At 41.4% G+C, this 139,041-nt stretch overlaps 35 protein-coding genes across 35 annotated transcripts in view; 20 read left to right on the top strand and 15 right to left on the bottom strand.

Moving 5' to 3' along the window:
• The window catches only part of EAF02_005905 (uncharacterized protein), a gene marked incomplete at both ends in the record, with an annotated part of 1,410 nt that extends 921 nt beyond the window's left edge, over positions 1-489 (top strand). The window contains one exon of the mRNA XM_038901953.1: positions 1-489. This exon is cut by the window's left edge and continues 144 nt beyond it. Coding sequence (XP_038758170.1) covers positions 1-489 — 489 coding nt within the window.
• Positions 490-7,924: 7,435 nt separating this feature from the next.
• EAF02_005904 (uncharacterized protein) lies at positions 7,925-11,375 on the top strand (the record flags this gene model as incomplete). The annotated part of the gene is made up of 5 exons (XM_038901952.1): positions 7,925-8,466; positions 8,517-8,671; positions 8,722-8,777; positions 8,825-8,926; positions 8,976-11,375. The coding sequence occupies 5 exons, from the start codon at positions 7,925-7,927 to the stop codon at positions 11,373-11,375; spliced, it is 3,255 nt and encodes a 1,084-aa protein (XP_038758169.1).
• A 1,059-nt stretch (positions 11,376-12,434) lies between these two features.
• Positions 12,435-15,208, bottom strand: EAF02_005903 (uncharacterized protein; the record flags this gene model as incomplete). The annotated part of the gene is made up of 4 exons (XM_038901951.1): positions 12,435-14,108; positions 14,161-14,346; positions 14,394-14,955; positions 15,006-15,208. 4 exons carry the CDS (start codon positions 15,206-15,208, stop codon positions 12,435-12,437), a joined length of 2,625 nt encoding a protein of 874 aa, XP_038758168.1.
• Positions 15,209-17,058: 1,850 nt separating this feature from the next.
• On the bottom strand, positions 17,059-18,186 carry EAF02_005902 (uncharacterized protein; the record flags this gene model as incomplete). Its single annotated transcript, XM_038901950.1, has 1 exon — positions 17,059-18,186. One exon carries the CDS (start codon positions 18,184-18,186, stop codon positions 17,059-17,061), a length of 1,128 nt encoding a protein of 375 aa, XP_038758167.1.
• A 1,199-nt stretch (positions 18,187-19,385) lies between these two features.
• Positions 19,386-19,722, bottom strand: EAF02_005901 (uncharacterized protein; the record flags this gene model as incomplete). The annotated part of the gene is made up of 3 exons (XM_038901949.1): positions 19,386-19,453; positions 19,511-19,608; positions 19,664-19,722. The coding sequence occupies 3 exons, from the start codon at positions 19,720-19,722 to the stop codon at positions 19,386-19,388; spliced, it is 225 nt and encodes a 74-aa protein (XP_038758166.1).
• Positions 19,723-20,785: 1,063 nt separating this feature from the next.
• Positions 20,786-22,970, bottom strand: EAF02_005900 (uncharacterized protein; the record flags this gene model as incomplete). Its single annotated transcript, XM_038901948.1, has 4 exons — positions 20,786-21,705; positions 21,759-22,354; positions 22,411-22,712; positions 22,836-22,970. The coding sequence occupies 4 exons, from the start codon at positions 22,968-22,970 to the stop codon at positions 20,786-20,788; spliced, it is 1,953 nt and encodes a 650-aa protein (XP_038758165.1).
• Positions 22,971-29,108: 6,138 nt separating this feature from the next.
• Positions 29,109-29,744, top strand: EAF02_005899 (uncharacterized protein; the record flags this gene model as incomplete). Its single annotated transcript, XM_038901947.1, has 3 exons — positions 29,109-29,184; positions 29,244-29,607; positions 29,669-29,744. 3 exons carry the CDS (start codon positions 29,109-29,111, stop codon positions 29,742-29,744), a joined length of 516 nt encoding a protein of 171 aa, XP_038758164.1.
• A 1,336-nt stretch (positions 29,745-31,080) lies between these two features.
• Positions 31,081-33,975, bottom strand: EAF02_005898 (uncharacterized protein; the record flags this gene model as incomplete). Its single annotated transcript, XM_038901946.1, has 1 exon — positions 31,081-33,975. The coding sequence occupies one exon, from the start codon at positions 33,973-33,975 to the stop codon at positions 31,081-31,083; it is 2,895 nt and encodes a 964-aa protein (XP_038758163.1).
• Positions 33,976-36,112: 2,137 nt separating this feature from the next.
• EAF02_005897 (uncharacterized protein) lies at positions 36,113-36,805 on the top strand (the record flags this gene model as incomplete). The annotated part of the gene is made up of 3 exons (XM_038901945.1): positions 36,113-36,165; positions 36,216-36,302; positions 36,385-36,805. 3 exons carry the CDS (start codon positions 36,113-36,115, stop codon positions 36,803-36,805), a joined length of 561 nt encoding a protein of 186 aa, XP_038758162.1.
• Positions 36,806-40,543: 3,738 nt separating this feature from the next.
• EAF02_005896 (uncharacterized protein) lies at positions 40,544-42,452 on the top strand. The gene is made up of 6 exons (XM_038901944.1): positions 40,544-40,783; positions 40,964-41,014; positions 41,104-41,207; positions 41,270-41,487; positions 41,541-41,796; positions 41,846-42,452. The coding sequence occupies exons 2-6, from the start codon at positions 40,980-40,982 to the stop codon at positions 42,259-42,261; spliced, it is 1,029 nt and encodes a 342-aa protein (XP_038758161.1). The 5' UTR covers positions 40,544-40,783; positions 40,964-40,979; the 3' UTR covers positions 42,262-42,452.
• Positions 42,453-44,923: 2,471 nt separating this feature from the next.
• EAF02_005895 (uncharacterized protein) lies at positions 44,924-46,536 on the bottom strand (the record flags this gene model as incomplete). Its single annotated transcript, XM_038901943.1, has 2 exons — positions 44,924-46,219; positions 46,282-46,536. 2 exons carry the CDS (start codon positions 46,534-46,536, stop codon positions 44,924-44,926), a joined length of 1,551 nt encoding a protein of 516 aa, XP_038758160.1.
• Positions 46,537-48,794: 2,258 nt separating this feature from the next.
• Positions 48,795-49,046, top strand: EAF02_005894 (uncharacterized protein; the record flags this gene model as incomplete). Its single annotated transcript, XM_038901942.1, has 1 exon — positions 48,795-49,046. One exon carries the CDS (start codon positions 48,795-48,797, stop codon positions 49,044-49,046), a length of 252 nt encoding a protein of 83 aa, XP_038758159.1.
• An 843-nt stretch (positions 49,047-49,889) lies between these two features.
• Positions 49,890-50,525, top strand: EAF02_005893 (uncharacterized protein; the record flags this gene model as incomplete). The annotated part of the gene is made up of 1 exon (XM_038901941.1): positions 49,890-50,525. The coding sequence occupies one exon, from the start codon at positions 49,890-49,892 to the stop codon at positions 50,523-50,525; it is 636 nt and encodes a 211-aa protein (XP_038758158.1).
• A 1,363-nt stretch (positions 50,526-51,888) lies between these two features.
• Positions 51,889-53,308, bottom strand: EAF02_005892 (uncharacterized protein; the record flags this gene model as incomplete). The annotated part of the gene is made up of 2 exons (XM_038901940.1): positions 51,889-52,565; positions 52,627-53,308. The coding sequence occupies 2 exons, from the start codon at positions 53,306-53,308 to the stop codon at positions 51,889-51,891; spliced, it is 1,359 nt and encodes a 452-aa protein (XP_038758157.1).
• Positions 53,309-54,500: 1,192 nt separating this feature from the next.
• Positions 54,501-54,968, bottom strand: EAF02_005891 (uncharacterized protein; the record flags this gene model as incomplete). The annotated part of the gene is made up of 1 exon (XM_038901939.1): positions 54,501-54,968. One exon carries the CDS (start codon positions 54,966-54,968, stop codon positions 54,501-54,503), a length of 468 nt encoding a protein of 155 aa, XP_038758156.1.
• Positions 54,969-55,973: 1,005 nt separating this feature from the next.
• Positions 55,974-56,660, bottom strand: EAF02_005890 (uncharacterized protein; the record flags this gene model as incomplete). The annotated part of the gene is made up of 1 exon (XM_038901938.1): positions 55,974-56,660. One exon carries the CDS (start codon positions 56,658-56,660, stop codon positions 55,974-55,976), a length of 687 nt encoding a protein of 228 aa, XP_038758155.1.
• A 4,683-nt stretch (positions 56,661-61,343) lies between these two features.
• On the top strand, positions 61,344-68,350 carry EAF02_005889 (uncharacterized protein; the record flags this gene model as incomplete). Its single annotated transcript, XM_038901937.1, has 2 exons — positions 61,344-66,837; positions 66,889-68,350. The coding sequence occupies 2 exons, from the start codon at positions 61,344-61,346 to the stop codon at positions 67,629-67,631; spliced, it is 6,237 nt and encodes a 2,078-aa protein (XP_038758154.1). The 3' UTR covers positions 67,632-68,350.
• Positions 68,351-69,838: 1,488 nt separating this feature from the next.
• EAF02_005888 (uncharacterized protein) lies at positions 69,839-72,086 on the top strand. The gene is made up of 2 exons (XM_038901936.1): positions 69,839-69,989; positions 70,047-72,086. The coding sequence occupies exons 1-2, from the start codon at positions 69,896-69,898 to the stop codon at positions 71,330-71,332; spliced, it is 1,380 nt and encodes a 459-aa protein (XP_038758153.1). The 5' UTR covers positions 69,839-69,895; the 3' UTR covers positions 71,333-72,086.
• A 1,058-nt stretch (positions 72,087-73,144) lies between these two features.
• EAF02_005887 (uncharacterized protein) lies at positions 73,145-77,937 on the bottom strand. Its single transcript, XM_038901935.1, has 12 exons — positions 77,660-77,937; positions 77,102-77,567; positions 76,914-77,053; positions 76,459-76,858; positions 76,177-76,412; positions 76,035-76,124; positions 75,037-75,983; positions 74,782-74,985; positions 74,382-74,730; positions 74,154-74,335; positions 73,994-74,103; positions 73,145-73,943 (listed from the first exon to the last, which is right to left on the bottom strand). The coding sequence occupies exons 2-12, from the start codon at positions 77,540-77,542 to the stop codon at positions 73,581-73,583; spliced, it is 3,462 nt and encodes a 1,153-aa protein (XP_038758152.1). The 5' UTR covers positions 77,543-77,567; positions 77,660-77,937; the 3' UTR covers positions 73,145-73,580.
• Positions 77,938-79,471: 1,534 nt separating this feature from the next.
• Positions 79,472-80,546, top strand: EAF02_005886 (uncharacterized protein; the record flags this gene model as incomplete). Its single annotated transcript, XM_038901934.1, has 3 exons — positions 79,472-79,502; positions 79,555-79,779; positions 79,843-80,546. 3 exons carry the CDS (start codon positions 79,472-79,474, stop codon positions 80,544-80,546), a joined length of 960 nt encoding a protein of 319 aa, XP_038758151.1.
• Positions 80,547-80,932: 386 nt separating this feature from the next.
• Positions 80,933-83,360, top strand: EAF02_005885 (uncharacterized protein). Its single transcript, XM_038901933.1, has 4 exons — positions 80,933-81,958; positions 82,006-82,355; positions 82,422-82,691; positions 82,747-83,360. Exons 1-4 carry the CDS (start codon positions 81,787-81,789, stop codon positions 83,149-83,151), a joined length of 1,197 nt encoding a protein of 398 aa, XP_038758150.1. The 5' UTR covers positions 80,933-81,786; the 3' UTR covers positions 83,152-83,360.
• Positions 83,361-83,638: 278 nt separating this feature from the next.
• On the top strand, positions 83,639-87,762 carry EAF02_005884 (uncharacterized protein; the record flags this gene model as incomplete). The annotated part of the gene is made up of 2 exons (XM_038901932.1): positions 83,639-84,130; positions 84,182-87,762. The coding sequence occupies exons 1-2, from the start codon at positions 83,725-83,727 to the stop codon at positions 87,760-87,762; spliced, it is 3,987 nt and encodes a 1,328-aa protein (XP_038758149.1). The 5' UTR covers positions 83,639-83,724.
• A 2,994-nt stretch (positions 87,763-90,756) lies between these two features.
• EAF02_005883 (uncharacterized protein) lies at positions 90,757-93,830 on the bottom strand (the record flags this gene model as incomplete). Its single annotated transcript, XM_038901931.1, has 5 exons — positions 90,757-90,822; positions 90,877-91,818; positions 91,867-93,143; positions 93,207-93,534; positions 93,657-93,830. 5 exons carry the CDS (start codon positions 93,828-93,830, stop codon positions 90,757-90,759), a joined length of 2,787 nt encoding a protein of 928 aa, XP_038758148.1.
• Positions 93,831-97,441: 3,611 nt separating this feature from the next.
• Positions 97,442-110,437, top strand: EAF02_005882 (uncharacterized protein; the record flags this gene model as incomplete). The annotated part of the gene is made up of 7 exons (XM_038901930.1): positions 97,442-97,489; positions 97,548-101,610; positions 101,670-104,981; positions 105,032-105,652; positions 105,720-105,779; positions 105,828-110,288; positions 110,343-110,437. 7 exons carry the CDS (start codon positions 97,442-97,444, stop codon positions 110,435-110,437), a joined length of 12,660 nt encoding a protein of 4,219 aa, XP_038758147.1.
• A 1,175-nt stretch (positions 110,438-111,612) lies between these two features.
• On the top strand, positions 111,613-112,978 carry EAF02_005881 (uncharacterized protein; the record flags this gene model as incomplete). Its single annotated transcript, XM_038901929.1, has 4 exons — positions 111,613-111,683; positions 111,897-111,988; positions 112,055-112,427; positions 112,549-112,978. 4 exons carry the CDS (start codon positions 111,613-111,615, stop codon positions 112,976-112,978), a joined length of 966 nt encoding a protein of 321 aa, XP_038758146.1.
• A 1,074-nt stretch (positions 112,979-114,052) lies between these two features.
• EAF02_005880 (uncharacterized protein) lies at positions 114,053-115,123 on the bottom strand (the record flags this gene model as incomplete). The annotated part of the gene is made up of 6 exons (XM_038901928.1): positions 114,053-114,148; positions 114,200-114,367; positions 114,480-114,843; positions 114,899-114,969; positions 115,032-115,043; positions 115,115-115,123. 6 exons carry the CDS (start codon positions 115,121-115,123, stop codon positions 114,053-114,055), a joined length of 720 nt encoding a protein of 239 aa, XP_038758145.1.
• A 324-nt stretch (positions 115,124-115,447) lies between these two features.
• On the top strand, positions 115,448-115,948 carry EAF02_005879 (uncharacterized protein; the record flags this gene model as incomplete). The annotated part of the gene is made up of 1 exon (XM_038901927.1): positions 115,448-115,948. The coding sequence occupies one exon, from the start codon at positions 115,448-115,450 to the stop codon at positions 115,946-115,948; it is 501 nt and encodes a 166-aa protein (XP_038758144.1).
• Positions 115,949-116,730: 782 nt separating this feature from the next.
• Positions 116,731-117,781, top strand: EAF02_005878 (uncharacterized protein; the record flags this gene model as incomplete). The annotated part of the gene is made up of 2 exons (XM_038901926.1): positions 116,731-117,304; positions 117,361-117,781. The coding sequence occupies 2 exons, from the start codon at positions 116,731-116,733 to the stop codon at positions 117,576-117,578; spliced, it is 792 nt and encodes a 263-aa protein (XP_038758143.1). The 3' UTR covers positions 117,579-117,781.
• A 900-nt stretch (positions 117,782-118,681) lies between these two features.
• Positions 118,682-119,515, top strand: EAF02_005877 (uncharacterized protein; the record flags this gene model as incomplete). The annotated part of the gene is made up of 1 exon (XM_038901925.1): positions 118,682-119,515. One exon carries the CDS (start codon positions 118,682-118,684, stop codon positions 119,513-119,515), a length of 834 nt encoding a protein of 277 aa, XP_038758142.1.
• Positions 119,516-121,218: 1,703 nt separating this feature from the next.
• On the top strand, positions 121,219-122,190 carry EAF02_005876 (uncharacterized protein; the record flags this gene model as incomplete). The annotated part of the gene is made up of 1 exon (XM_038901924.1): positions 121,219-122,190. One exon carries the CDS (start codon positions 121,219-121,221, stop codon positions 122,188-122,190), a length of 972 nt encoding a protein of 323 aa, XP_038758141.1.
• A 985-nt stretch (positions 122,191-123,175) lies between these two features.
• EAF02_005875 (uncharacterized protein) lies at positions 123,176-124,301 on the top strand (the record flags this gene model as incomplete). The annotated part of the gene is made up of 4 exons (XM_038901923.1): positions 123,176-123,487; positions 123,544-123,642; positions 123,699-123,874; positions 123,929-124,301. The coding sequence occupies 4 exons, from the start codon at positions 123,176-123,178 to the stop codon at positions 124,299-124,301; spliced, it is 960 nt and encodes a 319-aa protein (XP_038758140.1).
• A 348-nt stretch (positions 124,302-124,649) lies between these two features.
• EAF02_005874 (uncharacterized protein) lies at positions 124,650-129,465 on the bottom strand. Its single transcript, XM_038901922.1, has 5 exons — positions 129,401-129,465; positions 128,320-129,355; positions 127,416-128,270; positions 125,222-127,362; positions 124,650-124,970 (listed from the first exon to the last, which is right to left on the bottom strand). Exons 2-4 carry the CDS (start codon positions 128,796-128,798, stop codon positions 125,664-125,666), a joined length of 3,033 nt encoding a protein of 1,010 aa, XP_038758139.1. The 5' UTR covers positions 128,799-129,355; positions 129,401-129,465; the 3' UTR covers positions 124,650-124,970; positions 125,222-125,663.
• A 183-nt stretch (positions 129,466-129,648) lies between these two features.
• Positions 129,649-132,215, top strand: EAF02_005873 (uncharacterized protein). Its single transcript, XM_038901921.1, has 5 exons — positions 129,649-130,335; positions 130,402-130,888; positions 130,938-130,975; positions 131,024-131,388; positions 131,436-132,215. The coding sequence occupies exons 1-5, from the start codon at positions 129,820-129,822 to the stop codon at positions 132,169-132,171; spliced, it is 2,142 nt and encodes a 713-aa protein (XP_038758138.1). The 5' UTR covers positions 129,649-129,819; the 3' UTR covers positions 132,172-132,215.
• A 540-nt stretch (positions 132,216-132,755) lies between these two features.
• EAF02_005872 (uncharacterized protein) lies at positions 132,756-134,026 on the bottom strand (the record flags this gene model as incomplete). The annotated part of the gene is made up of 2 exons (XM_038901920.1): positions 132,756-133,816; positions 133,921-134,026. The coding sequence occupies 2 exons, from the start codon at positions 134,024-134,026 to the stop codon at positions 132,756-132,758; spliced, it is 1,167 nt and encodes a 388-aa protein (XP_038758137.1).
• A 2,747-nt stretch (positions 134,027-136,773) lies between these two features.
• On the bottom strand, positions 136,774-138,397 carry EAF02_005871 (uncharacterized protein; the record flags this gene model as incomplete). Its single annotated transcript, XM_038901919.1, has 6 exons — positions 136,774-136,790; positions 136,841-137,055; positions 137,103-137,419; positions 137,473-137,586; positions 137,637-138,223; positions 138,280-138,397. The coding sequence occupies 6 exons, from the start codon at positions 138,395-138,397 to the stop codon at positions 136,774-136,776; spliced, it is 1,368 nt and encodes a 455-aa protein (XP_038758136.1).
• Between the last annotated feature and the right edge of the window lie 644 nt (positions 138,398-139,041).

Below are 139,041 nucleotides of genomic sequence, written 5' to 3'. Positions count from 1 at the left end.
TCACTCAACGATTTCTGGAGCACCCCAAAACAAATCGGAGCCAACTTTTCCAACCCCGATTTACTAGGAAACTGCGGTGCCAACTGCACCGGCTATGACACAGCTTATATTACCAACCGTGATCCATCCACTCGCGCTGCATGGCACACATCCCCCGTCGCACGTCTCCGTTCTGCTTGGTCTGGTATCCAAGTCGACGTCTACAGCGACCAAGACGCTTTCCAGGTATATTCCTGCGGAGGACAAAACGGATCCATGGCTCTCAAGGAAACTCAAGGGCTCTTCAACGTCTCAGATCGACCACGTACAATCCAACAATACGGATGTGTAGTCATGGAAGTCGAGGACTGGATTGATGGAATCAATCAGCCCGAATGGGGTAGAAAACAAATCTGGGGTCCGGAAGATGGCCCATATGTTTTGGAGGCGAAGTACAAGTTTAGTTTGAACAGCACAGATGTGGGATTGTTGGGTGAGGGATCAGGTTAATAAATCAGGTGATAATTTGTTTACGCGGGGTTGGTATGCGCTGGTAAATCTGATGATTGGATTTCGGTGGGGGGTTATAGTAATTTAAAGTCTACCTAGTAGTTAATAAACAAACCCAGCTTCAGAAGATTGAAGATTATTACAATAGTGAGTGTAGCAAATGTTACTTCAGAGGCAGAAATGATATGTCGCGAGGTAGAACTACGCTCGATAAAACCAATCAGGTTACTCGTCGAGCACTAACCTCATTGAGAATAGCTTTGTAAACCTCACGAGGACCTCAACTCAACTAGGTATAACTTTTCAAATCTCCTTTAAGGCTCGTTCGGATCGATTTTTTATTTATCTAATAGGATCTCTATTGATAATAAAATAGTAAGAATATTTGAAATATATCTTAAACTTGAATTAATATTATATTATATCTTTGTCAAGGTATGAGTAAAGACTTATATTATACCATAAAGGTAGAAGAGCTATAAAAGAGTAAAGCCCTACTTATAGAAAGTAGAGTGTACTAGTATACTATGCCTGAGACACAAAGACAATTATAGATCATATAATTGATATTGTAATAATATCCTTTGTTCAAGGTAATCGATCTATAATTACAATATCAATTGACCTTTTAGAAAACAAAATAACATTAAAATACTTTAATTTCTATTATTAAATTAAAATAAACTTTCTTGAAAGTAGTAATTAATTGCCGGAGCTTTTTAGATTTACCTCAACCTCGATTCGGGGGTATGCTTGGTGTAAGTATTAGTAAGGAATTAGAAGTAATAGATCTTTTGAAGTCTATTCAAATAAGTGGTTTTGGCTTATTTAGATTTGCTAAATGGAAAGCGATAATTGTATCTTTCTAGCTGTAAAGATCTTCAGTGGGTTATCAAAATGCTGGGTGATATTTTTATTTGATTTGGTAATGAAATCCGTCCTTGTTATAGTAGTCAAGTAGTTTATTGAATTCCTATCGCTCAGTTTTCTTGTTCATTTCGTTATCTCTTTTTAGGATACGGTCTTGGTTTCAATGGGATTCAGTTTTATTGATTATTTCTTGACTAACTAATCCAAATGAGTGGTGGAGTGGTTGAAATAATGAATTATGGAATATTAGAAAGATTTTAAAACTAATGGGAAGCTAAAGTAGACAGGCTTGTTTATAAACTTTTAGAATCTTATAGAGATTATCCCATTTATTATTATCTTTTTTTATTAGATAATTGGTTTTCATATTCTTAGTATTAATTTATACTTTGTTATCTTCTTTATATAAAAAAGTATCAATACAAGTCTTGTTAACATAATCTTTATATCTCTGAATAAATTAAGCAACTAGAGCTTTCAATTTTGTTAGGATGATATTAAATCGATTCACAATCTCATTAGTCTTTAGAAACTCGTGTTTACATTGATATGATAGGTTTGGGGGAATAAATGAAGAGGGTTTAATGTTGAGATGTAAATGAAAATCATAATTAACGAAAAATGGGGATATGCTGGTAGTTTCTGAGGTGATATTATTAAACGCAAATTCTGCAAGTGAAAGCCAATCGTATTAATCATCTTAATAGAAGTTTATAAAAGTCTGAAGATATTATTCTACTATGATATTAATTCTCTTTATTTGTTTATCGGACTTGGAGTGAAACGAGGAGGATTGTTTCAAAGTGATTAATAGATGTTTGGATAAATGCTTCCAGAATTCTGATATAAATTGTGAACCTTTATTGGATATTATATTGTTAGATGTATTGTGTAGACAATAGACTTTTTCGATAAACCAATCAGCAAGCTTCTTTACGAACAATTCTATAATCAGAATGAAATAATGCATTTTCATTAAGCAATAGATAACTATAATAATATATTAATGCTTTTTGTTATAACATTCGCTAATTAGTAACAATATAATATAATTAATGGAAATATCGGACTAGGGGCGAAATGATACTAATAGAGATTCTAGGAATCCAGATATAACAAGACAGAAGGCTTTGGTTTGGAAATAGAGTTGATAGGCTTGTATGTAAGTTTCGATTTCCCTTGATATATTAGGTTACTAGTATATGTGGGAAACAAAATCAATAATTTTAACTTAATCGGAATATCCTGTCGGATTAATGGAGTGTGTTTGGTATATGATTTGGGTGTGAAGTTTAGTGGAGGGGGGAATAAAGAGGTGGTTGCGATAGAAAATTTTATTATTGATTAATTTATAATCTTGAAGAGTGATTCAAAAATCTTTTTGGATTGATAGTAATTAATAACAAACAATTAGATTCTAAAGTGTTTTATATATAGTAATGATTAATTCAGATAATTTGTATACTTTATTAATAAAATTATTGATTGGCTTCTCAGTATCAGGAATAATTATACCCATAGATGCTGTGGTAAGGTCGATATTGTTATTTGTTTATTGAATAAGGTCCTTAAATATAATAATGTCAAATACTCTTTTCGAAAGAATTATTTGTAAGTGATTCTTGATTCGATTGTTATTAGAATTGGTATATATAGAGCAATCTTTTGCTTTCCTATTTAATATATTGAAGTAAATTGTTTTAAGATCTGGTCTATATATAATACAAAAATTAAAACCAACTAGAAATTCAGTTTATCTAGTTTTTCTTTGATTCAATATTTTTGTTAATATAAAATACTCTAAATTCTTATAATCAATAATAATCTCGAACAACTTTTGAGTTCTATATAGTTCAAGTCTCTATTCTTCTAAGAACTTGATAATAACTAATAGTTCCTTATCATAAATCTTATAATTGTATTTAGTAATATTGTGTTTTGAGGAGAAGTATATAATCGGGTGTAGTTAGCTCTTATCATCATACTAAAAGAATATTCCGCCTGTAGCCCAATCAGAAGTATCTGTTTTGACAATTGTACAGTAATGGTAATCAAACATTACAAAGATTAGAATAAAGGCAAAGGCATTTTTCAAGTTTTTAAAGGCATTCTTTTAATCAATAATCCAATTTCATATATTCTTTTTTTTTAACAAACAATTCAAAGGTTTTGTGATTTTAGAAAAGTTGCGAATAAAGTATCAATAGAAATTAGCGAACTCTAGAAAACATTAAAGATCTTTTAGCTTAATTAATGATTTCCATTCGAGAATAATCTTAACCTTATCAGAATCCATTTCGATATCATTAAAAGTAATAATCAGGTCGAGGTATTTTGTTTTTCTTGTTTCGAATTCGCATTTGTCAATATCGATTTGTAATCTAGTATCAATAAGTCTTCAAACAACTTTGCAAATCTGTTTTCGATAATCTATAGTATTCTTAGAGTAAATTAAGATATCATTTAGATATACTATACAATTCTTATTTAAAAGATCGAAAAGAATATGATTGATATAATTCTGAAACGAGGCAAGAGCATTACAAAAGCCGAAGGGTATTATCAGGAACTCGAATAGGCCAAAGCGGGTTGTAAAAACAGTTTTTTATTCGTGATCTTCTACAATCTATAGTTTATTGAATATAGCGATAATATCCAATTTGATATAAACTTTAGTATGGTATAGAGTGTCAAGAGTTTCTTTGATCAATGGCAACGGATAACGGTTTTTAATAATAACGTTATTCAATTCTTGATAGTTCTAGCAGATCCAGATGCCCCCCCCAAACTTTGTAGTTAAAAAGAGTAGGGCAACCAATCGGGAATGGGATTCACGGATGAATCCTTTATTTAGATTATTATCGAGTTACTTACAAACAACTTAAAGCTCAGCTAAGGATATTGGGCGGCTTTTGTTATATAAAGACTCTTTACCTAATATAATCTCGATTTTGTAATCCTAGGAGTGTTGTAATGGGAGCTTGTTAGTGAGGGAGGGTAAAAAATTAGTAAACAAATTACGAAATCAAAACAGGAGTTTGCTTTGGATTTTGGTTGTGGATAGTATAAATTGGTTAATCTTTTCTATAAACTTCTTAATATTGTTCTTTATAATATTGCGATATAATTGAATAAAATTATCTATTATAATCTAATATAACTTGTAAGCTTTATTTAATTCATCTTATATTATCTTTATAATATAAGCTTCTTGACCTTTACAAAATTAAATAAAGCTATTAGCTGTAAGGAACTTTATATTATTTATACTCTATCAGATATTTCATAAAACGTTAAACAATTCCTCTAAGAGATTTGATAACAATGAAGGGTTTAATAAAGATAAAATATTTGGATTCTATAGCAATCTTTTATATATCCTAAAGCCTATAATAATTTGTATTGGGATTGGTTTCAAGATTAATTAGTTCAATATCATCTTGACATAGGTTTCTGCTTTCCTATTGATTCAATAAATATAACGATGATTTGAATCGATTAGTCTTAGATCAATAGAATCTATATTATCAAGATTTCTATTAATAACCTTTTCTATAACTAGAATTGAAAAAGTGTATTCCAAGAATATCGATTATTCTAGGGATAAGAAGAAAGAGATCTGGAGACTTTTGTTGATGATTTTCTTAGTAAAGATTTGATATAAGATTAAAATAGATTTCTTCAAATTGGACTTCAAAATAAACTTTCTAATAAATGTATATAGTATTGGATTGAGTATTATATCTATTGAGATCGATATATTGTTACAATCGGGGATAACAATTATAACAAAATTAATTAGGTAGTAATATCTAAAGCAATATATAGATATAAATTTAAGAGTCATCGCTATCCAATCAATAATAGGATTATAATACTGGAGCCACAGAAGGCCAAGGATTATAGAATCTACTTTAGAAAGATTAGTAATATAAAATAAACCGATTTCTTTATGATTGTTAATCTATAGATCTAATAGTATATACTGAAATAGGATATCAAAAATCCTTCCATTTGTTAGTAACAGATTATAGATAGTAGGGAAGGAGCGTATAGGGATGCCAAATTTGAATATAAGGACTCTATCTATAAACCTATATCCCGTAGTTCCACTATCTATTAAATCAATAAGCAGAATGATTATATTAAGCACAAGGGAAATTTCCGTTGAGATTTTAAAAGATTTATTATTTATTGTTTTAAAATACAAAGAATCCCTAAATATAACTGATCTTTTAATCTATAAAGGCAAGCTTTCCATAAAGAATCTCGATTTACAACTATAAATCGAGATTAATTTTTTAATGTATTTGACTAGGGAATTGAATTTCCATTATCATCAGAATGTATAGAGCCTTTTACGAACCCGCCCAGATCCGAGCTAACAATAGGAACTAAGGTGGTATATCGAATTGATACCACAACAATCGGGAATGTATTCTGGTAAATAGGATAATAAGTGTTGTGGTAGGGTTTAGGGTTATAATCATAATCAGTGGTAGAAAAACAATAAACATTCGGAGCATATTGATTCGTAGTAAAAAAGCAATCAAGGTATAATATAATTCCTAAACTAATATTATATTTTACATCATTACATTGCTTTTTTTTACAATTGAGTTTGATATAACCTGGCTTCTTGCAGTAAAGATAGAGGTCAAGCTTGAAATATTGTTCTCTAATATAATATACTAAGGATCACTAGCCTTGGCGGGCGATATCTAGTTGTATGGAATCTTCAAAGTAATCAGATATAGGTATTGCAATAACAATAGTAGGCTTTTTTGTATTAAGTTTAATCTGATTATTGAAGTTAATACCTTGGTTCTTACATTAATTATCGAGATGAGTCTTTTCCTCTAAATCATCATAGATACCTTACCACTATACTACCCACATATCAATATCGACAGCGGATAGTTTATTAGAGCAATAAATAAAAGTATCGATAAATTCTTATGATACCTTGAGTTTAAGGTTAGCAACTTGTTGTTCAGCAATCTTCTTATATTTAATTGCAAATTATTTGAATTCAATAATAAAGTTATTAAATGGAGTCTTTTTTATTTTACATCTATTGTAATCTATAAAAGCTTTTCATAAAAGATCTAGAGTCTAGTATTGCTTGTTTAGTTTACACCAGATGCCTATAACAATACACTATCCAGGAGACTAAAGATTGGAATCGTGCAGGTTGTTGATGATTGTATCAAAATATATCTGATTGTTTGTATAAGCAGGGCTGGAAAGTAAACTAACAAGAAATATAATTTTCTGAAATTCTGATTTGTTTTTGTAATCTGTAATCAAATAGTAATTGATTATACTACAAAAAGTTGTATACTGATCTTAGCGCTTTATAATATCTTGCTTATTATTACTAAACTTTTCAAAAACAACAAAATACTTATAACAAAATAAAGCTTGTAAATTATTATGAATAGCAATCTTCAATATCTCAATTATGTCTTTCAATTTGACAATCTTTAATTAAGTATCAATAGCTTAAACCTAAACAATGGCAGTTTGGGCTTGTAATAAGCCTGTAATCGATTTGATCGATTCAAATACAACTTGAACAACAGCGAAATGTACAGCGTTTGGATTATTGAATAAATCTATAAAAGGAAAGATATTGGTTTCGACAGAATTAAGAATGTGGTTCAAAAAAAGGAACTGTAAAGGTAAGCTAGATACAGGCACTTCTAATACAGATACTTATTTATCCATCTTCGGTATTTTTTAAAGCTCAAAACATTGGCGGTAGGGTATACAATAGATCAACAATAAATATGATCGGCGTGATTAGGACAAGGCATCAATAAAACTTTGGAAATAAAATAAGAAATAAAATTGTAATAGCTTATTTAAAGATAATATAAACTATCAAGATACAAGTAAAGATTTATATTATACTATAAGAATAGAAAAGCTATAAAAAAGTGAAGCCCTACTTATAGAAAGTAGAGCGCACTAGTATACTATACCTGAGGCACAAAGACAACTACAGATCATGTAGTTGGCGTCGTGACAATCTTTATTCGCCATTTAATTTGTTATATTATCGTTTTATAGAATTGTATATATTAAGATGAAATCAAATTCAGAATAAATAATTTCCTTCGTTTAGTTGAAATTCTTATACGACGAGTATTTATACTCATTCAAATTACGATATAATGCGCGAGTAATGTATAATAGCCCATAGAGTGCTTTTCGATTAGTCTGAAAGTTTGAGTCTACTAATCAGATAACGCCACTTATGCTGATCGAACGAATATTCACCAAGAAAAATGAATACTGCTTGAATTTCATCCGGTTCCGGTGGAATTTATTGTTCGGCAAACTTCTGTCTCCTTGTTGCAATTTCCCAATGCGGGTTCGGATCACAATGTAAAGGAAAGAAAATTCTTTCTCTCACTTTAAGTTCAAGGCCTTTGTTCACTGAATTTCCGTTGCTTTACCATAATGCATTAGAAATATCAATTCAATTATCGATGGCTCTCTAAGAATATCCAAGAGAGAAAATTGCAGTTTAACTTTTCTTCTAGATTTACGCAAAGATATGGCTGCTGGTGCTCCCAATAGATTTAACCCAGGAGGCTTAAGGGGTGTAAGGAAACCTCCAACCACTGAAGAGTGGGAGAAATTCTCCGATTTTGAAAAAGATCAGAAAAGAGGAGAGGAATGGATGAGCCGTGTTTATGGATGGAATATCAATGCGGATGCCGATACTTTGCCCAAGTCTAGATGGATCCCGGACAAGATTTTAGGGAAGGGCATTGCGGTCTTCAAGAAGGGGGTTGTCGAACCGGGTGGTCGTATATGTTATGAGAGAGTTGTTGTAAAACACGCATCCAGTCCTGAAGCAAAAGCAAGGCTACAAAATGGTGCGGCCATTCTCGATCACTTACGACAAACTGCTGAATTCGACGCCAATCATATAATTCTACCAACTAGACCATATGAAGAAGACTTGGGTACTGGCGCGGATGATACCTTCGATCCTGCGTATGTTCACGAGTTTGCCCAGGAAACAGTAGGAAGGACATACACAACCTACTATGAACAAGGAAATCTCAATCAGTGGCTAGAAAACAATTTTGGGTAAGTCTTTTGAATTGGTAGTCCTTCTACTCTCTAATGAGTCTTCCTAGCGAACAATATCTTTCAGAGAATGATCTTTGGAGCGTTATGGGCTGTATGGCGAAGATCTGTATGAGACTAGAGCACGGTCATTCGACAGACGCAAATCATCGATTGCGAGATCAATATAAATCAGTTGTTCATCTTGATATAAGACCAGAAAGCAGTAAGCATTTTATTCTGTTTTGAGACAGTCACGGGCATTAAGTCATCTAGTATTTTGTACAATGAACAATGGCCGAGAGGAGCACAGTAACGGCACAAAATTTTTAGTAGGTAAAATTATTCATGTGAAGGAATGGTGCTAATGTGATTATAGCTTGGGAAATTTGAAAAGGCAGCAGTAGTCCCCAGCGATCCTATGGATAAAACATGGATGTTTCGTATTCGAGGACGTGCTGATCCAAAGTGGGCAACTCCGGTTTGTAATTATTACCTTATGACAAGATCCTGCGCTTAAATATTTTTAGGAGCAAAAATATCCCGGCATGGAGGGACGTAGCATTGGTACACCTTGTAATATTTTTGGAATAGGTGCGCTGCTATATTACATGATAACAGGAAGAGAACTCGGGGAAAGTGCCTGGAACATTGGTATATCAGACTCACCTACTGATCAAGGGCTGAAGCTTTATTTTGGTGCAGACCTAATAACAGAGCCTATCGCAACACAACAGGAGTATTCGAAAACGCTGATTCGAACAATTCTACGATGCCTCTCATATCACCCCAAGGATCGAATTGATGCAAAAGAACTCCGAGCATTGAGTGAAAAGGCATTGAACCTCGTTGACAGACAACGTATGCCAGGAGAAGTGCAATATAATCCAGGCGATCCCGCCGTCCTTCTTGAACCACAGGAAGAATTGCAGCCTAATGACTACACTCCCTCAGATCTGAGCCTCAAGCTATACAAGCCGCCCCCAGATCAGCCTGAGACGTTGCGAGCCAGAGCCGATAAGTGGCTTAAACGTTTCTTCCTATTCCCCGACAGCGCGAAGAGTCAACAAGCGAGAGAGAAACAACGATTAGAATATGAGAGACAAGCAGAGGCCGCAGAAGCGGCCAGAAAGCAGGCACTGGCTGATATTGAGGTTGCTGCAGCAGAGGAACTTCGTCTTCAAATTGAAGAGGAAGAAGAAGAGGACCGTAGAATAGCCAGACAACGTGCAGAGAAAAGAGCTAAAATGGTTGCGGAAATAGCACGAAGGAGGGCAGCCGCTAGTGGTGAAGCGGAGAAACAGATACTACTACCTCAACCTGTTCGTAAACGTGATCGATCTCCTGAGTCTGTTGAAGAGAGAAGCCGTAAAAGAGCCCGTTCTGCATCACCTGTTAGAGCCAATACCCCAGACACAGCTGCGGCACAAGGTGGTGTTCAACCAATGGATATTGATAGCAACAAAGACAAGAACATTCCACCACCGGGAGATACGGACAAACCTTCTGGACCTCCACAGTCTCCAGTAGGAGCTCAGCTATACACATTTGCTTTGGACCCAAACATAGATATTGAAGAGGACCCGCGAATACGCGGTGATCCTTCTTTCCAAGTTAATTATGCTGGTATAAATACCGCCGTAGAGAAATTTGACAACAACCCCACTTTTTGGAAGGATCGGGCTTGGTGGAAGGGTAATCTCTTTGAGAAAGCGAATCTTCCGCCAGAGGGCAAAGCCTTTTATGATTTTATCCATAGTACGCATGGGAAGGTACCCCAAGCATTTTCATGGTCAGCTCAAGCATTGGCATTGCGCAAGGGGGCAAAGGAGAATCAGGAACAAGTTGAGAAAGAAAAAGAAAAGAAGAGAAAGGAGGAGGAGGAGAAACAAGAGAAGGAGAAACAAGAAAAGGAGAAACAAGAAAAGGAGAAACAAGAGAAGGAAAGACAAGAGAGGGAAAAGGCCAAAGCCAAAGAGGAAGAGAAATCGAGAGAGCAACGAGCCTACTTGGACGAGTTAACGCGAAGCAATGAGAGAGACAATCAAAGAAAACAACGAATTACGCTGAATAAATGGAATCCACGACGCGATTGGAAAATTGATATTGATCCTGAATACAGAATTAGATTCGGTGATGTGACATATCCTGTTCGAGCTCTGCCGGATCGTGGAGAGGCACCATTTCCGTGGAAAGATTATGCTTGGTGGGAGGGCGCTCTTATGAAGAAGACTGAACTTCCCATTGAGGGCTCGCAATATTATCAAGAATTGGCAGAACAGGGAATACACCTTGTGGCGCATGCAGGAGGCGATACAGAAACAATGCAGGAGTTGGAAAACGTAGCGGAGATGATACGTAAATTCGACGAAAAACATGGCGAAAAAGATGAACATTTGGGGTTAATCAATCCTCCTCTTGGTGGCGCAGCGAGAGGCATAAACGATAATCACAAATCGTCTCGCACTCGTAAACCTCGGGATGCCTTGAGTGGGTTGACCACGAGTTCGCCGGTATATTGGGAAATTTACGATAAACTGGGTCGTGGAGAAGATGCTTCAGATTCCGATGACTCTGTGCAGGAGGTAGCCCCTCCACCAGCAAACGCTCGCCCTCGCACTCCCCCTCGAGATCCTCGTCACATAATCGCATCAGCATTACCAAAAGCACCAAAAGCACCAAAATCATCACAATCATCAAAATCATCAAAATCATTAAAAGCACCCACATACAAACCTGCTGCATGGTTCTGCCCATACTGTAATGAGAAGGCTGGTGGTTATGTGCAAAAACAGTCATGTGAAAGCCATATAAAAAGCAAACACAAGGCGAAAAAAGGACGACCCAAAACCACTCCATTTGTTCGTAAGACCGCCGCTCCAAAAAAGGCATCATACCGACCACCGCCTTACGAACCTTACGAGGTTTAAATTTTGTGTTCAGAGTTCAGGATTTTCGTTTGATTTATATAGTTACTATACTTGCTCAATCCGAAAAAGTTTCTCCGTGTATGGTTTTATACATTTCCATCAATAGTGTTTTGCAATTGATGTAAAGATGCAAATATTGACTTGTCAATGATACAACTCCTTCAATGCAACTTGATTAGCACTTTCTAACTCTCAATTTCATCATGATGCTCGCGCTATTTACCATCAGTGATTCTATACCCATTGTTCATTCTCAACCTAGTAGACACTAGATGATACTCTCCTTTCCAGCCCATACAACCCAATTACACACCTCTCACAACAAATATCCACATAGCCATTAAGACTACTACACAGTCCTCCCACTCACTTCTTAGTATCTACTTAGCCATACGTCAATACCTACTAATGCCCCAATCATCCTGTCCTCTCTACTTCCTCACTTGTATATATCAACTAACTCACCTCTCTATTCCTTTCCAAAACTCTACCTGGATGCTTATTCAAATCGCATTATAAACTCCACCCCATCTAAGTCTACCATGTAGAGTCCACCCACCCTAAATATCTTTCTCGCTACCTAATTCGTGTCGTACATCCATACCACCTGTATTTATTAATTCCATTCTCAGTACTCGATGATATTGAAATGCCGTTGCCCTAACACTAAAGAAAATACCTCTCTTTCGCCATGCTGATAAAAAGAGATACACTCGCCTTGAATATCTGGTAATATATTCTCCCCAATGGTGTTTCCAGTACTAATACTTAACTTCGCGAGAGCATGACCATTATATCTCGTTTTACTGTAGCACGCCAATACATAAATCCAGATGTTGAGAAGAAAAATAGACTGATGCCTGAATCTATACACACTCAGAGTTCCAAAAATCATAGGTTTCTATTCATAAAACTACCAAGGTACAATACCAATTTCGATCCAATCCCACGCCTAAAAGCGAAATCTAGTCTGGTCTAGCAGTACCACAATAGAAAAGATATGGATACGTCCATAAATCCATACATTCCATCGCCACCTTTCTCGTTATCTTCAAATGATCAATGAGGCATCCCCGTGTTCTTAACACAAATTTGAAATAATTCATCCACAAACGTCAGCGGCTCAACATCTTCAGTAACTACCGCTGTAACCCCCCTATTCCCCTGTTTAGCATCAAACCCTCTCCCTTTCCCATTGTCCTTCTTATCTGAGCTAAGCTTCACATCTCTCTCAACTTCCGTACTGACCAAGATTCCCATGGATTGATACGAAGCCGCTCGTATTGGTTTTGGTCTATCACCAGAACCATTTTCGTCTTTAGAGCGGCCGAGACTTACATCCCAGAGGGTTCTCAATCGTTCCATAGTAGGCCGTGATTGCAACTCCCTGCTAGGCCTCATTCTGGTGATGAGGTTTCCGAACGGATCATGTTCCTCCACTACTTCGACTTTGAATTCTTCGCCAGATCTGGCAGGTCTCCATTGTGATAGAAGTCTCTTGTCTTGTGACCTATCACGGAATGTTGCTGCAAATATCGGTGAGAACTCTCGATATATTGCACGCACGAAGAAAGAATGATCTAAAGAGTTTTTGTAAACACGTTGTTGCAATTTAAAAAGGGTGAGTGGCGCGAAGGTGCATTTCTTTCCTGGCGCACGACGAGTATTGATAGGTACCATGAGCCGAAAAGCGATGAGAATTCCTACTCCAGGCCTATGGTTTGCGGAAGCTCCACGGCATGGAGCCTCAATTGGTTTAGATATAAGGCATGCTTCACTGAAAATAGGATCTCCAATTTCGTATTTCAATGATTGGAGCGTGGTAAGCAGTTGATTGGAAAATGTTTTCTCCCTTGTAGGTAATTCTTTTGCCTTGACTGCTTTGGCCAAGAACCTTTGACATTCCGTTACATTGAGGGTATTCATTGCGGTCAAAAAGTCTATCTGCCATTGCTCCAGTGATTCGAAAGGCAAGGTCATAGTTGGGAGCTGACTCTTAGCATCTTTCCTGACAACAATATCAAATCCTCCTCGGACAGAAGCTCGAATTGCGAAGCATGCAAGATGACAACCTGGATCCAAAATCTCATCCTGATTTGCAAACTTCCATAATTCCGACAGATGCTTGGTAAGATTTTCATCCTTAATCTTCATGGTATTTGATAGCAGAGTTAGAACTTGTCCAATCTTCCCAAACCGATATCCCGCTGCCTGTAAAGCCTCTGCCTCACGTCGCTGAACTTTCTTGACAAGAAAGAGTAGTTGACCAGTTCCTGCTCCTGCATCTTTTTCGACGTCTTTTCTCGGCCTTCTAATGGCGCGGCGACCACCTTTAATTTTGTGCTGGATATCCCCAATTGTTTTTTCTATCAAATCACTTACTATAGCGACACGAGATTTAATGATTGCTGACAATCGAATTTTCTGCCCGGTACCAATGACATCGTCGTACAAAGGGCCTAGTTTTTCCATGGGTATACGGAGATCATTCGCAAGATCAGCGGCTGCAATGCAGAAAAGCTCTCGGAACACAATAGAATAATCCTTGATTAAGTCGCCATCGTCATCCACAAGACTAACTTCCTCTCTACCTTTAAGGTTATGCTTTTCAATGTGAGCACTGATATTGAGGCGCATTGCTGGAATGATATCTTTAACGCAATGCCAATTCTTCGCTGCTCTGAATATCCACAGAAATATTGGATGCGAGGTGTTGAAAACCTCAGTTAATGACTAAAATTCATTAGCATTTAGGAACACGAGAGTATAGCATGAGTTCCCTTACGCCCTCGATGAAGGAACTTGTTATTTTTCGATTTGGCAAACAGCCTTGTGGACCAATCAACACATTTCCATGTTTATCGAATATGGCTGCGAACAAAGTGAGCTTCTGAGAACTGTTGATGCTTTCTTGTCTTCGGGTAAAGAGCATTAATTTTAATGTTATGTTGACAAGGGCAGCGACTATGGTCTAAATTAATCAGTATGGGCCGCAGAATCTGCGAAATTCTAACGTACCAAGACTGTAGCGACGATTATCGCAAAATGCTCGGTCGGATTTGAACCTGGTGTTGGGCGACTGTGAAGATGGTAGTGTGTTCCAACAGATGATAACCAATGTAACCCGGATATGGAAAAAGCAAGTAAACAAGCGCAGATACCCTTCTTCGACCAGCATGATGCCCAGGATGAACGCCACAGGAAAAATAGGTAGATAGATCCTACACTGCCTGCAATGCCTATGAATGCGGAAATGAAGACCCATACAATATTATAAAAGCACGCATAGTTCGAGATGCTAGCTTGTCCAAGGTAATGCATACCGCATATTCCAAGTCCAGCTAGAGTCCCACCTAGACCAACACGAGGCAGATCTATCGTTTCGTTGGAGCCAACAGTCCAGAATGCGATGAAAAAAACTATAACGGGTAAGAAGAACGATTCGGAGATGGAAGACTTATTGTATGAAATTTGTAATGTAGGATCGCCTCCACCGAGAATAATTCCCTCTTCGCCAATGAAATGCATACACCAAACAGCAACACCTCCCATTGCTATCGAAGCGAACACGAGAACCGTCCTAACGTCAACTCAATATAATAGACTCCTAAGAGATTGGTAGATTCATACCAATTATAGCGACCCTTTCTTGTTGTCCTCAGATTGAGCAGCTCAAATGCAGTCCAGGCGCCCACCAGGCTGACCAAGAATGATAATAAGATATAGCCAGCGTCATATTTCTTGTCGATAACATGCCCTTGCAAGTCATGCCAGGCCTGAAGGGTACTATTAATGGGTGCCGTGGCGTTGGTCGAGTTGCTAGTGTTGACCATAAATGATATAGTGCACGGTACGTTGTTGAGTAAGAATCAGTGCTACGAAAGCACTTGTTCTGCGCAAAGTGTTTAAGTGGTCGAATATCGAGGTATGGCGATATTGCCGTCATTTGAATTGTGACTTGCTCTGTATCGATCAATATCCTCTCATCACAGAGCTTGAGATGTCGTCCGAGACGGCGAGCTATCCCCGAGAGTGTCAATGTGCTTTGGTTTCTTAATTAGAACCAAGTCCAGGGCTGAATATGTGAAAGGGGTGGGCTAGTAGGTGAAGACTTGTAGGTGGTCGTCAAGGGGAAATTTGGTTCGGAATATAAACCAGCAGTTAATTTCGGTTCCACGTTCTGTTCAAGAGTGAGTATCGAGTCTGGTTCGAACCCTAAGATAACTCCAGCATATAGAAGGCACTCAGTGAGATAGTTCATAAGAATTTGATTGAGTAATTTGGTGAAGTAAGCCACAGATTTCAGATGAAGGTAGTTGAGGCAGGCTTGATTTGAGCAATGTATAAGCAATTTGTGATATTCAACGCTGGGATAGGTATGAATAGCAGTAAGGAACAAGAAGTAATTATGCTATATGTGAAGAGGGGCAAGAAGAATAGTTGTAGGTAATGCGAGATACATTTCCAAGGTGTTTGTATGGATTCGGCGATGTGATATGAAGAGATGATAAATGAACTTTCGCAATAGAGAAAGCCATTTGACCTAATTCCATTACTACAATAGGAAAGAGGTCAAATACTAAAACGACTAACAAACTCACGTTTGCTATGCCGGTAACATGGAAAGAACGACGTAGATGCCAAAAAAGCCCGAGTGGTCTCTGGTGAAGATCCGAAAGAGCGGTCATGATTATTACGCTCGATACTTGAGATTGTTTTGAGTTCATCATTTCTTATTCCATTTAAGGATCAATGGTGCACTTGAACGATATTATACTTTCGTTGTAGAGTGATTGTAGGAGTAGCATATAGGGATTTGTTTGGTATTTTCGTGGCTTGGTGTGCAGGTGTGATAGCCCATCTGGCTGCTTTAAAGCCACTCCAGTCGCAATGTTAAAGCAGCAGCAACATACTAATGCTCCACTACGACTGCACGCATTCTACAGCTAGACTACCTACCGAGCCTACATCATGATGGTAATGACAATTTCTACTCTCAACGACTCTTATTAGAAGCATGAGAATAGTTAATAAGTGAGAAAGTTTCACTTGCCAATTTACATATGAGATGGCATTCCAAGATCCCGCTTTCCCTACCGTTAACGTTTCTAGATCCAGATGATGGACAGTCAGGCAGTAAGCATCCTACACGACTGATATTCTCAGATATGTTATTTCACTCGGTCATGAGATCACGCGCACGCTGCAAATGGACTGAGGGGGTCCTAGGACTTGATTGAGTTGGGTTGTTGAGACATTGGAGGAGCTATTCGGACACAAAGACAGATGAAGCTCCAACGAAGTTGCCAAACTACCCCGATCTGGATCAAACAACCCTCCAATTTTATTTACGCTGGCAAGCCAGAAGATATCTCGTTCTCGGAGCCCTACGCATTCATTAAATCCTCCCACTTCCTGAAACATTAACTCTCATTAGGCCCAGCTTTATAATTCCTGCAAGGTTCAAACTTTGCAAGTGATATATAATCAAATGCAATTTTGAAGCCGGCAGGAACCATAAATTTGGTGATACAATTATCCAAACTCTTGTTTTATATCAACTGAGAATGGTGCTTTTGCACTATATTTACCCCCCTGATATAGGTATTCCTCCAAATCAACACAAGTCTTCTCTCCATCGTTCGATACAGCCTTCTCTCCAATTTTTAAATCTGCTCTCTCTTCACTCTCTTGACATCTCTGCCGAACTCAGGTTGAATAGGCTCGTCGCATATCCTTTTTGGCCGTCGCCGTTTGCCAATCGGAATGGGTTTGCAAGAGGGGTGAGAGAACCATCACCGTTCCCCAATCCGTTATTTCGGAAAGGGTTTGTAAGTGGTGTAGAAGAACCATCGCGGTTTTCCAATCCATTGTTTCGGAAAGGGTTTGTAAAAGGGGTAGAAGAACCATTGCCATTTACCAATCCGTTGTTTCGGAAAGGGTTTGTGGTAGTGGTAGGAGAACCAAAAGTAAACGCTTGTGGAGCTTGATAGTTGACACTCTGTGCGGCTGGATTAAGGCGTTTTCTTCTCTTGGTATTGCTTCTTGAAGGACCATGAGAGTTTTGAATGCCAGGCAAGACATTACGGAACGACTCATTTGGATATCTCTGACCAGATCCTGCCAAGCCGCTCAACTTTTCCTCAGCTTCGTGTAGTTTTGACTCCGTCTCGCTTACAACTGCTCCTATTCTTAAAAGCTCGTCATTATGTTCATCTTGCAACCTCTTGAATTTCATCTCGTATTCTTCGCGAGCATCACTCAACTTCTGGTCCATCTTAGCATCGATCTGGTCTCCCACTGCTGGAAACATCTCCATCAATTGTGGCAGACTCATTATCTTTGGTAGAATGATTTCATCTTTTGATAGTACAGATTTTGCTTTCTGCTTATCTAGTTCTTTCTTGGCATCCTCAAGCTCATCTTGAAGTTGTGTAATGGCTACGAAATTGAAAATTCCTTGTGTCATTACCGGCAATCGAACTCGTGGTTCAACACTTTCAACAACCACGCCAATTTGTTCACCATTTTCATGGCCTGTAACTCCCATCTCCATTTCGATGTCTGAGTCTTCCAAAAGTTTGGAGCCTCGTCCCTCAATTGATTTCCAGCTAATAGATCCAGGGGGACAAACATCACCAGAAGCTTGCGACTTCGTCAAATGATCAAATGCACATTTGGTGGAAGGATCGACGGGAAGAGGATTGCCTTTGCTTGATGATTCTCCACCGACTTGTTGATCGATCATTTCTCTCGACTTCATTGTCTGGATTGACGGACTCGGACCTCTGTCAAGATTGTTTGGCTCCATTGGTCTTGCAAGTAGTGACTTGTGCGACACTTTCTGCCAAAAAGTATCCTTCTAGCTATGATGAGAAGGATATCTGAATGTGCAATAAACGAACAGTTAAATGCTTGCTTGACCTTGTTATCCGACAAAATATGCCGCACCGTGATATATTTTGTTTGTATATGGTTTTGGAGGTTGGTGGTATTGAAAAAATTGTTTGGCTACAAGCGCAAAAGTCAACACAACAACCTTTACCGAAATGAGGAAAATTTTCAACATATTGAATGAGAACCATTCACCCATGAGCTGAAAAGTTTTTTTTTCTATTTCTTTTCTTTCAGACCGCGAGATACTATTGTTTTCTAAAATAATGTTGATATCAAGAAGGTGAATGTGTGAGGACAAAATACTCCAAATCGAATTTATACTAATTTCAATGATACAAGCTGCTTACCTAGGTATTCGGATGTTTTAAATAATAGACATGATCTGGCCAGGTTTATTAGAGTGCGTAGCACTTATGATTAGGAAATTAGTATATTGCTATGCACGGCATACACATACGCTTTCCGTTCTTTTATCTAGATCTTAGTATTGTCTAAAGCGTGAAGTATTACCCAGAACAGTATCAGGCAGTTTTGCGATACCGGAGAGCGGTGTCTTGTTGATACCGGAAAAGAGATGAACACGAATGCTTTCTCGGAGGAATGAAGCATGCTGTGTTTTATCACCTCTAGCGTAGCTTCCCTTTGATCTTAGGACTACCTGGACTGAATAGACTATCTTTAAAGTCTAATCATGACGGAATTTCTCATAAATGACGCGAAATATCCTAAGGGACCAGCGAAGGAGGTGAATAAGCACCTTCGCGTAGTGAATGTAAGAGGATGAAGTAGTGTTTTTTGACTTCAATATACATGGCAGACAAGGGAAGGTTGGTTTGAGGATATAATGCATTGGGAAATTCCTCAACATGAGAGAATTCATAGAAAAGAATTTCAAATCTAGGAGGGGTTTGAACCATACATTTCATCCAATACAAACTCCAATATCTTGCGAAAGCGAAGTCATCATGCCGCGCTCGTTTGACGCAATCCCTCAAATCTCATTTTAGTTTTAGCCATCTCTAGACTACCTATTGCACCAAGTCAAATTTTCGTGTCCAAATCCAAATCCAACTCCAAATCCAGATCCCAAACCCAAGCCCAAGAAAGTAAACCCTAACAAAACAAACTACAGAAAATAATCACTCTCTCCAACTTCTCCAGGTTACTCTTCTTCTTGCAACCTATTTTCACTTGCGTTAGAACCATGATGCTTGCTGAATAGAATTTGTAGAACTTACTATGTCCTGTACGTTCTTTTCTTAGTGCCTGGGCTTCATCGTCGAGAGTGCTTTCATTGTCTTCGGAAGAGGAAAATGAGAACGTGGAGGAAGAGGAGCTGGTTGGGTTTTAGTAATTTGACGTAAGTGAGAGGTGAAAAATGGAGCATCTACCTCGTACTTCTGAATCGTGTTAAGAGGGTTAATTTAGGTGTTTTCCATGTGACGGCCATTTTGTGATTATAAGTATGGTTGTATTTAGAAATGGGGATTCTCTGAGATTGCGGTAAAGAAAGGAATTTTGACGATAGCGAATGTGTGATGATAAGTCGGTAATGAGATTGACAACAAATTCAGTACTTGAAAGTAGGAAACTCAAAGATGACAGCCCAAGCAGATACTATTGGAGCTTCCCCCCCTTCTTGATGATGAACTCCTATATACCCTCCCAATTCTCTCCCATCCCAATTCCCCATCGGAGATTCCCATCGCCACACCCCACCACACCTTTCCGCCAGCTCGTAAAACCCATTCATTCGGTACTACCAACCCTCATCTAGACCTCCATCCCCTCCAAACTACCGAATCAATACGACTTAAACCTACCCCAGACCCATTACTCAATAACCCTTTCTAAACTCGGATAATAAGCGGTCATCTCAAGTCCTAATTGAGCATGTTGGTTCCCCACACCTTTCCATTCTCGCAGTCATTTTCTGTAACTGGACAGGGAATCGATGCAGAATCTAGACTCTTGCTCGGATGCTTTCGTAAAGGGCCCGGATATGTTATTGCGGTAGACCGGCATTAATCCTGCAGACCATGTGGTGAACCTGGGGTTCAAAAATGGGTTGATAATAGGCGAGGAGGTTTGTTTGTGCGTTGAATAAGCGCCTATATCCCTGAGAAGTGAAATTGAGTCATAGAATATAAAGTTTTTCGTTTCCGCTTCCGCGAATAGGGCTTGGAGGAAGTCATTGATGGGCGGAATGTAACCTTGTTGTGAGAAGGCTGAAGTGGTTTGCCAGCAGCCAATGGAAGGAACATCTGCGTATTTCAGATATCTACATAATTCCATTGGATTAGCGCGATCGCCACTTCACACACATCGAAGAATATTGGCCCAAGGAAATAGACATAGTTTTGAAGAAATTTAATTGCTCTACTGTTATGTTCAATAATTTTGAAAATACAAGCTGTACATAAGGTCATAATTCATAAAGTCATCGCTATAATTTTATCTTCCACGCCCCATTAATATGCTTTTTTATCCCAAAACTTCCTTACGTGCTGCTATTAATCTCTCGCATCCCAGACCAACTCCACATCGCCCTTCTTTTCCCCTCTCAAAACCGCACATCCATCATTGCATTTAGCGACCGCACTCCTCAAATCCTTTCCCATACCATTGGGTCCACTCGCAATGACCCTCGTTCTATATGCATTCCCCGCTCTCTCTTGCATGAAGCTATTAACCACCTGTTTCAAATCAGGATGACAACATTTGCAGCCACCCAGATATGAAACCTTGAACCCCACGGAACCTCCTTCCGAACTCAAACTTGATATCGAGTTTACCATGGCTTTATCATCCATTTCCATGACTGTCTTTTCATCGTTGATAACAGCCTCTTCTGTTTTACCTTCCAGTTCGGGGTCTTCCTCTTGTGTGATGTAGATGTGAATATTAAGATTCATTCCCGTATCCCTTGCTCTCCTTTTTACCTCCTCTAATTCCTCTCGGATCCAGTCTAGACACGAACTCCGTCGCACGATCCAAACAAAATCAATGGCTCGTCCTTCGTGTATTTTTGCATCGCTGGCAGTAGCCGCCAAAACGAGAGGTAGGGTTAATGAAATACCAGTTCCGCCGGCTATAGCTAGAATGTTGGTTGGCTCTTCTGTGGGTTTTAATAACTGTTCTCCGTAAGGACCGCTGAGGATTACAGGAGTAGTGAGTTGACCATCTAAGGCTATCTTTTTGAGGTTTCCGGTTTCACCTGAGCGGCAGCGAATGATGTATGTGTGATGATCTGAGGGTACTGATGCCACAGTTATGGGATGTGATTGCCAGATACTGAGAGCAGGAAAGCAGAGGAAGAAATGTTGTCCAAGAGCCCATGGGGCGTGTTTGTGGTCGAATTCCAAACGAACGACACCACCGTCCTTGTCATCAAAGTACTGAAGGGCTGATTGAGCAGGGTGAAATCCGAGACCTAAATTAATTAACAAGTGAAACCAATCATCAAGGATCAATTTAAATGCTTACCTGCGTTACCACTGGCGTCAAAATATCCAACATGAATTAGCAAAGTTCTTAAGATCCTCACTCCTCGATCAATAAAGAACAATCCAAGAGAGGCAATCATCCAACATTTCAATTGTTGCCAATGGCCCCAACATGCACCAATATATAAACAAGCCACCACATAATGAGTCTTCCTGAAGAACTCGTATCCTGTCCATTGAATAACTCTTCGAATACTGAAAACATATAGGAAGCAAACAAATGATAATGCAAAGCAACCCCAGATGATATAAGGCTCTTTAATGAAAGTGTGCCAGGTAGTCGGTTGAGGTTGGTATAAACGTGCCTCGATAAGTGTCCAGCCAAACGTATGTACAGCGGATTGAATAAAAATGACGCGTCCGATCCAGCGATGTAAAAAGTTGAATGATTGATAAGGAATTCCAGTCGCGAGACTTAGCGCTGATTCCCGAGTGCTAAGGAGCACCGTAAATGGTGTTAATGCATACGCGAATGCTCCTAAACGGTCGGAGAAACCACCGAGGCCGGTTCGGGTATTGAACAGAGTCGATTTTTTGACAGGAGTTATCCATTTTTTGTAAGTCTCTCCAACAAATCTGTCGAACATTATTACTACTGTACAAGACTTTCCTCAAAGGGGCGCAATACTTACGTAAAGATGAGTAAGTAACCTAGCATGATTGCTAGTATCAAAACCTGCAACCTGGTTACATGTCCAAAGAATTTGATAAAGCTTTCTGGAAGGAGATATCGTCGGAAAGCAGCCGTTATTCCACGCCATGCACGATAGTAACAGGATGAATTGCCCGCGCTACTTTGTATCTCTGAGTCTCTAGCTTTGGTAGAAGCTTGTCCTGAAGGTTTTATGAAATGTAGAGTAGTGAGTATAACCAGAATGCCTCCTATTACTGCCCATAAGATAAAAGTGTAGAGCATAGATATATCGTGTGTGTGCTAAAGAATGTCAGTATCAAAATTAAGGATATGGTTCGTACAACCAGAAGGGATGAAAGGTGGTCTGTCGGAAGCGGCATATAATAGAGTTCTGAAAGCAGGGCAACTGGCAAAATGACTTACATAAACAGCATCCAGATATTCACATGAACCAGCATCATTTGTACATGGCAATACACGAGCAGCATATCCCCAATGTGGTTCCATGATTGACGTATTATCCGCCATTTGGATATGGCGAGCTTCAATGACCTCCATGATGTCTTTTAGATACCGGTATTACAAACAAGAAGATAGATTGCCAGCAATGAAGTCGAATATCAAAAGTAAACGATCGAGCTCGAGAAATAGGAAACCTTCAATTATCAACCCATTGCCAAGACATCAGCCAATTGTAATGAGCAAGTTTGAGCTCACCACTACCAAACTGACTCAAATCACCAAATGCACATTATCAGTCCAGATGAAACTTTCACTCGGAAACAATCCCCACAATATTCATCATAGGCTGCAACTGCCAATGAAAAGAAATCTGAGAAGAGGACGGAGAGCTTGCCAAGAGATTAAACTCCACTATCATCTCTAGTAAATGTGACAAACTCGCGCAAATGTGCGCAACTACCACGGATGAAGATAAAAAGCCATTGCTCAACATCTTCCAAAAGTATAATCCGTGCTGTCATATGTTTGACAAGCTGCACAGATCTTGAGAACAATTTGGATTCTAGATCTTTCCAGACCTAGAGCGCGACAGTAATAGTTCTGCAGACAATAACATGCGCGTCCAGTCCAGTTTCTTCATCGCGCTTGGTCGTCGCGCGGGTTCTATATTCAAGGACCTCGGGATGCATTGATGTGGCTGACAAACTTGAAGCGGCAAATCTAGATTCCTTAAAGGAAATTCAATTTCCTTGCTCATCATATCGCTCTTATGCGTTCCTCCTTGACCTCATTGTTGAACGGGAAAACTCTGGAAAGCTGGAACAGGATGTTAGTCAAACGGTAAAAATGAATGTTTTGCGTTGTAGGCTTTTGATCGGCAAGTTTTACACCCGATTTAATAACTCGTTTCCAAAAAAAGAAGCGAATTTTTATGCCTCATCAATTTTATCAAAATGAAAAAATTCAATTTCAATTATTTCTGTATTTATTAATATATCTTCAAATTAAATAAACTTTTTAGAATAATTAATATCTCAATTAAAAAAATTGATATATAGTTTTATAGATATATTAAAGGAATATTTGTAAAATTGAAAGTAATTAGAATATAAAATTCGTTTTTGAGGTTGAAAATTAATATATTTTCAAGCTATTTTTGAAATTTCGTTTCGAAATTTTTAATTCGATTAATAACGAATTAAAACAATTAAAAATTATATCAATAATATAATTCATTATTCTCTATTATTTAATCAAGTTTTCAATTGAATTGGATTACAATTGATAAAGATATTGTAAATTGAAATTGGAAAATCTAACATTTAACATGGTTTATCATCGGGTCGCCAATATCACCGGGTCGCCACTTTTTTATTATTCAATTATTTCAATTTCGTATTATTCAACAACTATTTAATCAATTGATTGAAATTATTAAGGATCTAATAATTTAGGATTTATTATATTATTTTAACAAGTTCTTGAATTATAACCAGTTCTTTTATATATATTATAATATCGATTAGAAAATGCTTTTCCATTAAAATTCCCTCTTTTTTTATGCTCGTTATATTGAATCTGAATATCAACCTTTTGTTGAGATAATATATTAAGAGTCTTTTGTTCAGTAAGCATTTTTTTTTGATATAATTGAATCTTTTTTGTATGTCGATGTTTGCTTAATGCTTCATTTGCTTTTCGAAGTATATGGTTTTCTGTATTCAGAAGTGTATTCTTATGAGCTAATCTCTTTATACTTTTAGCTAAAGCTAGTATAGTTTTGAATATAGATATAGAAGAGTTTGATTGATACTAATCTATTTGAGATTTTATTAAAATTGATTAAGAAAGAGTTTTAATTAGATTATAAAAAATTTGAGAGATTTAAGGATCTGGATTGAAAGGGGGGGAAGTAAATATATAAATTCGAATATTTAACTTTGAGAATACAGCTTCAGGATTAAATGATATCAATTCAGTTCCCCGAAATCTAGTTTTTATATTCTGAGATATAATTGATTGTTGATATATAGCTTTGAAAACTATAAAGAATTCAATCTTAAAGATATAATTGATATATATCTTGATAAATCTATCAATTTGATTATCATATAAATATTTCAGGATACTAAAACATCTAATATCGAATAATTAAGTTAAATAATTTGAATACACTGATAGCTTTATACATACTATATTATTTGCTTTACAATATAATTGAAAAGGTATTGATTTATAACTTTTGTATCCATTCAATACTAATATTTGATATTTGCTCTTTCTTTGATGAATAGTATATTTGTTGAAATGCTTTAATTATTCTAATCCTATTTTATTATTCGTTTATTTATTGGAAATAGGTTTAATAGTCCAATCTACAGAAAGATCGGTTTCAATATATCAATTCGAAAAGTGGATTTGTCCTTGAACTATTAGAAATGAAGGTATAGTTTTATCCTCTTTATTACTATATATAATTGCTGTAGCCTATTCTCGATTGCCTGGCTGTATTACCTTGCTTCTGTCATTTCGTTCAGTACTAGTTATAAACTATACAGGCAACTATAATTTCTATTATAAAGCCTGTTTCATCGAAATTATAAAAATCACAATCTTGAATATTATATTTCGTTTGTATATTCATTACTATTTGAAACTATTTTTTAATAAATTTAGAATCTTTGTAGAGAGCTTTTTGAAAGTTATAAACACAATTAAAATATATCTTTAATTCTGTATAATGCTTTACAAATCAATAAGCCTAAAGCTTTTCAATTTTCTTTACCCTTTGCAATTCAAGAATATGATTTGCTATATCTTTTATATTACTTAATTTAAATATAAACCCTTTATTATCTATATCAATTATATTTTAGACAGAACAGCCGCAGGATCGCCATGAGCGGTACTGAGCGGGGGAACACCAGAGGCAACAAGCCCCTGATTAGCTAACATTACACTACTATGAGCGGCTGGAACGCTAGCGGCCCGTAGGCCCGCTCCTTAGTACGTCTAGAATACCCCTTGGGAGGTCAGATATTAGACGTTAATCACTATAAATAAATAAATAAATAAATAAATATATCAATTATATATTGAAGAAGCATTTTCTCTTCTAATTCAATTATTTTATACTTATTTGCTCGAATTTCTATTTGATTATTTCGACTATTGATTTTATTGTATAGTATAGATCGAGATACTGAATAGATTTTCATAGCTTTTGTAATTATTAAATTTTTTAGATTTTTGAATAGTTTCAATAATTAAAATGATTTGGGCTTCTTTTAATTATATTTCTATAATAATTTATTGAGATATTGTAAATTGGAATTGAAATAGTTGAATAATGAAAAAAGTAGCGACCCGGTGATATTGGCGATCTGATGATAACCGATATCCCTACATCGTGCACGTCCCTGTATCGTGCACGTTTTTAAACTCACCCTACAACAACTTCAATATTTAATAATAAATATATTCAATAAGATATAAAGCTATAAGTTGTCTAAAAGTATAATAAGATATAATAGATTAGAAAAGAAGATTTAAAACTTCCTTATTTAAATCTTGTAGGAATCTTGATCTGTCGGCTTTGTTTCGATTGTATAATCCCTTTCCCTTTTTTTATTATTGATTTATCCATTATTATTATATTAGAGGGCTTTATAGCTTTTTTAGATATTAGATTTATAATATATGAATCTTTTTGAAGCTTTAAATTTCTTTTAATAAAAGATCCTATTGATTTACAAGCTTTTTTAATTTCCTTTTTAATATCTTTTGTAAATTGATAATCCACCTTTTTTATATTACCCTTTCTTTAGCTTCAATCATTTCCTTTTCCTTTTTAGCTTTTTTATTAATCTTTTCCTGTATCTTAGCTTCCTTTTCCTGCTTTATAGCAAGTGTTTTTTCTGATTGGAAAATCTTAGCTTTTTCAATTTGAGAGAGGGAGTATAAAAAAGTATTATTAGTTTTTTTCTCTACAAGATTTAAATACTTAAAACGAGTTCTTTTTTTCTTTTCTATCTTTAGAACCTTTTTTAAACCTTTTACTCTATACAATTGAATATTAGCTTTAATTATATTAGTAAAGGTAACCTTAAAAAGCTTCGAAATAATCTCGAGGTTCTGATTTCATCAAAATTCTAATTTAAATCGATATAGAGCTTTTAATATATATAATGTTTTAAATTTATCCCTTATAAACTGTATTGATATAAATAATATAATAGCTCTTTCTAGCTTTATACTAGATATAATAGTCTTCTTGTTGAATAAATAAATACTCGCTTTTTTGAAGAATTATAGTATATTATAAGAAATCGCAGATTGAGCCTAAGCTACTTTAAAGATAGCCCAAAAGTTGTGTTTCGACATATTAATTAAACCTCTGCTTTTATATATCCAATTATTGAATTCTATACTATAATTTATCGAAAGAAAAAGAAAATAGCCTATATCGAGTAATTATAATCAATATATAAAGTAAAGAAACAAAATCAATAATATAATCTTCAATTTATTACATTTTGATATAAATTCCATATTGATATAACTAGAATAACTATTTACAATCAATAGCCAATATCCTTTACCTACTTTTAAACATATATAGCATTGAAAGACTTTTATAAGTCAATTAAGCCTAAAAGTATTAGATAACTATTCATTATTTAAAGTTCCAAAATAAGCTTGATTTTTTATATTTACTTCATCAACCTATATATCTTATAAATCACCTGATTCTTTTTTATAGATTAAAATAGGTGGTAAAGCTATATTGTTGACAGTTATACATACTAAGAGGATAATAAACTTTCTTGATTCATTTTGTTTAATTTTTATAACTTTATCTCTTTTATATATACTAACACTCATTATCCTCTTCATAGCTCTTTCAAGATTGATTAGGAATCTCTTTTCGTTTTAATTATATATATTTTTTGATGTAATATTATATTTTATAATCACTTTTGCTAATTAAATAGATAAAAAAGAGAGATTAGTAAAAGCTTTTTTAAATAATATAAATCAACAATAATATAAAATAATATCAACAAGATTATAAAAATATTCAAATATATTCATATTATCGGTCTTGACACATAAATTATCAATATAATGGAAATACCAACTTTGAATATAACTTTTATACTGCTTGACAAAATTGGCTATCCAATTCTTTCCTATAAAATATCCTCTTATCTTTTCTACTAAGTTTCTAACTATAGTATTTATAAAAAACATAGATCTTTATATTAACTTATTAATCTGATTTAATAAAGCCTTTTTTTATTTTAATGAAAAACATTAATATATATCGGCATAGTCTATCTTGCGGAAGGTGGTTTTGCCTTTATATTGTTTTGAGAGTGTAATACAATCGACTCCATATAAATGAACTATCTGGATATATTTAGGATATTCTTGGCCTTTAATATAATCTAGCACAAGCTCCATATGGCTTTCTGAAGATATATTGTCGTGATATTTAGATGGTGATATTGATGTTTTTGAAAGCTAAAAAAGCGTGCACGATACAGGGACGTGCACGATGTAGGGATATCGGTTAAACCACGTTAAATGTTTTTGATAAAGTACTGAAATTTAAGGTTTTGGAAACATGTTATTAAATTGAGTGTAGCGCGTTTCAGGGGCCGTTTATTCTCGAGGCACCTGTAAAACGACTTACCTAAGTGCTAAAATTCAAACCTAGACCCCGACAATATCCTTATCATTATCCTTATCCTCGATCTTTAAGGCTCATACATCTTAACCAACATCTTGGGACGATTTCTCAAATTATTCCGAAAGCTTGTTATGACATATAATCAGATGATATAACTCTAATGACTTCATCCATTAATATTCTCTTCTTTTATCACGTATACCTAGGTCTAATGAATAACAATGAACACATCTTGGTGAATTGGGTCGTGACAATGGCCAGCGTTTGTTCACATCGCCACACTGCGATTAACCCAACATCCAACATCATGAACAACCATGATTAAGGTCTGGACCCAAATTGAACCGCGTCAGCCTTTTCTCAATGATGTTGGTGATATGTACATCTCTCATGCCACTTCTCGTAAAGATGTTTGACTCTTTAGTTGAAGCCCGGTGCTTGATTCTCTCATTCACATAGCTGACACGACGCTGTATATTTTTGACACCCAAAATTTAAAGACTCTTACATACATAGGTACTTATAGGATACCTAAAAATATGGGTTGCTGGTCAAGCAAGGTTGAGGAGGAATATGAGAGGAAAGAAATTGGTTCCATGATTTCCGGCGAATCTGGTAAGTGACAGGTTCCTTCACCATTCCCCTGGAAAAGTGTACGCTAATACATTCTTCAGGTAGTGACTATAGTAATCAACGTGGACGATCCGACTCGCGCGACACAATTCACAGAGAGAAAGAAATTTCTCATAGCCGGAGCCGGAATTCTGAATCTGAAGAACGAAAACACCTCACAGCAGATTCGATACCACAGATGAAAGTAATGACTGAGGCAGACTATTTACGATGTCATGATACCGAGGAACTACGCGATCTGGAGAAGGATATAAGCGAGCTGGAAGGTGACAATGAGTATATGAAAAGGGAAATGAGAGATATTGAGAACGAACATGGATATGAAGGAAGGTATAGGGAAAGAGATGCAAATGGAGATTATGCGACTAGTCCAGATAGTAGGATGTTCCGGAGAGATGACGATAGGTGGGTTTTACTTAGGTTTTGGTGGTATACTTGCGTGTGAGAGATCGCTAATTGTTACTAGGTCTTACTATAGTAGTGACGTCAGTTCCATGAGCTCTATGCTTTCTGTACTTCATGAATCGCCCGAGGAAAGCTAAGTTTCTGTGCTCTTTTTTTTTTCGTTTTTAAGAGTGCGGAGAGGGGGCAATACCAACTATCTAGTGTATAGATTTACAGGATTGCTCCCCAGATGCTTCGCAGTACATATGGTTAAATTGAAAAGATCTTGGTCGTTTAGTTCAGGTTTTAGAGGCGTTGGTTCATGGAATTGAGGGTCAACAGGCGCGAAACAAATTTCGCGAGGCGAATTGTTATTTAGTACCTAGGTACTCAATTTTTCTTCTTAAATATTACAATACTCCTGCTAATTTCACTTTCGGTGGTGTTCATGTAGCAGCAGCCTACCTACAAACTTTTGAGACTTCCAGCATAACAGCTGCTTCGAAATCTTTCAAGTTAAGAGTACTTTGCAATTCTCGTTGATAACTGCCCATTTCAAAATATCGATGCAGTCCACTAGTTCTGCGTCTTTAATTCTGTCAACCATACATAGTATGATGGCAAATATAATGACAGGTTACCCTTTGAGTCTCGAATTTTAAATGTGCGAGGGCTTCCAATGCTGAGCCGAGAAGGTATCCTTTTTCGTTGTTGACGAAAAACCCTGCGTGTCATTTGAGTGAACTCAGCCCAGACGAGCAGGAACTCTGCAATATGTGAATAATTCCCATTCTCAACGGAAAGATCGTTAATCAAATCCTACAAAGCCATTATCTGATCAAAATTCAGCGAAATACATGTCTTGTATGTCAAATGGCTAGGTGGTGCATAGATACAGTAACCGACCCTAAAGAGAAAGACCTCGTCTTTCCTCTTCTAATACTTCTTTCCCTGATTTGTCAAGTAATTGACATGCACGCTTCTCTGATATTCCTTATTCCCTGCTTCTCAATTCCGCAATAGATATTACTGATTCCTGAAATATAAATTGATCAAATTTCATCATTGAAGCTTGTCATATCCATCAATCGCATTTATATAAAGCGAAAACTTAAGCAAGTTTTCTAAATTTGACTCTCTATGAGTTCCTTTATTGGGGGCCCTAGAGTTTAGTGAGGTTTCCGTAAATTGTTTCATGCTATCAGGAAAAGTCTATAAATTCCCATCAATAGTTGACCCATGCAACCCATATCCTCTCTACGCATGGTTCCATAGCTTAATGTAAGATGACACTAGCTTGATCTTTCGAATTCTCCCGATCATGAAAGCATCGTCATTAATGACCAGTATGACCGTATTAGTGGCAAATAAACTCAGAGACCAGTATATTCGATGAGAATATTCTCATTTTCATTATTAACGTATGTCTCATAGCACAATAATATTTACATCTCCCTTGAGGGACGACTAACACTACAAAGCGAAGTCGCTGCCTCAAGCTTTTCTTCTTCTTTTTATCGTGCCACTTCCGTTGCCTACAACGCCATCTCCATCCCCTGCTAGCTCGTCAACTTCATCATCGTCATCATCATCATCAGGTGCAGCATGACTATTCGTATGTCTAATACCCCAAGGTCCACCAAGAGCTTCTCTTTCTGCAGCTTCTTCGCTTCTCCTCTCTGCACTTCTCAATGCTCCAATATCTTTTTCGACATCCATAAACATAGCTCTTGTATCCTTCACCAATGAATTCTCATCAATTTCATACACCGCTCCCCTCTCAGACTCTTTCCTTTTATTATCAAATGCTTTACCAAATCCACGATCAGGATCGGGATTAAACATAATAGCATTAGCAAACATACGCATCAATTCTTTTTCAAACTGAGCATAATTTATTATGCCTTTTGGAGGAATGAGATCTTCAGCGATAGGCAGCCATGCACTTGATTGGCCTTGATCATCTGGTGTAGCCAGAGCAGCAGCTGCAGCCGCCGCAGCTTTATGTCCAGCTGTGATAGCCGTTCGAATGGATTTAAGATCTTGTGGACGAAGAATGAGATCTTTATAACCGGGAGCATCTCTCTCCTTGACGGGATTCGCAAATGTGCTCGCGTTTCGATGACCACTAATTGATTCCAAGGCAGATACACTAATCTTTGGGAATGCACGAGTCCATAAAACGAACAGGGGTGGACCACGGGGTTCCCTAAGTTCGGGACTATCAAGACGTTTTCGTTTCATTGCTTGACGAGGTGATTGTGGGATTTTGGATTGTCGACTTGTACTTTCATCGGTCGCTATATCGGCTACATCACCAACGCCACGGGGTGTTGCGATTTCTTGTTTGAAGTGAAGACCAGAACCTTCGTTATCCAGAGAGAGTTCGTCAGCATGTGATTGTACCGACTGACTTCTTCTAAATGGGCCAATAGTGGGAGTTGAGGTTATACTGCCAGCTCGCCTGCGTAACGTGTTCGGTGTGCTAGTGTTGCCCGGTTTTACAGGATCTTGCTTTGGCCGATATGTCTTTTGTGGAGACTTTTCTACTGATTGAGGTAATACTTTAGGTTTTAAGATAGGACTGAGAGCTTCGGCTTGTGGTCGAGAAGGCTCCCTAGGTAATCGTGGAGTAGCGCCGGATGGTCTTGGTGTCCATTTAGTGCCGCTTCCAGTCATGAATGTCTGAGGTGCTTGAGACAACGGAGTATGAGGCTGCGATAGTTGCGGTCTTGGCTGCACTGGATTATTAATGGGTAGAGAAGGCCGTGGACTTTGATTTGCATTATAAGGTGAATTATATTGCCTGTTCTCCGGAGCAACAAGTTCTGGTCGGGGAAATGGCGGTCGTGCATTTGGAGGTCCATTAAGTTGATATGGTAGTGGGTATGGTGGTGATTGGAAGGGAGGGATCCATTGTGGAGGAGGATGGCCAGTCGAGGAGAGAGGTCTTTGTGGAGGTGGAGGTGGAAATGAATGTGTGTATGGCATGTGAGGTGGAATTTGTGGCATAGACCCTGGAGGCAAAGAGACCGGAGGTAAAGGTCCTTGCTGAGGCATAGGAGACCCAGAATTCGCACGATATTGCTGCCCAGCAACGTCCGCTAACGCATCTAGTTGGGTGCCGGTAGTACTCGGAGGCCTACCCATTGTATGAGGGGGTGGTAACAGAACGCCTTGTTGATATTGTGGGTTCAGTGGAGATGATGGTACAGAATGATGGGGCGGAGGTAAATGTGGACTTGGTAGGGAATTTCGATGGTTAGGGGGCGGGTACGAATGGGGAGGATATGAAGGGAACGGTGGGGGGTAGAACTGGGAGTGTGGAGATGGATGCGGCGATCCAGGTTGAGAGTTGTGGAACTGTGGAGGATTGGGACCCCCGGGGTGAAATGGTGGTTCCCATTGCAAAGGAGGAGGACCAAGTTGTGGCGAATGAGCCTGAGTTTGTAATGGAGATGGACCATGTGGACCATGACTGCCAGATCTTTGATGAGCCATTGGTGGTACCCCATGTTGCATACCATTTCGAGGCTGTTGTTCCGTGACATTTTTTGGGGGAGGAACAGGGGTGGAATTTTGAGTGTTTAAAACATCACTGATAGCCAAACCTTCTGGTCGACCTTCGGTTCTTGGAGATGGACCGGGAGATGGAGATGCTTTTGTTCTTGATTGCTCTCTTACATTTTGAGGTAATGATTGCGGAATAGCTATCTCAAATGACTTGATTTGTGGCAGCTGGGGCTCCAGACGCCTAGGTTCTGTCGGCCGTGGATCCTGTAGTCTGCTATCCAAAGGTTTGGATTCCTTCGATATACCTTCCTCTGTGATAGGAACATTGCTAGAGGTACCATTCGGCTTCATGCCAGCATCCGCAATTTGTTTGTGCCCATTTTGTTCCGTGACTGCCCGTTCTTCTCTCAATATTCTCTCATCCCAATCTCCTCTCTCAATTGCCGCAATATCTCGTTGAACAGCTCGGTAATTTTCCTCATCTTCCCTAATGGCCCGTACCATATAATCTTTGTACCGCTCATATAACCTCTCCACTAAAATTGGCAATTTTTCTCGATAAGGTTGGGCATCCTTGATAGTTGGCAAATGTGGACTTGAGAGTTTTCGTTTTTTTGACGGCGACGGTCCAGTTTCTTCTTGCACATCTTGCTCTGCATCATTCTTCAATTCCTCTCGCAGAAGTCGTAGATACAAATCCCCCAATAGATCCGCACTCAGTCTTCCAGCATCGTATGTTTCCCCATCCTTAACCAGGGAATTATTGGTCAAAAGTTGAGAAATTTGAGTAAATGAGTTTGGATCGGTGCCATATGCGACTAAAGATTGAAATAGCAATAAACATTCAAGAGGCGTATAGGCTGTGGTAGTATTCATGCCACGGTATCCTCCTCGCCAGCTTTCGAGGGGATTTCCACGACTTTTGGGAGGGTGAAGAGGAGCCACGACGAAGAAGAGGATGGGTGGATCAAATTCGCGATTAAATTGATAAAAGGTTCAGAGGATCAAGACAACCTTTTTCAAATAATTAATGATGCATTTAAAGCGATATAATCGATGCGAAAACCTACAGAGGGATTAAATGTTTATCAAGAGTTATAATTGATCGCGACTGATAGAAATTTGGGTCGTGGTTGATGGGGACAATAATTGATTGATTTATGATCAAATTTATGAGTATGAGGTTATTCATACCATTTCACATTCGCATGTTCTGTTCTGACCACAACAATACCTACTAGGTAGCTTCCTAGCCCAGATTTTTTTGAGAGGTCACGTGACTCTATCAAGATAAAACAAAACAAAATCAGATTCAATGAAAGTGGAAATGGAAATCGACTCTGAATTTAAAGCCAGCTGTCGGTCGGCTACCTAGGTACATTTGAAGATCCCCAGTTCTTTGGGATTGTCTTGTTGGGAATCGTCGGTGAAGCATCCCAACAATTCGAAAGATGCGATGTACAGTGTAGACATATGAAGTTGTGTATATAAAGATTACATACCTACCCACGGAGTACGTATATATTACACACCTAGACATAGTCATTCGATCATGTTTTTCTCTCCAGCTCGCGAGTCTTTTCACAATCAAGCCAGCTACACTCCCACACTATATTTGCTTCGCATGTTCGTACAGCACACTGAGTTCAGCATTGTCATCAGTGTCAAGGATTTTACCCTTCCCATAAACCTAAAACAGCGCTGTAGATCGTTCAGCTATTCACCCAGACACTCATTAGATTATGACGGGTAGAGTTATCTACCGCTATGAGCTGACAGTAAGAGTTACTATCGATCTAGCATCTACCGGTATCTATGACGATGAACGCAGTTGGAGTAAACTATAAAGTTTTCGAGTACCGATACCTCTCTCTCTATCTACCTACCTACCCAAGTCTGCTAGTTCTCAAGAAGACTACCTACCACCTCTTATAGTTTTTGTATTTTCAACAGAATACTGACCCGAGTTGAAATTGTCGCTTCTTATTAGCATTAAAGGGGTCGTCTAAACTCTTTGAGAAATCCTTCGAGAAATGGAGAAGAAGCTGTTCGAATGTGTGCATGGCATTGAAGAGGTATCCTGTCATCTTATTCAAACATACTTTCAATCTATGCCCTATTTATGTCCAGTATCCTACGCATCCATTTATCCTTTTCCCGAAGACACACCTTTATGCGTTGTTGATAGCCACATCAATGCTTTACGAACTTGCTTTTCATCTGCTTCATGAACCGATAAAACCTTCTAGGAATATTGCCCCTCATGGGAAACCTTACCTTTGCCAATTTGGGTATTGCTTAATGATGATCTTCATGCCAAATATCTGAATGTTATCTAGCTATTGTTAATTTTTCAATACATCAATTTACCAGCATAAAGCTGGTCTGATTATTCTATTTCCATAGATCTATATTTACTTGAGTGGCTTGAGTTGACAGCATTTATACGCATTCATTCCTCACATTCCACCTGATTATTCCCCTTAGCACTCTGGTTCGAGACAACTTCACCTCGTTAGACGTTTTCATATTTTGATTAAAATGTCATGAACCAAAAGCCCTTAAGATTGTTCCTGAATTTTGATCATATATATATCCACTCCTCGTCATTTGTCACCCCCAGCTGATGGAAAGAACGAACCAAAAGCTTCTCCATTAATTTCACATAACACTAGTCTAGCAGCCCCTATTATTTCTCTTTAAGGTGCCAACCTCCAATCTATGAAAGCAGAGGATCCGCATCAAGAGATCCGCATCAAACTTATTACGATTCATTAACACATACAAGAAGAAGTCGGAATCTGTTAATCTTAAGGTTTTCTACTTTTCCAGAAATCATCCAACTCTTATCACAACAAGTCGATTTTTCCATCTACCATTCTAAGAACATTCCATACCCAACCTCCAAATTTCAATCTCGTGCTGCGTACCCGAAGATCTCAATTACGGGGTACATTTTAAGCTACAGCCCTATATCCAGATAGCTCGAGATACTTTAACTTCACAATCAATCATGTCCGACGCCGAACTCGATAGTCAATATGTGCCAACTGGCAGGCCACAATCGTAGGTTTGATGGGTTGGGAAGCTGTGTTATGAGACTAATGGGTATTTAGTCAAATGGCACGATCGTTCGCTCTCGCATTGGATGATTTGTTCAAGCTTGACAGCAGCGAGGACCTCGACGCTATAGTTTCTGAGAAGTATGGCCTCATAATTCTTGCATTCTTTCCAACAACACTGTTTTCAACAACACAATACTAAGATCATGTTTTTATCTATCAGGAAGAATGAAATATCTACAAAAACGTCCGAACTCGAAGAACTCGAAGCCAGACTTAAAGCGACCGAGGAAAGACTAAAGGCCAAACAAGCAGCAGCAAGCCCCGGAAGCTTATCACCAGGGAAATCAGTTTCTCAACAACAGTCTACAGACGGTCCTATAAGCCCTTTAGAACCAAAATTTGAAAACAATATCGCATCGAGGGGTGCTGGAATAAGCGGGGGGAGTCTCGCATCCAGGCCAGCTGCCCCAAAGCCAGAACAATCATACACAACAGCTCTGGCATCACATATCCCAGGTGCTCTACCACCTACCCCAGGTGCTAGCGAAGGTGAATACGAACTCGTTGATGGGGACAGGACCAGTGCTGACTATGTAATTGTTACAAAAGATGGAGATGTTCCACCGGCAGGCTCCGAATGAATACTATCAGTATTATTACACAACATCACATATTTAACCCCCTTTGGGTCGTCGTACCATTACCGTTATTGCTACAGCCGCATTCGTTATTCTCCGACTGGTGGATCATTCAATTGTTTGACCACATCGTTACATTCCTGGCGTTACTTCCGGTTTTTGAACTCGGCTTCGACTACATTCCCATCTCTGATTTTGGAATACGAACGATGGATATCAAGAGAGGGATTTGCGGGTTTTGCTTTGTATATACCATGGACAATTCCTATAGATAGGAGGATTTCTAAGCTTGGGATTAATCGATTTATAATTCACACGAAGGATTGTTAAGTCAAAAAATTGCTTGTTCACATGGTTCTGTTCGAGTTTTATTTCGTTCCACAAAAGGCACCAGTGTGCCGTATTTTTGTGCATTTTACGACAATATTCATTTCGTACATCACTCATCAGTCAGGGCAACGAATTTTTAGCTTGTGTCACAAAATATTCTGAACATAGGCCGGAGGGCACACGTCGAGACTGGCTCTCTTGCACAAGGAGAATCCATTGCAAGCCAAGTCATCCCTAAGTGAAATCCGAAAGGAAAGTCGAAGCATATCCACAAACCAGGAAACGCGAATTTTTACTTCAAGATTGATATTTTCGATTTCCTGTGGTCATTCTGTTGGTGGCACTTACTCGAGAAAGTGTATATCCTACAACGGTCGACAGTGTTGTATCTTGAAATACGAATGAACCATTTAGGTTAACTGGATTCGATTTCGGCGCTTCTGATTTAAGGACGACGCCAAGTATATGTAACAGTTGGATGAATACGCGTTACGTTGGTCAATACGCGATTCCAGTTTTTGATACTAACTTTTTTTTATGAAGTAGAATAAACTGGAAAGTGTTTATCTTTATGTGCTGATACTCAACACAGAATTCTGGGCCGTGCTGGGATTCCTAAATATGGAACTAAATCTAGGTACTGTAAGACAAGACCAAAGGTTTCCTTGGAGTTATCACCTCATTGCACATTATGAAGCGAGAGTAAGCTTTTCCTAGTCATTACACTACCTAGGCATTTGTAACATTATGAGGTCCGGTCTGATAATAATCAGTCTAATGTCTATAGCACTATTCTGTTTGCTACATCAAAGTCTTATTCATGGATCAGTTCTAGGCCTCGGTCATTTACTGAAGAAAATTTGCGAGATTATCCTTTGCAAATGACGTGCTGGCTCAAACTTTGTATTGGAAGATGAGATGCAAGTATAGCAAGATATCAATACATGGAGATTTTGCTAGAGATAGCCAGAAACCCGATCTCCCCCTCCTAAAAATGAATTCAATAACAAGGTGCATTATTCTAGGAAATTTACCATAGGAGAAGAAGCAAGCCACTAGATTTGTCTATTCCAGAGATTTAAATTGCTCAGCAGAAGAATGCATTCAACATATCAGGACTTCGTTATCCAAGAACCGTTATTGTCAGACCGCGGTATGAATTATCAGCAACTCCACACCAACTACATCTATTTGACATGGACCGTAAGATCAGGTTGCGTACAACAGTGTTCCCTGCTGCATCATGACCCAAAGCTGCACTAGAGTCAGAATCTCCGTGTTTTTCTCCGTGACGGCAATTGGAGCAGCGAAGACACCATTGAGTCTTGGAAAGCTACTGTTGCAGCTTCCAAGACTGAATAAGGCATTGCGTGTAAAGGTGTAAGGATGCCCCATGAGGGGAGTAGAGAATTTGTGATTCAAATCGAATGTCCAAATGGGGGTTGTGGGGGTAGACTGTTGAATAAGGTTCAATCATTAGACGTATTTGAGTCTGAATGAGTGAAATAGATCAAGGCGAAGATGACAAGTAGATTGGGTTCAGTGGACTGACACAATGAGAGGCTAGGAATGTACTCATTATATTGCATTTATACACAGTTCTTTGACACCCGAAATAGCAATATCTAGAACAAAATCAAGAGCTCACGTCGACGTTTGCACTCCTCGAATCCTCTACAACGTGACGGTCGAAGATTTGACTGCGACTCCATTCTTGTATGCCACAAGATTGCTATTGCTTGACGTTTTGTCTACAGATATCATGTCAAGGTTTTCCTTCGCATTCAAATTAGTTGTAGCTGGTGAGAATTCAGACACTGTTAGTCTCTCCATCCCATATTTGTAGCTCGTGGGGCCGCTTTTGTATTTTGGCATGATTTCCAAGTTGTTCGTCGATTTTAAAATGCCCGGGTTTTTTCGTTGCGATCCGTCGATCATTAATGATAGGCATGAGATTTGTTCTGAATTGAGTCCAGTTGAAGGTACTGATTTTATTTTTTAATGTCATGAACAGTTGCGATTATTTGACATTAGTTTGGTCCTTTGGTGTGGGGGAAAGTATGCCGTCAGCGGCCTGCCTGCTGCATGAGCTAGAAATGCCAACATGCTGAAATTCTTTCAAGAGCACTTGCCTGACTTTGAAAAGATTCCACCTCGTTATCTACATGACGATGATCGGTGGCGAGGAAAGACAGAGCCTGGCTCTATCAAGGGAACTGTATTACCAGGAGACATGAACATGATCCGTTCTGTTATATATCCGCTTGCATAATCCACCTTTATTGATTTGAATTTCTGCGGCCAGCCTCATGGCCATGTCAATAGAGGATCAGATACAGGCGCTGACCTATGTATGTCTTTCGACTTCGAAATCTGGGTTATGCTTCAATGCATAGATGTTTTCTTCGAAGATTCGCTTATTCCATCTGAATCTGGGGATTTATTAAGACGCTACCTATGCAGAGTTGGGTAACGTGGAAGTTGTACGGAAATTCCTCGACGCCGGAGCCGATATCAATGGAGGAGACAGATGGAATTGTAACCTTTAGTGGCCCCGCTCGATTCTGTCATGAAGATGTGGTCGATTTACTTTAAAGCGCGGTGCTGATCCTAACAATCAGCTCCTTATAGACAGCAAGAGGAGTCTTATATCAATGCTATGCTACAGTATATGTAGGCGAATTGAGATGATGAGTATGCAGCTCTTGAGAAACAGAGGAGTGCTACTTTATCATTGATAGGCATCATGCCTAGTTGCAATAGAGCCAAAATGCTACATCTTCAAAGCGATTTTTGCTTTACGAGTTGGTATGACTATGTCAGCTGCAAATTTTGTGTGGGTTTTCCGATTACTTCACCTAACGCTGAAATGAATGATAGGATTGATGTAATGTCAGCACCATGATAAACGCAGTCACAAACTCAGGCGAGTCGTATTTCTACCACTATGGAGACTTGACTCTAGCATACTCATTCGCTGTCGCCCTTGGTATGGTTTCCCAAGTGCGTGTACTCGGAGGAAGCATTGAAATCGCTGCTGCAGATGCGATGTTTAAACAAGTAGCACAAAACGGACTCCGAGGACTAATCCGACGCAGCTCCGTACGACCTCGAGTGGCGGACCTAGACTTAGAGCAGGAACACTGCGAGAATCACATGCAGGCATCAAAACCAAATGCCTGCAGCACGTGTAAACGAGACCAAATTTAGGGTTTCGATGTGTACTCGGGTCGCCATTTGCAATTCATATCTGGAGTTACCTTCCTTATTTATGGTGACGACAATCCATTTAGCCGGCAAAATGTTCTCGATTTGCACTTTTAATTGAATTTAGTCATACCTTGAGCTTCTCATTGGTAGGGCCTGATTTTGTTGGGATCAATAGATCATGCATCATGGTGGGTGCACGTTGATTTTACCCCGCACTAGGGCCGAAGCTGACCACAAGCTGTACCTTATAATGGAGTTACCCCTCTATCTTTTCTTTCTTCCTTTCCTTTACTTTCTCTCTAACACTTACAATTCGAACGGTCCAACATCAACTCTAATCACTTCAACTCTCAACTATCTTACTCGCATCAAATCGATTTAGTATGTTCGATAAGAACCGAAGCGTGGCTCTCTCACGCTATGAATCATCCTCAGATCAAGGTAACGTGTAACAAAGGCATGGCGGGTGTTCCAAATTCTGTCCATCTATGGCCTCAAGCCAGCGACGGATAGACTTTGGATCTGAGATTATACCGTACATATGAACTTGATCTAGATAATTCTAGCGAAAGGACATGCTTCCCCTTCCCTCCCCATGCGAATCTTCTAACCATTTATTAGCTACCTGATCACCAGAATGTCGACTGATAAAATCACATTCTTGATGAACTGGTAGGCTACATAAATCTAACTGTAGCTTCAAGTGACTGGAAGAGCTCATTTGAAGCAAAGGAGAAATCTAACAAATTGTTTTTCAATAGGCACGCAACGCCATATCATGCACCCGTCTATCTCGCTCAAAAGCTTGGATACTTCGCCGATGAAGGAATCAAGGTAGCTCTTCTTGAGCCTAATGATCCCAGTGGTTAGCAATCAAAGAAAGACTCGAATAATTTCGTTTGGATGGTAGCTGATTGAGTGAACCAGATGTTACCGAAATCATCGGTTCCGGAAAAGTCGATATGGGTTTCAAAGCCATGATCCATACCCTTGCCGCCAAAGCTCGGGATTTTCCCGTTACCTCGATCGGCTCCTTGCTTGATGAGCCATTCACCGGAGTGGTTTACCTCAAGGATAGTGGAATTACCACCGACTTTCGCAGTCTCAAAGGAAAGAAGATTGGATACGTTGGAGAATTTGGAAAAGTAGGCATTGAATACTCCAGCCGCGATAACCATCTAACAATGCTCGATCATAGATCCAGATTGATGAGTTGACCAAGCACTATGGGATGAAGCCAACTGATTATGAAGCTGTTCGTTGTGGCATGAATGTCTCAAAGGCTATCATTGAGGGAACTATTCATGCCGGCATCGGATTGGAAAACGTACAAATGGTCGAACTTGAAGAGTGGCTCGCAAATCAAGGTCGCCCTCGCTCCGATGTTCAGATGCTCCGTATTGATGAGCTCGCTGAGCTTGGGTGTTGTTGCTTCTGTTCTATTTTGTATATCGGTGCGTTCTCCAGTTCAAACACTTGGAGTACCTAGCTAATTGACAACAGCAAATGACGCATTCATTGCACAGAATCCAGAGAAGATCCGAAGATTCATGAAGGCCGTCAAACGAGCAACTGACCACGTTCTTGGTTCTCCATCCGACGCTTATAAGACATACATTGACATCAAACCTGAAATGGCTTCTGCTGTCAACCGTAAGATTTTTGAGCGTTCTTACGCATACTTCTCGAAGGATCTCAAGAATGTTCGACGTGATTGGGAAAAGGTTACCAAGTATGGTAAACGCCTTGGTGTCTTGAATGAAGACTTCAGTCCTAACTACACCAACGAATTCCTCGAATGGAAGCTTGAAGGCGATTCGGCTGATCCAACTGGCGACCAGAAGAGAATGGTTGTTTTGCAACAGGAAGTCGCTGACAAGGGCGGTTTCAAGAGACTTGATGTTAAGCTTGCTGCATGAGATCCTTATCAGAGCTATTATTGAGAAAGACCTTCCGTTCTATCCTGCTTTCGTTGATTGACAGGAAACACATTCATTTATACTTTATGTCAATACATTATTGCCAATAAAAACAATTAAGGCTATGTTAAGGAAATTTAAAGCTTTGCATGTGTCTCGTCAGATATGATGTGTATTTATGGATCTTTGATATGTGATAGCATGCATGCGATTTGCGATTTATCTTTCGGAGCCACTCATGGACTCCTATACTATCTGCTTGCAATAATCGTGATGATTATGATAATTAAATCTTTGAGTCAATTCTTGTAGCTGTTGGCAACCAATACTCTCCTCAAAAAAGACCCCTCTATTTACATTTAACACAGAAACACCCAAGCCATGTGATTAACATCGAGGAACGCAACAATGAATTGTTCTAAACTACGACTACCTAGGGTATTGATTTATCTCAATATTCAGAATCTCTTCGTCGATAATAAATCATTCTATAATAGCTAACGTTAGTATTTTGAGGTTATTGATTATACTGATCTTTTTAGTGTTGTTGTGCTTATTAATAATTATTCGAATCAATCAGGGATCGAGAGGCTGTTTATCTCTTCGAGAGTTTGAGAGTATTTGGTTCTGTTTTTGATGAGGAACTGAATCTATTAGGTGAAAGCACTTCAATAATATACTTCACCCTTTCAACCACCATTTATTGAAAAACTAATTATAGTATTCGAAAGAGCTCAATTGATACTATTAGATGAATCAGCTTCAAATTGATTGGAGTTGTGGTGATGATGTAGAATGGTTTGGAAGAATCTTTTTGAAACCAGATAAGTTATTTTTAATAACTTTATTTCATCAATACTAATATTAAAAATAGTATCATTCGAATCGTCTTATTGAGCTGAGTATACTGCTAGTTCTCTCAATAGCTCTAGTGGCATTGGAATTACGTCGTCAATGGAGGTTCAATTGCTCTTCAAATTTTAAAGCCATATGCCTTAAGTTTAAGGCACATAGCTTCAAATTTTTAGGCTTAGGAGCACCCAACCTCTTCGGATTCAACAACCCCAATCCTTTAAAAAGGATTGAGGTATATGATTGGAATCAGATTGATTAAAGGACTTTCAGAATATATATATTATTATTAGGAATGGTGGTGGTGGTGGATTTCGAAGAGGGTGGGTGCTTAATTTGATGAAATGTTGGGATTCAAAAATGCCATTTTTAAATTTCAATGTTGTACTTGTATATAATAGAATAGAGCTATAATCATAGAAAATATATCAAAATAATGAGGAAAATCACCTCTATAAGTTGAATCTGTATCAAAGTGATATAATGATTGAATAATTTACAATATTTAATGGAAAAATCAAAAAATACTGAATTATTGGGATTCACATTAAGGCCGAAACCAAATAGTTTCAGACCCTACGGTGATAAAGCTTCGAAATTCACTGCCTCGAAATCAAGGCCAAAAAGCCCGATTTTATTATGTAATCACCGTGTGGTCTGAGGATGAGATAAGTATTGATACACAAACCATTACTATGAGACATGTCACATGACAAGCACCAGAAACCGATTTTCCAGATCACAGTTCGATCTTGTGAGAATAATTCGCAGTTACTTGAGGGACTTCATACAACCAATCATGAAATGTCGGATTTCAAAAATGAAGGTAAAACTCGGATAAAAACGGATCTTTGAAAATTCTAATTCAAAACCTAACGCACCTCACCTATCAGATCGCTTGATGTAAGGAAATTGCCCCACTATTTTCGCGCACACATTAAAAAATTTCTTTATATAACCAAACACTGGTGCCCTCTCTAACAAAAACAGTTATTACATACTGGCCTGCTGGCCCAATGGCAAGGCGCTTGACTACGAATCAAGAGATTGCAGGTTCGATCCCTGCGTAGGTCAAATTCGTTTTTGCTGTTTTTTTGTCGTTTTTTTGTCGTTTCCCACCTGATATCAAGGTGGGTATTGGAGGTTCTTGAGCCTTTGAGTTGGAGACAATGGGGTTGGGGGTGATAATTTTCATTTTCTTTATTTTCTTCGTTTGAGAAGAAGAGGGAGGGCAAGGGAATTTTTTGGCTTGAGAAATTGCTATTCTTTTGTATCTTTTTGGAGGTTGTTTGATTGGAAATGGGTTTTTTGGGAGCGGTTTTGTTTACTGATTTTGGGGGGAATAAGATATACGAAGGTAGGAAGTAGATAGATGGATAGGCAGTATCCAGTTAATTATATCGATTATGGTTGGTGAGCTTTAATTTGGAGTTTATTAGTCGATAGTGTTTTGTTCTTCGGATGGATAACAAAATGTCTTGCAGTGTGCATCAGAGCCCGGAATTTTGTTGATAGGTTGATAAAGGTTTGTTATGTGGGCTCATCTATAGCGCAATCATTTTTGAACCTTCTTCACTTTGTACTCCATATCGGTCAGTGCACTTATTATTCAATTTATAGAATCAATCGATTTTCGAGCAGATCTAAATATTCAAGAGAACGATTAATCTCGAATGTTATACAAGAACTAAAGATATATACAAATGTTGTGTTTTTACAGCCAATCAATAGCTGATTTCTCACCAGAATCCCTTTTACTTAAGCTTGAGCCTTCCATGCCTCAAGTTCATCGCTCCTCCCAATCAATCATTTATGCTGGGCATCCAGTAGATGGGTAGTTGCAAGTGGAAGTCTTTCCACCTCCAGAAATGGCAACATCGGTGAATGTGATGTCGGAGCAAGAACCACTTCCGCAAAGGATGTAGTAGTTGTATGCATCGTCAGTGGCGGTACCTGTTATGCCGGAGAATTTAATGCCGGAGATGGTAACACCGTTGGTTGGTTTACCGGTAGGTCCACCGTTCAAGTAATCTTGCTGGACATCGATACCGTAATCGCTGATGTTGGACATCTTGATGTTGGAGTAGGTGACGTTCTCAATGGTACCGGTGGTTTCAGCGTTGGACTTGATGCGGCATCCGTTCTGACTGTTGGTGATGGTGGAATCGGAGAATGTAACGCCGGAAACGGTGTTGTTGGACTTTCCTCCAACGGATCCGATGGAGAGACCGTGGCCTCCTGAACAGGTCATTCCGGTGACGAGAATGTTGGATCCAGATGTGACGGCAACGCAATCATCTTGGTTCTTGACGACACAGTTCTCGAGGGTTACAGAGTCAGAGCCAGAGATATCGAATCCATCACTGTTGTGAGCGGCTGGTTTATCACCAGACTTGGAGTTAGGAGCATTTCCAGCAGAGTTGTCGAGGGTAAGTCCAGAGACAGTAAGACCTTGGGCACCGGTAATGTCGAAGCAGTGAGTAGGCCAGTTTTGAATGTTGAGGTTGGAGATGACACCGTTGACGACATCCTTGACGACGAAGAAATGATCAGGCTTGCCGCTTCCTCCGTTAGAACCCTCTCCATCCCAGTATGCAGCTCCGTTTCCATCAATAACGTGTCCAGCAGCTCCAGTAATGGTAATATCAGTACCCTTGACAACAATTGGGTTGAAGTCAGAATCGGCAGTGGTTCCGAATGAAGTAGTTCCGGAGAAGGTAACGGTGGATCCGTCTTGGAGTTTTTGAAGATCGATGGTGGAGCTTGCTGGAGCAGAGATGTTGTCCAAAACAATGTTTGTGCAAGAAGCAATGATGTCAGCGATGTCAGCGTAAGCTGTAGCTGTGCATCCAGCTGGGGCAGCTGGTGCCGATGTAATGACTGCAGTGCTTGCACCTGCAGTGGATGAAACGGCTGGGACCGACGTGCTGGCAACAACACCAGTTGTTGCTTTGTGAGCTAGAGCAGAGACTGAGGCAGTGACAGACTTGACGTATGAGCTTCGAGCGTATGAGCTGGCAGCTGCTGAACCTGAGCTAGCAGCAACTGGGGCGACAGCGGCGCTTGAGGCAGCTACGCCCGAGGCGGCAGCTGCACTTGTGCTCTTCTAATGTCGAATTAGCACCAATATCAAGACACGAGTATTTCCTTCTGGAAGGGAGTACTTACGGCAACAGTAGCCAAGGTGGTTGCTCCATGAAGACAACTGCATGCGCTAGACAATTTCTTTGGCTTGTTTGCGCAAGCGGTAGCGAAAGCGGGAAGACCAGTGGAAGCTGAGTTTGCAGCTTGGGTATAAGTAGCACAGAAAGGACCAGCTGCGGCTGAGGAAACGGTGAAAGCATTGGCACAAGCATCGTTATCTGGGTTGTCGCAAGCGAGAACAATTGAGGCCAAGCCTCCGAGGATGATCGCAGAACGCATTTTGACCGGCAAGTTTATGTTCAACGAATGTAATTGTCTTAATAGTAAAACGAAAAGGAAGGTATGAAATTGAAAAGAATGTAAATGTAAAGAGTGATGATACTTCGATGGTATGATTGAGCGCGGAGAATTGAGAAGTTATATACAGAAGCACGATGGAAGAAATTGTCTAATACAAGGGTCTATGTCATCGTCATCGGATAGATACTCTCGTGTGCTACCGCCGGAGCTCACATGGAGGAAATTACAGGAGGTTGTTCGGAGAATTGAATTGATTGTAAAGTTGCTCCCAAAAAGCGTTTTTAATATAAGTTGTGGAGAAATGGGCAAAGAATCTAATGCCCTTGCATACACACACATTTGAGGACTTTTGGGGCGGGGTTCATGGGTCTAATTGTTTGTTTGTATGGGGGTTTGGTTTTCTGTTTATTCTCAAAAGAAATTGTACTGTACTATTGGGTAAATTGACAATGTACCCCTGATTCCCAACAACCGCTGATGGGAACCACCATGTTTACAACGTACGCGTAAATTTTTAAAATGCTACTCTACTTGAAATACCGGTGATGGCTGTGCTGGCTGTGCTGGACGTTCATCAGACGTTAAACATCGCCAATCTCAAACGCTTGAGATCTACGCATACGCTGCGCACAAGAGATCTTGATGTTGAACACCCGACTTGGCTTCATGTATATGATCTCTCGTATGAAGCTTGTGCAATGCTTAAGCAAAGCTTGGAAAAGGCTTGAGAGGCTTGATAGGTCTTGGTAAGTTCGTGTTGTCACAGATATGTGATATCTTCCCCTTAATTAACGCTGCTCCTTGGATCCGCCATGTATGCCAAGTCGCTAACAAGCTCGATGTTGGTGATTAGAACGCTTAATAGAGTAAGATTCTAAATGATCATCCGGATATTTCGTTCAGTATTCGGGACCGATCATCGTCTTGCTGCGTAAATAACGGTCAAATGTCAAAGCATTGAATATGGGATATTCTAGAATTTGTTTCAGAGCTCAATCCGGATATTTCAACAGCCAATCGCTCAATTCAGACTCAGACTTGCATAGACAACCCAATTTCAACGATTTCTCTTGTTTCCAATTGATGAATCGGACGGTTTAGTACAGGGGATACTTGAGTGGACGCACATTGTTAATCCAACTTCTGTTCCACTGTATTCCACCTTTAATATATTTCATACCAAAGGAGAATATTCCCCGATAACTTTCTTTGCGGACAATTGATTTCATTTTCCATTCATACCCAAGTCACTTACTTATCTTATCAATCCCTTCCGACGATGTATGAAATCATCGCATCTAGTACGAAGTGCAATTATACTCACGTGACAACTAATATATTTCATTCCATGATCCTTTTCGCTTCAATATCGGAAACTTCCCTAGGTATACGTATGCCCTCTATATAATCTCTCATTGATAGGGGTTCACAAACCCTGAGTCCTCACCGCACTCGTTCCTATCTTCTCATCAAAATCATTGTTTCTTACAGTATATATGCCTACCTGTTATTGTCGGAAGGTATTTGATGAAGTACTGATCGATTCATCTTCAAAGTTCACCAATTCCCATAATACTCGACACAACACAAACCAACGCCCGACTGAGTTTTTCACCGGTTCTTTCAGTTAACAATCTGTCCTTCTATCAAAGGAGATCTGCAGTACCAGCTATCGAACATGGTAGTTGTCAATACCATGCCTAGATCGTTCCAAGAAAGTGCTTCGCTCTCCTGCAAGCTGTAACAAATAACGTTCATGGCAAAGGGCATTTGAGGATTGATGCACTTCGCCGTCCTGTATAACTTCAAAAGCTTTGATTTGGACTTCTTCTGCTTCCTATTTGGATCGCGTTTTCATATCTCTCTCTACTGCTACGGATAATAACGCTTATGGAAAACATTGGTATTCAATTCTCACTTGATACCAGACCTTTAGCCTTTTTTTATGATTATTTAAACAACCAACTAATATCTTCTCCAATTTTCCTTTCATACCGAATTTTACTCGCGAAGGTGGTCTACAGGCGGGCATTTTAGGCTCGAAGTAAACCCCTTTCGATCAAGTCATTGTTATATCTGACAATGTGTTACACGAACTCTTTGTCGAGGACCGACATTCATTGTCCTTGACATTCTATTATGAATCAACTTTGTGCGTCCAGTGTTTTTGCTTTCAAACTTCGTCGGCAAAATTTCGCATCTTATTTTAAGCATGACTATCGTATTGTCTGATTGATATGCCATTCCGGCAGGCTCCAGTAGGACTCTTTAGTCCATTGATCGCTGCGGAGATAGTGGAACTTAGTACAGTCGTCAACCCACCCGCTCCTCTTCCACCATGTGCACCACTCCACGCCCAGGTCGCTCCGGATAATCTTGGTCAGGGAGGGAAAGTCACTACACGACATGAAGTCATGATCATGACTGGTTGGCGTGGGCCTGGATATACCGGAGTACCTGGGATCCCTGTTCCCCCTGGTACATGGTGAATACCCACAGCATACGCAGTAAACAAACATCTTCGATTGCTTTGCGAGAGAGTGAAATCCCTCTGTCCTCGCCCGGCAAATGGTGTAAATGATATCCCCTAATGTGCATTCATCGGGGCAGAGTTTTGGATGCCACCCCCAGGGGCATATCCCGCACAAACCATTCGTGACCCGGCCGCATGGGATGTACTAACTCAGACAGTCTATAATGTTCGTAATCCTTTTCAATATTTTACTAAGATTCATACCTGAGTCTGTTCTCTGATCCCAAGTCCTACTTTCTCTTTCCTCAAATGCTTTCCTTATTCTCCTGGTTTTGTTACGACTACTCATTTCTCGTCTAGTCAAGAATTTTCCCCGCTAAATAGCCACTGACAATCTGACTATGACATACATCAGGGTTATTTATGGCGGTCCAAGGGGGGATGTTACAAGGTCTCTTTCGAGTTACTCCTAGGATGCTACATTCTCACGAAACTGCAAGATCTAGAACGCTAGCTGCTCAGTCATCTCATATATTTATGCAAGTGGTTCGTAATTAATTCAAAAATGCTAGTACCGGATGAAAATCCCACATTCCTTATTTCGTTTTCCTCAGAATCTCTTCTAAGTTGATAATTGTAATTGCTCACCTCCTGACCACGAACGGGTAGATGATCGATTCGGGCCAGGCTTCAGGCATCACACACTGATAGTAATTTCACCTAAACGGAAAACAATCGATTATCTGGATGACTACAACGGACTTCAATCTACCGGGCCAGATCTCGTTCCCCCACTCCCAAGGCACTATATTGTTGAGCAAAAGCTCATCGGTCATATCTTGAACTTCTTTCATCGTACATGGGAGGTAATTCTGTAAGTGGAAATGAATTCAACCCAAAACATTGGATGATGCGAACCAATGCTTCCGCTCAAAATCAGATTCCAGGACCTACAGCTGCTATAGACGCACAAAACAGTGCTGCAATGGTCTGCCACAATGCTCTCATGATCGCAATGGGGTATCGTCTCGACTTTTTCAGGCATATTCCTGCTGGCATGACTCAAGCTCAGATGATCGCTAATCGCCGGGGTCAAATTGCTCTCGAGCTCCATCGTGGCCAGTTGGCTGCCGCCCCAAGTCGGCAATACATAGCACCCATGTGGCCGGAGCAAAGCTACAATTTTCGATACACAAGCGGATCTACACAGTACAAGAATCTCATTGCCAAGCACTGCAATTACGGAGCTGTGGAAGAGTTGTCCCGTCGAGATCGCGCGAGATGGTATCGAGGTATGCCACCTAAAATCGATTTTGATATCGGTCGCAGGATAACGAAGGCTAATCTCATTCGTTACGGCCTGACGCGAGGAATTCCCATACATAATATGCGGTATGCTTCATGCGGTCCGTTGCGGAATATCATTGAAAAGTTCGATTACATGGCAAGAACACAGGCTAATGGTAAGCCGGCTATTAATCCTCCTTCATATTGATGCATTTATCGAGACTTTTTTGCTATGCCATTATCTCTGTGTGGATTTCTTATTACTTCAAGTCTTTTGAAGTGGCTTACAGGTCAACCGTTTCCATTTCTATACTTACAAAATGTTGATATATATTCATCAGTCAGGTACTATGTAGTTTAATTCACATTACATCCTTTCGTAGTGCTTTCAAATTGAGCCTGCGTAGATGGCTATGTGTTAATATATGAAGAATGTTTTAGTTTAGAAATAAACAGTTCTTAAATTTATTCCACTTGATTCCTGGTTCGATACACACGTCCGCAGTATTAAATAAGTTATTAGCGATATGAGATCAAGTCGATTATAATCTTGAGTCCCATATTTCAATCTGAAGTTAAAAATTTGATAAAGAATGATTGAACATTTATTAACATTTGAATTCCGAGCTGTTCATCATGTTTGATTGAACGATAGATCCTTTTGCTCAGAAGAATTGTCTCCTCTAAATTTTATGCGGGAAGTTTGTCATGTTCTCCTATCGCACAAGCGAGCAGTGTAGGCAATAGTATTCCCCGTATTTCGTATACGGGTTAGTTTAGTGGTGCGTATCGAATTTTTTCGAAATATGTACGTATGTGGTATAGAATTCAATACCACTGAAAGTATTCAATATCATTTAGTTATTCAATATTATTAGCAATATACTGAAATACTGGAATCCAATATAAAATATACATTCCTATCCTAATTAGGCTAGAAATAAGGGATTCCTATTCAATTTGAAATAAGGAATGGAATTTTATTACCTAATATGAATAGGAATCCCTTATTTCTAGCCTAATTAGGATAGGAATGTATATTTTATATTGGATTCCAGTATTTCAGTATATTGCTAGTATTCTTTAGGCATATGAATATGTACGAGAGTGGTATAACCTCCTTTCTATATGTACTAGCTGCAATATCAATATGCTAATACGCGCCACGGTTTCACTGTAGTATACTATTGCCTACACTGCAAGCGAGGATGTCTTCGGTAATAGTGCTGTGTGTACCTACGCCTCATCCGTTCGTGTTACTCGGGCACGATGTATTGTATACATTCTGAAGCAGTTCAAAAGCTGGTCGGAATTTTCCGCCCACCCGCTCTGGAAATCTGTGTGATAAGAGGCACAAAGGCCCATTGTAAGATGGGAATAAGTCCAATTTTAATGAAAAATGAATCAAATATATCAACTACACTAACAGATCCCTAATTGCTCAAAACACACAGTAATTACCAATCAAACAAGCGTACAATAACAAACCCAACAACGAAAAGTGTCGAAATTCCCCTGACAGTATCTCGAAATCAGAAAAGAGTACAGAACACCGGTAATACAAGACCTGCTCAAACCTCCCTTTTACGTTCGCCAGACGGTTTACTACTTTTTCCGCTTCTGAAAAAACTTTTGAATATCTTTGATGGACTCTTCTTTCTCTTCTTCTCTTTCTCTGGTGGGGCATCGTATTGAGCGAATATGTCTGGATTTGGAGTGTATTGCTCTGGTTTCTTATGATGTTCTCTACCTTTATCACTGGCTAGCCTTGGATTTATGTTATCGTCTGCAGGGTAACGAGATCTCGATTTCTGTTCAACTACCGGCCTTCTCGGCGTCCCAGCTGGAGGGTTTGAGTCTCTCATAAAATCCTTATAGTAGCGACGATAGTTCAGCGGCGCTTCATTTACTGTCCTTTCTTGTGTATTGGCTTCAGGGCTTGGGTTTCTCGTTCTGTTTTGACCCGGGGTTTCCCACGCACTAACTACATCTGGTTGTCGGATAGGCTCGAAACTGTATTCTCTTCTTGGTTCCTTTGAATTTTCATTTCCATGGCGTGGTTGCCGATTCGCATGTTCCCTCGAATTTGCCCTTCCTGATGGCACTTTAGTATCCCGGAGTTGTTCTCGGTGATTCGGATTCGCAATCGGCTTGGATCTACTTTGATGAGACCCAGAATCTACTAGTTCCACCTCCGAATCATTACAAAGTTGTGCTGCCTCTCCTTCACTGTAAGAAGAAGCTGGCTCTGTATGAATGTTAGATACTTGGATATCTGTTTTTGTGATCAGAGATTGGAAACAACTTACGCTCGATCTTCGCTGACTCTGGTCTCGCATCAGCTACGCGATGTTCTAAGTCTTCCTTGAAGTACTCGCGCCTAGATATTTTTGCTATCGTGCCATTGATTTTATCAGTATCTGCAACCCTATTACTATCATGTTTTTCCTGACGACTTCTTGATCTAGTTCTTCGTCTGTGATCAAGAGGTATAGCCTCCTTTGCTAATTTTACATGACTCAATTCTTGGACAGGGTTGCTGTAAGCGTCATTTGGGCCGTATTTACCCGGTATCATGGTTATCGATTGAACCTTCTTAGAACTAGTTGACTTCCTTGAAGCTGCTCGTGGTCCCCGATCTGTATTATATCCCGAGTCCGAGTCACTATACGGATCGATCTTTTTTTTACTTCTAGTGGTACCATCAGTAACATGATCATGATTACTTCTCCGTCCTCTACTCCTAGATTTCGTACTACTATCGGTACTACTTCCGCTCTGACATCCCTCACTATCACTATGATATTCCCTTTTCTGAGTTCCTCGTGGCAAAGTTTGGGGGTTGCCTTTATTTCTGCGGTGTGCACCATTTCGTTCAAGTCCACTTCTTTTCGGGACTGTAAGATCATTCACTGGTCGCAAACCGTAAGAGGAACCATCCTGTGGTAAAGGCTTTGCTTTGGATGAATTGCTGGACGATCGTGAGGCCATTTTAGCGAACAATATAAGGAAATCCTAGGATATTTCACTGGAACCCACAAGGAAATATAAACTTTTTCAATAAGGTTTCATGTACCCTAGAAGTAGCCCAGATATCTAATACTACCAACAAGGAAAACAAGCACTGCACCGCCATTTCTCGAGGTCCGAGGATTTTCCCCTGAGGACGATGTTATGAGGGCCGACCATACTGAACGTAAAAAGTCACTTCATTTCATCCTAAAATTCTCAGTGCGCCTACAGAAATTCACGAGAAGAATCGGTTGTCCATCATCAGCCACATCTGGCCTGCATCTCTTGGTCGAGTCCGGCCACATGATGATTGACCCTATATTGCCGCGCGCTTGATCTGCGTTCACATTTTGTTGTCCGCATGTAGACCCAATAGTCATGTCATTATGACGTATCTTGATTTGAGTGGTTCGAGGAATTGATAGCATGATTGGTGTAGTAAGGAAGAGGTCCAAAGAGATTGTAACCTGGAGATCAACGCCCCACGCTCCCCGATCACGATCGCGATTCTTTTCTAGAATAACCCTTCCCGTAGAAGTGTGGGCACTGCCTAGGTAGTTAGGGTTCGCGATTTGTAATGTTCGTAAGCAACAGTACATTCTCGTGTATGTTGCGATCAAAGAATTGCGCACGAGGTGAACGCATCGCTTCTCACCAACTTTTGTGTGAGATGATCACACCTGCAGCATAGTTCTTATCAATTTGTACTTCATCATGAAAGGGAATTGTGGGTAGCCTTTTCATTTTCCGCCACCAGCAATTCCGAGTGAACAGAACTCAGAAGTATGACAAGCAAGACAAAACAAGCAAAAGAAAGAACGAAGGTTAGAAAGATTCACTGTCCTACATGCACGATAGCTAGCATTAGACATCAAGAGAATTATCTCTTGATTCCATAGTCTTTACATGATAGCCATTACAATGCAAGCCTCCACATACCTCTTGTAAAGAAAACAAATTGGTGTAAGCAAGACGAGATGATAATATACACTCAAGAAGTCAGATGAAAACAACTAAAACTTGCATGCAATATAATACCGAATAATCCCAGAGTGAAAAATTAGCCTACCTCCTAAACGCTGAAGCTAAATGGGATAATCAATGCCATATATATACCAAAGCCATTGTGTATCCTCAACCCCAACTCCTGAATCACAAAGCCTAATCCAGTTTAAGATCTCAATCCCCCAACCCTCTCATCTCTCTGTTCTCTCCACTTCCTATAATCATCACTAACGACCACCGGAACACCCATTCCCCTTGGCCACATCCATCTTCCCTCTCCCTCTGAACTCCACACCTTAATCATACCTTCGAACGGCGGCTCATCTCCTTCTTCCGGAGAAGGAGGGAGTGTCTTGTTCAAGAGAAAATCATCCTGTGATGGTTCATTACTCCCCATCTTCTCATGTTCTTGCATCTGCAATCTTCCCCTGTTCAATCTATATTTCCTAGGCGGAACATCCATGAATCCCACATCTTCTTCATCCGAATAATACTCTTCTTCGTTTACCAGTAACGATCTCTTGACCTCGTCCTGTTTTTCAATTTGTACGTATGCTGAGCGCCCGAAGGCTGTGGATGTGAAGGTGGTATTCTTTGGAGAGGGGCCTGAGGACAGGGAGAGGCATGAACCCATTTTTGAAGGGGTAGATATGGATGTCGAAGAGGGGTTGGGATGGTAGTTGGAGTGGGATCTACGGAAGAGGGTCGTAAGGAGCGAAGACATGTATAAAAGCGATAATTGGTACGATTGGTATGATAGGTATGGAGAGAATATAGGAAACAAAAATGAATGAACTACGTGAATGGAATTTAACAATCACAATGAAGCAGGTGCAGTCTGAATAACAAGAGATCCACGAGTAGAAAAAAACGCAAATATCAACAGCGACTGAAAAGAAAGTACCAGACTTCAGATACCTGAAAACACAAAGTAGGAAAATAATCGCAAACCAGCGAATCTACACCAAACGCGTTGATTCTAATATCATTTAAGAAGGTCAATTCTCGGTATTTCCAACAGCCTCAGGAAGCCAAAATATCTTTCATTTGTTGGAAGCGCGAAACGGAGGCTGAGCTTAACGCCAACCATGAAAGAGCCGCATTGAATCCTAATTCAACCATAACTTAGGCAATTATAGCTATCACCGACCGTGATGACGGGAGATGGAGATATATGCAGCCTACATGGATCTGTTAGTTGGTAGGATGATTAAATGTTTTTGGGATTTGCTCGCACGGTTATAGAAGTTTTTGCGGGGGTGGGTATCAGACATTGATATAACATTAGCTCTCATAGCTTTGACGCATGGATCAAGGTCAACATCGATATGATCCTCCCCGAAACCAAGAAAGCAAAGCAGTAGAAATGAACTCTCTGTGGAAGCCATAATTGATGTTGGCTCTTTTGGAACAAAGACAAAATGGAAACTGGTAAGTAAAAGGGCAAGTAATACATTGTCGATTGTGGAACTTTGAAGGGTATCTAGCTTACTTCCATTTCAAATAATCAATCTGTTCTCATCATAATCTGGCCATGGTTCCATATTGTGTTGGTCATCGCTCTTCTCGCAATTTCTCCACGCAGCTCATAGAATTTGCCTTTCGGTGAAATTGTTCTGCATGTCGTCTGGCAAAGATCTCAATGTCCACCATTTCCCTTCGACTCTTTCTCTTTCTTTTGTTGCTTGATCATAGCATCGATCCTGGCAAAACTTCCAAGCCCCTCAATCAAACAGCTCGTCATCCATTTCCACCACATAGAACTTCCCCTCTCGATATTGTACTTCATAAGTCTGCTCCTATCCATCCAAATGACTTCCATCACATGTATCGCAAAGGTTGGCATAGCAATCTTGTTAGAAATCCACAAGAAAGTTTCTGGGCCGCCTGGAAACCATGGCAACACATTGTCGTAGAACAATGTACCAGGTACAATGTGCGATTTCGTAACAAATACAACCATCGTTATCAAACACAAGCCGAAAATTAATCGATGCAAGAAAGTCTTCGGGGGCTCGTAACGAGTAATGGTATATGGAGAGATGTTGAGAGCATCACGGCACTCGGAATCCATAGCAACAAATCGAGGTCGAGCATCGGCGTAGGAAGTCATGGGAGGATCAAGGGGAATCGTGTGAGTTTTACCGGACTTAGAAGAGATTTGGAGTGAGGACAGGGTGATATCGAGAAGGTTCGGCTTGGAGGCTTCGCTTTTGGAGAGCTGACAGTAGTGCTGTAAGTAGTGGGACAGAGAACCAGCGTGATCTGCGTTCATGTGTTTGAGGATGCGAGCTTTGGTAGCAGCATCTTTCTCGGATGAAGCCATGATACTCAGATAAATCAGGTGTGCTGGCAGTGATTATTGAGATCTATGGAAGATTCAAGGTATGATAAACAATGCTGCGTTTTGGAGTCGTGCAAGTTGTTCTGAACGGAGAGCTGGGGAGTAAATAATTGACGTTCACGGTGAAACCTCGGCTATCGTCGGGTGCCGACGATACGCCCTCACTTGTGATTCTCAACTGCGACGGTAATCATGAACTTGTCTCCTTGTCAATGATAATCTTCTAGAATTTAATTCCTAGTACATACCGAGAGATCTTTGAAGTGGTCAAGAACATCTTTACAATGAAATTCGTTTTCCGGGGTTTCCGTTTACTTGCGGACAATCCATACATAGAATCTTGCAGGAAATATTACATTGGTACAACATGATTATCTTTCAAGTCCACTGGTGGTCAAAGAATTAGCCTCCCTGAAGTCCCTCCTTAATGTTGAACTTTTTTACTAGCGTGGCATTCCCAACATAATAGGACGTGGGAATCCTCCTTCTCTAGATCCTCCTGATGTTCTGTTTCTATCCTCATTGCCTCGTTTCATCTTGAGAGACTAGTTTGAGGAAGAGATGAATGTGTTTGTCTGTTTGTTTAGCTAACGTGATTTATCATCGAGTGGACCATATCATCAAGTGAACCACTTTCACCTCAATTCACACTTTCAAACTTATATTATTCAATAACAACTAAATCAATTAATTGAAATTATAAAAATTTTAATAATCTAAAATCTATTAAATCATTTTGATAAGTTCTTATATTATACTCAATCTTTCCACACTTACTACAATATCGATTAGAAAATACTTCCCTATTAGAATTCCTCTCTTTTTAATACTCATCGCATTAAATCTGAATATCAACCTTTTGTTAAAATAATATATCAAGAGTCTCTTATCCAGTAAATACTTCTTTTTAATATAATTAAGTTTTTTTTGCACATTGATATTTACTTAATACCTCATTCGCTACCCGAAATATATAAATCTCTACATTTAAAAGTATATTTTTATAAGCTAATCTCTCTATACCCTTAACTAAAACTAATACAGTTTTGAATATAAATATAAAAAAGCTTAATTGATAACAAGTTATTCAAGATTTTATTAAAGTTGATTATAAAAAAGCTTCAAATAGATTATAAAAAGTTTGAAAGATCCATAAATCTTGATTAAAAAAAGAAAAAGTAAATATACGAATTCGAATATCTAGTTTCGAAAACACAGCTTCAAGATTGAAAGATATTAAACCTATTCCTCGAAATCCTGATTTCATATTTTGAAAAATGATTGATTCTTTATATACAGTTTTAAAAGCTATAAAAAATTCAACCTTCGAAATATAATTGATATATGCCTTAATAAATCCATCAATTTGACCACCATATAAACATTTCAGATTACTAAAACAACCAATATCAAATAGCTGAATTAAATAACTTAAATACAATAGTAAACTTAAACATATAATATCATTCTCTTTACAATATACTTGAAAAGCTATTGATTTATAGCTTTCATACCCATCTAACACCAACATTCGATATTTGCCCTTTCTTCGATTTTTAATATACTTATCGAAATATTTCAACCATTCTAAACCCGTTTTATTGTTTATCCATCTATTAGATATAGATTTAATAGCTTATTCCATAGGAAAATCGGTTTCGGTATATTAACTGAAAAGGTAAACTTATCCCTGAACCACTAGAAATGGGAGAATAGTTTCACCCTCCTCATTTCCGTATATTATTGCTGTAGCCTATTCTCGATTACTGGTTATATTGATTTACTTCTACTATATCTTTCAATACTAGTTATAATCATTCCAGAACATATTATACTCATCATAAAACCTGTTTCATCGAAGTTATAGAAATCGCTATCCAAATACCGAATTTCACTTACATATTTGCAACCAATCGAAATCAATCTTCAATAAACTTGGGATCTTTACAAAGAGCTCTTTGAAAGTTATAAATACAACTAAAACACATTTTTAATTCGATTCAATACTTTACAAATCAATACACCCAAAGCTTCCCAACACACTTTGCACCCTTCGATTCAAGAATATGATTCGCTATATCTTCCACTCCCTTAAAATTAAATAGAAAACCTTTTAAATCCATATCAAGAATATATTGAATAATAACCTCCTCTTTTAATTCTATAAGTTTATATCGATTTGCTTAAATTTCGAGATATAAAATTAAATCATCTATTTTATAAATAAAAATTATACAAGGGATATTATATAATTGAAAGGCCTTTCGAAGATTCAGTTTTTTATCGTTTTCAATAGCTTTAATAACTAAAAGCAAGCATGCTTCTTTATTATTAAATTATATAATAAATAATTGATAAATTGTATAACGTGGTTTAACAGTGGCTCGGCCATATCAGTGGGTCGGCCACTTTAAAATACATATAAAATCAGCCTTTTTCAATATTCATATTTTAATTATCAATCATTATTTTTGAAAAAGAAAAGAATATTAAATAATAATAAAAAATCAGTTATTCAAAGTAATAATTTTTTTTTCAAATAATTCTTTTCGATTTCAAAAAAAATCAAAATTGTCATGATTTTCGTTACAAAAAAGCTTTTTTTTATAATAACTATTTTAAAAATTCTAATTTATTGAAACTAATTAGATTTTTATAATCTATATATAATCAAATATTTAATATTAGATTTTTAGAAAATTATATCAATAAATAAAGAAAGTGCACGGTTGTGCACAGACGTATTTTGTATGTAAAAATGGTGGCCGACTTACTGATATGGCCGAGCCACTGTTAAACCACGTTATTGAAATTGATTATATTTATTAAGGTGAAAGTGGTCTATTCGATGATATGGTCCACTCGATGATAAATCACGTTATCCAATGGATGAATCTCGCAGATGATATATTCTCAACAATATATTTTCATGATCGACATCAAATCCCAACTCGAGCTGGAGAACAGCTTCGAGAACGGTCTGCAAATTTTCGTACCAGGTCAACCTGGCGTTGATCAATATGATTAGCCTCCACACAATTTTATCCTGGTGGATGTGATAATATCCTCCAACCAAAAGCTGACGACTAATTACCCACCCAACTCAAATGTTCCTCGAAACAGGTGTAAACGTCCCTTGATCTCTTGTACAGTTCCAAAATATGCTGTACCTCAAAGCTATGGTCTTACACACACGTGGAGGAAAGAGGACCAGGTACTAAGAAAGTAGGGCTCCGTCCCTGACAACTTGTTACTTCTGCAGTCTGTGTGTGGTTCCCCTGCAGCTAGAGGACGGCATGAAATTAGTGAGAGTGGCTTTTCGACTAAGCTGCTAGGTTGTTGGATTCGTTACCCGAACAGGAGGGAAAGTGTGCCGATGTGACGAAAGTGAGTATCTAAAAGCCACAGCCAAAAATATTCTCTCATTGTTCTTTCTGTAAATTTCCATATACGAGTCCCAAGAAGCGAATAATAGAAAGGAATGGCATCGAAGAGTATGTATGTATCACTCTGTGATGCTTGGCTATCGATGTATAGCTTTGTGAGAAGATAGTACAGTTCGCAATCTACCAAGTACCTACCTAGGTAGGTAGGTAGTAGGTACAAGACTGGACCAGAGTAGCAATGGGTGGGCAGCAAACAGAATGCAATCCAACGAATCGGAATATCCAAACACCAACGCAACGAGCGACCAGACGAACGAGTGTATACTACAGAAAGTATACCTAACTGCAATGGTACTATCAAACTTGTTACCAGAAGATACTATCGAATAAGACAGCCTTGAGCAACGGTATATATGATACAATGACCAAGTAGATATTCAGGGGAAGCACTTTTAGTATCCCAAGATCTCAGACCAGCCCAGAGTAATAACAGAAAGCTTCCTCCTTCCATAAATACCTCTCTCCCTCTATAGATGTATCATATAATAGCTTGATTTATATGGAACAATTATGAATCACAGACGATAATATCAATAGCGAGACAACAAATCAAAAGAAAATTCGTCGAAATTCGTAATACAAATCGTTCAGCCTTGTGCTATGTGTAGAAATAGATCTCAAGTAATTCTGAACTCCCTGAACACAAAAGAGTGTGATGAGTGAAGGATGACCTCGAGTATCTCGAGATATAAGATATACGATATGAGATATCAAGATATAATTTCCAAATAATCACCGACTTGCATTATCTGCAGTTTGATAAATATAATAATAAATCTTCGTCTGAGCGCACGTTGAATATAAAATATACCTGGTACCATAACGATTACCCCCTTCGAAACCTTACCTAGAACACTGGACTTACCCCGACCTTCAGAAAAAAGTTAATGATATTGACAACGAGATCAATTACTGAATTCAGATACTGTTTGACCTGAATCCTAAAGTCTATTACTCTATCATATTCAAGTCCCTCAATACCACTAGACCAAATTATCGACTCCTCGCTCCCGATCCTTGACTTCTGCCGCTACGATAAGGTACACACTTCAATATTCAACTAAGAAATATCAACAACGCGAAACAAAAAAAAATAAGAAGAAGAAAATTATCCTGATGAAGCAGATTTCCTCCCATCTATCGCCGACATACCTTTGCTAATTAGCTTCGTCGCGCCGTCCACCGCATTCCACATTCTTCCCAATGCGCAGTTGATAATATGCCCTGGCAACCTCTTCCACGCATCGCATTCGCCGTCGCAACATACCCATTTGTTGCTTCCTCGCCCGCAGATCTTCCACTTGAGCTTGGGGATGAATTATACATAATTGAACAAGGTGGTAAAGATGCACAATGGTTTCGAGGATATTTAGTTGCTCCGCCAAATCTACTGGCGGGCTTGACAAGTATAAAAGGGCAGACTCTTGAAGCTAGGGTCTTCTCTGGAATATTTCCAACCAGTTGCGTAGAAGTTCGAGAGGTTCTAGGAGATGATGAAGGTGAAAGTCAGGTTTCTACGGAGGATGGGGACATTGTCAACGGGCACGGATCTACGAATGGCATTTTGGCAAATAAGAGCTCTAATTCTATCAATGGCGCCCAGATTCATCAGCCCAATCGATCCGCAGATCTCGACGGCGCAAACGGACAACCTGCGAAGAAGAGCCCGAAGAGCAAGGTTTTTATGAACGGAAATACAAACAAATTCTCAATTGTTGCGAAACGAGAACCTGGCGCACCAAAGCCACCAGCTCCAGTCCCTATGCTGAAGATTGGAGACGAGACACCAACATCTGCCTCCGAACCATTGGTGGACGAAATTGCATCCTGTTTAAGAGAATGGCACTCTACAAATTTGCACGAGCTCTTGCTCTCGAGACAATATCAAAAGTTGGATAAGATGTCAGCGTTGGTCAAAACTCTGGATCTTTCAAGAAGGCAAATTCTGCATAATGTCTGCACAAAGCACGAGCTTCAGTCTTTGAGGGAGAAAACAGTATGGGATCTTGTAAAGGGGAACAAATTGTTGAATGGAGAGGTTATTGTTCGAGATCCTGCTGCCCACGGTAGGGTTCTCACAGGTGATGATTCGGCAGTGGATGTCACTAGACTACAATCTATGATGAGTTTGTTAGATGAAAAACCACAACTTTCGGTTCAGAACGAAAATCTGGTACTCTACCATCTTTTGTTGGACGTGAAGGCCTTTGTTGGAGTGTCTACGGAATCCACAACTCTATCCTTTTTCTTAGCCACCAAAAAGCCGGGTTCGGCAGGTGTAGCACTTTCGGAGACTTATATTGTGGACGTACCTCCCAGTGCTTCTCTTGCAAGTGTTGGAAAATCGGGTCAAATGAGAACCCTCTTTACAGACCTCGCATCCACTGACATCGGAGATCTCCCTTCTACGGAAGGCGAGTTGTATCTTGTAGTGAAGGTGCAATCGTCGTCACAAGTCTCAGTAGGCAAACCTCCTTCTCGCGGTGGATCAAGGGGCAACTCATTCTCTAGGGACAGTTCTAGCAAGGATCGGGAGAAACCTACATCTGCTGGCGCTGCATCTAAGGCAGGTAGGAGGAGCTTGATGTGGGGGAAGACCAGGACTCCATCCAACGCGGCTAAGCTTACGTCTCTCTCTGAAGCCGAGACCGGCGCCGAACCACATTCCAGTCGAGATGGTGCCAATAAAAGTTCTTCGTCACGAAGCGGTGGAGACACTAAGCCCGGAATTTTAACTCAAACTATCTCGAAGACCGTTGGTATGGGAGCTTTGAAATTGAGCTCACTCATGAAAAACCAAGATGAAGCTGAGCATGTCATGAGTATATGGGCACCGTCAGCTGGTTCTGGGCATGAGAAACCAAGTCTAAGCGACGGATGGGAAGAGATAATTCGTGATTTAATGACAAGCCAATCCGGTCAGTATGAAAAGTCCCGAAGGACGGAACGTCTACAGGTATATCTGAAGGCATTCAACAGCCCGGACGCAGATGGACTGATCAAGTCTACCCCAACATTACTATCAGGAATCTTGAAGACAAACAAAATGGGCTTTTCAGGAGCGCCAACAAAGCCAAGATCAGATATCTATGTCACTATCGATGACGCTAATCTTCCCAAACAAGCTCTTCTTTCACGATCGGTTGGCAGTGCGATGCCTGTATCCTCGTCGTTTGAAGGATCAAATCTTCAAGTAACTATGGAAGTGAGAAAGTCAAGCGGAGAGCGGCTCGAGGGCGCCATTTACCCATCATCGAATGCAGAGGGACAAAGTTCTTGGGAGTCAGTAGCAGCCGAACGAGGCGATGCATGGAGTCAAACACTGCGCTTATCTATCCCGCAGCAAGAGGTTCCGAATTGCCATCTGGTGATGGTACTTGCGGATGCACCAAATCATCCCCTTGCTATATGCCACATTCCACTTTGGGATCAACAGGCCTTCATGCGAGACGGGCACCATTGTTTACTTCTGTACAAATACGATGAGACAACAATGTTACCTCGAGGTAGTTCGGCTGGTAAAAGCGGTTATCTCACCCTGCCATGGAATGCTGGTGGGAAAGATGAGGCTGTCACTGGACCGATCGCGACTCTTCGTATTCAAACATACTTGTGCAGTACAAAGTTCTCACAGGACAAAGTGCTCCTACGAATACTCAAGTGGAAAGATCAGCCGTCAGGAGATCTGCAGCAACTTTTACAGCAACTAGTCTTTGTCTCGGAGATTGAGATTGTGAAGTTACTTAGCGATGTATTCGATGCGATCTTTGGAATACTCGTCGAACACACCGGAAATGATGATTACGAAGACCTCATTTTTAGTGCCCTAGTTACAGTCCTTTCCATTGTACATGACCGACGATTCAACCTCGGCCCTTTGGTTGATCAATATGCCGAAACTCGATTCAATTACCCATTCGCATCACCTTGTCTCGTGAGGTCTTTCACTCGCTTGCTTGCCAGCCCTTCTGATCCAGAAACCTCGAGGAAACTACGTGCTACATTTAAGGTAGTTCGACATATCCTAAAATTTATCACTCATGCGAGAGGGCAGCAGAAAGTGAAGGAAGCGGACATCGGGATTACTCGTTCGAGTTCAGGGTTTGGCCGCCAACTCCGCCAAATTTTCAAGGCGCTTGAAGGAATGATGAGAACCACGGCACCCATTTTGGTAGGAAGTCAAACATTGGCTGTGCAACATTTTCATACTTGGCTTCCAGAGCTTACAGGCTTACTCAGCAGAGAGCAGATTTTGCATATTGCCATTGACTTCATGGATTCATGTGCATTGGTGAAGGGAAAACTCATATTGTATAAACTTGTTTTAATCATTAATTATTCTCGACTGGATCTATTTACTCAACCCGAACAGATGAAGGCTATCGCTGCGAACACGGCTAGGTGGATCTTACCGCATTGGGGTAAGACAACAGAGGTCACCGAACAATGGAGGGAGCAAGTTCGACTTTGTTGTTCAATTTTGGCGATACAAATGAATAATTTGGGCCCTGAAATTCCTGTATACATACCTAAAATCGTCGATTCATATCTCACACTACGTACAGGCGAAGTAAAGTCGCAGACTCGCTTGTCGTTGCTATTCCCCACCGCGTATCCTTTTCCCAGTAAAGTTATCGCCGAGAAAGCGGAATTCGATGAAGCACTTGTTGAGCTTTCGGCAGTCCTATCTTCCATCTCAAATTTACCTGCAGGTATGCAGCTCGAGCTTGCACAAGGCGACATGGCAACTTTAATCGAGGGTCTCTTGAAAATTCATCTAAGCATATTAGAATGTGAGGCATTTCCGCAAAACTGGCTAAGCATTCGCATCTTCCACCACAAATCAACACTCAAAACACTCGAGTATTTGGCCGGCATTCTTCTGGACGGATTCTTGCCTCACCCTGACGATGCGGAAGAATATAACACAGAATTGTGGAAAGCATTCTTCACTACTTTACTCAAACTCGTCGGCAGTGATTCTTTGGCACTAGAAACATTTCCGGAGCAGAAACGAAGAGCAGTATGGAAGATTGCTGGCGATGTGCGTGAGAATGGCGCAGAGCTCCTGAGGCGAACGTGGGAGTTCACTGGTTGGGATACTACCCCTGAAGAGCGACAGAAATACGCATTGGCCAAAATGGGAGGTTATCAAGTTCAATATGTGCCTGCACTAGTCGGACCCATCCTTGAGTTGTGTCTGAGTGTACATGAAGGTCTTAGGCGCGTCGCAGTGGAAGTTCTCCAGACCATGATTGTCAGCGAATGGACTTTGAGTGAAGATTTAAGCGCTATTCAAACTGGAATTATCGAGTGCCTGGATCAGCTCTTCAAATCGAAGCCCTTAACAGAAAGCATTCTACAGAAATTGTTCATCAATGAGCTATTCACCTTATTTGATAACTTGTCTCGAAATCCAGATGATCCGCTTTACAATGCTATAAAAGATCTCATTGGTACCACTGATGAATTCCTCGATCTTCTCGTTGCGGTCAATAGTACGGACGTCACTGGTGAAGCTTCTCATATGATTCATCGCTTACGATTAATGGAATTTCTTCGAGATATGCAGAAGGAGGATATCTTCATTCGATACGTCCATCAACTTGCAGAGCTGCAAACAAATGCTGGAAACCACACTGAAGCCGGACTTGCATTGCGTCTTCATGCCGACTTATACCAATGGGATCCTTCAAAAATACTGCCTCCGTTGGATGAACCAGATTTCCCTGCCCAATCCCACTTCGATCGAAAAGAAAGAATTTATTTCGATATGATCAAAAACTTTGAAGAGGGCGAGGCATGGAGTAGTGCCCTGTCCGCATACAAAGAACTGCAATATCAGTACGAAGAGAATGTTTTCGATTTCTCTAAGTTGGCTAGAACACAGCGAGCGATTGCCACAATATATGAATCGATTTCCAAGGCCGACAAAATCGTTCCCAAGTATTTCCGTGTTATTTACAGAGGAATGGGTTTTCCTCAAAGCTTGCGCGACAAGGAATTTGTGTTTGAGGGATCTCCTAATGAGCGAACTTCGGTGTTCACAGATCGTATGCAAGAGCAACATCCTTCGGCTCAGATTGTCACTGCTGGCGATGTGGACGATGTAGAGGGCCAATTCTTGCAAATATCCTCCTTGAGTCCGCATCGAGATCTTGCTCATCATGTCTTCCAACGTTCTAAAGTCCCTCAAGTCATTCGAGACTATCTACTCTCCGCAAATCCTCGTTATTTCTCTACCACATCTCGTCGCACCACTTCAGGCCCAATCAGTGATCATTCAGCTGAGAAAATAATTTATGCTACTGTAGATACATTTCCGACAATTCTTCGCCGCAGCGAGATTGTTTCCGTGGATAGATATAAGCTTGATGCTCACCAAACAGCTCTTGAACGAATCATTCGCAAAACTCAAGAGATGACTGCCGTGGAAAAGAGGATTGCAGATGGCGAAGATGACATTGCATCACTTTTAATTGAAGCAATAAGTATATCCGTGGATCCTAGTTCTGAGTCCAGTATAGCGAGATATAGAGAATTGCTGCCTAATCCAATACAGAGTGAGGACGAAGAAGGGGAAACGGTAGAGCTAGGACCGATAGAAAATGCCCTCAAAATTGCGTTGATAGATCATGCAATTATGATCAAAAGATGCCTAGCTATGTTTGCAAAATCGCCTAATCTTCACAGCCAGGATGATTTGCAGCACTGTAAATCCCCATCTTTCCTTTATGATTTTCATTTGCTTACATGTCATACAGATTTTGAACAAACATTCGCGTCCGAGCTCGCCTCTCTACAAATTCCCCTACCACTTCTCTCAAATGCTTCCCCAGGCCTCGTTCCAGGCTGGACACTTTCGCCTTCATCATCTAAGGGAGATCTCATGAATGATTCACAGGGACTTCTGGCAGTCCCCCATTCCCAATCTTTCACACACGGTACTATCGATACTAGCATTCTCGATAGTCCCGATCACACCCGCGCAACTGGCGCTTCTAAACGTCTGAGTTCATTCCTCCTCAATCGAAGTGGAAGCGACGATCGAGAAAATCGCCCTCCGAAGAAAGAAACTCGCAAGAGCTTCTTTAGTGGCAATGGATTAAGTATGAATGGTATTTCCATAACCCACAAGGACCGTGGTCGAAAAGAAGCTGTAGATGATTTTGCGATTTCTGAAGAGAATGATTTGTCGCATAGCATGGAAGATTCTAAGGAATGGATAACGCAGAGCGATCTTTCGGTTCAGCCTCCTCAGGGAAACTATACTACAAGTAATGTAGCTAATGGAAGGAGAAGCAGTAGTTCTCAACGCCGACCAGGCACCCCGGGGACAGGTAGTAGTCAAGGTATAGGGGGACTGGGAATGGGAATGGGTATTGGAATGGGAAGTAATAGTAGTGGATTTGGTGGAAGTGTGAGGAAGAGGTTTAGTGTGTTAAGGTTGGGGAAAAAAGCGAGTACGGTGGGAAGTGGGTTGAGTGGAGATTTAACAGAGGAATAAAGTGGAGATGTCGACAGAGATAAAGAGACGACATGATACTTGGAGGGAAAGAAAGTAATGGGAGATTTTCTGGGTACGATCTACAACAAACATAATATGATACAACAATTATGTTATGTTATAGGTGGATCTCTTTTTTTTTTTTACGAGGGATAGATGGGTGGGTATGGATGGATATGGATGGATAGATGGATGGATGGAGGCCCTCACACCCCTTGACGGACACAGTTTTCTTGCACATATTATACGCTATCTGGCTTCTCTTTTGTCACATTTGTTTTAAGCGCGGAGCTGGAGCGTGGATCTGGAAGAATGGTTTGTGGTGGGTGATCATGTCTTTTGTTCTTTTGTACAATTTTTAGTTCTTAGTGCGTGCGAAGGGTTATCTTTCGAAAAGGAGTGAAGGGTGGGGAAAGGAAAGGGGAGAAGATAAAGTGGGGAGAGGAGATTAAAATACCCGAGAGAAGTCGAAGTTGAATACCCAAAATACTCAGGTCCTCGATATACCTGGGAGAAATGCCTATAGTTGAGATACCATACATTACATACCTACATAACTTACATTAGTTGCCTAATAATCATAGAGTACATACATAAATACGTACTTGCGTACATGTATTCTGAGTTTTTTTTCTTCTGTTTCTTTTGGATGTGTTTTTGGGTGTGCTTTTTGAGAGGATTGGGGATGGCTCTGGATGTTTGGATGATAGTTGGGAAATGGGGGACTGGGGGTTGAGAAGGTGATGGGAAGGGAAAGGGGAGAATTGAGAGGAGGTTTATGGACAGATTGGAAGGTGGGAGGGTTGACTGTAAATATTGTACATAGGGACTTGATGTGGTGTATAATACTCAAGCGAAATATCAATATCGTGTTTTCATTGATAGACATACAGAGGAAATGAACAGAGCTAAGCTATCAAATTTTCTGTACTATGCAAATCCCGAAGTCGGGAGAGAGAAATGGTATGCTGGGATGAGTTCTTCTGTTTGAGTGTTTTTTTTTTGCAGTTTGTGTGAGAGAGGAGAGCGGGTAGAGGAAGAGGAAGTGACAGAGGAAGGGCATGGTGTTCTAGGAACCTGGGATAGTTTCGTGGGGTTTGCGGTGTCTTCTTCTAAGTGATAGTTAGCTTCTTTCTTTGGATTTGGGGTTCATGATTACTTTTTGAGAGGTTTATGGAGAGTGCAGGTGAGTCTGGATAAATGATGTTGTTGATGTAGTTGCTTCTTGGGTACATTTGTTCTTAAGTTTCAAGTTGTGTATGTGAGGTATCTCTGTCATTTGTTGCGGTGGTCAATGGAATATGTTTTCTATTGGTAACTTGCAGTACTGAATGCCGATTGAAGATTCGATAAAAATGTTCTGTTGAAATTGAGGTTATATGGGGTACACAGTGCTTGGCAAGCTGGTATATGACTATTGAATGTTTGATTCGTGGCAAGGAATCTCAATCACCATAGCTGACGCGGTCAACTGTATGATCAGAATCCATTGTCGCTGGCAAAAGGGGAGGAAATCGTGGGCGTACTCCCCTTCCCCTTAATTATACATATCGTACTTTCTCTTTTTCTATAACTTTCAGAGTCTGCGCTTTTCACTCAAGTACTACACATAGTGTTGAGTTGTTAGCAGGATGTTGGGAGAGTACTGATGAATTCTTTGAAATATGGTAACTTCAATAGTTTCGATCGTTATATTCGATTACCTCGACTATCCGTAAGCGAAATAATTGGCCAGAAATGAGAACTGTTGGCAGATACTTATAATTGGGCGGTTATTCTCAATGTTAATACAGAAAACACGATGTTATGGAATCCAGAAGTCTACAAAAAGTCAAACTTTCGTTTGGTCATGCTAAGCTTATTGTTTTCATCTGTGGTTATTTCATAATTCAATTTGAATTAATAAAGTTGGGTGACGTACTCATTTCCAGCAAGTTATTTCGCTGCAAGGAGGGCTCCATTACCCGCTGTTTGAAGATATCGCGATTTTGAGAAGTTCGAGGAACAAAGATCGTGGATCAGTTATCTTTTCGTCCTATAGAAAGAAGTGTGCCGTGCGTCGATATTAAATTTCTAGGATTTAGATTGTGTATGGTATATCATTGGCCAAAAAAAGGAATGAGCTGTATTGCAGCCAGCTGAAAAATGGGAAGCCTTGAGCCTTATCTTAACACCCACCACCTTGCTCCTATGTTCTCATCTACAGAGCATGAAACTAAATTCATCCTTCACTCTAAGCTATTTATCTCAGACTATTCTTCAAAATGGTGGATATCGAGTTGACATATGTCGAGACAAGAAGCCATCTGTCTCAGCCAAGTGTACAGAACGCAAGCATCAAAGAAGAGTCGTCCTCAGGTACAGAAAATCAAACTGCATTCCTTCTTTGATACAGAAACTAACTCGTCTTCTCAGACGAAAATAAATCCCAATGCAGTTTGCCGCCTGGTGGCCCAGATCCGACAGGCAAACATCCAGAGTCATCGATAGCCGCACAAAGTGTTGAAGCTGATCTGGATAACAAAGATGAAGACTTGATCACGCTTCCCGCTGCAAAATTAGAAGAGTGGTTGAAACATGGCATCCGAGTTTTACGAGAGAGTCGACAAAGAACGAAGGCTATTGGATCTGATCCAGAATACGAAGCGTTAGAAAATGAACCAGAAAATCCAGGTCCGCAACACTTTGAGACTTCTTCCCTACCAGATAGAATTTTTGGCATACCAGTTGATGAGAAACTTATTCAACATTATACCAATGAGTTTCTTTCTAAACGTGAGGACCAGCAATGGTTTACAGCAACTCAGAGAAAATTTGTCAATCCATTCTTCGATAGAGTCCGTAGGAATCCTTTCTATTTTAAAGAAATAAGTGCAGACTCGCCATTGAAACATACAATTGACATAAATGAGTTGAGGGATTCTCGGCACGGAGATGGTGATGAAGATCGTAGCTCTATTAGTCGTTTCGGCGGCATCCAAATTTATGGAATATCATTGGAGAAAGCATGGGAGAAGCATTTCAGTAAAGTATTCAAGCCTCAATCATTCAGTGTTGCTCACCACCAGTGGTCTGTGGCGGTACGAAAAGTATTGCTTCGAGAATGTTTAATCGCAACCGCAGCTTCGAGGAGATCTATTCTCGTTGGGATTTGCTATGCTCAAATGGTATGTAACGGTGCTGCTCATGGTGGTGATTTAACCATTGGATCTGTACTTTCTTACTGTTTTGATACTGGAGTCCTTTCGAGGGGAGAAGTGAATGATCATGAAGGCATTATATTGCTTGCAGGAATCATGCCTATATTCAACGATTACATAAGGCTAGATCCTGATTTCAGATCCTACTCTTACCTTGGTAATTTATACGGTAGAAAGTTATTCGTCTGGCTTATGTGCATCAAGATCGAAGAAGTTCTTGCGCTGAAGCTGAAAGAGTTTATGCTCATTATACGGTTTCTCAAGGTGCAATCAACTTTCCCAATCGGCAAGATAGACAATCCTTCCTCAATATCTCTCGTTATTAATGATCTAAACTTTAAGTCGTTAAAAGAAATCGGCGGTCTACAATTGGTTTGGACAGAGGTACTGGAGGAACATTTCCTTCTCAATCCAGAAACTAAGCAATTGTTCGTCACATTTTTCGGAAGCGTGGAGGAATTCAGAGGATCATTCGGAGGACCATCGTCATTTTCTTGGTAAATGGTGTCGTCTATTAGAGACCTAGTGTACTTACTCATTTATACCTAGGGGGCCATCTGGTGGTACGCCTATTTGGAATGCTTTTGATCCCATGAGTGATTCCAAAACGTATGGACCTCGCATTATTGACGGCGTTCACAAAACGTGGGATCTGTTAAATTCAGCTTCGGAAGATCGCAGAAAGCTTTATAGATCTATAGTTGGTATGAATGGATGGGCAACAGAACGGCTGTGGAAGGATACTGGTACAATCACCTCATCAGAATACTCCTTCTTAGACTCGTATCACGATGCTCCTTCCTTTACGATCAGATTGGCTATACTAAATAATTCTGAAGTATCTTACAGTCATTTCGGTCCTCTTGAACATCGCGTCCGGATTCTCCGAGAATACATGGACAAGCGGAAACCGCGTGGTTTTCGACAGCTCTGGAGGGACAGCAGAGATTCGTTCAATTATTACACATTCTGGGGAGTTATAATTTTTGGGGTCGTCAGTGTTTTCTTGGCAACGGCATCACTTGTAGTTAGCATTGCTCAGACATACGCTTCTTTCAAGTCTCTTGGATAGCTGATGTGAATTGGTACTGTGGAATGTTTCGTTGGGAATGGGTTGATCACTTATGAGACTATGAGACAATGAGGTGCGATGATAGCTTGATGATGCTGCTGCTGCTGCTGATAATGATGGGCTTTTATTTCATTTTTCTTGAACTCGGTAATAAAATATACGACTAAATACCATCATATTTCCAACTTTCACGAAAGTTACACTTTGTGATTTAATCTGCATAACGATTGTCATTCTGCCGGCCTCGAAACGAAAACTAACAAACGAAGATGCCCTCAAAATCATCACACCAATAAAATCTATGTCACTTCAGGGTAGGCATTTATTCTCTGAGCCTCCGAATCCTTGATAATTTCTTTCTACTTTTTGAAATTGCTCTCCGACTCTTCAGAGTCATCCAACAGTATGTTTCCATCCCAAATGGCAAGGAATATCATATTCAACAGGATCCTAGATCCTTCCATATAATCTAGATCTGCTTTCTACAGAAAGCATTTATATAATCAAGGCCTCAGCTTAGCATACCCTCATATTCTTAGGGAAGTCTCCAGATCTCTGACCTTAAGCCTTGGCTCCGCCTGACGTTAAACACTAATACATTAACAATCAAATAACCTGACTATTGCCATCTCACCAAAACCATCTTCTGCTCTCTATCGCTTTAGCATTGGATCTTCATTCTATATGAACCCCGACATAGTAGTAGTAGTAGTAAATTCATAATCGATTCGGTCTATATAGCTATGCTAAACCCCGACATATCATCATAAAACACTCACACAACACAAAGAAGTGACGGACTATTTTTTGCTATTATAAATATCATCAAACGAGCGAGACTAAATTCTCCCTCCCATATAAAAACAGCAGAAAGACTAAATCCTATGCATCCATCAATCATCCGAAACACCAAGATAAATGCACACGATGCGCACAATCTAGACATAGAGACGATACTAAACGACTTATGATTTGTACCCAGAAGAGTTTCCATTGCTAAAAAACGGCGCTAGGTTTTATACTAGCCCGTTCCTATGCTACTAGCGTATTAGTATATGCGAGATAATATGTAGATCTCCTATACGTAACACGACTTTCCCTCCAAAAGACACGCAACTCTCTGTACTACTCTGATAGTTGGGTCTATATTGAAGTGAAAATCCTAATAATCAACCATAGGTATGCACTTCGTCGCTGTATTGTATGTATGGAAACAATCAGGATAAATCTCCCCAACTCTTTCAGTATCCTCGCAGGTTCCAAATACTGAGCTCATACATGGGACATTAAGCATTCAATTTTCACCAATCAGTAAACGAAGAAGTTTCTTGAAGCCAAAATGCAAGATATTATCGCTACCCAAATTCCCTCAAGTTCAGTGTTTCCACCAAATTTCAATAGATAGGTTAACACCAAATAGCAAGGTATCGAACAAAGCACAAGGAAAATAGAACGCGGAACCTCGCCACCTCAACCTTCAAATTATCGCAAATCCAAATTCGAATCTAACGCATTAGACCGATAAGCGAAAGAAATCGCAAGTAAATTATTCCCCGAAGATCCATACCCAGGCCCCTCTTCATCCATTCAAATTCATTGCAACCCATTCATTCTGTTCCATTCAAACCATTACCAGCAATTCCAATCTTCCGAATCAGCAGCATTATCCCCGGCTGGTCATGCGCCATTCTTTTTCCCTTTACCCTTCTCCACCACTGGTGCCGGCTCATTCAACCCTCCATCCCAACAGATCTTCATTGTAGTCGGAAAGGGGAATTCGGATCCCATCATCTTATCCATATAAACATAGAATCCTCCTTCTCTTGGGATCTTCTTCATTTCGCCCTGAGGACCAGATGCTCTTCTGAGATTGTCAAGTCGGCCAATACATTTGAGCATGGCTGTAAGAGCTACACGTGAAGCTTCGGCGCCAAGACAAGCGTGAGAACCGACGCCATAGACGAGGTAAGAATCAACTGGACGATCTAAACGAACTTTCTTTGGGTCGGGGTAGATTTTAGGGTCCTGGGCTAGTGAGACCTGAGGGTTTGTTAGTTTATATTTTGAGATCTACAGAGGGAGAGACATACGAAACTAACGAATACTGAATCGCCAGGCTTGCAATCGATTTTGCGAGATCCATCGTTGACAGTAATGTTTTGATGACATGTGCGGTAAGCACCGAATGTGCCGTACATTCCTATATATTGTTAACACGGGGCATAAACAGATTAGACAGACATAGCTTACTAATTCCTTCTAACAAGTAATGCAAAAGGATATCATCTGCTTCTACTGTGTTGAGCTTTGCAAGACGGTTGATCTCCGGAAGATGTTCTTTGCCATCACCAAGATAAAAATCAAGGACTTGACCAAAAACTTGTGCTTGGTTTGCTACCATCGCTCCTGCTGTGGGCAAAATTTGTGACCAACTAAAAATATTAGTAAACATAGTGAAGGATTGAAGGATACACTAACACAGTCTCGTGAACGCCTAAGCCAGCCTTCAACAAATGGCGTACCATGTGCACACCATAATCTTTAAGTGCGTTGTTTTCTTCCATGAAAGTATCAACGATACCTGATACAAGACTAGTCTTTGAGATAAAGTTCACATTTTGCTCAACTAGTTGGCCAAGATCTTGTGTGACTGGAAGACCAGCAGCACGTAGTGCAAAGGTTTTGGCTGGGTCGACATCACCAAAGAAGATTACAATGAAGATAACAGCCAACACCATGTACAATTCATGCTCGGTATATACACCTTTGGGATTTTCTTCGCTCTTGAGTGGGAGGTGAAAAACGTTGGCGGCAAAGTGAACATGAGCTAGGTAGTGTTAGATAAAAACAGAAGGGATCAAGTTGACGGAATTCTCACCGGAATTGTCAATATCGCGAATGACATCAACCTGGTTGGTCGTGCCACCGATATTATAGGACCATTTCTTGAGAAGTCTTGGAACAATGCTTTCGTAATAGTTCTTGACACTCTCGTGCCATTTGTCTTGGTAAAGACATTCCTTCATTTGATTGCGACGCTCGGCAAAGAAGTCGCCATCACCAGCTAACATGAAATTGGCACCTAAGGTTATATTAGTACTGAGTGTATAGCTTTCGCAACGAGCTTACATACCTGGTTTTCCCATGAGATGGGCAAAACCTCTGCGCCAATTATCAACGCCAAATGCTTCCGCGTTAGTAAGAACACTCTTGACTCCGTCATAGGTGACGATATTCTTTCGTTCTGGAACCTTAATTGGTTTGTCCCAACTGTAATCATCTGCACGGCCAAGTTTCTCCATAATCTTTTTGTTTTCAGACGGTATCGTAAGAGGATAGTGGGCATAGATGCTGTTATGCGAGAAATGATTCGGAAAAGCTCGGATGAACAACTTGTAGAAGACACAACCTTGATTAACGTTTAAGTCATAGTTGACTTCAGTGACACCCCAATTCGTAAGGTTTGCTGGATGATAGTCGGTGGTGTAAAATCTGTCACCACGAACCAATGTAACTGCATCAGAAAGAATACTACGACTGATTGTATAGGTCGGTCCGATGCCAACACCTGGATCCATAGGCTTTTTGGCATCTTCACAAACTAATCCAGCATAAAGTTCCACCAAATCAGGCTCATCGAACAGAACCTTCAATTTCTCATAGACGGCTGGATCTGAATTGATATCTGAGAACTTTTCATGTGGTATAAGGCCGAAGTGTTTGCGGAATTCATTTAGAGTTGCGCACTTCCATGCACGAGCTTGTTCCATCCCAAGGATTTCAACAGCACGAAGGACTGCAGGAACGTTGTTTGCTCCTGATGACCCAGCCAAGTCTTCAATACTGGCGGTTAATTCTTTAACAAGATCATCATCATTGAGTTTTCCGTCAGTGCCTCTCTTCATACCAGCGAAGTCTCGTTGTAGCGGATCTTCTGGTGTCATTGCTTCGAGCTTACCCAAACCAATAAGAAGCTCCTGCATAGTGACTTCCTTGTAGCTCTTCCCAAAGATTTTCATGTACAGATCTTCTGACCATTTCTCATCACGTTGACTGATACAGGAATGCCATCGGTACACGCTATATACAATTAGCTTTAATTATGAGAAGGCAATTAATTGAAAGGCTTACAGGTTGAATTCGGCGGCACATTGATTCCCGACTCCAGCGACAGTTCCGGGCTTGCCATTTCTTTCCATTTCGATCCGAGGATCAAGGGTCCTATTTAATTTTAGCTACACACATTTCTTGTCTCAATTCCAACAACTCTTACCAGGTAGAATTGACCCGGTTCAGACCGACAATTGTGCGGAGATAATCGAGTAGAATAATGTTAATGTAGAGACCGCAAGTAATAAGCCGTCCAGTTTGAAAGAGATCATTGTCGTACTTTTTCCAGGCTGCTTGCTTCTTGTCGTCTGGTAGATTGTCCTTGGGGGGTGTAAAGCGTCCATTCTCGTTTATCGTCGCCAACTGTTTCACTACATGGTTGTGGAAACGATTGAACATCTATCACGCTTTAGTTGCAGTTCTAAGGTTCATATAAGTGACTTACAATAAGGATGCATCCAACTCCAGGAGGAAAGCCTAATAATCTCTTCTCAGCGAAACAATCTGGTTTTAGTTCTCCATCCTTTAGTGTTCGCATGTTATTCTGTTCATCCTGATTACTTCCATACAGAGGAGAAAGATCTAAATAAGAGGAGGTCATTGAAATATTGAAATCTTCGTGTGAGGTGCGGAAGCAGTCATGGATGATAATGCTTGCGATATAGTAAAGCATACTGGAAATATTGTTCGGGTGGGGCTTGAATCCACCATTTTCTCGACTCATAATTGTGTCAAATATGAGGCCTGGATCTGGTTTTGGGTTTGGTTGAACGATTTTTGGAGTAACACTTCGAGCGTATGCTGTGCCTGCTTTTCCAATATCGGGAAACTTGATGTTATTGTATCTATAAATAAGGATTAGTTGGAGAAATACCCGAATGGTTCTGGTGCTATACTCACGAGCCATCGGCTTGTCGATAATTATACTTGTCACCAAGCATTGAAGCTGGTGGATGTTCCAAGGATCCCCATAGCTCATCAACAAGTACTTCTGTAAGCTTAACTCGAGTCTTGGAGGTTCCAGGAAGGTTGGCAACCAACTATCGAGTCTTAGTACTTGTGTGTTGAAAGTCGAGGGTCAGACTTACCTGAATAAGCTTCTCCATTAACATGGTCTTGTCATCTGCCAGATTTGAAGATCCTAGTTCTTGCTTTATAGTCATCTGCAATGTCTCCAAGTCCTTGATTCGCAATGCTTTGAGATCATCCCATAAACCCGATTGCTCCTGTTTTGTATCGTATGAGCCATCTCCAGTTTCGGTGTTTAAAGGACGATTGGCTGTGCTAATGACTTTTCCAAGGGACTCGAGAGTTCCTACAATACCGGCGCGTTTTATACTATGATCGGGACCTTCGAATACTTGAGGATTGGAGCTTGCGGTACCACTAGTAGACTTTTTAGTCACACCTAAAGTCAAACGACGCGCTGGGCCGCCTGATGAGGTTGCTCCATTTTCGGCAGACGCAGGTGAGGATTTAGTATTTTCCTTGTCTTTACTTTTAAAAACACTCGAAAGGCGTCTCATCATTGCGATTGAATCAATGAATCAGCCTCTACTTGAGCGTTAGCTTTTGTCTGAAGACACGACAAATGTAAACATAAATATAATAGGAAGCTAGAGTGCATCGTGATGCTTATTACTTACTTATCAACAATTGATAGTTAGTTGCGGTAAGAGAGGAGAGACCGTGCTATGAGCTGAATCAAGGTGCTACTGGAGTCTCTGTATGATTTGTACCCTCGAACGAGAGGAGAGGAACAGGCTATAGGTAGCTTTTGTTTGAAAGGAAAAGGAAAAAGGAAAGTTCCTGGTGATGTACGAGGAAGGAAAAGAAAGAGGTTGGAAGCTGAGCTACCTGGTAATCAATTGAGAGAGGGGAAAGGGAAGCTCTCCCCTCGATTTGATAGCTCCTGCAGTGTCGCAGCAGTCTTGAAGAGAAAGTGGAATTGATATCCCCTTCATTGTTACCCAATCAAAAACCTGTGAATATCAAATTGAAGGGTTACATCAGAGCTTCTCAGAGGCTGAAATATTAGTAGTTCATTGGACAATGCGTTGACAGTCTTCAGATTGAGGTGAGACCTGAATGTATGCAAAGTCGCAGATTTGGACATGGCGCGCCACTTGATAGGAAATGCTTGCACTTGATGTATCATTAAGTTGCCACACTACTCGATATTATCCTAAAGATTCAATGTATGGACGTGATATCATTATTGAATCTCTAAATCGAGATTCGGTGGTCAAACAAAAGGCTTTACAACATTCCCCGAAAGCTCGATTCGAATCTCAAAATCGAATGATCTCTCAGGTTTGTGTTTTGCTTCACTCATACACGGAAATCAATGACACAAGGCAGACGAAATTAAAATGTTTCAAACCTACTCCAATATTTGATTGGTTTATTGAGAGCACAACATTGTACCCGACCCCGCAAGCCGATATCTGGGGAAGTGAGAGGACTTCGCCAACGGCATAGAACCCTACAACGAATACACTATTTGCTTTACTTTGCAGGATGTGTGCGTTGGTGTGTTTTTGATGCTGCTGAAAATGAAGCTCTAGGGACGTGAAGAAGTCCCACTTGAGTACTTCGTGGGTAAAAAAGCATTGGCTACTGCGTAGCAGCTCAACCCCCCAACCTCCTCTTTTCAGGGGCGTTTGAAGCTCAAAACATCCGAATTTGTCTTCTCGCAGAGCAGTGAGGAGAAGATGGCTTGCAGAGCAAGGATTGTGGAGGGCTGCAATGCAAGGTAAAGTTGTATTTGATAGACCTCATGATTTATCAGCCAATTGAACCACTCGGTATGATATGCCCATCCAATTGAAGTGAGAGGGTTACCGGAGGGGAAAACGAATTGAAATAGTATTTATATTTACAACGGGAACAAGTGTGAGTCGACAAAAAGGAGGAGAGAGAGAGAGAGAGAGAGAGAGAGAGAGACTGGAATGAAACATACTAAACCAAACTTTGAGTCTATCATATCATGTGATGAATGATCTACATTCACCGCTTTCATATAGCTTGATTTTGATATCCATACCTTTCTAGATCCTTTCTAGATCCTTTCTAGATAGATCCATAGAAAAGTACTAGGGAGCTGGTCTATCATTTTGCTTTCATGAGTTTAATTAGACTTCAAAGTATCTCGAACAGAAGAGTACAGAGTACTGCCAAAGTGTCATTTTAGTTGGACCTAGATCGTACAGTTGGCAGGGTGCGTTGGATCTCCCTACGATGATCATCATCATGATCGGTGAATTGGTGGCGGATATTCCGTGCCTGGACCAATTGGCCTGGTCAATAGTCAAAAGTCAAATAATTTTGAAGATCGACAGCCAACAAGCAAGTTCACCTCGTTCACTTATTACTTCCCCCGACCTCAGCGCCGTCTTCTTAAATCTTCAACAATCTTGATCAATCCCTTCAGATCATAAATTGTCAATTCTTCCAAGATGGCAGTCACATTAAAGGTCACAAATCGCTGTAAGTTGCTCAATCTGCTGCCATTGAACATTCTTAAAGCTAATCTTCAAAGCTCCCAAAAACCCCATCAAACGTCTTCCTACCTCGATTGATATCGACGAAACGACCACGGTTCAAGATGTTAAAGATAAATTGGCTAAGCAAGCCGGCGGCTGGGACCCCAATAGATTTGGTATTTTCGATCCAGAACAGAAGAAGATCTTGAAAGACAGGAAAGCACTCATTTCTCAACATAAAGAAGTGATCACTGGGAAGGAAATCTTGATCAAGGACCTAGGTATATACCTGCAACTCATCACTCGATTCTAAGCATCAAAACTTACATTATAATCTACTATAGGTCCTCAATTAGGCTGGCGTACCGTCTATATAATCGAATACCTCGGTCCTATCTTAATCCACCTTGGATTTCCCCTCCTCCGCCCTTATATCTACTCTCATCCTACCACCTCCATTGCCCCCCTCTCGAGTTCTCAGCTGCTCTCTATGTCGCTCATAGTTCTTCATTTTCTTAAACGCGAATATGAAACCGTTTACGTTCACCGTTTCTCCCTGTCTACAATGCCAGCTAGAAACATCTTCAAAAACTGCGCTCACTACTGGCTTCTTAGCGGTCTCTACATCGCCTACTTTATATATGCCCCCTCATCCTACACTGCCCTTACATCCCCGAAAATTGACTACCTGAATATGGCTGGAGTGGCTCTATATCTCTTTGGCGAGCTTTCCAATCTCAAAACTCACCTTACTCTCTCCAACCTTCGCTCGCCGGGAGGGACTGAACGTGGAATTCCTCAGGGGTACGGATTTTCCATGGTAACATGCCCTAATTATTTTTTTGAGACTCTCGCGTGGATTGGTATGATCTTGGTGACTAAGAGTTTGAGTACGGTCATTTTCGCTATCGTTGGAACAGCACAAATGCAGCAATGGGCCGTCAAGAAGGAGAAGCAATACCGTATTGATTTCGGCGACAAGTACAAGAAGAAGAGAAATGTCCTATTTCCTACCCCAGGAGCCCTCATCAAGGAACTTACTGGTTAATGGTCTTGAGATTTTGATGGAAGAATCTCTCAGGACGATGGGGAATTTGTTGGTATGGCTGTATTTGCCAGGGATGAAAACCCTGGGGCTCATAAGAATGCCCAGCATCGTCTTCAGTAGGATTTGAAATGGACTGCAGATTAACCTCAAAAGTATACTATAGAGCACACAATACTGTTTTTGCTTGCCAGGCGAATGCCAATAATTTCATGAATCATCCTACCAAGTTCCTTCTTGATTTTCAATCTTATTTATAGGTTACTTGTTCCCTCTAAAAAGGCCGTAGTCACTTGACGCAACTGATTCGCAATATTGCGGATTTCAAGACTCGATGTTCTTAGTATGCCTCAGTTTTTCATCATGAGACAAGTGCTCAGCCCAATATCATAAACGTATCTTGGTGTCAGCTTTATTGCCCGACCATTGCACTGGTCTCCAAAATGCGCTCGAAACAAATGCATCTCTGAAAGTCGGCTAGGATGAATTAAACTCAAAATTCCCCTCTTCGACAAATTCTACATAAACTGATAGCAGTTCTTGATCATTTCCCTACAATTTGCTCTTCAGATACCTCTTAATGGCTCTCCTTCAAGCAGCATACAAGTATCGAATAAGATCCTTGACCAGAGTCAAATGCTGTTCGTTTCAATGGTTTCTCTTCGTGTTTGAGGGGCTTTGACATTTCATGCGACCAATCATACCCCGGATTCGAGATCTGACCACAGCTCGTTTCACACACACTCCAGCTATCAATTAACCTTATTTCTTAACCTTATATCATAATTCAAGCTTTCTAGTGTGTGTTTCTCTATTAGAAATTATTACCAACAATTGCCACCCCTCTTATCTGGAGGTTCTAGGGTTTTGCAAGTGTGCTTCAAAAATTCAACCCTGTTACTGCAATTAGTTGTCACACTCAATTCGTGTCTGTGCTGCTTTCCCTATGCTCAATCTACCACATTTGTGATGTTCCGGCATCAAAAACCTATAGTTCAAGACTTTTAGTCGGGAAGATGTGCTTGAAAGTGCACTCTTCCTTTGCGGGGCGTTTCCAATTCCGCTTTGCCCTCAAAAGGGATCTCCCTCTACTATCTTTTATATCTCTCCTTTCCGTCCCTCTTGTTGTTTCTTTGCTCGGTGATTTTGATAGTTATCCAGTCTTACTTATTCCTTTTTAATATTTGCAGAGCAGAATATAGTTGAGTAATAGTTGATTCTATTACCAATCTCTTCCAGAATAATGTATACACCATCACTCTTCTCGCTGGCGCTCCTCGCCTCAAGCGTCACTGCATCGATCACTGACGCCCCGGGGACAAATAATACGGCCTCTGTAGCTGCTGCTAGCACTTCTGGGATGACGTTATCCCAAGCGATCGTAGCTAATAACGAAACTCTATCTACTCTTTCCAGTAAGTTATATGGTATTCCTCTAACATCACTATATTAACATTTGCAGTGCTCCTCGGACAACAGCCCGCACTCGTAAGCGCACTCTCCTCCAATACTTCATCGGGAATTACAGTCCTGGCACCAAATAACGCGGCGTTCACGAAATTCCTTGCGACGCCTGCAAATAAGGCCGCAGCCGGCCAAAGCGATGTTGTTGCTGCTGTTCTTCAATATCACGTTCTGAATGGTACATTTCCGGCCAGCATGTTCTCAAAGGACGCAAAGTTCATTCCAACGCTTCTGAAAAACGAGAGCTACACCCAAGTCACAGGTGGACAAGTAGTACAGGTTGCTCTGGTTGGTTCAAATGCTGTCGTTACCACTGGATTAAAAGAGAAAAGTACTACAACACAGACTGTAAGCAACTACCCGATTCTTTTCGTTCTTTCAACTTGTTGCAAAAACAGTTCTAACATACATTAGGATATTATGTTCAATGGAGGTGTGATGCACATTGTCGATACAGTCCTTACTATCCCTATTTCGGCATCCATGTCAGCCATCGACTCAAACCTGTTGTCTCTTGCGGGTGCCCTTAAAACTACTTCCCTCATAGCACCAGTCGAATCCCTCAAGGATGTTACTATCTTCGCTCCTTCTAATGAAGCTTTTGAGAGGATTGGGAACACAGCTGCTGCTCTACCTACAACGCAACTCAGTCAAATCCTCGAATACCACGTTCTCAACGGCACTGTAAGTTTCTCTCTAACTCTCGCAATTCCTTACTTCTTAACTAACCCGTTCATAGGTCGGCTACTCCACTCTCCTCTCCACCGGGCTAGCCAATGAATCTTTCCCATCGCTGATGGGTGAATCCCTCACCGTCACCTCAGAAGACTCCAAAATTTTCGCCAACAGCGCCGAAGTCATCGGCGCTGACATCATTGTTTCTAACGGAGTCATGCACATTATTGACAATGTTCTCAACCCCTCTAACACAACTGCCGTTACAAACCCTACTGCTACTGAGCAGCCTGTTGCCTTTTCGGGCGCAACTAGTGCAGCAATCGCGCCATTCACCAGTGGTCTTACGGCGACAACTACAGCCCCCAGTGCCGCTACGGGTACATCAGGAAGCGAGAAGAGAATTGGAGGAGATAGTTTGGGAGGTGCGGTGGCCGCGGTTGTGGGTGCTGCTATCATGCTTTTGTAGTTGGAGTAGTGTGGTGAAATGTGTAAGTGCGGAGGGTAGAATGTGATTATTTTCTTTTACAATTTTATACGAGACAGGATTTTATGAAATGATACCATAGTCTTCGATTTACAAGAAGTTTTATCAATTCCCGTTTCCATAATGCAAACAAACCACATGTGTTATTGTAAACCTTTGCATTCGGGGAGGGGCTTGATTAAGGGGGTGAGCGGGGATGCACATATGATGTGATCCCTTGAAATATTTTAATATAGACTGAATAAGAAATGTTTGCCTACAATTTGTTATCAGCCCAAAGGAGACATTTTAGTATTAAAGTGAATAATGGATGTTATTGACTTGGCATATTATGAATTCTTTCACTAAAGTGTCGTACCAACAACACCTACCTCGAGCCTACCAGCACGGACGACTTCATGATTACGTACCACAAACTGTTTTCAACGCGAACGCGGACAACGACAATTATTTGTCAATAATTCAATTATTACTTAGCAACGATAAATCCCACAGCTTCTCTGGACGCATACTATCCAACTACAGTTTCAATACTTCTCAGATGATTCGCACATCATGGCCGAATTCGAAATTGGCCAAACGGTGGAGCTTGGAAATGGTGCTATAGCAACTATTCTATGGATGGGAACGGATCCAATATTTGCTTCAGGGGACTGGGTCGGAGTTGAATTAGAAGATGGAGGAGGCAAAAATGATGGCAGTGTCTTGGGAAGGCGATATTTTCAGTGCGAGATGGGCAAAGGAATGTTTGTTCGCCCTTCTACTATTGCTATTATCGATCGACCTGCACCTCCCCCAAAAGCACCTGCGCCTGCAAAGAAACCTGGTCGACCAAGCAGCGTTGCTGCCCCGGCGGCACGAAGAACAAACTCTGTACCAGATAATGGCGTAAAGAGGAAAAGCATGAATGCTCCAAGCCCAAGTCCCATGGGAAGACATCCCTCTGGCCCTTCAGGCCTTCGTGTACGTATACGTTCATATGATGCCATATATATTCTAATCCTACATCTAGTCTCCCACAAATCCCCTACAAAGCAACTATACTCCGCAGGTACTTCAGTTGCCTCGACCTCCCGAACCGGAACACCTGCGAATTCTCGTGCGCCCTCTGCCGGCGTTACAAGACCTCGGCCATCATCTGTAAGTCGAACATCAATGGGCCCGCCACCTCCACCTGGAGGACGAGGAAAACCATTAGCTGGAGGTAGTGGTGTAGCAAATAGGGTTGGAGGACCTGCGACAAGGACAACTGCTTCTCGTCCCACCTCTTTGGCCCCTAGACGCACACTTCGACCTGCTCCGGACCGCGCACCATCAGGGTCTAGTCAAGTCAGTGATGGTACTCATGATACGGTTGATGAAGATAGATTGCTATCACCCTCACTGAGGAGTGATACGGATCAGTTGTCTCCGCAAGCTTCAAGCCCCGTATTTACTAGGACTGGGCGAGAAGCTTCGCCAGCAGGATCACCAGCCGGACAGCGTGTTGCAACGAGCACAGCGGCCAGCAGGGAGATTGAGGACCTGAAAACAAAGCTAAGGGTAATGGAGAAGAAACGAATGGAGGATAGGGAGAAGCTGAAAGGTTTGGAAAATGTTCAAGCTGAAAAGGAGAAATTCGAGGGGATTATTCAGAAGTTACAAACGAAATATCAACCTCAGCAACAAGAAATAACGGACTTAAGAAAACAATTGAAAGAATTTGCTGCTAGATTTGAGGAAGTGGAAGGTATGCAAGCCGAACATGAGTCGATACTTGAAATGGCAACCCTGGATAGGGAAATGGCAGAAGAAACAGCCGAAGTGCTCAGAACTGAATTGGATGCCTTGAAACAAAAGACTGAAGAGCTGGAGTTGGAGGTCGAGGTATTGCGAGAAGAGAATACAGAATTGGGAGGAGAAATGAGTGCAGAGGAGAAGACTAGTCAAAGTTATCTGCAACTGGAGAGAAAGAATGAACGATTAACGGAAGCCCTTCTGAGGCTCAGAGATCTGACACAACAAGCTGAGGCTGAGCTTAAAGACGAAATCAAGAGTCTACAAGAAGATGTTCGAGAGCTCGGTAGTGTCAAGGAACATTATGATGTGGTGAAGGGAAAACTTGCCCAGTCAGAAGCCATCATTGAAGATCTCCGCCAACAACTCGATAATGCTTTAGGTGCCGAAGACATGATTGAGGAACTTACCGATCGAAACATGAGTATGAGTGAGCAAATCGAGGAACTGAAAGTCACAATTGAGGACCTCGAAAGCTTGAAGGAACTTAACGACGAACTCGAGATTAATCACGTCGAAACCGAGAAGGAGATGCAGGAAGAAATCGACTTCAAGGAAAGCATTATTAATGAGCAAGCAAGACGAGCAGCCCAACAAGATGAGACCTTGGATGATATGGAATATACTTTATCGAGATTCCGTGAGCTAGTTACTAGTCTACAAAGCGACTTGGAAGATATAAGAGCATCACATGCCGTCACAGAAACAGAATCGGAACAATTGAACAGCCGAACACGTGCAATGCAAGACTTAAATATGAAGCTCCAAGTTTCTGCTGCCAAAACACAAGTCAAGACAATCGACTTGGAACTACGTCGCTTAGATGCTCAGGAGGCATCGGAACATTTGTCCATCGTTCAGCTATTCTTACCAGATCAGTTCAATTCAGAAAGAGATTCAGTTTTGGCATTGCTAAGATTCCGACGTGTGGCTTTCAAAGCAAATCTTTTGCATGGATTTGTTAAGGAGAGGGTAAACGGACAGCCACCTACTGGCCATGAGGACGACATCTTTGCTGGCTGTGATGTTCTTGACAAACTCGTATGGGTTGGTGCCATGTGCAACCGTTTTGTCAATGCCATCAGTCATTGCTCGATAGAGGAATTTGGCAAATATGAGGGCGCATTATATGAACTTGAACCTGTTGAGAGAGCACTCAATGGATGGATAGATGGCTTGAGAAGAGATGAATTGAAGGAAAAGCAATGTGCCAGCGAATTGCAACGTACTATTGCTCTCATGTCTCATCTTGCAGAGGTTCATCTTGGAGATAGCCTTGCTAATTATGCTGACGAGGTTCATATGCGTACTCTTGTCATGCAGAGCCAGCTGGAAAATGCAGCAGCAGCAATTTCATCTACGAGAACAATGGTCCAAACCATCATACCCAGTCAAGAGGAGGATGATGAGCTCTTTGAACATTTCTCCAAGAAGACGGAGGCAGTCATTACCCAGACGCGCAGTGCAAAGGTCATTGTTGGAAAAGCAGTCAGAGAGATTGAAGACATGAAAGCTCGATCATTATCACTTATGCCTGACACTATTGAATCGTTTGAGCAGTGCGAATTGGCAACTCAACAACTTACAGAATACACACGCCATGTAGGAAACGACCTGTTCACGGTATTACACGAAGAAGGTAGAGCCGAGCCATACACATATGTAGAAGTTCAAAGTACTATCTACCAGACCACTTCAAACATACTTTCAACTGACGAATCCGACTTATTCTCTACCTACTCAAACAAGCTCAAATTTCTCAACAATCAACTAATCGATCTCTCAACTCTGACATCCGATCTCGACAAAACCCTAGAATTTGAGCTTGCGACAGCCCCTTGGGTTCTCAGATCTCAAGAATTGAAATCTTCCAAGACCGTAACCGTTGATACCCAAGAAGAACTCCGCCGTCTCAAAGAAGACAACCATGAGCGTCTCCGTCTTATCGCTTTACGTGATCAAACTCTCGAAGAATCATCCGTTAAGATAGAACTTCTAGAAAGTCGCATGAGAGATGCTACCAAGAAGAACGAACGTATTAATGAACTCGAGCGCAAAATCGAAGTTGCCAAGTATCGTGAAGCAGAACTTGCTGAAGCAATCGAACTTCAAAACAAAGAATTATCAACTATGGAAGCTGATCGCGAGAAGTGGAAGAAGATTGCGGATGAAAGTAAAGCTTTGGGTGAAGTTGTATCTGGTTCTAAAGCAGGCCAGGAACGCGCTGTTGCTACTGCCAGGGAAATGGATGCCCTCAAGACCGAAATTGCTAGTTTGCAAGCTGCAGTTCGTTACCTCCGGGAAGATAATCGTCGGGTTAAACTTTCGGAACGCGAAAATATGTCTTGGTTGGATGAACCGTTGATTAAATCTAAATCAGTCGAGGAACAGAGGAAAGCATTGGTCATAGCAGAAGGTCAAGATGTGCTAAGCGAGCTCTTGACGCTGGCTACGGGGGAAAATTCGAGAATTTATGATTTGGGTGCCATAAAAGCAGATAGGGGCAAGTGGAGACCGGCAAAGAGTACACCGGGATACTGGGTTGCGAGACAGAGAGAGGAATATGAGGATTGGAGGGCTTGGAAGGAGGAAGTTGTCAAGAAAGGGAGAGTTTTGGGAGAGAGGGAGGGAAATTTAGGAAGAGGAGTTGGAACCGGAAGAAAGGGGTTGAAGAGGGATGGGGAGAGAAATGTGGCCGCGAAAGTAGATCTGAGGTGGAAGGATTTGGAAGGGAAGGGGGCGGGAAGAGGGAAAGAAGTAGAGATTGTAGGGGCTGGAGAGTGGGAAGGTGTTAAGAGGGAATGGGGGTTTGTCTGAGTGAATGTTTAGAATTATGAGAGGAGAAATGGAGAAAGAAAGAAGAGGATGATTATACCCTATGCTTTGTTATCTATCCAGCTAGAATATTTGGTACATTTGATCAATTGTTGATTATAGTATTATGGTAGCTACTTGATGAAGAATTGAATTAATTTTACCATAGCTTCTTCTACTTTGCCCCGATGAAGTCTTTGGGTTTATTGTGACTAGAGCTGAAGTTCTTCCAAGTGAGTTCATAGAGGATATCACATATCACTTCCGGCGTCGTTTGGAAATCTGAAGAGTTCTACGCTTTGGATATGACGAATCGAATTAATGGAAAATTTGAAATGTTTCACATGTTAGGAATTGTCCTTGATCTTAATCTTAATCTCAATCGCAAAGCACTCCTCTCTTCTTTTATATTTATCTACGTGCAAACCTACATGCAAATCTATAACAGTGATAGAGCATTCTCCATCGATTCGGTACATCTATCTTTACCTACCTACCCACCTACCTACATAGTTAACGCTACGCCGATTATGCTATACATTTATACACATCCACCATCCACCATCTCGTCGCATAAAATAAAATAAACAAATCAGTAGAAAAAAATATTACGAAGATGTACTCTTCACATCGTGTATGATAGATAGATAAAACTCTGTTTCATATAACGCGCGGAGCTTGTGATATCTATTGTTCCCGAGGTCCCTAGAAGATTAATGGTATTATACCATCAGTACTTCGATTCCAGTTTATAAATTGGTGATGTGGGTTCGGCGGTGGAGATTTTCTTTCTTTCTTTCTTTTGTTTTTTTCAAAAAAATCTTGTTTAAATGAATATATGAATATGTGAGTAGAAATATTGATATGAGTACCGGTGTGAGTGAAGGGAAAGGTATGATTAAAGGGGAAGAGAAGGGGAGGAGCTCGAGGAGGGGGGAGAATAATAGAAAAAGAGAGAGATAGGTTTGGAGAAGAGAAGAGGAAGTTGGAATCGGAAATTGGGAGTGTTGATAACTGTAATATTGTATAGAAAATTTAAATCTTGAAGAGTCATCTTGTGCTCAAATTTGAAATTTTAATATTTCAAATATATACTCATAGTTATTCTATGCTGTATACACATCAAAATCATAATTACAATAAACTAAATGAATTAATCTTTTGTTTATGTATCTATATACTTGTGTACAGATATCTGCCTATATATAGCTTTAAGTCTAGCAGTGTATTTCTAGATCTATATCTTCATATATCTATATCTCCTAAGATCTATATAAATAATCATTTATTACTTATTACTTATTACTTAGTATTTACTACTTAGTATTTACTACTTAGTATTTACTACTTAGTATTTACTACTTACTACTTACTACTTACTACTTACTACTTAACTACTTACTACTTACTACTTACTACTTACTACTTACTACTTACTACTTACTACTTACTACTCCCCTGCTCCAGCTCTCTTATCAAACTATACCTCGCTGTACTATACCATACCATACATAATACACCATAGATTTAGGAATAGAACATAGAACAAACCCTTCTCTCCTTTTCTCCCGTCTCCCGTCTCCCCTCTTCTTCTTCCTTCCCTCCCCCCCTTTTCACACTCCCTCCCCATGTCCATATCCTTCTTTCGTAGTCCTTTGCTCCTTTTCTCCCCCCTCCTTTCTCCCCCTTCTCCCTTTATTCAAAATCTCAAAATCTCAAAATCTCAAATCTCAAAAGTCTAATCTCAACCCTACAACCACGCAAACAACACCTCACTGCTCATTCTTTACCCTTCATATCTCACTCTTCACAAAATATCACAAATTTATAAATACTTATCTAGCCAATCAAGTAAGTAAGCACTCAGTTAGACAAGTAAGTAAGTAAGCAAATACCTACCTACTTAGCCAGTCAAGTGAACAAACAAGTAACTCCAACCGCTAAACCCATCAAACAAAATCCCAATACTATACTGCACTCCCATTCATTCTAGCTTTCCACTCCCAGTCTTCCATCTCCCTCTCCCTCTCCCTCTCCCTCTCCCTCTCCCTCTCCCTCTTCTCCCTCTCCCTCTCCCTCTCCCTCTCCCTCTCCCTCTCCCTCTCCCTCTCCCCTCTCCCTCTCCCTCTCCCTCTCCCTCTCCCTCTCCCTCTCCCTCATCCTCATCCCCATCCCATCCCTTCCCATCCCCAACACCACACAGAAATATCACCCCCTCCACCCCCCATTGCCCCATCCCCCTATCCCCCCCCAACATATACCCATCCATCAACCCATCCATCCACCAATCCATCCACCAACTTATATATATCCATTCATCACCTTCAAGCCAGTCAAGCCCAGCTCAAACCCAGTTCAAAACCCAGCCAAAATTTCACATAATCAAAAACTCAGTCATTCACCACCCAAACAATCCAGTCTAATGCAGTCGACAAGTCCTCCACTTCACTTCACTTCAATCCCTCAAGCACACTCAAATCCAAACCCAAAGTTAAATCAAAGCAAAATCCATAAATAGAAACACACACACACACACAAATGGGGATATCATTGATCATTTATTCTTAATTTTTATTTCTTCCCCTCCTTTCCTCCTTTCCCCCTCTCACCTCCTTCCTCTCCCAATTTCCCCATCCATACCCGTCCTTAATTTCTCTTCCTCCTAACATCTCGCTAAAACGACAAAAAAAAGAAAGAAACAAGCAAGCAAACAAGCACCCAAAGTATTTCTCCGGTACTTTTACGACCCACGCCAAATCCTATACCATTCGCTACCAATGCAGCAGTACCTGTATAATCTGATTTATTCCCGATCCACTCCCCTCCATCTAGCAAGAAATCCAGCAAGCTCCCAAACGAGAGAGAGCATTGTTCTTTCTTTCCCCAATATTGGCATTTATGCCCCTCCTCCAAAAATACTTCAAAGGCATCGGTATCAACTGAGAAGAACTGTACAAGTCGTATTTAATAATTTAGGTTATCTCCCAATAACGATATTTAATCACCCAAAGCTTTCCTCAAATCCGTCCATTTACGAGTTAGAGCTTCGTGGGCCGCATTCATCTATTTCATTATTAGTACTTCATTCATCAATCATCACCAGGTGCAATAACATACCTCAGCATATTTCATTTTTGTTTCCACCAAGTTTTGTTCCATTTCATTCATTTCATCCTCCAATTTTTGATTTTCTTCATGAACTTCTTGATTCCTCTTCATCAATCTATCCATCTCACTCTGTAATTTCGCTTCAATCTCATCCGGTAGCTTATCAATTACATTTTTCAGTTCTTTAACTTGTTCTTTAAGAGTTTCGGCTTCTTCATGAATCTCTTGATTTTCGACTTTAGTCCGAACCAATTCGGTCGCCAGAGCTGCGTGTTCCGTATCGTGAGATTCGACTCTTTCTTCTAAACGCCGAACTTTGTGTGTAAGAGAGATATTTGTTGATTTTAGGTGTTCCAATTCTGCTTCCCGATCCTTTTCTATCTTGGTCTTTTCCTCCCACTCTAATGCGTAAGTTTCCAGCATTTTAGGAGTGATTTTGACGGCACAAGCATCTTGAATCATATGATCTGCTCGGTAAACTTCCTTATCAATACTTGCTCCTGAATTTCCAAAGAAACCAGATTCCAGAATTGATCCTGCTGAAGGAGAAGCATCAATGTAAACATCGAAAAGTCGATCTTTCAGGAATGTAGTTAATGCAGCCATGTCATTGAGGGTGAGTAGATGAGCTGCATTCTTTTGCATGAGTACAATTCCAAATTTGAGAATAGCCTCGAGACCCTCGCTTAAAATGAGATCGTAAATTCGAAGCACAAGTTGTAATGGAAATCGATAGGCGAAAAGAGTTAGAAACCATTGTGTGGCATATAGGTGGGGTGTGACTTGACGTCGATGGAGATGGCAATATAATGCTGGTTCAAAGTCTTCCAATAATCTCTCAAACTGATAAAGATGTTTATGTAGACCTGGCATATCCTGAATAAAGAGATCTCGCAGGTGATACTGATTCATAAGTCGTACTAATAGACAGAACGCTTCTTCTTCGGGCATCTATTGAATGTTAGGGAATATTCAGAAATGAGGGGTTTCGTATCTTACGTTAAAAAGCAAAGGCATAACTAAGAAATTCATGCCTTGTGCATAGCCAACACCTTCATCATAAAGAGCATATGCCTTGCACAAACCAAATAATCCATCTTGTAGTCCAGCACTTGCAGCGAATTTCGAATAACTTGTTCGAGCACCCAAGTCCCGCTTTATGGCTCTCTCGAGTTTGGTCAATGCCGCCGCATCCTCCTTGGCTTTCCTTTTCTTTTCAGCCAAAGACACGGCTACATCCTTCTCACTAGGGGGAGAGGGAGATCTCATTCCATTGGTGATTGTCGTAGCGGGAGTAGACTTCTCGGAATGTATTGATGATGCTGATGAAACCACAGTCTCTTTTATTGATCCATTGCTTTGTGCCCCACTAGATGTACTCATCCTGTCCTTGTCCTTGTCTGTACCTCGATTGACCAAATTTCGATAGACAACCTCGAGCTCTTCATTCTTACTCTCCGCCAATACTTGCCACACCACACCTCTGATAGCATGTGGTATACCAGTTGCAATAGCGTGATTTAGTTCTTCTGCACTTGTTCTTGCTACTGCAGCTGGCCCTTCCCAGACAACATTTTGCCATAAATCCCAATCGACCGGTGCTTCTGGATCACCCATTGCAGAAGGGCCTGCAGAAACTCCAGATGCCGTACCGGGGGCTAGTGCGGGGTTGACACTGACTGGATTAGGACTCGTAGGCGGACCGGGAGATACGGGAGAAGGGTCTTTGTCGTCGTGTGAGGCGGTAAATCCTAAACCAAGACTTGTACCTTGCCTGATGAGACCCCCAAATGCTGTATTGCCTGCCTCGTCCTTTTCTTCAGGAAGCTCTGTTATGCCGGCCTCTTCTCGCATTCTCACAAGCTTAAATCTGTCCCTTAAACTATTCCTCGCAGGTCGTCTAACTCCATTCGCGGCGTCTGTGTCATTACCCTCCTCCAATTTGTTTAACATCATTTCGGGATTACTGCTAATGGTTGCTATCGAAGAAGCGGTATGTCTACGCTCAGTTGCTTGAGATGGAGGCAATGGCGGTGACTTGACGTTCTCTTTGGGAGCCGAGGTATTTCTCGACAGCCACGAGAATGGACTGGTTAATTTTCTGGTGACAGGTGTTGGCGCAGGAAGGTTGGCAGGTGCGGGAGGGGGCGGAGGAGGAGGGGGCGGTGAGAATGGTACATCTGGAAGAGCTCCAGAGAGGCCCTGCATTGGAGTTACGGTATTGGGCTTTGGAGGTAATTCGGGTGGTTGATCAGGTCTTGATTCATCTGGTGCTACTAAAATCTTGTGTATCAGTATTGCTCTTCCACATTGTTTAAATATTCGGCGGGCCTAACTACCTTTCGAAAGGGGAGGAGGCGGTGGAGGCGATCCAAAATCATCACCGTCTTCGAGATTCACATTATGGAGGGATGTAGCGGACATGCGATGAGATGTTAGAAGGGGAGATTTAGGTGGTGGATTATCGGATTCTATTTGTTCGTCATTCGTTTCGCCATGCGTTTCTGAAAGTGGTACTGTTGGGACTGATGGGATATCGGTACTGCTATCTTGTGTATTGCTCTTAATAGATGATGATCTTCGTTTCGTTAAAGATCTGGTCCTTTCAACTGGGGAGGTAAGAGTATCGGCAATGTCTTCAACATCATTGGCATCCTCGAAGGTGTCCTACCAGAAAGATTCGAGTTAGTAAATTGGTTGGTTCCAGTCTAGAGCAGGTAGAGCTGTTGTGCAACTCTGGAGGACAAGCCAAATAGGGGATTGAAAGTAAATAAAGAAGATAAACGAACACTCTCATGATCGGAACTCTGATCAACACTCTCCTCTTTTTCCTCTTTTTCCTCTTTCTCCTCGATCTCCTCTTTCTCTACCTTCTCTACTTTCTCTTCTCTTTCTTCTCTCTCTTCCATTATGGAATCTTCTTCGGAATCGGAAATATGTTTTTGATGTTCGTGATCCGCCATCTTTTCATGAATATAAGAGAAGAATGTGTATCGAGGAAGGAGGATTCTCGTAATGTGAGGTGGGTAGCAATGACTGGTCTGGTTGAGGTGGTTTTAATAGGAAGGTACTTTATTCCATGCCATCCAAGATGTCAAGAAGGTATATTAAGTAGTAGGTAGGTAGGTGAAGTTAGAGGTAGTGAGTGTGTGGAAAGCAAATGCGGCCGCTTTGTATTTTTTGGGAGATGAACTCAATATGTGTAAGAGCAATCAATCACTCAATGCATACAGAGTAGGAACTTAGGAAGAGGCTCGTGTACAATATCGAAGAGGGACCGGTGGATTTGTTGTACCCAGTATGAATTGTGGAGTTCTTTTTTTTTATGTAATTTCAAGGGGTCCAAAAGAAACAGAGGTAAAAAGTAATTTTGACTTGAATCACATAAGTCATGTCTATCTTAATGATTCATATAATTTTCCATCTCCAAAGTTAAGGAGTGTTGGGTGGTTGTGTGAGAATCCTATGTTCCTTTCGTTTGATATGTTCATGTAAAGTAGCAACGTCCCGGGGATACAAGATTCGATCGCGCCTCGGAGAATTATGTTCCTTTGTCGCTAAGTGGGAGGGAAGGGGGGAAAGAGAGTTTAAAGGAAGTCGAATGCAAATGGGGGAGAGGGGGGGAAGGACGTTTTCGATATTCTCGATATTCTCGATACTCTCGATACTCTCTTTGGGATATAGGAATGTAGGATTGTGATAAGAGTTATGTGAATATCTACCTAGGTACCTAGTAGGTAGATTGGTGGAGTCATGAATTTGATATCAAAGCTACGTAGATACCTTCCCAGTACTTACTACCTACCTAGTATCTCCCGACTTGCACCTTGGTATCCATGATATGATACGCATTTCAGAAGATGGCAGGATTTGAAGACACATCAGTTACATATCTTCTTTCTCATGCCTCACTCTCCGAACTCAAAAGTCACTCGGAACTGACTTCCTACATACACATACATACTCGTACAGACGGAGTAGACTACCGGTATGAATATTCCAACAGGGGGAGGGGATAAGAATGGAGGCGACTATACCCAATTGATCCATCAGTCAACATTTCTCCCAAGATCTGGTGGATATAACCATGTAACTTTAGCCACATAACGACATCTTCAGGGGTGAATCTAGCTTATTTGGTCTCTAGTTTAACCGTAGCATCTTTGATTTTGCTAGGTAGACTGGTACGAAGTAGTCTCGAGGTAGTAGCATCAAAGCCTCGACGAGGACCAGGAATTGATTTGATAGGTTCATCCGTTTGATCTTTTTCTAAAGGGGAAGTTTCTTAATCGATAATTTAGCTTTGGATCTTTAGATCGGAATTATGAAACTTGAAACTTTTCCTCTTTTCCTCTTTTTGGTTGTAGTGTTACCCAGGTAATAGTAACATATTTTTATATGTTTCAGAATATTTCTGTCCGAAAACTTCTAGGGCGGCTAAACACAATCGTTTGTGAGCATCCAATTGAATTGGTAGAGAACTTCACTTTGGTATGGATAATGTCCTGATCGATTCGCTACCTATAGCTAGTATCCCTTTTTATCCAACCTCTCCGATTAATTTATATTGTTCCGATTTGTTGAGTGGAGCGGGATTATGCATATGGAGTAGTCGACCGCTCATTCATTCGTGCAATACACCTATCAATTCTATCTATCTACCTACCTACCTAGGTAGGTATATCATCGATCGAGCAAAGCGAGTAAAGCCTCCACGGCAGTGGCTCCCAGAGGGCCAGCGGAGCGTCATTGCTAGCTACTGTTAAGATGAATAATGGTATGGTATGGTCTGGTATATATGAGATGTGAATACTCCTACCTAGTGCATTTAAATTTTAAATTCTTTTTTCCTGAGAGTTACGTACAGTAGTAACGGGACTGACGACACTTCTGAGAATGTCTTGCTGAACAACAAAACCGTTATAATACATCCAATGATAGCTCTTTGATCCTTGTTAAAGATCCTAAGTGATGCTGATTTTGGAATCCCAGTTGTTGTATCGAGAGTATCAGAGTACCCGCCTACCTACCTTGTACACCAGTAGTAATTGAATGACGCTCCGCTGGCTCTCCGAGGGCCACTGCCGTGGAGGCAGACTATGTGAATTTATCATTATATCATTATCACGGGGATATAATAACTAGAGCATCGACAGCACCAAAGGTAAAAGGTAGATAGATACATGGTAGTTCATCCATTGAATGCTTGCACATCAAAGTCTAATAAGTTTTGCAAATCTCTACTCCATACCTTTCTACCTAGGTACCTTGTAGCTACCTGGTACATGTTCCTGTTCTGTTCTTGGTTCCAAACGTGTGAGACCTTTTGGAAGCCTTGTCAAACAAGGCTGATTAAGTTGTTTCAAGGCTTCAGACAAGGCTACCAACCAATATGAAGCCTTTGAAGCCCTTTGAAGCAGCCTTTTGAAAAATAATACAAGGAGATGACAAGAAAAGAGGGAATAAAATAAACATAATCACAAGATGCCTAGTACCTATTCACTTCATATTATATTAATAGATAGGTAGATTAGTCATTACCTAGGTACTTATTAGATTATTCGAATTGATAGGGAATTTATTGATGATTCAATTGTTTTATATCTTTTTAACTGTGTTCGAACTTTTCATGCTAGTGTAAAGTGTAATAAGGTATTATGGCATTGGACAAACGAAACATCCAAGCAAGCAAAAAGAATTCCAACCCATCAATCAAATCAAATCGAATCAATCCATTTTACTAATTAATAAAATGTTAACAAGACTGACGTAGTTGCTCTTCATTAAGCGATTGTACGATACGTAGTGAACATTCAGCCTTGAGAAAAAACTAAGGCTTAGTAAAGAGTAAAAGCGGCGTTGTCAAGAGAGCTTCAACGAGGGAAGAGCTTCATCAAAAATTAATCCCATCACATCTCCAACTTCCTTTCCACCCAGAACAAACTCAAAATCCATAACACAATCCCCCCCGTCACCTCAACCCCACCACCACCACCACCACCACCACCACATAATAATTAAATCCTTCGTTCTTGAAAGTTCTCTCAAACTTCAAGAATTCATCAACTCGAAGAGACTTTCTTTACTACGACTTAATACATCTCTCATTCACAGTCTGGTGTTTCCCACCCAGCGTCATCAAATCGGGGAAATCTCCATTTATCGATACGGCAAAGTATTGAAAGGCGCCTGCACCGTACCTTTCAATACCATCACTTTTTCGATATCTCCAATTTCTTCACCAAGTACCTCGCACTACATAAAGAACCAACCCGACCTTGTACACTTTCAACATTATTTTCTCATTTGCACTTCGTACGAAAAGTTTATCTGCGAGCAGGTAACTAGCCTTGTTTAACTTACCCATTTCGCACATTTCGCGCGACTGTACATAGTTGCCTCAAAAGTCAAGTTACTCTCACGGCGCAAACGCACCAAACGCCATCTACCTACAGTTGGTCCTGCCATATATCGCCACACTCTTTTTTTGAGTTGTCAAGAAATATAATACCTGTAGAGGTAGTGGAGGGGGTCGTTTTCATTTACCTGCGGTTTTGCCGCGCCTGCCGTCATCATGGTCAGAATAATCAAGACAATACAGCCCAAGCATGTTGAAACCTTAGTAAGTGCCTTTTTTTCTTTGGTCAATCTGCATCGTCAAGCTGACCCTCTATCTTTAGTCTCCTTTCGTCAGCGAATTCGGAAAAACCGCATGCTCCATATCTCTGCCCCTCCTCCCACAACATCTCGCACAATTTCCTACAAGATGGCCTTTTCCCCGTGGCGACCTTTATCATTGGATCTCTCTCTTGAATCGCTTCGATGTGATACTTGAAAGATTTTGCACAACATATAAACTCGCAGATGGCCCTCAAAAGGTGGACTTCGGTTGTGAGATGCTGAAGTCGAATGTAGGAGCAGCAGCGGATGATACGAAGACCTATGACCTGTTGGAGCTGGGCTATGGAGAAGATGGAGATAGACAATTGATCGAGGCGATCTTGAAATTCTCAAAGATGCTTCTGGAAAATTGTGGCAATCGCAGTATTTATTCCAGCAGTCCGCATCTGGGGAGCTTGCTCAATACTACGTCTTTGTCATTACTCGAGAATACTCTTCTTGTTTCATCCCAATTAGCCCAGAGATACAACTCTGCTATGAAGCGTGTCGGATCTGCTAGGAGTACTAAGCATCTATTGGCAGAGCATTACAATATCGATCTCAACAGAGTTCTTCAGCTGGCACTGCCTTTCAGCAAGACTACCACTAGTTCTCCAGGCTCGGGGCACCCAACAACACCCGGAGCCAAAGGCAAGGAGAAAGACAAGGCCTATTTCAACCTTCCATTAAGCCCCAAGAATTCAACAACTGTTGTCTATGCAAACGATCTTGTTTCCATATACAAAGGCGGATCGGGTGTCAGTACAAATACAAAGAGCCCTCGTAGGAGTTCAGTTAATACTGCTTCACCTCAATCGCAAGCAAGCTGGGATGAATGGGGCGATGTCAGAATGACTTATTATCCTAAAGTCAAGACTGAATCCGAGCCGGCCAATAATGCTTTGAAGCCAGTCGAGACTGTTCCTATCCCTTCTGGACAACCGCCCGTCACTCCAACACCTGTTCGCAGATCATCTAACCTTGGCCCGAACGCTCAACGCGCGAATAGATCGTCGGCAACCGAAGAAACATCCCCAGTATTGGCACGCACTCCAACAATGCCTGCGGACGATGCCCAACGACAGAATGCTAAAGTCATAGAGATTTCTTCAGCAAAGCTCAGATCCACAGATATCTATTCTTTGATGGAGGAGTATAGTTTGGACCTTCCCCAAGATCTGCAATATGAGCTATTTACAAAGATTCGGATTGCAAAAGCTCTCATCTCTTCATTGGAGACTCGACAACAGGCTCTCGTGATTAGAATGCTTGCTGTTGCAAATATGGCTAATGTCTACGCCGAACCAGTCTTCCTTGAGAACATCATGAAACAAGACAGCGACGAGCCAAAGCGTTTACAATTTATCTATCAGGTTGCTGATTTGGTGCACCCACCGGCCGAAGGCGACATCGCTGTCTCTACATACATGCAAACGCTGGCATTTTCGACGCTCGAGGCTATCGCGGGTATCTCATCAAAATTTCAAGATGTCTGCAAAGCTCTGAATACTACCATAAATCATGGTGTAATGTTGTATGTCATCCGTAAAGCTGTGGCAGAGATGGCTGTGGAAGATCTCGGTGACAAATTGACAGAAAAGGATCAGTGGCGAAATGCTTTATTCTCACTCATGACCAGTCTCTGCCAATACCCCCGCACTGCAGAGGGTCTTGTCACAGCTGGCTTGATACCTATCATGATCGAAATTCTTGGCCTTCGCACCACTGTGGCCCAGCGCTATCAGCCGAAAACTTTGTCGTTCCTGGACAATGTAGTGTACAGTGCTCGTGAAGCCTTTCAGATATTGGTCAATGCAAATGGCCTTGATCGAGTTTCTGATCTGATTGTTCACGAGACCACAGTTGCCTCAGGCATTGCAGAATCCGGCAGTGTAATGCCAGTCGAACATCGTTCACCATCTACTGATTATGAAGTCCCTTTCTATCAACAACAAATCTTGAAATGGCTATTCAAATTCATTCACCATATGATGTCATCTGCGAATAGTTACGGAGGTAACTTTGATCGTATCTTGCGCAACCTTATCGATTCTTCACAACTGCTTGGTAGTTTGCGTCAAATCATTGGAAATGGCCGCTGCTTTGGTTCCATTGTCTGGACTAACGCCGTTGGCATTCTAAATGGTTTTATCAATAATGAGCCTACGAGCTTTGCAATCATTGCAGAGGCTGGTTTGAGCAAGGGATTTCTAGAGGCGGTCACCGGTAGTCCACTTGTGTTACCATCACCCAAGGAACCCAAGGAAGAAAAAGATGTTAGGAGGCGGCGGCGTAGTTCCGCACGCATCCCTCTCGAAGGACCTGATGGGGATATCGCATCATCTGATGATGAAGAGGAAGACTATGACGACGACGATGACGATGATGATGATGGACCCCTTTTTGATCTCACGACCACACAACCGCCAACACTAGCGATGCTTCAAGCTCCCCGCGATGGCCCTCTTGCCCGCGGCATTATGCCAACCCAAGAGACCATCAATATCATCCCTCAAGCATTTAGCGCGCTCTGTTTGAATAACACTGGTATGAAGATGTTTCGAGCCTCTCATGCTCTGCGTTCATTCTTCGAGATATTCGAGAGCCCTGAGCATGTCAAATGTATGGAGTCCAATGGAGAGTTGCCATCCAATTTAGGCGCCACTTTCGATGAATTGGCACGTCACCACCCAACTCTCAAGGGCGAGATCATCAATGCCATTCTTGTTATGGTTGTCCGAGTTGGATATTTATGCAAAACAAAGGCAGAGAAAGATAGAGCTGGCGCTAAATTGTGGGAACACGATTCGGCCGGTAACGTCATTGCACTAGGCGCCGCTTCAAACAGCCCCTCAGATGCGAAAGGAAAGGGCAAGGCTGTCGATAGTGGCAGTGATGTTGAGATGCGCGATGCCGATGACACTGCATCCACTCCAGTATCAACCAAAGAACCCGATATCTCCATGACACCATACATTACCTCTGTCGCTTCTTTCCTTGCCACTGTATTAAACAATTCATCGGTTCGTAGCGAATTTTGTGCTAGAGGTGGAATTGAGTATGTGCTTGATCTCGCTGAATCTCAAAGTCTGCCAGCAAATTTTGGAGACGGAATTTCTTCGCGCAATTTGCAGAACGTTATTGCTCTTCTCGCCGAGCAAAAACCATACCTCGTGATTCCATCTCTTTTGAAGCGAGCTCAGGCTGCCGCAGATGTCCTTGAGCCATTTGCCAAACACGATCTCAGCACATCTTTCTTTGCTCCATTTGTGGACAGTCAAAGCCGTGAACATGCCGACGAAAAGATATTGGCTCAAGGCACTGCTTTCGCGAAAGCTTTTGTCAACGTTCATTCATTGGTCGCCAATTTGACCGCTTCCATACAGGGATCTCCATACAGTCACAGGAACACTCCATCTGGCTTCAACTCCATGAATTTCGCTGATCACTACAACCGTTTGATTCAAACCCTTGGCCCACTCTTAGGCGCATCTCTCAAGGAAGAAATCTTGTTACAGAGACTTGTTCCAAAGAGCTGGCAACAAATACCATCAGCACGAATCAAGGATAATGGAATTAGCGATATGATCCCAGACACTGTTGTTAGTACAGAACCATCTCCGCCTGTTGCAAACGTTTCAACATCAACTGTCGAACCTGACACTTCATCTCCATCCGTTGACGTTACGGCCTTGCCTGTTGCGCTGCAAACAGAGCTTGCGAACGCAAATTCTACTTCGGATACACCCGCGAAGCCGGCGAGTCAATCAACTCAGAACGCTTCAGAACTTCAGAGCCTCGGAGCTTTGAACAATTCTGCTCAATTCCGAAACTTTGGCACGTTGCGCTACCTCCTTGGTAGAATGCCTCGAGTTATTGGTCCGTTTTTCCAGAACGTTGGCAAGGTCCTTCTTAGTAGGAGGAATCCGGATCCATACTACAGACAAAACCATACCACTATTGCCGAAGCTTTGTCTGAGTCTGTGCTCAAACAACTGGCACGTCCAGGTGATGATAATAGTATCGACAACTACTCTTATTGGATCGGATTGTTACATGTATTGAAAGATATGTTAGTCGACTGTAAGTACCATTTTCTAGTTCTTCCCGCAGACACGATCATGACTAATAATGCAATCTAGCCTCACGTCATGCAGATCGTCAGATCCAAACCATCAGTATTGTCTTGCAAGCTTTCAAGGAGCGTTCTGGATTTACTACCCTGAACCGTATTCTAGAAGCTTTTACTTCTGAAATCCGTGCTGGCAATAACAACTCAAACGAGCAACAAGGGGAAAATAAGACACCTGAAAAGACCATGAGGTTTGAGTTGGCGACTATTGGTGCCAAACAGATTCTTTCCTTGTATGCAATTCTTGTCAATTCAAAGCATATTATAGAAGTTCCGCAAACTGTGGCTATGATACCTCGCAGTGAACGAGATCGCGATCGTTCTCGGTCCGACTCTTTCACACCCGGCCAGTTCGTGGTAGAGCTTCGCATGGCAATTCTTCCTACTGTCCGAGGTCTGTGGGAATCTGATTTGATTGAAAGGGCCCCAAGCCAAATATCAGAGAAACTCATTGAAGTAATTCGTACTATTGCCTCAACGGAAGGTGAAACTGGAGCTATCAAGAGAACTACCGAAAACCAATCGGCTCGACAGCCAAAATCTCTCCGAAAGGCCTTCAAGATCAATTCTGACAGTGTGACCACACTCAAAGAACAAGGTTATGACGAAGACTTAGCCAAGGAAGCCCTGTATCGCTGCTTCAATAATCTTACCAATTCAACTGACTATTGCAAGGAACACAAGAGAGAAAGAACTCGCGGGCGCTGTCCAATTCCTGACGATGACATCGAGGTTGCTCCCGAGCCTGTTGGTAATTCTAGACCTTCAAGTGGATCCACTGGAACAGCAAGCCCAAATGAGCAATCCATTGCCACTGATCCTACCCAAACGGATGTAACAGCGATCATTAACTCACTTCAAACAGTAGCTACAGCTCCAACATCCGGTCAAACAGGCGCCCCTGAGCCAGCAAACGATCCTTTCACTCCTCAGGGCTTTAATTGCATGATGAACCAACTCGCCCCTGGCTACGAGAACGGCGCCGGATCAAGTGCGCCTCGTGAAAGTTCTGCGTCGAACCCTACACAATCTATCAAGGTCGAAGAGCCATCCTTCAAGCAAGTCACCGTTGATGACTTGAATGATGAACGAAAGCTTATTCGAGATAATTTGATTGATAAGTGCTTAGATGTCATCAATGCTCATGGCGATGTTACCTTTGAAATATCTGACTTGATTACTACCGTGGTCAATAAATCTCCAGATCACTCTGGACTGAGGAAGATTGTCGCCGAAACACTTGTTGTTGCTCTAATGTCATTCGCAGGTGCTGAGGATGTCCGCACTGAGGGTAATAAGATTGCTGCTTATGCTCATTTATTGGCGTTGATGTTGCGTGAAAAACAATTCTACGCTGCTGCACTGGGAGAGCTCAAGGAAAATCTCCCTACTTTACTCAGTTTCGTCAAGTTATCCCCTTCGCATTCCGCCGAGGAACCATCACCTTGGATCGCACAGATTCTTCTAATTGTTGAAATGCTTTTGAGCGAAGACGCCAAGCCAAGAAAGGCTAAGTGGACACCACCAAAAGATGAAAATGAAAAGGTTGTGGCACCTGTCCTTGAGCATGTAGAGCTCGCAGTATCCGATGAAGAAAGATCTCAACTATTAGAGTCTATCCTGGATATTCTTCCACGAATTGGAAAAGAAGAATCCCTCGCACTTGCTGTACTTCGAATCCTTGTCATACTGACACGTACCCGCTCAGTTGCGCAAGGCATGGGTGAAAAGAAAAACATCCAGCGATTGTTTGTCATGGCAAAGCAGCTTGCAGGGGCCAGTTCAACTCGCATTCACAGCCCTCTTTTGCTCATCCTTAGACACATAGTTGAGGACGACGAGACTATCAAACAGATCATGCGATCAGATATCAAGGCATTCTTCGATCACAATATTCGGCCACAGCGATCCCCGGTTGATCTTCAATTGTACTTGAGAGGATTGCAACATCTCGCCAATCGTGCCCCGGCACTATTTGTTCAAGTAACTAACGAGATGGTCGAATATACAGGATGGCCTTTCCCATCGTCTGAACAGACAGCTCGGGTACCATCGTTATTACTCAAGGGTGATCCTCCAAGTGAAAGTCCATCCACAGCCAAGGCTTCTGAAGATGCTGTCCAGCCAACCGTGCAAGCCACAGAAGACCTTACTCTTCAAGATCTTAAACCATCTACTGAAGTTATTGATACTGACATGCCGGATGTTGCAAAGGCAGTGTCTCCAGAGTATAAAACACCCGTAGTCGAGAATCCAGATGGTGTCATTCACTTCCTACTATGTGAACTCTTGAATTATAAGGATGTGGAAGACAAAGATCGTCCAACCACTAGCCATGCCGACAAGTCTACTTCGCCTGAACATAGAGACGTCGCCATGGTTGGTGCACCATCCGTACCTGACTCACCTGTACCCAAAGATGGGCAATCTACCCAGGATTCCACAAAACAGGAATTCAAAGGCGAGGAGCATCCCATCTACATTTACAGATGCTTCCTGCTGCAATGCCTCACAGAACTTTTGGCTGCTTACAATAGAACTAAGATCGAGTTCATTAATTTCAAGCGTAGCGCTCCTCCTCAGGCGATGACGCCTTCAAGGCCTCGATCTAGTGTGCTTCACTATCTTCTTTCTGATCTTTTGCCCATTGGAACACTGGATTACCCAGAAACCACCACAATTCGTAAGAAGCTAACCACATCGCACTGGGCCGACTCTGTTATCACTGCTCTGTTGAACAAGACTGGAGAACAAATCCTTGATAAGCTCCGAGAGCAAAGTGATGGAGAAGATGAGCCCGATCTCTTGTTCGTGCGACGTTTTGTCCTAGAGAATATTCTCAAGGCTTACAAAGACGCAAGCGCTTCTACCGAGCCTCTTGAGATTAAATATGCCAGGATGCTCTCACTTGCCGATCTCATGATGCATATAATGACTGGAAAGGAGAATTTAGGAACTGCAGATACTTCTGTCAGCAAGAGATCCCAGATGCAACTCAAGCGTATTATGTATGAGAAGGGATACATTGCAGCTTTGACTGCCTCGGTAGCAGACATCGATCTCAACTTCCCTGGCGCAAAGCGAGCTGTCAAATATATCCTGCGGCCCCTGAAGCAGCTCACTCATCATGCTATCTACCTTAGTGAAAACGCACTTATATCTTCACCCCCAGGACAAGCTGACGACGATGACATTGAGTCTGCCACTTCAGTGTCAGATCTCGAAGACGACCGAGAAGAGACACCTGATCTATTCCGAAACTCGACTTTGGGTATGTTTGAGCAAGGGGAAGAGGGCGATACATCATCTGATTCCGAAGATGGTAAGTGCAAACAACTATCATACTTAATATACAAAGGCTAATTCTTATAGATGACGAGGACATGTACGAAGGTGAATACGATGATGGTATGGAGTATGAAGAGGAAATGGAGCAAGACGATGAGGAAAATGTCAGCGACGAAGATGATGATGAAGATGGCATGGGTCCTATCGAAGGTCTTTCTGGCGATCATGGTGTTGACGTCGAAGTCATCATGGAAGACGAAGATGAAGATGATGATGACGACGATGACGATGACGATGATAGCGAAGATGACGATGATGATGACGAGCATGGTTCTGACGGTATGGAGGAAGATGATGCTCGTATCGAAATTCTCGATGAAGCCGGAAATGTCCAAGAGCTTGCCGAAGACGAAGATATCGATGACTGGGAAAGCGAAAACGATGAGGACATGCAGGAAGACGACGAGGAAGATTTCGAAGAAGGCTACGAAGGACCAGGAGGAGACAACGAAGCTGCACACGTTCATTCCCATTCCATGGGTGACATGGGCCCCATTGGGAACCTTGTTCGTGTGCTTGCCGGCGCTGGTGATGAAGAAGATGCCGTTGAAATGCTTCAACGTCTGGAAGAAGAAGGCGTTGGTGATCCGGAAGATGATGAGGAAGAACCTTTAGGTGAATACATGGAAGAAATCGAAGAAGAAGGTAAGCTTCGAAATCGATTCGTCTGCTTTAAGAGATCTGTCTATGAAGATTTACTAACTTGTTACAGAAGATGAAGACGACGAGGATGATATGGATGAAGAGATGCTCTTTGAGCACGCATACCCAGGTCAGTCTAATATCAGACCAAGTTCTACGGTCCGACTAATAAATCAAGCGGACGGCCCTGGTCCTATCTTTGGTTGGGAAGGAGATGTTGAGCCTCCAATGGTCATCAGCCACCGTGGACATCAAGGCCGACATCGCCATGCATTCCCCAGTCCTTTCCCATTCCTTCCTGGAGGTTCGCGCGATCCACTTGGTGGTAGGTTACAACTCTTAGAATCAGAACTTATGAGCAGTTTTCTCGCAGAAAGACAAGCCGTCTCGGACCTAGCGGCAATCGAGGATGGCCTTCAAAGACAGAATAGGACTGATAGAATTGTAGTACCAGATTTCCGTTACCGAGCACATAGATCCGGTGCTCCACCCCCATATTCCATGGATGACGGCACAAACCCTCTACTTCAACGTAATGGCCCAAGCGCTTTAAGCAGACCTGGCCATCGAGGACCTCAAATCGGCAGCTGGATTCAAGCACCGGGACCCGGCGGCAACTTGATAGACATGAGTAGCGTTCTTGGCGGACGTGCTTTCGGTGATAGCCCTGAACAAATCCTTGACATGATCAGATCCTTACGTATCCCAGGATCAATCGCTCGTAATGGACAAGCTTTACAGTTTCATATTACCGCTGGTCCTGGTCAGTTGCCTAGAGAACTCGAAGCAATGTTTGGAACACGTCGTCCTCGTAATGACAATCACCGTGATACCAGCGAGCCTGGAAGCGCTACATCTTTCTCTACTCAATGTACAGCTGCAAGATGGTCAGAAGAGTCTAAGCTACTCTTCGGACCAAGCAATGTTGAGAACGCTCAAGAGCTCAAGAATGAACTCATGGCAGCGCTCGTACCTCCTGCCATTGAAGCTGACAAAGTTCGCAAAGCAGCCGAACTGGAACGAATCCGCGTACTGGAAGAAGAAAAGAAGAAGCGATTAGAAGCAGAAAAGCTGGCTAGGGAAGCCAAGGAGGCAGAGGAGAAGGCAGCCAGAGAGAAGAAAGAGGCTGAAGAGAAAGAGGCAGCTGAAAGAGCTGCAGCTGAGATGGCGGCTGCTCAAAGTGCCCAGGCCGATGAATCCATTGAAGAGCCTGTCGAGGCGGATAATGCCAACGCAACTGATGCCATGGAGGGTGTCCAGAGTGAAATTCCGGGAGCTACCAATGCAGAAGCACAAGAAACGGAGGTTCCAGCTGTTGATCGTCCTAGAGTCATGACTATGATTCGAAACACGCCATATGATATCACAGACCTGGGCATCGACGCAGAGTTCCTTGCAGAGCTCCCAGAGGATATCCGCGAGGAAGTCATCATGGCTGCCGTTGCCGAGCGACGTCAACAAGCAACTGCGACAGGTTCACAGCCAACCGACATTGAACAGGAATTCCTTGATGCCCTCCCAGATGATATTCGAGAGGAAATCATGCAGCAGGAAGCACAAGAACGCCGACGTCGTGAACGTAACGAACGACGAGAGGCTGCAGCAGCAGCAGGCGGAGCTCCACCAAATGGAGACATGGATCTTCCAAGCATCCTTGCAACCTTCCCACCAGCTCTTAGACAAGAAGTTCTGATGGAAGGTGATGAAGATTTCATGGCATCCTTGCCTCCCGACCTCGCTGCCCAAGCACGTCAATTACGCAGAGGTCAGCCAGATCATGCTGGCCACCCTGGAAGAGCACCTGTAGGCGTCATTCGCCGTCCAGCTCCTGGTGAAGAAAGTCGAGGGGCTCCTCAGCAACCAAGAGCTCGTCGGGCAATCGTTCAAATGTTGGACAAACAAGGTGTAGCAACACTTTTGCGGCTGATGTTTATTTTCCAACACAGCAGTTTCCGAAGCACACTCAACTCAGTTCTGCAAAATGTAGCATTGAACAAGCACAACCGTGCCGAGCTCATTAGCACCCTTCTTCATATCCTTCAGGATGGTAGTGCCGACATGACCGCAATCGAGCGAAGCTTTTCCTATCTGTCCGTCAGAGCCAAGCAACCAAGAGAAAAGGATCCAAAGACCCCTACACAAACTCTTCGACGAACACTTACTGGTCTCGGCTCGCTCGCTCAGACAAATTCTGAGGCATCGCCACTCATGGTAGTCCAACAATGTTTGACAGCTTTGGTCTACCTTGCTCAAACTAATTTGCATGTCGCATCGTTCTTCTTGACCGAGCACGAGCCATCTGGTGGACTCAAGCGAAGTCTCAGTCGGAAGGGAAAAGGAAAGGATAGCAAAGCCCCAAGATACGCTCTTAACTCTTTGCTCAGTCTTCTAGATCGTGATTTGATCATGGAGAGCGCAACCATCATGGAACAACTTTCGCTCTTACTTAATCTTATCACTAGCCCTCTCATTGCGCTAGAACGAAAGCAAAAAGAAGCTATCGAAGAAGCAGAAAAGGCCAAGGCGAGCGCAACTGCAGCCGAGACAGCCGAGACGGCTGAAGCCACTGGCTCCACCGATGCACCCAATCCTGACAACGTTACCGTAGGTGAGAGTGAGTCCACTGAACAACCACCGGTGGTATCAGATGCGACTGCTCCTGTAGAAAACACTTCCGCTGGGTCGACATCTGCTCCAGTACTTCCGGCACTTGTTATTCCTACAAGCGCTGATGCCGGTGAGGCCTCCGTCGTTCCAGATACCGACTCTTTGAAGCCCGAGGATACTTCTAAGCAAGAACAGAAGAAGGTTCATGTTTTCACTCCTCCTGTTGTTCCAGAACACAATCTTCGCCTGGTTACCAATATCTTCTGCTGTGAGTGCAACTCAAAGACCTTCCGCGAGACATTATCAACCATCAAGAATCTTTCCACCATTCCTGGCGCGAAGGCCATTTTCGGAAAAGAACTCATCGCCAAGGCTCGAGCATTGGGTGAAGTCATATTAATAGATCTCGAGGACCTTCTTCCTCAGATCCAAAAAGCTAGAACCGGAACTGAGATTCAGGGTGTCGCGTTAGCCAAGTTCTCACCACCGGCATCCGACCAGCACAAACTTCTACGTGTTCTCACTGCGCTAGATCATTTGTTTGATCCTAAGCGTGAAAAGAAGGATGATGCAGCCAGTGAAGCAGAGGTTTCCTCTGAGATTGTCGAAAAGCAAGATCTCGTGTCTGGCCTCTATGAGAACTCCACCTTTGGCCCAATGTGGGAGAAGTTAAGTGCATGTCTCAGTACAATTAGGCAACAAGATCATATGCTTAGTGTCGCCACTATTCTTTTACCTTTGATCGAATCCCTCATGGTCGTTTGCAAGAACACTACATTGAAGGACACACCACTTAATCGAAGTGCAAAGAATAAGGAAATGGTTCTTGCTAGTCCCGTTCCAGAGTCTCGAATGGAGAACTTGTTCTTCACGTTCACCGAAGAGCATCGAAAGATTCTGAATGACCTAGTCCGACATACTCCAAAGCTCATGTCTGGTACATTCTCTTTATTGGTAAAGAATCCTAAGGTTCTCGAGTTTGATAATAAGCGCAACTACTTCAGCCGCAGCATTCACAGCCGAAGCCAAGGTTCTCGTGCAGTTCCTCCATTACAATTGTCTGTTCGTCGAGAGCAGGTATTCCACGACTCTTTCAAATCTCTCTACTTCCAGACTCCTGATCAAATGAAGTATGGCAAATTAAGCATTCGTTTCCACGGAGAAGAGGGTGTAGATGCAGGCGGAGTTACTCGTGAATGGTTCCAAGTTCTCTCTAGGCAAATGTTCGACCCTGGCTATGCTCTTTTCATCCCCGTGTCTTCTGACCGTACTACTTTCCATCCAAATCAATTGAGTAGTATCAACGAGGAGCATCTAATGTTCTTCAAATTCATCGGTCGTATCATCGGAAAGGCACTATATGAAGGTCGTGTTCTCGATTGCCATTTTAGTAGAGCAGTTTACAAGCGCATCTTAGGCAAGGCTGTTTCAGTCAAGGACATGGAATCTTTGGATCCTGACTATTATAAGTCACTCATATGGATGCTTGAGAATGATATCACGGATATCATTACCGAAACCTTCTCCGTTGATAACGACAAATTTGGCGTTGTCGAGACCATTGACTTTATTGAAGATGGGCGCAATGTTCCAGTGACGGAGGAGAACAAGCACGAGTATGTTCGATTGATGGTCGAATGGAAACTCACAGGATCTGTCAAAGCACAGCTTGATGAATTCTTGAAGGGCTTCCATGATATCATCCCTGCTGAACTGGTCTCGATTTTCAATGAGCAGGAATTAGAGTTGCTAATCTCTGGACTACCTGAAATTGATGTTGATGACTGGAAGAGTAACACTGAATACCACAATTATTCGGCATCTTCTCCACAAATTCAGTGGTTCTGGCGTGCCATTCGCTCATTTGACAAAGAAGAGCGAGCCAAGTTGTTGCAATTCGTCACGGGAACCAGTAAAGTACCCCTTAACGGTTTCAAGGAGCTTGAGGGTATGAATGGTTTCAGTCGATTCAATATCCACCGAGACTATGGCAACAAAGAAAGACTTCCATCTTCTCATACTTGTTTCAATCGTAAGTTACACTGCCTAAATCATACATCTAATCATATGCTAACCCAACTTCTAGAACTCGATCTTCCAGAATATGAAAGTTATGAGACCCTTCGCGCTCAAGTTCTTACTGCCATTACAGCAGGCAGTGAATATTTCGGTTTTGCATAAACATCAATTGCAAGGTCAAACATCTTTTTCCTAATTATGATATCATGCATGGCAGGCTTTTGATCAGCATTTGGCGGCGTCAAGCTTTCTTTTTTTTTTGACGATACTTATGAGGACAAGGCGGTCTTCTAATAACCAGAGCGATGGTTCTACGGAGGATAGGTTTGCTTTTCTATGGGTTGGAGGATATGAAACTATGCGATATCAGGTAGACAGATAAGGTGATGGATGAGGATGGATGGTTATATTTGGTTTGAGATCTTCGGGGAAGGATTCTTTCAAAGCGAAGTGCAGGTCGTTTAAAAGATGATTTCCCAGGGAAGGAGGATTAGATAGATGACCCATCAGAGACAAAAAATTCCAAAAGGGAAAAATGGCAGATGTAAAAAGTAGATAGCTTTTAGTTAGTTAGCATACAGAATTATCATAGATTGATGAATTCGAAAGATGTTGACTGTGTTTGGTTTGGAAATGTGAAGATAAGATAACGTGATTACCTAGTGTATAACGAAAACCCCTCTACCATACCACCACACTCGTACACAATCTCTCATAATATGATGTGATAGAGTTTTGATTGGCCGTGGTTGGTTACCACAGGGCTAGAAAACGGAAAAAGCCGATCATTCGGCACGGACGTTATCTTTTTCGAAACCCCGCAAAAATTATTTCTCTCAAATGTCAATGTCAAAGGGTTCATTCATTTCTTACTCAACGGCTTCCTTTTTCTCATATTTCATACTTCAGACATTTGACTACGACGCAACATAAAGTAACGTCAAGAATATTCTCAATCATCAGAACTGATTGAAATTCTGTATACGACCGACAGGACGAACTTGCGCATATTAGAAGGAGGGATCCAATAGGACGTTGAAAATTGATTCTGATCCATCCAGAACAAACATACACTCGAGGAAAATTAGTTGCATTGGAGATTATTGTGCAGGTACAGGAACACTGTAAACCCTACACGGAATCTGCGAACGAACGGACAACGAATAGGACGAAGCGAAAGGAAACGTGCGCTACCTAGTCTAGAGACTGCATTTGCGACTACAACTACGATTGCGCATCTGAGAGGAGGCTTGTCTATATCTGCGACTGCGAGTTAGCGAACGATACGAAGGAAATATAGAAGGAATAAAAAGAAAAAGAGAAGAAAAGCAGATAAAATGGCGACAAATTCAATTAAGTTGCTCACGGGTAACAGCCATCCTCAGTTGGCGAAGTTGGTTGCTGATAGGTGGGTTGTTTTTATTTCTTGCTTGCGTTATTGGCGATGAGTGGGTTGTTTTGGTGGGATGAGATGAGATGTATCTGCTTCGGGATGGTGGGATGACGAGCGCTTGGATCTGTGAATGGGGGGTTTTGAAATATTGACGGGATATGAGCTATTAGAGTGCCAATCTTAAGGATGGAGATGTGAAAGAAGGTGCTAACGAAATCCATTGCGCAGATTGGGCATTGAGCTTGCAAAGACTATGAGCTTGAACTACTCAAATCAAGAGACCAGCGTCACAGTAGGAGAGAGTGTCAGAGATGAAGATGGTTAGTTCTCCTGGTCCCTCATCCCATCGCATACTCGAAGTCAAATTTCTAAATTTTACTCTCTAGTTTTCATCCTCCAATCCACCGCACCTGGCGATATCAATGATGGACTCATGGAACTTCTCATCATGATCAATGCTTGCAAAACCGCCTCCGCACGTCGCATTACAGCTGTCATCCCTAACTTCCCCTATGCACGTCAAGATAAGAAAGATAAATCTCGCGCTCCCATTTCCGCGAAACTTATTGCAAACATGTTGCAAACGGCTGGCTGTAATCATGTTATTACAATGGATTTACATGCAAGTCAAATCCAAGGGTTCTTTAATGTCCCAGTCGATAATTTGTATGCGGAACCAAGTACTTTGAGATGGATCAGAGAGAACTTGGAGGTTAGCAAGTGTGTGGTTGTTAGTCCGGATGCCGGTGGTGCTAAGAGGTGAGCCATTTCTTTTCATATTCTACGAAAGGGAACTAGTATATCTGCGAGGTGCAGGATCTGGACAAGACGGAGCAAGTTTTTTTTAAACAAGGACCAAAATAACTAACGAAATCATCAGAGCAACCTCCATCGCCGACCGTCTTGATCTCGGTTTTGCCCTTATTCACAAAGAGCGCGCTCGTCCTAACGAAGTATCCCGCATGGTCCTTGTCGGTGACGTCGTAGACAAAATTGCCATTCTCGTAGACGACATGGCCGATACCTGCGGCACCCTCGTCAAAGCCGCCGAAACCGTCATGGAACACGGCGCCAAGGAAGTCGTCGCTATCGTAACTCACGGAATCCTTAGTGGAGCAGCAATCGAAACATTAAACAAAAGTAAATTGAGCAGAGTTGTTGTTACAAACACAGTTCCTCTAAGAGGAAAGGAGGAGACTTGTGGAAGATTGAGAGTTATGGATATTAGTGCGACGTTGGCCGAGGCAATCAGGAGGACGCATAATGGAGAGAGTGTGAGCTTTTTGTTCACTCACGCACCTATGGATTAAGGAGCTACAAGATGTGGTTGCAAAGACACTGGAAGATAGATCAAAAATGGTTTCTTGGGTTTCACTCGGGGTTTGTGGGTAGGCATGTAGATAGAAATTTACTAGGAAAGGAAAAAACAGCAGTGCGGATTGCAGAAGATGGTATTCTCTTTCTTCTTTTTGTAATGCAATATCCGCTTTGCGTGGGTCGTAGAGGCCTTACTCACTTACATAGGTACGTTTAAATATGTTACATAGGGCCTTTTCCATATATACATAGGTGTGCGGGAATCAGAAAAAATGTAAATGCATCAATATCGGTTTCTTGTTGTGTGTATGTGTGTGTGTGTGTGTGTGACTACTAGATAGATACATTTATGCTTTGAGAGATAAGAGAAGAGAAAAGAGACGACATCTAGATCATCTGTACTACTTACGTGTTTGATTGTACTCGATATTATTTTTATAAATAAAGTCACAAGCGAGCAACCTTACCAAAATTACTATGGAGTTTTGAAATGAAGGCATAATGAGATCACTCATTCGTTCTCTTTCGAATAGATATTCCATTCAGAGTTGTTATAATCCTTGTGTTATTTTATTAGTAAAAGATTTTGGATGGAAAATGCGTGGATTCAAGACTAATCTAGTTCGACAATTTCCTAGGTTCTGGCCTAGCATTCATCTTAAATAGTATCAACCGGGTAAGAGTTTCGCATAATATCGATAAGGAAAGGGTGGGCAATAGTAACAGGATTGAAGGTTTAAAGAATGGCATAGAGTAGAACTAGGGTGTGTAAAGTAAAGCGAGTCAGGAAAGGGGGGAAGGTCAAAAAGGAGAAGCTGAAGGGCAAGACTTCGGTAGGAACAACCATCCACTGTATTTGACAATATATGGGAACATCAAAACATATTAATAGCACATCATTTGCATTCCGGAAACGCCGTCCTAAGTAGTAATATGCAGTCCATTTTAAATTGGTATCTAGCATCCTGGTATAATGCTTTTTTGACCTGTTGAACCCGGCTGAGAATTCATTCCACTCGCCAAACATCCACAAAGACTGCCATTTTATTACCCATCGTGAAAACCCTCTACTTACGCATAGAAGAAGCTCTGCGCTTGCGGGCATCAACCTTGGCGTTCTTGGCCTCAGAGACACGCTTGGCAAGGATAGCGGCGTACTCGTTCTGGAAAATATGTTAGATAGATAATTTCAGTAGCAGGACGGCTTGACTTACAGCAGCATCCTTGGTGCGCTCAGCGTTACGGCGCTTGAGTGCGAGTCTATGACGCTTGTGTTGGAGACGTTGAGGGGTGACCAAACGTTGGATCTTTGGTGCCTTGGTGTAGACCTTCTTGCCCTCACCCTTTGGTTGAACCTCACGACGGATAACGAATTTACGGACCTAACCCAGATATATCAGCATTACGCTTTGGATTTACTTCTCACACTCCATCCTCAAGCACCAGCACGAAGCGGTTGAGAGTGATGGGCGGAATGATGTAGGGAAAACGTACATCATCCTCCTTGGTGAGCCCAAAGAACTTTCTAATCTTGGTGGCACGCTTGGGGCCCAATCTCTTTGGGTGGACAACGTCGGTGACACCTGGGATGTCGCTCTCTCCTTGCTTGACAATGCTCAAAGCGAGAACGGACAAGTCCATGGCGACGATGCATCCACGGACGGATTTACGCTTGCGCTCACCAGTTCGGCGTGGGCGGTAGCAAGAGTGACCCTCAGAAAGGAGAAGTCTGACACGGGTTGGGTGCATAACACCTTGCTTCATTGGGAAACCTTGCTTGTCGTTACCACCGGTAATCTTGAAGATGTATCCCTTGAACTCGTCTCCGACGGAGTCTCCTGGAACCTCAGCGCCCATTCTGTCGAGCAAAAATTAGATTCTTTCGTTGTATTCGGTGTCGCGAAAAAATATACCTCTTGTCCATGAAGACACGGAGCTTGCGCTCGTCTTCGATATCGATGAGCTTTTGACTGCCATTGGCAGGCTGTTGAATATTGTCAGTTCGAATTCTTCGATCGTGTTCATTCAAATGGGTTCGAAACGTACGAATGAAATGTTCTATCAATCAAAGTTTGTTAGCAGATACTCAATCAATCAATTCCAGCACAACGGAATAATGGAATACACACCAACTTCATCTTGACGGTGGTAAGTGGTCAAGTGGTCGAGGTTGTCGTCGGTGATTTGTCGCTGAGAGGAATGAAGACTTCGAAATTTTGGAAAGTTCGAAATTCTCAGTGCGAGACGCTAGTATCCTTAGCGCGAAATTTCAATGTGGATCAACAACCGAGATCATGTGATATGTAGCATCGGGTCGGTCAAACATTCTGCCAGACCCCTACAAACATGCTCGATAATTTCTTGAGATTTAACAATTGTGGTGTTGACTTTGCGTCGCGCGAATGATGAATTGTGATTGAATCTTTTGTCGGGCACAAAATATCATCTCTAAAGTCTCAATCATGATTCCCCTTCACACGAGTGTCGATCAACCAATTGAAACCATACAAAATCCACTACCGAAGCTTCTTCAAACCCCATCTGGACTCGCACTGCTAGAGCTTCAAGGAACGATAAATCTTCCAGAACCGGACATTGAGGATGATGACCCCATGAACATTTCAAATTCTTCAGAACAAAGTTTCCAGACTCCGATTGGTCGCCTGATCTTCCCCGAATATGACCCAGCAAATTCAGACAATACTAAGTGGATGAAGCGTGTCTATCTCTACGTGGGCAAGCACCAAAGACTCACGGGAGAGGTCAAAAAGCTTCCAAGGGCTTACGCTGTTATTAGGAAGAGGGATCGTGAGATATCATCACAGACGAATGGTGATGTCTTAATGCAAGGGTCCGAGTCAGAAGTTGGGGATGAATTGGAAATCGTTGAAATCGTGAAATGGAAGATTTTATTTTCAACAAGACCAGAACCAGTAGGAGCTATGGTCACTGATACCACTTGAAGCTTGGAGTTATCAAGGATTCGCTCGAGAAAGAGGAAGCGCAATCGAAGCAACATTGCCGTTTCAATTACCATGATTATACACCTCAAAAAAATCATGGACAAATTACGCGCCACTCAGCTCTCTCACACGACCTCTCATTACCCACGATCGTTGCTCAAGATTGACTTGGTCTTGGTATTTCAATGTACATTAGCATTACCAGAGAATCGCCCAAAAATAAGCGTGTCCTTGACCAGGATCTTGCAGTGAACACCTCATCGAAAATTACATAGGGGCAGTAATCAAGTCCCTGAAGCTTCAGACTTTGATCTTGCTAGCTTGGAAAGACATTCGACCTTTTTACACGGAACCATGGATGTTCTCGTTCTACGAATGGAATCCAGTGAATGATAGGACAGATATTTCCGAGTTTGCTTCATGTTATGACTCGGGACACTTTTATATTTGATGTATTGAAACACAGCCACATCTACGAAATCTTTTCTGTAAGAAAGTAATGATTCATAAATCCCATTTGAATTATGATTCAAAACAGATCGCTGTAAGCAACGGACCAGCAGTCATTAGGCATTAAGAATCATAAAGAAATTATGGGATTCGGTGTCATTTTCATTCGTATTGAAATCTTTTGGGTATCTCTTTGCTGAGCTATTCCAAGGACGCTTTCTTCAATTTTTTCTTACTTTCAATCTTCAGTCAAAACATCTCCGATAACCCAAATCATCAAATAACAGATTAATAAAAGCTCGACCACAGCAGTTTACCAAGCACCCTTCAACATGAAGTTCATCCTTCCACTCTCGTTGTCCCTCATGGGCCTCGGCCAATCTGTTGCACATACTTTCATGGAATCTCATGTCGAAGTCCTTACAACTACTCGCCTCAAGCAATCCTCTATTACATCATCATTATCTCTTCTTCCAACAGTCCAAAATATCGCCCTTCTAGCCATCCTCCCGACACTAGGTATCTATACACCAGCTCTTATCGGTATTGGCATCATGTCAAGCAATGTACAAGCAAAGTCCTTCGAAACAGGTGGTGGTCTGAGTTCTGACCCACATTGGAGGCCAAGCCCAATCGATAGGCGACGAGCACATCCTAGAGATGTTTCTGCTGTAGCCACCAGCATTGAACACAAAAATTCCTACCATATAGCTGAAGTTTTGATCACGAGATTTGCAGACCTTATCAGACGCTTAAATGGACAGGATGCCGAATTTGAGTGCTCGGGACATCTTCCGAAGTTTGCCGCTTTGGGCAGGGAAAATGCAGATAAAGGTGAATCAACATATATCGACCCACATGAATCATCCACAGACTCGAGTGAACAACATCACGTTACAAAATCAGGTCCGTATGCCCAGTATTGATCTTGGCATCGCCAATACTAACGGTCCATGCTACAGATCTCAAAATTCGGCGCAATGGCAATACGCCTCAGTCTAGAGGTTCGTGTGGAAGTTTTTTTGACGCTGTAAATACGTCCGATGCTGATGATTGTTTGTTCACCGATGGAAAATCTGGATCACTCGTTTCGAGAAGCCGCTGGCAAGACTTTATACATCTCTGCTGGGGTCTAGGGGCGCATTATAACCCGCATGAAAATAGGTGTAATGGTGACTGATTATATTCATATGGATATGATATCGGGAGGTCTGGTGGTTAGGAGAATGGTGCGCGGCTTGTTTGGTAATCTATTTGGGGTGGTTTTCCGTTGTGGTGTTACTGCTGGTCAGTAACAAGGGTGTGCAGTTGACACCCAGTTATTATCCTTTGGGAATAACGTTGTAGTTAAATTTCCATATTTTCGACACAATTATGAGTTTCAAAAGACAAGTCTTACATTGCCCAACCAGAAAACAGGTGTTGAAAGGGCTGCATTTATCACACTGTAGGGTGTGGTGGTTCTGCATCTGTACTTTCACGTTGCTTATTATCTGGTACATCTCTACTTCTTTCTGTCGTCACTGAATCCCCATTTAATATACTTGTCGAATCAGACAACATATTTCGGATAATCACATGATTCACAATAATAGAAGTAATTCACTACAGCATCTTATCTTATTTTGCTTTTAAATTATCAGTCACTTGGTTTCTCCCACAAAATCCAAAGTTTTACTACACAAAATAATTCTTTCCCCAAGCTCAACCGACATTGCATTGAACGGGCAAATACTCGACAGAAATGGCCAACACAAGTCTTTGTACTGATACGATGGAAGGTATGGACAATATGGATATCGATGGAAGTGGTATAGATGGGGTTGGTGAGGGCGCAAATGCGACCAGCACAGTTGAGATGGACAATGATGTTTCTATGGGAATGGATAAATCTGCAGATATCGAGTGCGCAGAATGTGTATGTGAGTCAAGTGGACCGCATAATGGTCTGTATGACACATCTCCTGCAACAGATTGTTTGCAAAGCTTGACCATCACACGTACGTATTTCGCCCTTTTCTCTCTTTCGCAACGATGTCCAACTGACCTGCAATAACAGCGGCCATAGCTTCTACAAACGTAAACTATGCACAGAACATAGCACAACTATCTCCTCAGCCTGGAACTTTCCATCGATTCCGCGACTTTCCAGCAGAAGTTCGCTGTATGATATGGAAATATCACGCAGAAGATGAAGAAGACTTTGGAGAACCGCGCACGCTCACCATCATTGCAAAATATACCGGCGAGAATGCCAAAAAGAATTCACGCTGTAATTAAGTTATGGAATTGTTACATCGCATGGAGCTCACCGACGAACAAAACACTCGTTCCTTTCAAAAGAATGTTAAATTCCCATGGACAGCACAACCCGCACCATCGTACAAGATGCCCGCTTCCCTATACGTCAACAAAGAAGCACGATACATTGGTCAAGAACTCTATTCAAAGAGTCATTTCCTAATGTCTATTCTCGAAACCGAGAAACCGGTTTATTTTCGCGAGGACCTGGATACTCTTCATTTTTCGGATTGGTTTACCTTCAATACTTTCTGTGTACAATTCGCATTTGTGCAGACGAACGAGACATCCATCAGACTTGCGATGAAAGCAAACCGTCGTGTCATAATTCCTGATGATGAGGAAGATATCCCGTTGCTTCTTCGATGTGTCGTTTGCAGACATAATAATCGGGGTTGGCATCGTCCAAATCCTTGCGTAAAATGTCAAGACATGAATCCGAGAGAACGTCTAGATGACTACATCAAAAACGTTGCAGTTGGAACCGAATCTTTTGGACTATCCGAGAGAATCAATGCCGAAAAATTCGCAGTCAAACAGACCCAAAGAATGCAAAAACTACGAATAAAGGCACTTGAATACATGGACTGGGGCTTCAATCAGCTTGATACTTTGGTTTTGGGAATGGATAGTCATTTGGTCTCGGATACGATACATTCAAGAAGACCTAAATGGGTGGAAGACCGCTGGAAGTTCAAAGAGGATATCATGAGATACTTGAAAAAGAAGGCGTTTCATGAGGTAGAATTTTTGTCGAAGAAGGAATTCATTGAGAGGTTTGGAGAGTGGGATCCTCAGATTCAGCTTGGCTGGTAAGAATTGGGATTGATTGATGATAGTGAGATCTATTGAAGAGATCAATATTGTATCGGGTTGGTCTACTACTGTGGGAAGGCTCAACAAGGATTTGTGATCAAAAAATTATCATTGACCGTATAAATCAAAAGTGAAGAAAATGTATCCAAGAGACTTTTCTTCTAAGAAGAATATCAAAAGAGATTTGTGACCAACAAGAACGCCATATCGTAAAGAATACACTCATCCCTTATGAATTCTACATCAGCAACTCAGCGATTTTGGTCCTTTGCATTGTCAATAAGTCGTCAACCCTTCAACGATATGAGTTCCATAACTTACTGTTGATAAGTTACCGACCTTGAAAGAATACGTGATATCTCCGCATACACTCTTCACCGAGACACGCCTGGTATGTGTCTAACACTCCACACTAGCAGCGGAACAGGTCGTTAACATAGAACTTGTGTTGCTTTGTCCTCCAGCTTCTTTTTTGCCCTTTACAACGCAAAATGATGCGGATATCTACGTAGTATGTTTTTAAATGTTATATGGATGGATGACTTTCGCTTAGAGTTGGATTCTTCCAAATCAACACTTTATGTCCCCAATTGACAAAATAAAATCTGACCTCGAAGTTTTGAAGGAATCTTGCAAATCTTTAATCGAAAACTCAACCACTGGTTTGACGCCCACAGTTCCCACAGTAGTAGAAGAATACTTAGGCATTGGATGTTCGAACCGAACAAAAGAAGTGATGTGATGTTTTCGGTCGAAACGAATGCAGAACTCAGAGATTCGAGGCTAGGCGTACACTTCCAGTTTTTACTCGTGATGGGAGGTATACTTGTAATGACTTTGACCATTTTTAGAGGAAGTAATCATGATTTTCAACCCTCATTCGCACATTCTACTGACCTTGATCACATTTTCGAACCTCGACATACGTATTATGCTTCATCTGTGTCTTGCAGAAAGATGTCCTCTGAGGCAAGATTGAATTCTGAACTTACCTTCATCCATGGTCGACAGAGCGATGGAGCCGCTCCAGAGAATGTCGAGAAGATTCCGGATCTCAACACACATACTCACTTATCAACCTCACTAAACGAGGCCATCTTACTGTTTGATCTTACTTTCCAATGAGAAAGTAGTCTATGCCAGTTTGACCTTCTATCTTGTTCCAGTCATGATTGGAAAGAACCTCGTGATCAATATAATACGTGTCATTATAGAAATCTACCTCGCTTACGTCACTGCGATATTTGCTTCTACCAGCGCTAGAGAGGGTTGGTGGAGGTATACTAAAATTTAGCCCCCCCACACACAATTTATTTTATTCTCGCAATTCATATTCTTTAACCAAACATACCCCAGAATCTCAGCTCAAGATTCGGCAAAGTTTTCGAGATCCTTGCAATCCTTGCAACATTCTTTACATTCTGAGACTCTAAGCGACATCAAGACATATCAATCCAGATACAGGTTCGAGCAGCTACACGACAACTGTATCATAATTTCCAAATTCCTACAACGTGTCAAACTATTGTAAGTTTCAACCTTGAGCTCGAAATCTCGTGTACCAGACCCTAATATTATTTTGTTTGTCAAGGGATCACCCTTCACTGTGATCATACCCTAGGATTCTCAGACTTTCAGGTCGACTCATATCCTCACAACTATTACCCAGATTAATTTACATCAAATAAATTTGACGAATCAGTATGTCTACTCAATTATCACAAGGTCTTGCGCAAGGCGCTGCGCGGAGACCTGACTCATTTTCGAAGCTTCCTCTTGAAATTACGGCAAGGATCTTCAGGTACGCTTTACCAGGTCCTCGGATCATCACCGTCGATGTTAAATATAGTCAGATGGATGATTCTGAAATCGGGGATGACCTTGCTATGGATCTAAAATTATCCCAGGAAGCCTGGGAGAAAAAGCGAGAGGATAAACATTTTAGAGGAAAGCTGGGACTCCATGATCCGAAAGATCACCACTTGATCTTGGAAGTCGAAAGGGCTGTCGCTATTCAGACCATTCCAGCTTTATTACACACATGTTCATTGTCAAGAAAAGTAGCTTTGAAATTCTATCAATTTTGCAGACGGGGCAACAAATTGACAATTTGCATCGATTTCAAAATTGACACTCTCCACTTTCAAAGCCATCGTGCGTGGAAGTACTTCACGCAAAAGCCAGGAGAATTGAGCGGTAGACATCTCCGTAGCATTATGATCGCCTCAAATAGCCAGTGGGGATACAAAGATGGAGATCGATACACTATGAACTACAATGTGCTTTTGAACGATCTCTTTGATAACAAATACAGTGAAGAAAGAGATAACATCAGCTTAGACACTACTTGTGTCGACGAAATGGCCAAGAAAGTGAAGTTTCTGGCTCTTGGTGGAGAATTGGTTTTGAGCCGTCACCCAGAATGGGCAATGTCATTGGTAAATTTTTGGAAGCTCAAAAAGCTATGGTGGAGATTCATGGACGATACCCCCAATACTCCCGAAGACGATTTGAAACTGGAATGGAGAATACTAGCTGCAGGTATTGACAACAAAGAGGATTGGCTTGCCAGACAGGGAGAGTTCACCCACGTTACAATACCAAAAGTTCAACGTATCAGCTTCGAAGATTTGCAAATCAGGCAAAGACTCGGCGAAGGATTCGATATTGAGTAGCGAGGTACATGTACTACCAAAATACAGGGTCTTGAATAAGGATCTGGAGGGCTGTCGAGCTATATCAAGAAGTGATGTTTATCTTGGTGTATAACCAACTGGGATCGTGTGATTTTCGATTTATCTCGAGGTCAAATGGCGCAATCAAATCTTGCTGCATTTATGAGTTTCCTGGTCTATCTGATCGGGACTACAGAAAGGAGTTGTTGCCATTTTGGAGAACAAATAATGTGTAATAGGTAATTAGTGTCTAGCGAAGGCAGAAGATGTCAAAGCCATGGCTGTAGGATCTCTCGAAAATTTGCATATGCACATTCGAAATTGGCTTATCCAAACGGGATTCTCCATCTTCAGAATAACAATAAACAATGAGTTAGTTTGAATCGGGAAGCATGAATAGTGCAACTCAAAGTTCCGTGAAGAAGAGCAAATGCCAAGAATTACATTCGAAGTCGTCCCAAACAAGAAAAGGTATTGTGGCATATGGTGAGAACTCATGATGTTGCTGTTGAGTTACATATGTGTAAGCACTGACTAATCAGTGACTGAGTGATCCACTGCATTATTCACTTCCCCTTCCCACAGTCACAGTTGACTCACTGAATACTCTACACTATCATTATCATGTTCTATTACAAATGTGCAGATGAACCAATGATTCTGGAATGCAAGCTCCATGCAATATCACAGGAGGCGGGGATTTCAACATGAAAATCGGACCAACAGTTGGGCTGACCAATCGTTGGTCTTTGAGACGGTTTGATGTTCTACCGGTTTTCAAAGAAAGTCTCCGAGAGTCAGTATATTATAAATGCTTCACGAAGAGGTTATCGGTTATTTCTTACTTTTACAATTCCATTTTGTTCTCGATATTCATTGTTAATTATTTACACTTTGTCTTCTATTAATTCCTCGCATTCTCTCCGATCAAACACTTGACTTTCTCGCCAACATCATCTAGTGATATCCACCACAGCACAAAATCATGGGCCACCCCTCGCTCATATTCGGTGCTGCATCCATTGGAATGGATTTCAGCAACAAAGAATCCGTCCAAAATGCTCTCGAAGTCTTGAAAGAGTTGAAAATTTCCCAGATCGATACCGCAGGGAGATATCCACCCACACATCATGGAAGATCCGAGGAGCTTCTTGGAGAAGTAGGAGCTGCATCTCAAGGCTTTTCTATCAGTACGAAAATTCTTGCTACAAAGCTTGGTTATGGAAGTGGAGAGCTCGAAGCTTCGGCTATAGGGAAGTCGCTTGATACAAGCTTCAAGCGTTTGGGCGTTGATCAGGTGTTGTCTTGCTATGATTGCTGTTTTTGGACCGTATTAATTTGTTTTACTACAAGGTCGATATCTTATATTGTCATCAACCTGATCCGACAACTCCATTGAAAGAGCAAGCAGAAGCTTTCAACAATCATTTCAAAAAGGGGTCTTTTAAGAGAGTGAGCTCCTCATACCATGCTTGAATTCACCAATTCCGGATACTGATTATACAAAGCTCGGAGTCTCCAACTTTCCCCCTAAGTTACTCCAAGATTTCATCCAAGTATGCGAGGAAAATGGCTTCGTGAAACCGTCTGTATATCAAGGAGACTACAATCTCATAACTCGGGGCATGGAGAAAGAATTGCTCCCTATCCTGCGAGCCCATTCGATGTCTTTCTTCGCATTCAGGTAAGTCGCTTATCTTCTCCCTATTTGACCTACTACTAATCAAAATCACATCAGAGCTCTAGCAGCTGGTTTCCTAACCGGAAAATACAGCGCGGGAAAATCCGACGGGACTCGATTCAGCGACAACCATCCACTCGGAAAAGCATTTCGAAACTTCTACGGAGCTCCTAAATTGCAACAAGCGATGAAGGATCTAGAGAATACTTTAGCACCGTTGGGTATTTCTGGAAGAGAAGCTAGCTTGAGATGGATTTATTATCGTTCGAACTTGGGAGATGGGGATGGGATCATTCTGGGTGCTAGCAAAATTTCTCAGATAAGAGAGAATGTTCAGAGTATATCTGCTGGACCCCTATCTGAGGAGGTGGTGCAAAAGATCGAAGGGATTTGGGATTTGTTGGCTGGGGATAGAGGTGGAATTTTGTAGATTGTGTGATTGTGGTAAGAGAGCAAACTTGTGTGGGTTTCTCTAACCAGAAACTATGGTGCTTGTAGATATCCGCTGCATATCTCAGGAGATATGAAAGAAATTCGTGAAGACAGGAAACCTTAACTTTTGGTAGATATCAAAGACCACATGAAAGGTACCACGAATAAACAATTCTCACATCTCAAACACCTACAAAGTTCACCCCAAAATTTCAATCACTTCAAAGAAAAGTCCATCTCTTGTTATGGAGGAGGTCTTGAAATATCAAACATTAATAAACATAGAACAGAAAGTTTTATCCCACATCATTACATCAACTTCCTCTATGTAGAAGTCAGACCTCCACTTCACCTCCACTTCACCCTTTACCAAAACTCCCAATCCCAAAAGGCCCGAATACAGATCTGCAACAAAACGAAATAATCTGTACCCCAGATATCAACTTCAGCCCATCCCGTATCCAAAAGTGACAAAAGGCCCGAATATAGACATGCAACAAAACAATCTTGTTGATCCTTCAACCGCAACAAAGAATCCTTCAATTACCTAGTATCTTCACTTTCACTTTCACTTTTACTTTCCAGGATATTTTTAATCAGCCCAAAGTCTAAAAGGGCCGAATGTAGATGTGCAACAAAATGGAATGGAATTTTTGGCTTGGAGAATCTGACTAATGGTGGTAAGCTTATTTTCTTTTATTTGTTTAATATTTACTGTTTACTGTAGAGAAGATATCTCTAAGGTGTGTGTAGGATGATAAAGAATATAGCTCTTGTTATCATGAAGATTTGATGGTTTTCTTTTAATCATACACAGAGACATTTTGATTGAGACAGATGGATTGTTCAAAAAGAGAATTGCTATACTAGACTAGTAGCAATGGAAGATTTGTGAGGCATAGATAAGAATCGACCTACTGTTCACAGTTGAGCTAGACCTTCTATCGTTGGAATTCAACGACCAAAGGTTGTTTGCACTTGATCTAATTACTTTAAGAGTTCAAAGACTCTTCAGAAGTTTTGTCACATATCTTGCTTTGATGACAACGCCCTGGCTCAACTAGAGCCGCCCATTCATTTCAGACTTAAGTCCCTTGGTCCCCATCTGTTGCTATATACTTCAGAAATCGTGGCCTGTCTTGTTCTGAGATAGATGAATGGGGATCACAACGGATACCAATTGTAGCTGAGTTTCGAAGGTCGTTGGAGAAGAACCGATGCCTGGAACAGTTTACGCGGTTACGCGATCAGACCAAATTGGAAGATATCTGTTCTCTTATCCTTGATTTTCAGAGAGCATTCTCTGCAATTTGCGGTATTATTGTTGGTTGAATTCTTTACTCCCAATTTCATCCATCGCTTAAGTAACAATACCAAGAGGATTCATTTTCATCGCCCCTTTCAACAAAGCAATGACTTCTGGATGCGGACCTCTATTTCTTAATTGCCTAGCCAAAGACAAAGCTGTGTTTCCTTCGAAAGTCTTCAAATGGAGATTAGCACCCGCTTCAATGAGAGCTTGAACACTATCATCACGGCCAACCTTTGCAGCCTTATGCAACACGGTTTCGCCCTCAGCATCCTTTGCTTCGATATTAGCACCGGCCTCTATTAAAAGCTTCATGACAGAAGGATGTAAAGCAGAATGCATGAGTACTGTTTCTCCATTACATACCGCATTCACATCCGCACCATGCAGAATGAGTTCCTTGGCAACAAGGGCATCATTCTTGTGGCCCGAACTGGCGGCACGAACCAATGCAGTACCAGAGTAAGTATCTTTGCCAGCATCAACTTCAGCTCCTGCTGCTAGCAACTTTTTAACGGCCACAATGTTTCCTGCGTTTGCTGCCATAGATAAGGCAGCATGTTCGCGAAAACCTTTCGCTTCAACATGTGCTCCCTTTTCAATAAGCAGATCAATGGCACCTGGAAGATTATCTACTACCACTTTCATTAATGGAGTCAAACTCAATTCATCTGATGCGTTGACGTCGGCTCCAGCTTCTATCAAAGCTCTGATAACTCCTTCGTGCCGGCGATCAATTGCGATATGGAGTGCTGTTTTGTTGAAATGCTCTTCATATGGAATTTCGATTAGAGACGGTTGGGCAGAAACGAGTTTCTTTACAATCTCTACATGTCCCTTTCGCGCAGCTTTGTGGAGAGCATTTTCTTGTTGATAATCTTTAGCAAGAAGGTTTGCTTTGGAATTGATAAGGAGTTGAACTACAGCGAAGTGACCTAATTCCGCTGCAATCAATAAAGGTGTGAAGTCCTTTGGGCAGACTGCTTCAATATCTGCTCCTCTCTTAAGCAATTCGCCGACAATTGTTGGCAAACCGAACATAGCCGCAGCGACAATTGGAGGAGGGAATTCGATCGTATGTCGTATGCTGAAAGGTATCATAGCAGCAGATGCGCTATTAACGAGTGTTTTCTGATTGAGGAAATGTAGGATATCATCCATGAGATCTATTTCCGCTGCACCTTGAGCATGTACACCGAGATATTGGCTCGCATATGATAATAAGGGATACTCCTTGAGTCGAGTCTTGATTGTCTCGCGATCTGGACGTTCGGGCTCTATGAAGTTGTCCAAGGACAAATATCTGATGCAAGCTTGAGTGATCAACACACCAGAATTAGGAAAGAACTTTGCACGATGGCGCTCAAAGTATTCCTGGAGAGTAAAATGACACAAACGGATAACACCGCTCTCTGGGTCGATCACCACGAGACCAGCACAGACTGTCAAAAGCAAATCTTGATCGTAAAAATCATCTTCATCTAATTCGCTCTCATCAGGGGCGAGTTCCATGATAGCCACAGCATGTTGCAGCTCACTCACAGTCAGAGGCTTTTTTGCACAAGAGAGCCACATCAAAATGTTCATGGCCAAGATTTTGCGATTCATCTCTTGCCCCTCCATGATTCTTTTCATGGCATCGTCATAAGTTTTGTAAATGATTTCTGGCAGAACTGTCAATGCTTTTCTAACACGACTGATATTCAGTTCTGAAGCTATAGCTTCCATGTGCATATGGGCGAGAAGGAACCTAGTTGATAGATCAGCATGTGTCATGAAGCAGGGGGTCTCGGTTCGACTGACATTCCATGAGCTTTTTCGGCAATTTTTCCGACGATTGTTTTTCGTATCGTCGGGTCTTTCTTGCAAAATTTTAAGATGTTCTCCTCCATATCTATTCGTGCCTCCAAATACACACGAACATCATCATCACTAGCTCGAATCTCGAGGTGCGGATGATCAGATAGCTTCTCTTCAATATCTCCTAGGCGACGTGAAGTAAGGAGGAGATATGCATTTGAGGGCAAATTCTGTAATTGCCGAATGAGATTCGTCCTTGTTTTCTTTGTTTCCTCGCACTCGTCTAGGGCATCAACAACTATATACAAACGAGGAAACTCGGATGTTAATATGTGCAGCAAGTGAACAGCTTCGGCGGCATTAATATTGGTTCCCATAGACCTATGTTTGTGATATAACTCAAGAATGTAATCTGGTATTACATATCGTTGTCGGATAAGCTGCTGTATAATGCTAGCGAGATATTCGGCGATGCTTATTTTCTCTGCGTAGTTGCAATATATGAATGCTATTCCAACATTCGATACTGAAAATCTTGTTTCCAAATCATCAACAATGGCGGAAGTAAGGACTGTTTTGCCAGCTCCGGGGGAGCCTGAGCACCACAGTAACCTATCCTTTCCACCTAGCCAATTTTGGTATTCTTGGCTTTTGAAAAGCCATTCTCCGGTGCCCTCCTGTCTTCGGCTTAATATTTCGCGTTGCTTGGAATGGCAATCTATTGCTGATAACCATTTGAGAACCTTTAAACTCTCTTTATCCATCTGTTGAGTGATAATAGCGTCTACACTGTCACTAATCGTTGTAACTTGGTTCGAAATTTCGACGACTTTCTCTGCAGTCGTCGATACCGTAGACCTAGACGGCGATTAGAATTTTTGAAACATTTAGTGGATTCGAGACATACAAATTCATAATATCCATAGCAAAAACCAAGTTACTCCTCACGTGTTCGACGCTCTCTTGCAACCTCATCAATGTACTTTTTCTGAATGGATATAAAATTCTTCTTCCCTGTTCCGTCATCTTGTCCCTAAAGCCCTGGTTGTCATGATTTTTACTCGCGACCAAATCATCTACATTTACGACAGAAGGTTTGCATACCATGACCTTCTTCAATTCATCACCCAACTCTGCAATACTGTCTTCACAGTCCAAAATCTTAGACTCCACAGTTATCGACATTGCTTTATCGAAAGCCGGACTTTGTAAGACTGCTTTCAGTAGCGCAAAGTTCGTCAAAAGGCCTTCGATAGACTTAATCATGTCGGCATTCTCCTTTTTACTACCTTTCCAGGCATTATAATAATTGATTAGCCCCTCGCAAACTTGTATTCCGGCGGATAAAATGCCAGCAATGTTGCTGATTGTCCCTATCGCTTCCATAATTGGAAGTTGGGAATAATATCGAAATTTTTGGGAAAAGAAAATGAGAATAACGAGAGGCAGCTCTGTTTGAGAATATATATTTTGTCAAGAGATGGAAGTGTCCACGGGTGACCTTTATGTGTGGCTGACAGGAACACACCCATGAAGCGGACGAGTTTCGAATCCTAGCGAAAGAAGTGGAAATTGATCGTAACGTTGACGGGACACCAACTCCAAAAGAATAATGATATCACGTCAGAGAATACCTACCTTTATACTCACTGTGCTGGTTACGGTCGGCCATCTGGTTGGGTGTCAGATTGTGGCAGAGTGAGTACCTTATAGGAGGAGGGCTGTGTACGTGGAGCGACTCTAGAAAATGCATCCTTCGTGGATATGTGGCGACGTTATTAGATAGCGAAGCCATGAGCCCAGCAAGAATTAATTTTTACATTGTCAATTTGAAGTACGATTGAAATGAGTGGAATTGAGTTGAGTTGGGTTGAGTCTCCACGAAATCTTTGGTGGGATCCTAAAGACAGTAGACAGCATAAATCTCCGCGTGATTCGAACCCCTTCACCAATGTCAGAATAGCCGCAAATAGAATATCGCAGCAAACCTTCAGAAAATGTAACTTATATAGACACTTGATGAGCTTAGGATGAAATTGATAACAATGAACACATTCTAGCCGAATCTTCAAAATCTCAGAACGATCTAGGGAAGAGAAAATAGTTCATGAACAAACGCGATGTAAATGTAGTCACGTGTCAGTAGCTCGGTTCCTTTACCCCAGATTTCTCCATTCCCGGAGGCGGGCTGGCATGTGAAAGATGCGCCGAGGACCCAAGGAAACAGAAACATTAACGCAATACAACAATGGCAACATTTTTAAATGCACAACGACGACATTATACTTGAAATATCGTCTGGGCCTTTCATCAGTAACTCATCGTACTCCTCATGAAGCGACTTAATCTGCAGACTCGTTGAGCTGCTTGCAACAGTATATCCGGAGTCTACTTCGAGCTCATCAAAATGGCTGCGCAATCCAAACTCAATTTCCTGCCACCCGATCGAACGATCAAGAGTATAATATCGGATCTCACATCATTGTACCTTAAGCATCGAACAAAGATTTCTCGGACGGTTTATTTGACATTATTCTTTGCTCTCCTTAATCGGATTCGTTCTGCCATTTCCGAACAAAAGGCTGCAGCTGTTCGTCATGCAGAATCACGAAGAAGAGGTCCCGTTGCACTAGGCAATGGCGCGCAAGGAGCCGGAAGAAAAAAGGTCGAGTTGAATAGGGAGTTCTTCAAGAACCTGATACGCCTTTTGAGAATATGTATACCTGGGTGGAGGAGTAAGGAAATGCGACTGCTTGTCAGTCACAGTATCTTCCTTGTCATTAGAACTTTGATCAGTCTGAAAGTTGCTACCATGGATGGTGCCCTCGTTTCAAGTCTAGTAAGAGGGAAAGGGAAGGACTTCTTGATTGGGATTGTTTGGTGGATGTTAATCGCGGTTCCTGCAACATTCACGAATTCTATGGTATGTGGTACTTGGTACTTGGTACATGGCCTTACCGGTAATGAAGCTAACACATGATGCTTACAGCTCTCATATCATCAATGCAAGCTTGCTCTTCAGTATCGAACACGGTTGACAGATTACATTCACGATAGATATCTATCCAATATGACATTCTACTCACTTTCCGCTCTCGACGATCGAATAAAGAATGCAGATCAATTAATAACTGTGGATGTATCAAAATTTGCGAATAGTTTGGCGGAGTTATATGGAAATCTTGCAAAACCAGCATTAGATATGGCAATATACAACTATTCTCTTTCTAAAAGTGTTGGTGGCGAAGGGCTTCTTTTCATGTCGTTACTGGTACAACTTTCAGCAAATGTCATGCGAGCATTGACTCCACCTTTTGGTAAATTTGTGGCAGATGAAGCAAGACTAGAAGGAGAATTCCGATTTCAGCATTCAAGATTGATAGATTATAGTGAAGAGATTGCATTGTATAATGGACATGAAGCGGAAAAAGACACTTTGGATAAAGGTTATTTTACACTTATCAAACATGTCAACTGTGAGTATTCTCATATGCTTTTTCTGACCATTGACTAACATCGCGATAGACATATTGAGACGAAGATTCACACATGGAATAATGGAGGTATGGGTAGCGAACTCTGTTTTTGGAAGCTAACGCTAATTATTCTAGGATTTCGTCATCAAATACGTATGGGGTGCTTTGGGGCTTATTCTTTGTAGTGTTCCGGTATTCTTCAAGATACCAGGTGCAACTGCAGCAACTATGGGTGACCGAACGGAAAGTTTCGTAACCAATCGAAGGTTACTGCTATCTAGTTCTGATGCCTTCGGTCGAGTAATGTTCTCTTACAAAGAGGTTACTGAATTGGCTGGTTATACTTCACGAGTTGCAACTCTCATGGAGGTCATGGATGATATCAAAGCTGGACGATTTGACAAAACTCTAGTATCTGACGATGATTCTGGAGAACAGCTAGAGTTGATGAGAGGTAGAGGTACTGTCATTGAGAGTGAAGATATTGAATTCGTTGATGTGTATGTTCTATCTAAACCTGACATTTACAATTGCTGACGATTCTTAGGCCAATCATCACTCCCGGTGGAAGTATTCTCGTACGGAAATTATCATTCTCCATGAAACGTGGTGATCACGTTTTAGTAGTTGGACCAAATGGATGTGGTAAATCATCCTTATTCAGGATTCTCGGAGGTTTATGGCCGGTTTATGGCGGTACCGTTCGCAAACCACCTCTTTCCCAAGTTTTCTACGTTCCTCAACGACCATACCTTAGCGCTGGATCCCTCCGTCAACAAATCATCTATCCCGATTCTCTCCGCACTATGCGTAGCAAAGGTATAACTGATTCTGACCTCCTCTCCATCCTCTCCATTCTCGATCTCGATCATCTCGTGACAGCTTTCCCCAATGGTTGGGACGCCGAAGCCGAATGGCGCGATGTCCTCTCAGGTGGCCTTCAACAACGCGTAGCTATGGCTCGTCTCTTCTACAATCGCCCCAAATATGCTATCCTGGATGAATGCACCAGTAGTGTTACTCTAGAGATGGAAAAAATCATGTATGAACATGCGAAAGCGTTAGACATCACGTTGATGACAGTAAGTCATCGTAGAAGTTTGTGGAAATATCATAGTAAGATATTACAATTTGACGGACAGGGGAAATATATTTTTACCAAATTGGATGCGGAAAAGAGATTGAAATTGGAAGATGAAAAAGAGGAGCTGGAGGCGCATCTGAGAGCTATGCCGGAAGTGAAGAGGAGGTATGAGGAATTGATGTTGGGAAGGGGTGAGTGAGAGTTTAGGGAACCAGTCAAGGGGGGGGGTTATGAGAGGGGAGCGAAGAATGCATATACTATACACATTTACTAATCATATTGTATCTGCCTATCTCTGCAATTGGACTGTCATTTTCCATATCATATTTCTTCTAAGAAAATTATCTACCTAGACATTAAGACGATATCTCGTTAGTGTTTCCCGATTTTAAAGGTCCATTCTTTAGTTTTTAAACATGGAGCCATTGTCACCCACAAGACAGGACACACACAGAATTGAACACTCCAACTATAGCCGAAACCCCATGAATTTAGCACAAACGATACATATCACTTCTATGACGAAAAACTGATAGACACCTATCTACGAATACTAGATTCCCTCGTCCCATATACGCCATGTTCCAATTCATTTGTTTTATACACATCATAATCGATACAGCTTGTGATATATTCTTTTATTCATTACATACATAATACATATCAATCCTTACTTAGGTACATAACAAACCCAATAACAAGTACACCATACTCCTTCTTCCCCAGATATCTTATCTATCCTATCCCATCCCATCCCATCCAAAGTAATACCATAATAGTATTCTATAAATCGATTTTCCACATCTGCTCTTCCTCTTCCTCTGCTTCACTTACTCCACTCTTCACCTCTTTCCCTTCTTCTTCTTCTTCTTCTTCTTCTCCTTTTCCCTCAGCAGCACTCATCTTCTTCCCAGACTCCTCACTCTCAAAATCCATCTCTACTCCCTCAGGCATCTGCGCACATTCTCGCAACATCTCCTTCCCGTTTGCATCTCTTGTCATACCGTAGTATACCCATGTGATTTTATACGAGAAGGAGATTTCTCCTTCCTCTTTTCGCTCCGTCTGCGTTTTGAATTCTTGTTCCTCTTCTTCCCAGGATTTGATCACTTCACGCGGATACGCTGGTTTTTTCTCGGAAAGCGAAGACGACGAAGAAGAAGAAGGAAAAATTATATCCGAAGGTCCCAACTTTTCTTTTCTCGCTCCTCGGTTACCACCTTTCTTCCTCTCAGAGTAGTAAGGAGTTTTCAAAGAAGGAAACTTCCCCTCCATTGCTAATCTTCCCCATCCCATTCCCTTCATTTCTCTCTCCAATCCATTGTTAATCCCATGCAATAAGCCGATAAAACTTCTCCATTCCCTTTTTGATATCCCGGCGACGCCTGCGTGCGAAGCGGGGGAAATGGAGATGTAGAGGGATGATTTGAATTCTGTTCCTTTGGTTTTGGTGGGGAGGAGAATGGTGGAGGAGATGGTGTAGGTGTCTTGTGATGGGGAGGATGAGGAAGAGGAAGAGTCTTGAGCGGGAGTGCCGTGTGAAAATGTGTAATAGGGACTAGAAGTTGGGCCGGAGGGGTAGAGGAGGAGGAGACTGGAGAGGAGGTCGGTGGTGAGACAGGTCCAGTCGAGGTGCAGGCTGGGACAGGTGGATGTGAGGGTGAAGGGGATAGAGATGGGTGATGAGGTGGAAAAGTGGGAGATGGGTGGACGGACATTTATAGTTCCGGAGTGGGAGGAGTGGAGATCTGGAGAGGAGAAAGATGGGGTTGTGTAGAGGGTGCGGGGGCTTTGGGGTGATAGTTGTGGTGACGATTGTTGTTGGTGGGTGGAGAGTGAGTGAGCTGGGAAAAATGTTAAAAATGTTAATATCTTTTCGAGACAGGAGAAGAGGGAGTTGGGATGAAAAGTTAGGGTATAAGTATAAGTATAGAAATATATAACTTACGCTCCGACGAACTTATCCCAAGAAATGATTGTGTAGGATACGCATCCATCTTCCCCAATAAGCTGGCCAGCAGCGTCAAACTAGACCATGACGAGTACGAATACATGACTTTATCTTTTGTTACTTCGTCCGAACTCCTCTACCTAATATCAGATGGAAATAGCAGAACCAAAAAGATAAGACGAATGACGAAATAAAAAGATTCCCGAATCCTTTTCCAACAAACAATCCGATATATATAAACCCAAAAAGAACAAAACAAACAAACAAACAAAATCAAGGAAAATAAATAAGATAACAAAGTTCTCCAAAAATGTAACGCGCTCGAAACGAGAATATAGAGTTTGGATACTGATATCCACTTGAAAGAAACACAATGAAACCGGAGGCTTTAAGTACACAGACCTAGGTAGTCGATATCATAGCTTTAGTATTCCTGCCAACATCTCGTGTATATATACTTTCTTTCTATTCTCTCCGCGCTACTCTAATCAAACCTACCTCTCTCTCGTCATACTGCAATACTACCATACTACCATACTAGCATTTCCCCCCTCCCCCTCCCCCCAGCTGTCGATCAATCAATCAATCAATCACATACCTCCCTCACCAACCAACCAACCAACCATTCATCACACCTAGTCCCCAGTTCCCAGCCCCCAATCTGCAATCTCCAACAATCTCATATCCATAGCATACACAATACCACCCTCCCCCTCCCCTCCAAACCCTCCGAAACACCAACATCCCCATCAACACCCCCATAAAAACTCCCAACCCAGCACCTCCCGCGTCCAAGCGGCTAATTCTGAAACCGGTTCCTCTTCCCTTCCCCTCTATCCACACAACCAAAACAAAAGCACAATACCATCCATACAATACCTTACCATACCATACAAAAGAAAAATCGCCAAAAATATGCATTCACGCTGCACGCACCGACATAAGCGCTGCGCGCTGCACATGAACCTATGTATTTATAATTATAATTATACAACCCAGATACGTAGTCCTCTACCTCATCTCGTACATAAAGCGTAACCTCAAACCTCACCCCAGTCTACAAACAATCAGATTGACCTTACGATCGATCAATCAATCAACTAACTACAGTACCCATAAAGACCTATCAATATACCTACCTAGGTACATAGTATCTACTCCAGCTGTAAATAAAACCAAACCAAACTACCTAGATAGGTAAGTACCTGGTTAATTAGTTAGACTAAGCGCACTGCAGAGTACCTTACTGCAGAGTACTAGATACCAGGTAATCTTACTTCGTGCATTAAACCACTCACTCACTCACTCACTCACTCACAACCACATAAATAATACAACACAACACAACACAATACTTCGTACGGAGTATCGTACAGAGTATCCAATTCCATTCCATTCACATCCCCGCGCTTATCCCATACATACCTAGTACATCCCCTAGTACGGAGCATCTAACGAACCTTGATGACCGAGACTTATTGTGTGTGTATTCTCACCTACTATCTAATGAAGTGATCAAATCAACCAACAGTTGTCTATGTCTACCAATATACCTACCTACCCAGCTCGAGCCTAGGTACTCCGTACGTACGGAGTATACTAACTTTTATTCCTATCCATTCTCCCACTCATACCTATGCACCTCATCCTCTTCTCTTATCTCTACAAACAATCAATCTCACCTTCCCCTTCCCTTCCCCTTCCCCTCCCCATTCCACCCTAAACAGTAAATTCACAAATCTACATTTAAAACCCTACAAATCAATCAATACACACTGCTCATCATCACTAAAATCGTATACACATAACATCTACATCTACACCCACAAATCTATATCTACATCCACAAATCCACAAACCCACACCCCAAACCCACACTCCAACCGGTGAACCAGTGAACCCAACTCCTCAACGGATAATCCACGGTCGCGCGTACCTACCCTAGTAATCTAACCTAACCTACCCTACCTCGACCCTACCTCGACCCTACTCTCCTTCCCACTCTCCTTCCCACTCTCCTTCCCACTCTCCTTCCCACTCTCCTTCCCACTCTCCTTCCCACTCTCAAGCCACTCTATAAAGAAATGTTTCACAATCAGCATTTCACGGGTACCGTAACCTTACTCCTCGTATAAAATATCCCGATAAAATATCCCGATACAAACAACCAGCCAGCCCTGTAGTAAACCAGGGTCACCGGCGGTTAACCATCACTTTACCTTACCCGTGCATCTACCGATGAGTGCCCGAGGTTGTTTTAAATCTCAGTTCACATTGAGATTTATCTTCACATCACATGATTCTATTCTATCCTTTGATCTTGAATTTTCAGTCCCTATTGGAATAGTGGATTAGGGAGAAATCAAGTATGACTTCCTTCACCCTGTAATGTATTTTGCTATCAAGCTTCATCTTCATGACTTTCAAATCACAAGCCTTGTTCATCTCATTTGTAGACAGCTGTGATGATTCTTCCTTCATCTTTCTTCCTCTACGCTCAACCTAAATTCGCTCTTTGGTATCTCGTTTTCCCAAAAGCCAAAGCAACTTCCTCATCCCATTTGTACCTCATCACCACTTGTTATCGTATTGATCCTCCCATCTACCCCATTCATCTGGGTCCATATCTACCATATGACGTGAAACAAAAACCAAAGAAAGGAAAGGAAAGACGAAACAATGCGTCGACATTTCGTTTATAACAAAAGGTCCAGAGGAAATCGAATCATGTAACGCCAAATCGCTATGCATCAAAACCTAGGCAAAAATCATAGTGTAGATGAGACTTGCTAGTCCGCTCAAAAGATTGGTTGTATAACTGAAAGCAAACGAGAGCGTGTCGGTGGAAACTCATTTACTATCCGCCACTATTGAAGGTATGAGCGAAATTCTTGAAATAGGCATTAAAAATACATACCAACTTTAGTTGCAATATCCGAAGCAGGAATAGGGTCTTCATGCTTTGCAACACTACCCTTACCACGCCAAGTACTGACAGCAGGGATCTGTGCATCGTAACGTACTTCTTGTGTACCATACGCACGCGGGGTGAGCTTAATGAGAGTGTGAAGAGGTACAGCCATCCATGGTGATTCATCTTGAGGTTTCTTCATGAAATAGGCGTAGATACAACTACACATCGTTAGTAGATTATAAGCAATCGGAAGAATGAAGCCTACCGAAGAACAGCCTGATGAGTAACAATCAAAATATCCTCTGATCGCTCCAATTCCATGATAATGGGTTCGAGACGAATAACAACATCGCGGTAAGACTCTCCTCCACGATATCTGTAGTTGTATTTATCCTCGTCACGGGCCTCGAAATCATCTGGATATCGCTCTTTGATATCTTGATAAGTAAGTCCATCACAAACACCAGAGTTGAGCTCGTCGAGTGCTTTCCATTGAAGCTGATTATACTCATTAGGTAGGTGACGAGCAGTGGCGATAGTGCGACGAAGAGTTGAAGTCCAAACAGTTAACGGGCGATTGTCCTATTTTAAATTAGCCATGGGAATCGACTGGAAGTCCATGGGAAAGTACATACTCCTACTGATTCGAGGACCAATGATGGCAATTTCTTGGCGTACATCTCTCCACGAGGGGATAACTCGGCATCACCACCAATCTTTCCTTCGAGGTTGTACATAGACTCCCCATGCTATTTATTATTAGCAAAATGAGATTTCATAGGGACCAATGGTTTCTTACTCGTGACAGCCAAATAGATCTCGGCTTAATGTGTAAATTCATCAAGTAATAAACCACGCGACTTTGAAGATAGTCTTGAATTCGATTGATGATGACTTGTTTTCCAACATTCATAATCTTCAGATAAGTAAGATCACTCTCTTCGTCGTCAATTGTCTCGTAAACCTTTTCGTAGTTCTTGATCCTATTCCTAAAGTCTTGAGCTGCCTTTTCCGGGTCTGAGCCAGCGTAGTCTGGGGATGTCGTCTTGACTTCTAGAATGTTTGACATGATCAAATCTTCATCGTCGCATTTCGATTCGACAAAAAGGGTCTCGATTCCTTCAGCATCGCAACGGTCTTTGATCCATCTTCGGCGCTCTTTTGTACTATTCGTAGCATCGAGAATGGCAACAATTCCTTGTTTATTCTTGAACCAATCGATCATATCATTGACGGCAGCTTCAGCGGCAGCTCTACGCATCCGTTCCCCCTCTGTATTGGTTGTATCGAAAAAATCGGCAGTCGGATTTGGGGTGGCATTTCGACGATAGTTGCCGACGTTGAAAACTTGAGCATCGATGGATAACCACTTGAGATAACGTTGAGCTGTAAAGTATGCGATGTTAGCATTTGTGCATTCCTACATCGATTGAAATTTGTACATACCTTTTGAGCAATGAGAGATTTTCCTCTTGCAGGAAGGCCGACCATTACCACGCAGATTTGTGTATCCTCAACCTGTACACCGAGGCCATTAGACTTTGTCTTGAATCGCGTCATGGTTGCTGTAAAGAATCTGCGGATTTGAAGATCAAAATTTCAAAGAAGAAGAGAAAGACGAAGTCGAATAAAGGTTTAAATGGCAAATTATTGGAAGGAGAGAAAAAGATGATCGCGTGAGGTTGTCAACGGCGGTCTCTTTAGTTTATTAAGGTAGGTAAGGAACGGGTGAGTTCGGAGGGATAGGCTATTATTTTTGCACAGGGAGAAGCAGAATTAGATTTCCCCGGATGGTGCCTTTGAAATGTCTTTTATGTTCTTGAAAAAAAAAAGAATTCAAAGCCCAAGTGAATTAAGAAATAAGCCGACGGGATGAAGGGAAGGATGTGAGGTATTTGTGCATCTATCGAGAGAGGTTTGAATTTTGTCGAGTGTAGAGTGTAGAGAGTACGATAGAAAAAGGAATTTATGATTTCATCCTATCCCATCCCATCCCATCCTATCCTATCCTACGAGTACCCTATGACAGGATATCCTTCTAGAAAGAAAGAAGGAAATGAAGAATCAGGGGAGGAAGGAGCCCCTGTAGGCTGTAGGTTGTAGGTGTAGGGTACCTAAAGTAATGCTTGAGTGTGCTTGGGCCCTGTGAAATTCAAAAACATCGGAAATCCCCTCCAGAATCCCTGTTTTCCGATAAATTACAC

The sequence above is a fragment of the Botrytis sinoallii genome, assembly GCF_014898435.1.
Source record: "Botrytis sinoallii strain Bc 23 chromosome Unknown BSIN_009, whole genome shotgun sequence".
NCBI lineage: Eukaryota > Fungi > Ascomycota > Leotiomycetes > Helotiales > Sclerotiniaceae > Botrytis > Botrytis sinoallii.
The sequence above is the reverse complement of the archived record's forward strand: the minus strand, read 5'-3'. Positions and strand labels throughout refer to the sequence as shown.

Bases quoted from the DNA above. Each gene is read 5' to 3' on its own strand.
- EAF02_005896 (XM_038901944.1), top strand. From the start codon at position 40,980: ATGTCGACTGATAAAATCACATTCTTGATGAACTG. The intron at 41,015-41,103 runs GTAGGCTACATA...GTTTTTCAATAG, and splicing joins ATCACATTCTTGATGAACTG to GCACGCAACGCCATATCATG. The intron at 41,797-41,845 runs GTGCGTTCTCCA...AATTGACAACAG, and splicing joins CTGTTCTATTTTGTATATCG to CAAATGACGCATTCATTGCA.
- EAF02_005888 (XM_038901936.1), top strand. From the start codon at position 69,896: ATGGTGGATATCGAGTTGACATATGTCGAGACAAGAAGCCATCTGTCT. The intron at 69,990-70,046 runs GTACAGAAAATC...TCGTCTTCTCAG, and splicing joins CAAAGAAGAGTCGTCCTCAG to ACGAAAATAAATCCCAATGC.
- EAF02_005887 (XM_038901935.1), bottom strand. From the start codon at position 77,542: ATGATGAGACGCCTTTCGAGTGTTTTTAAAAGTAAAGACAAGGAAAAT. The intron at 74,731-74,781 runs GTGAGAATTCCG...AACACTACCTAG, and splicing joins TCGCGATATTGACAATTCCG to CTCATGTTCACTTTGCCGCC. The intron at 74,104-74,153 runs GTAAGCTATGTC...AACAATATATAG, and splicing joins TTACTTGTTAGAAGGAATTA to GAATGTACGGCACATTCGGT.
- EAF02_005885 (XM_038901933.1), top strand. From the start codon at position 81,787: ATGTATACACCATCACTCTTCTCGCTGGCGCTCCTCGCCTCAAGCGTC. The intron at 82,356-82,421 runs GTAAGCAACTAC...AACATACATTAG, and splicing joins AAAGTACTACAACACAGACT to GATATTATGTTCAATGGAGG. The intron at 82,692-82,746 runs GTAAGTTTCTCT...ACCCGTTCATAG, and splicing joins ACCACGTTCTCAACGGCACT to GTCGGCTACTCCACTCTCCT.
- EAF02_005874 (XM_038901922.1), bottom strand. From the start codon at position 128,798: ATGGAAGCGATAGGGACAATCAGCAACATTGCTGGCATTTTATCCGCC. The intron at 128,271-128,319 runs GTATGTCTCGAA...ATCGCCGTCTAG, and splicing joins GCTATGGATATTATGAATTT to GTCTACGGTATCGACGACTG. The intron at 127,363-127,415 runs GTCAGTCGAACC...TCTATCAACTAG, and splicing joins GCCGAAAAAGCTCATGGAAT to GTTCCTTCTCGCCCATATGC.
- EAF02_005873 (XM_038901921.1), top strand. From the start codon at position 129,820: ATGGCTGCGCAATCCAAACTCAATTTCCTGCCACCCGATCGAACGATC. The intron at 130,336-130,401 runs GTATGTGGTACT...TGATGCTTACAG, and splicing joins CAACATTCACGAATTCTATG to CTCTCATATCATCAATGCAA. The intron at 130,889-130,937 runs GTGAGTATTCTC...ACATCGCGATAG, and splicing joins ACTTATCAAACATGTCAACT to ACATATTGAGACGAAGATTC.